This window comes from Cupressus sempervirens, chromosome 1, assembly GCF_028749045.1.
Source record: "Cupressus sempervirens isolate cs-2001-9-10 chromosome 1, ASM2874904v1, whole genome shotgun sequence".
Taxonomy (NCBI): domain Eukaryota; kingdom Viridiplantae; phylum Streptophyta; class Pinopsida; order Cupressales; family Cupressaceae; genus Cupressus; species Cupressus sempervirens.
Window position 1 is genome coordinate 616,903,794 of NC_143118.1, and position 144,179 is coordinate 617,047,972.

The 144,179-nt window shown below is 33.6% G+C and overlaps 1 protein-coding gene across 1 annotated transcript; it reads right to left on the reverse strand.

Moving 5' to 3' along the window:
- Positions 1–70,193: 70,193 nt before the first annotated feature.
- LOC149579421 (RNA polymerase II C-terminal domain phosphatase-like 2) lies at positions 70,194–70,784 on the reverse strand. The gene is made up of 3 exons (XM_089808244.1): positions 70,667–70,784; positions 70,517–70,570; positions 70,194–70,330 (listed from the first exon to the last, which is right to left on the reverse strand). Exons 1-3 carry the CDS (start codon positions 70,769–70,771, stop codon positions 70,265–70,267), a joined length of 225 nt encoding a protein of 74 aa, XP_089664370.1. The 5' UTR covers positions 70,772–70,784; the 3' UTR covers positions 70,194–70,264.
- Positions 70,785–144,179: the final 73,395 nt, after the last annotated feature.

Below are 144,179 nucleotides of genomic sequence, written 5' to 3' on the forward strand. Positions count from 1 at the left end.
TAGTGTTTAACCATAGTGTGGGTTGAGTTAGGAGTTTCTAGAATATTAAGTGGGTCAGAGAAGTTATTGATCCTTTTGGTGGTTGAGTTTAAGGCTTATTTAGAGGCCCTTCTTGGACTAGTGGAGGTTGTTACCCAATCTCTACATTTAGAGAGGAGTCTTGGAAGATTGAAGCAAGGAAGGGAAAAGCTCTACTCAAAGTTGTTCATTGCCATTACCTCTTTGTGGAGGTAGGAATTCTCATCTCCCTTGTTCAGATTTTCATGTTTGTTTCATGCTTATGCTACCTTGTTGCTATTTGAATGTTTGTATGTTTGTGGGTATGTTGGGAAGCTTTGAAAACCATATTTTTTTTGAATGATTTTCTTTCATGTTTTTGTCTGAATTTTTGAGATGTTCTTGCATGGGTGTTTTGGCATTACTCACCCTTGGAGAGGGCAGAAGTGGCCAATTTCGAGAAAGGGCATTTTAGTTGGACTCCAACAGTGTAAAGTCTCTTCTCAGGATGAGAAGAGGGAGAGAGGGTAGGGTGTTATGGCCCCCTACCTATCAGCACAAACCACGTATGATTTTTGACATGTAAGAATGGAAGAACGAAAGTTTTTGATTTATAGCCCCGATGGGGCACCTAGTTTGGTGTTGTGTCTGACATCTCCTATTGGAAAAATCCACCTTTCCCTAGTTTTGATTCATTGTGAATCCTATTGTGAAAACCTTGTATGAATACACATGGTTGATTTGTTCTTGGTCATGCTTGTGGTCACCTGATCAGATTTTGTTCCCTCCACAGTTCGTAGAAATGTGTTGCAGAAATTGATATGGAACCCTTGATGAGGGCCATGAAGGAAATTTAATTTAAGTGTTGTAATTTAGGATTGAAATCCTATGTAATTTGTATCTCAAAACCTTGTTGTAATGGCAACGACACTGAGTTTTCTTCCTGGTTCTTTCCCGAATGAGCCTTTGAATCAGGTTTGCCAATAAAATTGGTGTTTGAGTATAATTGTTTATCATATGATTTAATCGTAATTTTAATTTAGATGGATGCTCATCAGAAAAAATAGGATGGAAACAATGTTGATGTTCAATTTGGCAAAATTTCAAGTTTTCTTATATGTTGGAAACAAAAATTTTATTATGAATAAAAATTAGTTTTTGTGATTATCGAAATTAAATAAATTCTTACATTGTGGTTTAAATGATTATCTAAATCTCTTGGCTTATCTAGTTGCAAATAGATCTATTCAATTTATTTTAAAAAAAAAATTTCCCCCTTGGTTATTAAATCAATTGAAAATTCTATACTTAGAAAAATATAACCTAAAAAAAAAAGGGTGTGCCAAGAGAGCAAAAACTCTCTAGATTTTGTATGGGAGCACAAAAGATAAAAATTGATTTGGTTGCAATAGGGAATATTCCTCCAAAGATTATTGCATTTATCCTTTTTCTTGGGAACTATTTAATTTATAAAGTCTATATATGATTAAATATATAAAGCTTAAAATGAATGATGTTAGCCACCTCTAGATTTTTTTTTATATTTAAAACTTTAACCCCACTCCCATGCTGACATCACCCCTGTCTATGGTGTTTGGAGTGCAGTATGCATTTATGGGCAGTGGGATTATAGTCAAGGGGTTAGTTATTGAAGGGGGGGGGATGGGCGGCATATGCATGGAAGATTTTTTTATTTTTTTTTAAAGTTTAAAAATATTAAAGCTAAACTTACCTTCTATCCTCATTGCCACCTCACTGTCAACACATGCCCCACTTGGGCAGTGCACTGTCCCAAGTGGTAGCGTGGACGTGATTGGTGTTTTGGGAAGAAGGGTCGATGTGACATGTTGGGGGGAGTAAGGTAGGATGTGAGGGGTGAATAGGTAAGTTAGTGTTATGATTTTATTTTTTTATTTGTTAGTTTAGGATAGTAATTTGTTAGGATAGTTAGGATTTTTTTGATGTTAATTTATTTTATTAAAGTTATAAGTTAGTTAATTGAATTGTTTAGTTTAGGTTTTAATTATATTAGTTTCTTTGTTTAGTTAAGTTGTTTTATTGGTATTTAATTATTTTAGTTTAGTTTTGCATTAAAAAAATTAAGATAGAATCAAATTAAGTTAGTTAGTATCAAACTAATATTAAATGCAATATAGTTTAGATTTTAAATTAGTTAGTATTTTTGAATATATATATATTAGTTGCAATTATAGTTTTAGTTTAGTGTTAATTGAATTGGTGTTTGAATGGTGATTTTATTAGAATTAAAAATGATAAGTTTAATTTTTTTATAAATTAAGTATCACGTTAAATTAATATTAAATTATAGGTTCTATCATCATCTAAATTGTGCAACTTTAGTTCTAATCCAATATGTTTTTTTTTTACTAGTTTAAAAGTATTATTGATTTATAATTAGTTAGTAGGCATTAGATTTAGTTAGTTGTTAGTAAATGAGATTTAAATTTAGTAAGATTAGATGGATAATTTTTATGTTAAGATAGTCGAAATGTTTAAAGTTAATAAATTATATATATATATATATATATATATATATGTATGTATATGTATATATGTATATATACATATATACATATACATACATACACACACACACACACACACACACACACACACACACACACACACATATATATATATATATGTATGTATATATATATATGTATATATATATATATGTATGTATATATATATATGTATATATATATATATGTATGTATATATATATATATGTATATATATATATATGTATGTATATATATATATATATATATATGTGTATATATATATATATATATATATATATATATATATATATATATATATATATATATATATATATATATTCAATTTTAATTTTAGTTATTTGTTTTTCTTAAAGTGACTTTCCAATATTGGTTAGATTGTCAATCAATATTTTTCTAAGAGATTTATGGATGTTTTTGATTAGATATTTTCAATTAATCTAAAACTCGAATACATTTACATGATTGTTAAATAATTTTCATATATTGTTATAGAAGAAAGCTAAATCTATAGTTTTAAGATTAATATGAAATGAAATAAACGTCGATATTATTTTATAGCGAGAGCTTCAGTTTAACAATTTATTCCTTCTCAAGATATGTTACTTAAGTTGAGTTGTAAAGAACCTTACTTAAACTGTGATCGCAAAACTTATCAAACATGAGCATCATAATAATAATTATTTTATCTCAAAAAAAATTTGTGTGTTTTTGCCCTGTAGTTTGGGCATGACAATTAGATTAGGTAAAATAAAATGAACAATCAATTGTTCCCAGCTAGCTGGATCAAATATAGTTTTCTAAGGTGATAAAATTGCATATGTAGATGTATGTATGTATGTATGTATTTATCTATATGTATGTATATATATGTATGTGTATATGTATGTACGGATGTATATATGTATGTATATATAAGTATATGTATGTATATACAAATATGTATATATATACATACATACATACATACACACACATATATATACATACATATGTATATGTATATATATGTATATATATACACACACACAAATATGTGTGTATATGTATGTATGTATGTATATATAGAGAGATCTTGTGGATTCTGGAGATCAGTGGAGATCTAAGATTTTGTTGTTATGTACTTGTGATCATCGCATCTCGTTGTCATGTCCTTATGATCTCTACATCTCATTGCCATACCCTTGCAATCTTTGTATATGTATGTATGTATTAATATTTATATATATATATATATGTGTGTGTGTATATATACATACATATGTGTGTGTTTATGTATATATTTATATAAATAGAGAGATCTTATCACAAAAAAAAAAAAAAAAAAAAAACTCACTAAACACCTTGCATGGCCACATATACAATGGAAATGCCTATTGGTAAGTAGATTCCTCTTTTTCTCTTTCATTTTCATGTGTTTATTTCACTTGAACTATTATTTCTTAGGACATATTTTGTAATATTAAATTAATTTTATGTAGGAGGTGATGAGGACATTCTTGGATGTACCCGTGTTAGATATACGAGAATCACTAAAGAATTGTGATGAATTTCTCATGAGAAATGAAGATAGAATTCCCATAAGAGTAGAAGTAGGCAATGAGGACATTCTAGGTTCTTTAAAGATTAATCCCTTCTTAAAGATTTTAGATGTTAACAAGTAGTTTAGATTTTTTTTTAATTTTTATTTTTTTTCTGGGGTGGGGGGGAATGAGCTTCAACCTTCACATGGTTTTCCTTGATTAGTAGAGAATATTAAAATATTCTTGATAATAAGTGAAGCTCCACATTAACCTATGATTGCATGACAACTAACTATGTGAATCTCTTGGTTGCAGGAAATGCAAAAGGACACCATAGTTCAATATGCAATCTCAATTAATATGCATACAACATTAGGTGGAGTTGAAAAATGAAACAAGTTTTCATTTTTGTTAGAGGTATTTAATTAGGTATTTTAAGTTATAGACCATTACAAACATTGTAACTTTGACTCTTATAGGCAAGGGTAATGTCCTTAGCATGCAAGAAAAGCAAGACTTTCTATGTGTACTTGGCTTGCTGAGGACATTCTCTTGGCCATAGCAACTAGAGTTCTAATGTTCATGATTGTCTATCATTTTAAAAACTTAATAGATATATTAAATAAATGTAATCATGTTGTTTTTTTCAGCTCCACCTATTGTCCATGCATATAGAACACATCAGCACATGCATTCTCAATTTAGAGTGGCAGAATCTAATTTTGGATGCAATGAAAAAATTACATGCACCAAAAGATGGAAAAATGATGTCACTTTTGTAGGTGTGGAAATTTTTTTTGTACTTTAAAGATTAATCCTTTCTTAAAGATTTTAGATGTTAACGATGAATTTAGATGTTGCGGGAAGGCAAATGAGCTTCCACCTTCATGTGGTTGGCCCTAATTAGTAGAGAATATTAAACTATTCTTGAAACCAAGTGAAGTTGAACATTAACCTATGATTGCATAACAACTAACTATGTGAATCTCTTATTTTTAGGCAATGTAGAAGGAAGCCATAGTTCAATATGCAATCTCAATTCATATACATATGATATTAGGTGGAGTTGAAAAAACCCAATAGGTCTTCAATTTTGTTAGAGGTCTTTAATTATGTATTTTAATTTATAGACCATCACAAACATTGTAACTTTGACCTTATAGGCAAGGGTAATGTACTTAGCATGCAAGAAAATCAAGACTTTCTATGTGTTGGCTTGCTGAGAGCATTCTTTATTCCATAACAACTAGAGTTATAATGTTCATGATGGTCTATAATTTTAAAAACTTAATAGGCCTATTAAATAAATGTAAATGTGGTGTGTGTTTTTAGCTCTATCTATTTTCCATGCATATAGAATGCAACTACATGTGCATTCTTGATTCAAAGTACCATTCACAAGTTTATCAAATCAATGGTATGATGTTAACAGGGAATTTATTAATGAAATGAATGAATTTTATTAACGAATGAATGAATTTTAGATGTTAATGGAGAATTTAGATGTTGACAAGGGGTGGGGCCAAATGAGCTTCCACCTTCATGTGGTTGGCCATGATTAGTAGAGAATATTAAACTATTCTCAAAACCAGGTGAAGCTCAACATTAACCTATGATTGCATGACAACTAACTATGTGGATCTATTAGTTTCAAGCAATGCAAAAGGATGCCATAGTTCAATATGCTACTATAATTCAAATAGCTTTAAAGTTTTGAGAATAGAACCCTATACACAATTATATGTGAATGACAAAAAAAATAGATTGATTTGATAACAAAATTGTGCATCCACATAGATGCCATAGCTATAAAGGATACATTGATATCAATTGGCACTTATATGACAAATGATTTCAAGTCACCATTTACAAATATTTGTAAGACATGTCAAATCTCTTTCCCTTGTATAAAATTTCTATTTCTTATATTATTGAGCTTTGCATGTCTAACTTGGTCATGTAGCCTCCAGGATTGCTTCAAATGACTTTCCTCTCAAGATGATCTAAAGCTAAACACATATTTGGCTACTTTTGCCTATGGTCTTGAAAATCAGATGAGCACTTGAATCTTGTTAATAGAACTAACTAGAAAAATAAGCATAAGCCACTCATTATTATAGTTTCAGAAATGACCATCTATAATATGGTTATATAAAAAAAATTAGACTCCAATATCCCATGGTATTTTGTATGTAGAACATTTGTCCACTAAATTTATAGGTCCGTCATGTGTAACTGATCTTCACTGCTACAATAAAGAATTGATAATCTTCTTAGCAGTAAAAGGATCTCATTGGACAAGAAGCAATTTTTTTTTAAAAATATTTTGGCTACCCATAGCAATTGCAATGGCTTATTCCAATGGATAGTCATCACTCCCACAACACAATTGCTGCATACTTGTCGTAGTTGCGACAGACTATTTTGATGGATATATGTCACTCCCACATCATAGCTATCCAAAAACCATCACAATTATGATGACAAACAAAAAGCTAACATCATCATAATTGCAATGATCTACTGTCACAATTGGGATAGTATGAAGATGAACTCTTTCCCTTTCCTTCTTCCAAGTTACTATATTTTTATCTATCACACTTGTAACGAATGCCCTTACCATCACAATTTGTGATAGCAAAAGTCTGATGCCTATTTGACGGGAGCCAATTCCTGGTACTGTCACTTGGGGGATGGGTGCCTGTCACAAGTAGATATGAAATCTATTATTTGTTTCAATATCTTACATAGTATCAAGCATGCATATTATACTTATAAATAACCTACAATATGAGAGGGAAAAATAGACTATGCACTCACCATACTATCAATAATTAGCTGCTACAAGTTGTTGACATAAATTGCCTAAGATAAACTATCAAAAAATAGCTCTTGTGAGTCATTGAAAGACTTTAGCTAAGATGGCATTATAGCCATTATCCTTTTAAAATAAAAAGTTGAACAATGAGTGCAAGAAGCGAATGTATATGACACAGTAAAAAGGAGATTATTTTTTCCTTCATTACTTCACAATATTATAAAATGCAATGATAGAGCACAAACACAAATTTAAAATGAATACAAGACACGACATATATGTGAGCCATAATTAGTTTCTCTATAAAACATAGAAAAGTTAAGAGTGAAAACTTCTTTAAAAAAATGTAAATTGTACCAAGCAAGACAAAAAAAAATGAAAATGATCATACTTAATAGCATTCAAAAACTTTATTGTTTTCAAATTTTATATTCTTTAGGCCTTATTAATAAATTAATTATGGTAATGTTATATGTTAGTCATTTGAGACTACATTGCTGATGAGATACATACAATTAATTAAAATATCAAACATTTACCAAAAAATAAGCATGCTCCATATAATATGTGCTTATTTTCATTAAAAACTGCCCAACTACTAATTGCATATTAGCGAGACCATAACAAAACAATTCACAGTCAATTTGTAAATTATCATAATTATGGTAATGTAATATAATATAAATGTCAATTATCTAGTACTACATTATTGATGATTTTAAGATTTGATTTATAGCTGAGACAAATTGTACTTATTTTCACATGAATAAGGGAAATGATAAGTACCAATTGCATATCAGTGAGATGAACAAAATAATTCAAGATCAAATTTTAAATCTTATTTGGTGGTGACTCAAGAAGCTATAAATAATCAAAATGTTGAATTTTGTAAAACAACAATGCATGATCCATATAAAATGTGCTTGTTTTCATGAAAAAATAAAAATTTTGACTACTAATTATATATTAGTGAGACCTGAACATAAGCATTCAAGATCAAATTTCAATCATTGGGATTTTAATGATGTTTTCACAAGATGATGTTACTCATGTCTTATCTTAAGTGGTTTGGCAAACATCCTAGCACCTTTTTGTGATTACTTTTATGGTCAAAAACTTTAAATTGTTCAAACTATCTAGAAATCATTAAAATATCAAATGATGTCAAAAACAAAATGTAAGGATGTTGATAAACCATTTCGCAGCATTTTAAGATGTGATTCAATGCAAATTTTAAACCATCCTTTTGTGAATCCCATCAAATAACATCTTTCTTAGTGGATTCCCATATAATGTGCTAATTTTTAGCTTTGTGTAATAATAATCAAACCCAAAAAAACACCAAAGGATGTTACAGTGTGCTCCATCGTGTTCAAATAATGCAAATGGTTTCATACATGTCCAACTTTATTCTTTACTAATATCTATTTTCTAACATCCTTTTTATATTTTATAAGTTTCTTTTTCATTCATTTTTCTAAAAAGGGTTTCCAAATGCATTATCAAGAAATTCAAATATTACCAAAAGGTAGAAAAATATTGTTTGATATGGTATTTCTTTGTAGGTTCCTATATGATATATTTTATTTTACCAACAATTAAATCCACAAAAAACCATAGGAGGATATTTAAAAACACAAATAAACAACAAACAAATGTTATTGTAGGACCTATTAGTCAAATTAGCATGGAGACTAGAGAAAAGGTGATGACTAATCCTTAGCATTGCACAATTAGTGTTGTCATTGATTAGCAATAAGTAGATATTGTGGAATAAGATATGAAATCAGGTTGACCACTGGTATAGTCTTATACAAGTTTAGAATAGGGAAAATGGTTTCAATGAGTTAGCATGGTGACTCACCATTAATGTGATTTGATAGTAGAATGCATATAAAAAATAATGTCCCAAGATTCCATGATAGAAAATTCACATATAGAAAGAAATAAAGCTAAATCATATGTCTACATGAAAGCCTACTAGTCTAGGTACCTACTTGTAGGTAGACATGAGTACTATGTGACTTATTTGTATATGTTATTCAAATAGGGGAAATTTGAACAAAAAATTGTCAATCCTTTGTTATGAATTTCAAATCCTAATATTTAGCCCTTTTACGTCTCATAAATGGACAATCACATAGAAAAATTCTTTTAAAATGACTCATAAAATATAATTATTCTTTTTGTAACTAGAACTAATCATGAAACAAATAATAAGAAAATATTAGACACATGTTTCATTGTGACCTCCTTCTCTCATTTCTTGTTGGATCTCTTTGGTTTTTGACTCTCTTTGTACTTCTAGAGGGAAGTGATTACACAAGTAGTATCTTCAATCATTGGCCAATCTCTCATATCATATTATTCTACACTTGCATTATATACTATAATATTCACCTAGTCAAGAAATGAAAGGTAGAACACATACCTTGAGGTCTTCTATCCATGCTCTGATCACATCAATGAGATGTCTATCTTCTTTTAATTGTGTTGCCAATGTCACATTCTGATTATTGGTGAGATCCACTATGGTCTTAGAAGTACCTTCTTCCTAGGAGGACAAGTGTGTTATTATCTTTTGAAGACTATTTGAAAGAAACCCAAACATAATGTGTAATTACTCCTTATTCATCTTTTTTTCCTCCATCCTATTATATATATTTTAGTTTTCATATTCCCATATTTTCATGAATTGAGAAAATTTTTGCAGCCCTATATCAATTCTTGTTACATGGAAGTCAGTTGTTGTGACTAAATCAAGTTATTTTCATGGCAAGGGTTGAGCCTATTCCAAAATTACATGCCTCGTTTTCTCATCCTCATCTATGTTAGAAAAAAAATTATTTATTTTTAGACCTTTTATAGGATGATGAAGTGTGCAAAAATTTGAAGACAACCTATTTTGAAGGTTTCCTATCTTCCTCTTTTTTACTCTTATTGTCTAGAGTTTCCTCGAATGAGGTTGGAATGGTAGGAACTCAGGAGGCAATTTTCACAAACTCATAATTATGAAATAGAGTTATGTTTACATATGTGGTGTGAGTTTGGACCTATTTTTTGTGCTTTCCCTTTGTTTCCTAACTCACCTTTAATTATAGTATGGTTTTTTTCTCAAGCTGTTTGAGCTATGGCCTCTCTACATTGTTCTTTTTATGTCCATTTTTTGTCAACATCCATCATTATTTCTAAAACCTTTGTGCTATGATTGGCCTTTTCTTTGAGCTTTGTTTTTGTATGTTCTTTGTACAATGTTCCAACACCTCTTCTTCTTTTTTTAAACAAGCAGGGTTATACTTTGAGAAGGTTTCAAAAAAATAAAATCTGGAACTTTACTAAAAAGTGATTCTAAGGGAGGGTAGTCTTGTATTACCTTTTTTCTCTGAAAAAATTATTCTTGGAGAGTTTATGCTTCTCACTCCTAGGGCATCTCTCCTTGAGCTTCTTGTTCTTGGGTTTTTGGTTCATCTTGAGCTTAAAGCTCTTTTGGAAGATTTGCATTATTTTTATCATCTTTTTCTTCTAAGGGTAAATCCAAATGAGTTAGAGAACTAGAACAAAATTTTCTTTTCATGCCTTCCTCTTTGTCAATTGATTGATCTCCTCTCTTGGGCATAACCTTTATAAACCAATCTTGCTTTGGTTCTCACCATTTCTCCATGTTCAATAAACTTGTTTCTAAAAGTCCACTTTCTTCCTATCAAATTCTTGTCCACGGATCTTGGTACTAGTCTCCTTTTGTTGTTCTTCTCAATTTGATTAATCAAGCTTCATTCATAGAATTTATTCAATCCTCATTATCAAGTGTAGTCTTAACTATTCCATGTTCAAATTAAATTATTAAACGTGCATTTTCTTTTAACTTACTTCTTGTCATTACTCGATAACTCGTGTCTCCAATGCTTTTTTAAGGTGAATGATTATTTCTCACATGTTTTTCTAACCCATCTTAAAATCTTTGATTCTCAACATTATTCTCACTAGATTGGGGTTCATCTTCCTGCTCAGGTTGCTTTGTCTTCTTCTTAGGTAATGAAGGTTGTTGTTCAATAGATCTCTACTATAAATTGGGTAGTGTGGTAGGTACATCTTCATACACATATACAAACTATTGTAATCTCTAGGTTCCTTCTTATTTTCCACAATGTTCTTATCTACAAACTCATCAATTCTCACATTTTCACTTTCAATCATTGTGTTAGTAGCTTTGTTCAAACATTTGTATGCTTTACTCTTTGATGAATAGACAAGGAAAAAACCTTCATCTACTTTTTAATAAAATTTACCATTCCTTTCATCCTTATGAATGTAACACTTCCAAATATCTTGACATAAATTACATTACAAGTATGATCATACCAAAGTTGATAGGGCAATTTGTTTGTTCCTTTCTTTAACTAAACTCATTCGAGAGTATATACTTTTGTAATATTAGGTTTCCTCCAAAACATTTATGCAACATCTTTTTCAATCATAAATGTCCCTACACAATCCACAATAGATCAATTTCTTCTCTCAACAATCTTGGTTTGTTGTGCTATCCTCAGTGAAAAATTTAGTGAATTCAATAGATATTAGCTCACCACCTCTATAAGATTTCATAAATTTCAATTGTTTACTAGTCTCTTTCTCAAGGCTAGACTTATACCATTCAAACACATCAAAAGCATGTCATTTCACCTTCATGAACATGATAGCCATCATCCTAGTCTAATAATCAACAAATAGTGTGAAATATTTGTCACCATGATAACTTTCCACTCCCATTGGTCCACACAAATTAGTATGCACTAATTTCAAAATATCATTACAAGTTCTTTTCTCTACTTGAAAAACTTTAATTTGTCATCTTACTAAGATAACATTCTTTTCACATTGCATTCTTAGGTGTTTGTAGACTCGGTAAGCCTCTGACTCTTTTCTTTTTACTAACCTTCACCATATTCTCAAAATTTACATGACACAACCTCTTATTTCACAATCATACATCTACACCTTAGAAAACAAACATGTATCAATAGTAGGATCAAGATAAAATATATTACCTTTTGTTTGCACTCTAGTTTAATTTAGATTTCCTTTATCATTGTAGATCTTGAATTTTCTATTCTTTAACTCTAGCTTGTGACCTATATTATTCAGCTAAGAAACACTCAAATGATTATACTTTCATCCTTTTACCTAGTAAGGATCATCAAATCTGATTTGATCATTCATCATTAGCGATTCTCTATCTTGTAGTGGATAGGGAACTATTGGAAATATTATGACAAGCTAAGTTACTAAGAGGGGAGGGGTGAATTAATAACTTCTAAAACTTTTTTTATCTTTATCACTAAGTCCCTGATTAGCAATTAATCCTTTATATGAATTGTGATCTAATTGCATGCTTGAGAAACTGAAAACATACATAACACTTTAACACAAGATTTGGTGACCCAAAAACCTTCCAAATAGAAAGTAAGTCTAGGTTGGGGATGCTGTGTACATGAAATGTGGGCCTTAGACCCTCACACACACTTTAGCATGGTCATTACCTGTGAGATCATCTCAGAATAAATATTGTATTGTTTATCTGAAAAGTCTAATGGAGTGACATGTTGCCTTCTATGTAGAAGGATTATGCCTTTGCTCTTAGAATGAGAAGTGAGTAACTAGACCTCTAGAACAAAGGATTTTAAGCTAAATGAGAAATGCAATATTAATCTAGATGAGAATGCATGATTAAGCTAAGAAATAAAGAAACATATTATGCTATATGAAAGCATTTTAAGCTAATATGAGATTGCAATGTACGAGATGAAGCTATGCAAATGTGAGCAAAATGAGTAAGAATTCTAGCATAAGTTTGATGCAAATTCCAAAATTCATCCTCTATAATGAGGAATGGAGAGCTTCTTTTATAGAATCTAGGAAATTCTCAATGGTCAAGATTAATCAAAATGGATGGTTAACATTGAAGAGGAGAGCCAGTCACAAAGATAACTTCCTCATGAAAAGGGAGTTAATTGGTTGCCTTTGAGTGATAAAAGGAGCTAACTGACTGCTTTTTGTGTGATAAAAGGAGCTGACTGACTGTCTTTTGAGTGATAAAAGGAGTTAATCAATCACCTTTTCAAGAATATTTAATTTAATAAAATAGAATATGTCCTCACAAATAGATAACTTTAATTAATTGAATAATTAAATCCAATAATTAAGAAGAGAAGATATCTTATTAAATTAAATGTATTTAATTCCTTTGTACATTAGATTAAGAGGTAATTTTAATTTAATTAAAGTAGAACACTTATAATTAAATTAAATTAAATCAATAAGCTTATGTAGCTAATTTGAGTCGATACATAGGAATTAAATAAATAATGTGATTAATGAAGATTAGGGTTTTCTACATTTTGACACCTAGGTCAAGTAGCAATTATCAACATTCGAATTGCCTAGTAAAATAGGACTTAGGAGTAATTGAATAAACCAAAGTTGGTTAATATGGCAATATGCCAATTTTGGGGTATTACATTTACCCCTCTTTGAATGAATGTGCGAGCAACACATTCAATTCAAAGAAATTCATAAGTATAGATTAAGAAATGAGATTGGTTCTAAAATTGATGATATAAAGACAAATTGAAGGTTTTAAAGGTTATCTCCATAATGAAGCTTAACCTTAGGGGATCTAGATCATCTAGATACCGAATTTGATAGAATAGAGATTGTCAAATTTCATAGAATTGTTTCTAGAATGAGACTCAACTCTACAGAATTAGGTTTTAGACTGTCTTGATACCTATCCATTTAAAATATGACACGATTAAAGATGATTCACAAAATTATCCCCATAACAAGGCTTAATTCTCAACAAGAGTTAGGATTATCTCTAGATTGAAGCTTAATCCTTAGAAAGAATTTGGAATTATTTTTAGAATGGAACTTAACACCCTAGAGTCTAGATAGAACACTTGAATATTGGTCCATAAAAGATAGTAAGATCTAATCATGAGTCATAGAACCATCCCTAGAATGAGGCTTGATTTTTAGCATGCAGGATTTAGACTGTCCTAATACCTATTCATCGAACATAGACTAGAAATGGTATAAGATGTGATCAGTTGATCAAAAGATGACATAGATGTCAGATAGAATGGAGCAAGATGCCCTGAGTAATGAGGACATAAGATTCAAAGTGAGTTAAAATTCAAATTTGATGATACAATCATCTTGCCCCCTTGGGAGTGAAATCAAAAAAACACATACTAGAAATAGGATGTAACATAATATGATAAGAAATAATGAAGAAATCTAAGGTTCAAAATAATATAGGAAGGATCAGAATGATCAGAAGAAATTTTGAAGCTAATTTGAATTGATTTTGAGGTCCAGAAGACCAAGTATCAGAGAAATGGACTACACAAGCTTTTGATCGCATTAGTCCCAAAATTTTAAAATGCAATTTTGAGATGTTTAAGTGTGTTAGATTTTGAATTCAATGCCAAAAATGGATTCAGAGTAGTCAAATTAGCCAGGGGTGATTTTCATGCAAATTGAAGCACTTCAAAAATTAGGTCAAAACCTATATAAGGGCCCAAAGGGTCATTTTCAAATCATTTGCACTTTTTTATTTTAGTGAAGAATAGAGCTTTGAGGTGAAGATGGTGATCCCCGTGCATCTACATCAATTAGAGTGCTCCCAATGACACAACCGACCGACAAACTATGGACCTTCGGTGAGTAGTTGATAACCTTGCCTCATATTCAATTTTTCATGCATTTTGAGGCATTTTAGCATTTTTTAAGGTTTTTAACTTGATGATCTATCAGTCCTCATGTAGGGATCTCATTCTTCACACAAAGATTCACCACTTTGTTGTTTCTTTGCATGCTATGATGAGGTTTCTCACAAGGGAGACACCCACATTTTGTGTGAAGTGTGCAGATTTTTGGATGAACTTTGCTTATTGCTTGAGCACTCATCATGCGAAGATCTATTTTCTCATGCAAAGATGTGAAATCTCGCACAAGAAAGCACTTTCTCACGTGAAAAATTGGTATCTTTTGCAAAATTTAAAGTTTAATTTTTGATGTTTCATTTTACTTTTCAGAGCGAAAATTGATCATTTGCCTATTATCGTTGGTCATGTGTGTAGGTTACCTTTGATGACATCATATTTAGGTCCCACTACATGCCATATGGAGCCTTGATGGTGCCAACATGGCACACATAGACAAACTAGGGCTATCAAACTTATGTCAGATCCCAACAGTGCTAGTGAATCACAACTTACTAACTGCATTGGTGGAGCATTTCCATTAAAAAACAAACACCTTCCACTTGCCCCAAGGAGAGATGATTGTGACTATTGAGGACATATATAGGACCCTCCACATACCCTTCCATGAGTTAAGAGTGGTTTATGATAGAGTGCTGAGAATAGGCATAAAGAGGTCATCTTCTAGTAGGACTTGACTATAGGGTGAGTGATCACATGGGACGAGCTGGTTCATACATATGGTCCCACCCATAGGTTGGCCTCAGTTTTGGAGATCTTTATTAGCTATTTCCTAGTACTAGATAGAGGGTAGCATGGGATAGAGTTTCATTAGGGGTAGATGCTCCAGAGGATGTTAGACACTCTAGAGAGATTTGGGTGGGGTCAATGCATGCTTGCACACATGTTTCACAAGATGCATGAGATCATATATCACGAGAAAAAGAGTATGGCCACTGGAATATATATGTTACAGATCTAGGTGTGGGAGCACTTTTCCAGTTACGAGGCCCATTTTGAAGGATGAGCGACAGCACATGGAGCCATATATTTGCAGATCTAGAGGTCAGCTTACCTCAATAGCTCTAGGGAAGACTAAGCAGTGGAGGGCACATCTCAATGACCTAGTATCTATCGTATGGTGGCCCTAGAGAGAGATTGAAGATTGGGATGACACAATCATGGAGCAGAGTCACATGTTCACATCATGACCACTGATAGGCTGATCTACACAGATCATAGAGAGATTTCCTCTCATACATGTGTGGTAGTAGTATTGGTGGCCAGAGGATATCTCATAGGAGTACTACTCCTATGCACAACTAGTAAGGGACTTGAGCCAAGGATGGTCATAGAGGTTGGATTCAGGGAGATCCATGGACAATGCATGCAACTTAGTTGTCACATAGTGGGATTACCTACCAATAGTGGTAGATGATAGGATGACACCTATGTACTAGGCATATTTTGTGATTCATCCCTTCCCTTGTTTTATAGATCTAGTGGGGAGGGGTGTTCCTAGGCCATAGAGACCACCACAATAGGTCCCACCATAGGCACCCTAGTAGACATTGACACAAGCATCCCAAAAGGTAATGCAATAGGTGAGGCACTAGGTCTGGTAGTTATAGATCCCACTATAATAGATGGGATTTGATCTAGGTGCTAGAGCTAGCGGGACTGCTGAGAGATGACAAAGGCATCTAGTGGAGGTGTAGTGGCTAACTAAGTAGGGGGATGAGGATATGCCATACCAACTTGCTATGGGAGGTGACCTCCTAGCTCAAACATAAGAGGCGCTAAGGAGGACTAGGGAGTGCATATGATAGGCCTCTCAGTAGCTAGGAGAGCTATAGATATAGGTAGCTATATGGGATACATAGCTAGAAGAGAGGGATCTCTGAGACTTATGAGGAGAACTAGGTATCTTAGAGAGCTGAGCAGAGAGCATAACAGTTGCAAGATGAGGTCCAGCTATAGGCAGCGAGAGAAACATATTATAATGCAACTTATTTCATAGTAGTGCCAAATGAGGTAGAGTAGGCACCCATATTTTCATAGTACGCATGAGAGTCTGGAGGTGTGTGCCCTATAGCAAGACCAGATATGCCCTCGTCGCCACCTCCTCCTCCTCCTCCACCTATAGGAGGTGAGGGAGTAGTAGAGAGTTAGTACCATTTTTTTTCAATTTTTGATTTGGCTATGTATCGATTGGTGTGTCAGCACCATTTTGTACAATTTTTGATTGACAGTGCTCAAGTAGCACCATTGTCACCCCAAATGTACACTTTTGACACACACATATATATACATGAGATTTTTATTTGAGCACCATCGCAAATGTCACTTTTTGTTTTTATAGTTTATTGTAAATGAGATGCTTGTGCTTATGATTATGAAATGTGAATATGATGTGATGTATAAATGCAAACTTTATTTAATATGAATGTATTGTCAATGAGATGGATTATGAAATCATGTATGAAATACAAAACGTGAATGTACTAATATCTCATGTAGTGTTCTATTTTTTTTGTAAGTGACAAGTATCCCTTGAAGATTAATAGGACAAACCAAGGATTGAATGTTTATGCAACCATGAAGAAATGTGATACATTAAAGAAGATGACCATTTCTCATCATGAAGGATGCAAGTAAATTAATGATCAAACTTATGTGAGCATAATATGCAATGCAACCCTATGCTAGATGCAACTTTAAACTAGATACAACCCTAGGTCTAGTTACCAAGCTTCAAAAAATTTCATCACTAAGCATATAGCAAACATCCCATGTGTCATACAATTCCCACTGACATTGCAATCATGGAAATATGAATAGGACCTATTTTCTAGTTTTATCAAGACTAAATGTAAGCATTCAAGGCACAGGAAGCCAAAATGACTAGAACATTTATCCCTTTTAATGTAACAACTTAACATAAGCATCAAAGCATAAACACTAGGATGCCCAAAATGTTTCTTGCACACAAACACACTAGACACACAAGAGATCCCTCTTATGCTAAGTAACCAATAAGCATTATGTCTACAATGGCCCTTACATCCATAACCTAAGATAGAAGTGTACTATATATACTCACAGTGACCCATATGTTCACTTAGCAGGATGAGTTTTAGTATTTACTATAGCATAAAGAGTTCACTCCAAAAAGCAAGGAGAAGAATCAACCTCACTAATTTATTAATATAAAAGGAGTTGAGGTAAAAACGGCCATCCAATATGAGATGGAGGCTCTTATAGTGGACACCCCATTTATATGTATGCTTTAGATCATTGGAACTAAACCACAAACAGAAAGCAAAGAAAAGATCATGCCCCTAGTCCTTGCTTCTCTAGTCAAAAATGACATCATCGAGTTACTCAAGGAGACATGATAAAGAAAAAGAAAAAAAAACAATGAAAAGCTCAATATATCCAAAAAAAATTCATCTTTTTTAGTTCAGTTTTCATGTTATAGAATTAATGTCAAGTGTTTATGTTTAGAACATAAGTTGAAAGAAATCTCTTTAGTAGAAGGACTAGAGTAGATAGATGCAATCAGAATGATTGGTGACTAAAGTCAAGAGGAATCTTCAATAAGAAGAACCTTGATGGTAAACTAAGTTATAGTAGATAGACACAGTCAGGACAACTGGTGACTAATGTGAGAGATATTCCATGAGAGGGATCTCTAAGTGACACAAGTGACAATAGAAAAACTCAGTTAGAACAACTAGTAACTGACATGAGAGATATTCCATGAGAGGAATCTCTAAGTTACACAAGCTATAGTAGACAGACTTAGTTAGAACAACTGGTGATTAACATGACAGATATTCCATGAGAGGAATCTCTAAGTGACACAAGTGACAATAGACAGACACAGTTAGAACAACTGGTGATTGACGTGAGAGACATTCTGTGAGAGGAATCTCTAAGTGACATTTGCAATAGTAGATAGATTGAGTTAGAAAATTGGTGACTGATGCAAGATATTCCTAGGATGTTGTAGGGGTTTCCCCCCAAGTTATGAAAAGATTCAATCCATAGATACATAATCAAAAGCAACAAATGAAAGTAGGAAAGCAACTGTACAAGAGCCAAAAGATGCATTGCAAGATATGGCAATTGAACAAGAGGTGCCTATTTACTAGATTTTCACCTTCTTGGTAGAGATTCTATTTTTGCTACCATGATGCCTATTTCCAAGTTTTCACCAATGGCACTTTTCTTGTTTTTCAATTTTTTTTGTATTTTTCTCTTTTTTATTTTTTTTGATATTACCAAGGCACCTATTTGCTAGGTTTTCACTAGGGTAATGATTTTTTTCAGGACTTTTTGCAATTTTTAGACTTTTTTTTAGTACATTTAAGTATATATAGAGAGCTTTTGAGATCAAATCAGCTGTAGAAACGCTTCAAGTGGAGAGTGTTGATGGGCTCCTTGAGCACCTCTCGCTTGGTTATAGAAATTTGGTAAGCACCAAATCCAAACACTGCAGTGACTATGTATGGACCAAGCTAGTTAGGTTCAAACTTCCCCTTTTGTACTTTTTTTGTTGATTCTTAGGGTTTTCCCTCAAAACAAGATCACCCAATTAGAAGTCATGTGGCTTAACTTTCTTGTTGTAACTTCTAAAAATATGCTATTGATAAGCTCAGAGATGATTGTTGACATTCATCTAATAGTTCTAGCTCTTTAAGTTGAGATATTCTATAATCTTCATCAGTGATGAGGCCTTTCATGGAGATTTTCAAAGTAGGAATCTCAACTTCGATGGGAAGCACAACATCCACCTGATATACTAATGCAAAGGGCATTGTACCCATTAGAGTTCTAAAACTTGTTCTGTAGGCCCATAAAGCCGGATTAATCTGAAGGTGCTTGCCCCTTCTAGATTTTCTAACTATGCGGTGCAAGATCTTAGGATCACCTTGTTGGATGACTTTGCTTGACCATTACCTTAGGGGTAATAAATAGAAGACCAATTTTGTGTAATTCTAAACCTTTTGCATAACTCCTTAAGATCCTTATTTTTAAACTACCCTCCATTGATAGTAATAATGGAGGAAGGTACACCATACCTGCATATGATGTAATTCATAATGAATAAAGCTACACTTTTACCATTTGCTATGGATAGAGGGACTACTTCTACCCACTTAGTGAAGTAGTTTGTAGTGTTAATGATAAACTTATGTCTATTTGAAGATGATGGGTGAATATGACCCATGAGATTAAAGCTCCATTGTTGAAATGACCATAGTGTAACAAATGAAATTAGATCTCTATCTCGAACATGAATTAGATTCCCATGGATCTAAAATTTCTTACAAGAATTAGCATATTTGATTACCTCTTGTTCCATATTTGATTAATTGTAATTAGCTCTAATAAGTTTACGAGCTAGTGTTAAGCCATTTGAGTGAGATCTGCAAATGCCTTTGTGTATATCTATAAATGTGCATTTGGACTCATCAAGTTCTAAAAACCTAAGGAGTGTTCCATCAAGACCTATTCTAAACAAGTCATCAACAATAATAACATATCATGAAGCATTACAGATAAGGTGACATTTTTCATTCTGGGTTAGATTGTCTAGGATGGTTTGGTCATGTAAATAGGAGTAAATATGGTGGTAGTGAGATGGGTCATGTCCTACAATAGAATAGATCATCCTAGATTTGGAAGAATCATAGGCAAGGTAGAGTAACATTTCCACTAGAAACTCATGTTCAAAAATCATTTTCTAGCATCTATAACAAGGAAGCAAGAGTAGCCATGGCATCAGTCACTTTGTTGTTTGCTTGAGGAATCTATTGAAAAGTGATGTGAGCAAAGTATTTTGTCAAGTCATCCACCATGCATTTATAAGGGATCAATTTCTCATCTTTTTTTTGATATACATCATTGACTTGGTTGATTATAAGCTGTGAATCACCAAAGATGTTTAATCCATCCACTCTCCACTCAACTACAATCTTCATGCCATTAATGAGAGATTCATACTCTATAATATTATTTTTACAAGGAAACAAAATCTTGTATGCCTTGGGCAATGAATATCTCTATGGCATGATAAACAAGAGTCTAGCACCTGATCCATGTTGTGTGAATGAACCATTAAAAAACATCATTCAAGTTTGATGTGTAAGTGTTAGAATTGATTCACCAGGAAAGTCAATGTTGAGTGGAAGAGTGCTCTCCATTGGTGCTTTTTCTAATTAATTAGCAATTGCTTGTCCTTTGATAGCCTTTTTTTCAACATACTGAATGTCAAAATCACTTAGTATGATGACCCACTTAGCCAATCTTCTTGTTAGAGCTGTCTTGTTGAGTAAGTACTTTAGTAGATCAATTTTGGAAACAAGTCATGTAGTATGAGAAAGCATGTAGTGTCTCAACTTTTGAGAAGCAAAGATGACTACCAAGAAAGCTTTTTCAATGATGCTATAATTCATTTCATAAGAAATCAACATGCAACTCAAATAGAAGATAGCTCTCTCATTGTTATCATTGTCTTCTTGTGATAGCAAGATACCTAAAGATGATTTTGTTGCTGAAATATACAAGATAAGAGGTTTCCCATGAATAAGAGGCATCAAGATTGGTGGATTAGTGAGGTATCTCTTTATCTGTGTTAAGCTTTGCTCACAATCTTGACTCCAATTGTACATCACATTTTTATGTGGCATCTTGGTAAAAGGTTATGACCTATCTGCCAACTATGAGATGAACCTGCATATGGATTGGAGTCTTCCTTATAATCCCTTCATCTGACTAATATTATGAGGTGGAGGCATGCCCATGATTGCTTGAACTTTCTCTAGATCAACCTCAATTCATTTTCTAGACACAATGTAGCCAAGTAGTTTCCTAGATGTCACACTGAATGTGCACTTCTTGGGGTTAAGTCCTAGACTTAATTTTTCCATGTGACCTAGGATAGGTCCTAAATCTTGAAGATGAGTATTTCATTTTGTGCTCTTAACCAGGGTATCATCAACATAATCCTCCATTGTTTTATGCACCATGTCATGAAAAATTGTAGTAACGATCCTTTGATATGTAGCACTAGCATTTTTCAAGCCAAATGGAATCACATTCTAGTAGAAAGTTCCCCATGCACAAGTGAAGCTAGTCTTTTCCTAATCTTCTAGTGCAATTTTGATATGATTATAACCAAAAATTCTATCCATGAGTGAGTAAATTTCATATCCTGCCATCATATCCACTATCATATCAATATTGGGGAGTGGAAAATCATCCTTTGGACATGCTACTTTTAGATCTCAAAAATCTATATAGACTCTAATAGATTTATCATGCTTGGAGACTAGAATGATGTTTGATATCCATTCAGCATAATCAATAGCCTGGATGAAACTAGCCTTCAAAAGCTTTTCCAGTTCATCTTTGACAAGCAATGCAACATGAGGATGCATTTTTCTAAGTTTTTGTTTGACTAGTTTAATCCCTAGTACAATGGACAAGTGATGCATTATAAGATTAGGATCTAATCCCAACATGTTTGAATGTCCACACAAAGTTTATCTTTTTCTCTTGGAAGAAGGCAATGAACTCCTCCTTTTCTTCAATAGATAGTGACTATGCAAGATGTATCATGTGAAGATGTTCTTTTGTTCCCAAGTTGATTGGCTATGTTGGTTCTATCAACACTAATGATCTTTCCTAGAAATGACTAGGAAGTGCATCAAATATCTCATCCACAAGCACCTCATAGAAGTTTTCACCTTTGGATACGCCTTTTATTTTTACTTTTTTTAGGTTCTAACACTGCCACAATGTGGTTTTCACCATCAGACCTTTTATTTCTTTTATTTTTTATTATATGACTAAGATATTTGATTTTAGCTTCAGTCATGTTGACACTTTGTTGACTAGTGGAATACATTACAGGTTCGACAGCATTCAAGTAATAGGCAAGAGCATAGTCATTTTGGAATTTTGGGACTTCACTAGATGCATTAGAATTCTATCCTATGAGCTCAGGATAGGCAAGTGAAAGAGAAGTGATGGGTTCAATAACATTCATAGTATAATCATCAAATGCTCAAACAAGTAATTCAAGACCTAGAGCAGCTTCATCTATAAGTGTGTTCCAATAGCTCTAAGTTATAACATCATTAATTGAAGACTCGATGACATTAGTCAGATAGGACCCATTTGACCTAACCCTAGACACTACACCTATTTCGAGGAGGTTTTCATAAACATGAACTTGATCTATACCTTTGTCTATATTTTCCTCAGAGAGAAAGTCAAATTCGTATTCCTTAGAATTTGTGCTACATGGTGACAAACTATAGAATTCCCTGACAGTGATAGGGACAAACTCTCCTTCATCATCTAGATTTTTACAAAGATACTCAATGTGTAAAGTATGACTAGACTCTTCTTGTTCTTGTTGGGTATGGTGTGAATCAATAGAGTCATCAAAAGAAATACTATCACCATCCATGGTACTAACATGTGGTACAAAATCATCAAGTTCAACAAAGAATTTAGCAAGATCATAAGGAATGGGATAAGGATAAGGATCCTCATCATCATCATCTTCATGATCATTAGACATAGCTTGTGGCTCATCTTCAAATGAATTTTTAGGTTTTGGTACAAATTTGTTGATCCCTAGATGGAAGGGAATCTTCTTGAAGCCTAGACCAAATGTATCTCAGTTCTTCCTAGCTATCACTTTGATCAAATCATTAATTAGACCATTTTTATTGCATCCAATAGGACCAGTTCCCTTATAGCCAAAGTGTTTCATGAGTTTAAGACCCAAACCATACTTCTCTTGAGTAATCTCATGAGACTATTTTATGAGGTCAGCTGGAGTTTTCTCTTTGTAGATCCACGTAGCAATAGCTCTATTTTCACTTTCCTCCTCAAGAGGGATAGTAGCTTTAAAAAATGTACCATTATACTTGGTTTGATCTTTCAACACAAAAGGTCTCTTCACTTCAAAGGATCTCCCATAATGATGGGGAGACTTGGGAAGAGATGTTAATGACAGAATGGGTTCCTTTTGATATTCACCCAATCTAGTTTCTTTCATCTTTAATGATTGCTTGATTTTCTTTAGCTTGTTATCATGATAATCTATAGACTCTCTATTGGTAGGTATCAAGTTTGTAGCAGATTTCAGCATGTTATAGGTATAGCTAGTGCTTGTAGGTATATTGACTTCAGAGCCATGAAATGGGAATTTTACACATTGATGATAAGTGGAAGGTACAACTTGCATCTCATGTATCCATGGCCTTCCTAGAAGGATATTGTAAGATAAGGGAATGTCCAAGACTTGAAAAGTGACATCCCTTTTGATAGGACCAACCCGAAGAGGTAACACAACAAGACCCAAAGACTTATGCTCAACTTCGTCATATGCTTTGATAGTTATTTTGCGTTGAGGGTCAATAGACTCTTCAAAATATTCTAATTGTCTGAGAAAAGCAACAGAGACAATGTTCAAACCAGCTCCATTATTGATAAGCACATGTAACCTCAATGTGTAGAGGTTGATTATGTGGGTGGTTCAATGAATTTTCATCTTCCTCAAAAAAATTCATATACTAAGCTAAAGTCAGATGACCTACCATAAATTGGAACCTCTCAATACCAAGATCTTGAGGGATGCTTACCTTAGTGAGGGTTTTGTCAAGAATTTGCCTATGAGTAGGCAAGATTTTGAGTAGTTCAAATATCATGATTTGAACATTTATTCATTGTAACTAATCAAGTATACTCTGACTAGCAAGTTTTGTTCCTCTGTCGAATGAACCAACAAGAGGCTTATCTTTGTGTTGTTCTATCTCAGGAGCAGAATGCATAGGGCCTTTGAGTACTAACTTGGCAAAAGAATGCATAATAGCATTGGCACAAGTTTGTGATGACTCGTCAGATGCATTGGAAGTGAGACCCCTTAGGACAAATGGTGTTGTAGGTTTGATTTTTTCTTGTTTACCCTTGATGATGATAATATCACAATACTCAACACCTACTGGTTCAACCATATGGACTATCTCATCATCATTGTTAGATTATGTATAGTTGACCTTATTGTTAGGATTTGGTTTTGATTTTTCTCCTTTTTTGGTATTGAGGGTATGGCTCTTTGAAAGCCTTGTGATCCAAGTTCTTGTTATGTCCATCCACCACAATGTCACTGTTATCAATTAAATCTTGAACTTTGTCACACAAGTTGATGCAGTTACCAGTTTTATGACCCTTGTTTTGGTGGTATTCACAAAATAAAGTTTCATTCCACCATGGTGGCCATGGTTGTGGATCATAAGGATGAGAATTTTCTAATGGAGAAATAAGTTTGTTCTGTAACAAGGTTGTGTAAACCACATGCAAAGGTTCACCAAGAGGTGTAAAGTCTCATTTGGGGCATGTAGCCCATGACTTCCTTTGTTTGTTTTCAGATGTCTTAATGTTAGGAGGAGGTTTCTCAACATTTTTAGATGCTTTGAGATTGTCTGTAAGATTAAACACTACCTTAGCCAATTTAGGAGTAACATTGTCAATAACTCCATCATGTACAACCTCTCAGTTTTTGTTTGCATATCTGGACTTGTCTTTATTAAAGGTTGACCCTTGTTTAGTATCCTTTTGAAGGGTTATTTCACTCTTTTTGACCATGAATTCCTCTATCTAGATAGTTTGTGTGACCATGTCTTTAAAGGTATGTGGACCTTGAAGTTGAACTCTATACCCAAAATTAGGTAGGAGGTTATCCATAAAAATGTCAAGTTTTTCCGTTTCTAGAATCTTGTGTGAGTATTATGTGTAAAGTTGTCTCCATCTCTGAAGGAATGTGAGGAAAGGTTTCCCAACTCACTACTTAAGGTTGCACAGGTCTTGAATATTAATCGAATGTTGTATGTTGTGAGAGTAATGTTGGACGAACAAGTTAGCAATTTCATCGAATGTTTTGATACCAATATGTAAATGTGAGAACCACTCCATAACCTGACCACCTAGACTTCTTGGAAATAGATGCATGAGATATGTCTGATTATGCATAAATTCCATAGACAAGGTACCAAATTCCTACAAATGGTCTTGGGGATTAGTGGTTCCAAAGTATTTTTCATACTTAGGTAACTCAACTTCTCTTGGAAAAGGAGGAATGTCTATACTCTTGTCAAAAGGGAATGGACAAAGAGCATCTAAGGTGTATGTTTTTGTAGGTTTTTCTTTATCACACATCATCAGGGCTAACTATTCTTGCATGATTTTTAGTTTTTTTTGCAATTTGGAAATCTCAGTTTCTTCTTCACGTTTGACAATAGTTTCAATGTTAAAGTGATGAGGTAGCTTGGCTCCCTCTTGGGCAAGTTTGAGAAAGTATTTCTCTTTCTCTTTGTTAAGCAAGATTTCCATGACCTTGTGGAAGTTTTTGTCTTTACAACATTTCTCAAGATGTTCAAGGAGCATTTCCACCTCTTCTTCATCCTCATCATTAAAGTGAGGTTCCTTATGTTGTTCACCCCTATCTTGATCTTGGTTTCTACTATGTTCTCCATGTTCAATTTCTTTATCAACCATTGTAGGAATGTTATAAGTTTCAATATACTTTGGTTGAAAAGGTTGTATGAATAAAGATTCATTTGTGTTGTTTGGAAATGTTTGACGTTTTCTAGTTTTAGGATCATCTTGATACAAGGGATTTTTGGTTTATTGTGAATTTATAGAGAACGATCTCTGAACATGAGATGACCTGATAGGTGAGGGGGATCATGAATATTCCTCACTAGATGAACTAGATATAGACTATGTATGAAGTGAAGAGTGACCTCTACTACAATAAGTACCCTTAGCTCTACCTCATCTAGGTCTTTGGGGATAAAATATGTTTCCACTTCTTTTTTCCATAGTCATAGACAAGGACAAAAAGAAAAAGCTTTAAACAAGGATCACACTAGAACGTAGTCTCAAAAAGCAAGATAAGTGTGTTATATACTAAGGTATGAGTTGTCTAAGTAATGGCTAGAAAAATCAAAGAGTATGACTATCATGACACAAAGTATGACAAGCACAAAATACCAAGGACAAAGTAAACAAGAGATAAGACTAGTTCATGTGTAGGTCGCAAGTCATTAGCTAAGAGAGAAGCCATTGTTTGACACTATTTGCAAATAGGAAAAAGGAAAAACATTGTAGATAATAGACCATATTTAGGATACAGACCACTTTGACAAGAAAATTTGATAGTTCATAGGCAAGATCTCATGTGAAGATTCTCTAGGAGTCGCATGAACAGACACAGAGAGCTAGGCAAAGATTCAAAATAGCAAATGTTGAAGCACTTTCACATGAAGACCTATGTAGAGCCATGCAAGAATGTGTCAAACTGATAAATAAAAGGTTCTAACAATAGGACAGTGTGCAAAATCTCATGTAGAGATTCACATAGATACGCATGAATACCTAGACAGGGTCATCTGATGAAATGCAGAAGAAAAGGTTCTTTGCAAAAATTTTAAAATTGGGCACAAAAACAGAGGACCAAAATGACAAGATACTAAATTTTGAAGAGATTTTTGCAAGTTTCAAACTATTCTAGATAGATTATTGTTTGTTTTGGAAAATTTAAGACAAGTAATAAGACCATTTTAAAGTTTTGGATAGCATTTTGGTTGTTTTGAACAAAATAGTTGGTTTTTAGATAAACACGGGAAGCAAGTAGTAGTCTCAAACAACCCAACCGAGGGAAAATAAACTCGTAGGGGTGGGGGAATCTTGACTTTTAGTTTTTTTTTAATGGATTTGGACAAGTTTAAGACTCTCACAAACACACTTTTATCCATAAAATAGAAAAATTGGTAGAGAAGGTAAAACCTTTGTCCCACAACTTATGCACATGCGTGCACCTCACACAGTCGTATCAGCCCCTAGAGGGTGCCCATGTTTTTGGTGTATTCAAAGTTCTCAATAACATATATTCTAAATAAACACCCTTTTGACAAGGGTCAAGCATGTATACCACCTTCCAACGCCCAGTAGCATGCCTATGGTGAGTTCTATAAGAGAAATTTTTCCCCCTCCTTGCACAAAGATTATGCCTCCTTTCGAAGGTGAACCAGGTAGCAACTATCTAAGAAGTTTTTTTTTGGCTTCCATTCATACTAATCCCTGGTGGCTTCCTAGGTGAAGTTGAGGCTAGCAGACCACACCAGCATCTGTAAGTGCACACACTTGACTAGCAAGACTAGGGTCAGCATCGACTAGTGTAGTTCTTCTTGATATGTGATATCAGAATGAAGAAGAGGAAATTAATATGGCTTTGGAGTCTTTTTCTCAACAAATCTTCTTTATTAAAATGAGGTGGAATCTCTGGCAAAAGAAGTGTGCTCACTTGGGTCATCCCCAGAGGTTGGATTGCTCTGGCAGGCCCTCTAAAGGTTGACTCAAACTGCAAAGATTTTGATTTCCCTCAAGGGGAAAGAGCATACTCCTCTACGTTAGTACCTTACCTAAACATGAAAGACATATTAATCATCAAGTTAGCTTAATCGATCCCACCTTGGCCTATTCCAAGACTTTAATCCCCTAAAAGGAAATCATCATCTCTTCATTAAAGGCTTTGATTGGGAGAACCCTTAACTTGCTTGCCTCCCTCGGATGTCATCTTTCAAAGGAATCTAGGTTTCTAATTTGCCCTTGGTCATGTCCTCCAAGTGGTAAAGAGCATACTCCCCTATTCCCCTATCTTGCACCCTACGAAGTTCACAAGCCCTATTTATACTATGTGTGGAAAGTAATGAAAGAAGACACAATGTTTATGTGGATTTGAAATAAGTCTTCCTCATGTGTATCTTTGACAAACATCCTGCATTCACACAGTCAATATATGTTTGAAATTTTTAGATAAGGTGTCTTTGTCAAGCATATTGAAAACTACTATTATGCTGTAGAAAAATAGAAATCCAAAAGATATTATTTAGAGGAAAAACTATCAGTCAAACATCATTAAAACTGTAATCTAGAAAAATGTGTTGTTGCAAAATTTCACATGAAATCTTGCACAAATCCATGCAAATAAGTTGAGCATGCCTTATGAGAAAGCATGGCCTGATGTCCTTTTTCATGTGAGAATGTGTAGAGGAAACCGCAAAAATATCCAAATCTTCATGCACAAATTATATTTCTCATGCAAAAATATGGAAAACTATATAGATGAACATGACATAATTTTAAAAAATGCAAATAATAGAGAAAATGAGGCTAGAAATTTTGATTTTTTTCATGCCCCATGGTGGGCACTAGAGATGTCTACGTGAAATGTGGACCTCAAATCTTCACACACACTTCAACATGGTCATTACCTATGAGATCATCCTAGAATAAACATTGTATTGTTTATCCAAAATGTCTAACAAAGCGACCTGTTGCCTTCTAATTAAAAGGATTATGCCTTTGCTCTCAGAATGAGAAGCAGGCATCCAGACCTCTAGAATGAAGTATTTTAAGCTAAATGAGATATGCAAGATTAATCTAGATGAGAATGCATGATTAAGCTAAGAAATAAAGAAACATATTACGCTAAATGAATGCATTTTAAGCTAATATGAGATTGCAATGTAAGAGATAAAGCTATGCAAAAGTGAGAAAAATGAGTAAGAATTCCAACATAAGTTTGACACAAATTCCAAAATTCATCCTCTACAATGAGGAATAGAGAGCTTCTTTTATAGAATCCAGGAAATTATCGATTGTCAAGATTAACCAAAGTGGATGATCAAGATTGAAGAGGAGAGCTAGTCATAAAGGTAACTTCCTCATGAAAAGGGAGTTAATTGGTTTCCTTTGAGTGATAAAAGGAGTTGACTAACTACCTTTTGAGTGATAAAATAAGTTGACTAACTACCTTTTGAGTGATAAAAGGAGTAAATAAGGACTGCTAGGTCCACCTTGTGAAAAGATTTACAAACATACAATGAAGTATGCACTCGATATAGAGATTTACATAAGACTATTAGGTCTACCTTGTTAAAGGATTTTACTAATCCACTTGTTAGGATGAAATAGTAGTTGATCTATGATCTAAAACTTGGTTTGCTAAATGAGATTCCTCTGAGTGTATCAATCACCTTCTATAATAGATGAATCTTTTTTGCTCCCTATACTGATGTAACCTTTGTAATTCACTCTTATAATCTTCTCTAATTATTACATTACTTATCCATGATTTTTTGGATGTGATACAGTGCATTACATATATATCAATCCAATTACATAATTACAAAGTTGGCCACAATACAAGTTTACACAAATATTACAAAGTCGGCCAAAGTGTAGAAACTTGGGCTCTAAAGACTGACTCGGTGAGGTTCTGATACTCAACATCCACTATCAATGCTTGGCATCATCATATATTTGGTAGACATAGAATATTGGTCCATATTGATCACTTTCAAATAGTCTTGAACTCGGTCTACACTAGTGACTTGGCGAATACTATGAAACTCGGCATATAAACTGAATCACTTGATTCACATTGCATAGCTTGGTAAACACTATCACCTCAAGCTTGGTATAAACTCACAATCTAAGTAAATGTATGTCACTAATAAAAAACATGACTGGAATGTCAACAATCTCCCCCTTTAGTATTAGTGATAGAAGCACTAATTGGTAAAAACTAAATTATCCATCACCTAATATCTCCAACTTGGTAGAGTATACTATTTTTGAGATTTTTCAAAAAAAATTTTGTAAAGGATACATTTATGTACAAGGTAATGCTTCCTTCATAGTGTAATATACAATATATATTGTTTTACACTCTTCTTACAATATTCTCCCCCTATCTTTTTACATCTTTCTCCTCGTGACTTCTATAGTTTCTTCCTCTTTATATCATCTAATATCTTCTCCCCCTTTTTGACATTAATGCCAAAGATTTGTACTATATGTATTTACATAGTAATGCCAAAATGAGATAAGAATTCTAAAAGTACCTTTAGTATCAGCACCAAAGTCTTGTCCCAATTCTCTTGCAAGACCCTACATGTGTGCAATGCCACCTAAACTTCTACTCATAGCTCAATCATATGGTCTACAATAGAGAAATTATTATCATGGATGTGAGTTTTTTTAATATGCCATATGTTTCTGTAGTGCATCCATGTTAGGGAGAAGATATTAGATGATGTAAAGGAGGAAGAAACTATAGAAGTCATGAGGAGAAAGATGTAATAATATAAGGGGAGAAGATTGTAAGAAGAGTGTAAGGTCTACCCTGTTAAAGGATTTGATTGATCCACCTGTTAGGATGAAATAATAGCTGATCTCTAATCTACAACTTGGTTTGTTGAATGAGATTCCTCTGAGTGTACCAATCACTTTTTGTGATAGATGAATCTTTTTTTCTCCTTATAATGTTGTAGCCTTTGTAATTTTCTCTTATGCTCTTCTCTAATGATTACATTACTTCTCATTGATTGTTTGGATGTGATACAATACATTACATATATATCACTCAAATTACTTAATTACAAAGTCAGCCACAATACAAGTTTACACAAATATTACAAGGTTGGCCAAAGTGTAGAAACTCAGGCTCTAAAGACTAACTCGGTGAGGTTCTAATACTCGACATCCATTGCCAATGCTTGACATCATCATGCACTTGGTAGACATAGAAGCTTGGTCCATACTGATCACTTCAAAGCAGTCTTAAACTCGGTCTACACTAGTGACTTGGAAAATACTATGAAACTTTGCATATAAATTGAATCACTTGATTCACACTACATAGCTCAGTAAACACTATCACCTTGAGCTCGATATAAACTCACAATCTCAGTAAGTGTATGTCACTAATAAAAAATGACTAGAATGTCAACAGGAACATCATTACTTAGCTTAATAGTTCCACCCTCATCAATTTTTTCAAGTTTTTCAAGTGCGTACTTATGTCACTAGTCATGTGATGTGAGAATCCACTATCTAAAATCCACGTATCATTCTTTCTAACATGTGAAATAAAGGTTTTTTCATTCTCATACCTTTCTTTATTGGGTTCTTCCTGAACAACAATATAAACAATCTCAACTACTTCTTTCTCATCATCACTATTGGGCTTAATATGTTATTCTTCAACAATGTAGCATGATTTATTTTCACTATCCTTGTAGTGGTTGTTCATCTTATACTTGTGATCTTCCTTATCATTTTTTTTGCTCTTTCCTTTTAAATGTTTTTCCTTAGCTCTCATCACATTTGGATCTCCACAATGTACGAGTGCCAACTTGTCCCACATCTCTTTAAAAATAGCAGAGTTCTTGACATCATCATGCTCAAGGTCATTTAGGGAAGATGTGATCTTAATCATTAAACTATTATGATATTTCTTCTTAGCCATTTTCTCCAAGGTCATAGGAAGAGGAGGTGCAATGTATTCATGATCCAATAGGTATGTAGCATTATCACTAATCCCTAAAATATAAAACCTCATTTTTTTCCATGAGGAGAAGTTCTCCTTGTCTAGCTTTAGTGCCTCACTCTTGTACGTCTTTGGATCTTTGACTCAAGTTCCTTTAAACTTATTCCTTCAGGAACTCTACCTATGATACCAATTTTTAGATAACTAAGAGTGGCAAGGGGGATGAATCAGTTATATCAAGTATATTTACAGGCCTTTCAAATGATTTAGTACCAATTCAAAATTCTTAAACTTTATTAACAATAACTTGGTGATCTCAATCAACTTCAAACTATTATTTCATTGTTAATAGCTTTATCAAGTATAATATATATAACTTAGCTTTTACCCATCTTGTTTCAAGTTGCAATAGTAACCAAATAATATGAAAATCAACTTGTAACATAAAAATAATCACACATTTGACACCATGATTTAAAGTGGAAACCCTGTAAAGGGAAAAACCACTTGGGAATAACAATCCAAATAAATTTCACTCTTTTGAAGTGAGCTCTACTAGGAGCCAACCTTGTTAAAGATTACATGCACATTTTTAGTTTGATCTAGTCAGAGGATTGCAACACAAATATCATCTAGACCTTATAACTCCTTTATTTTGTCTAGATGACTTTCTCTTAAGGAGTTCCAAACATCACTAATTGATGTTATCATTTAGGATTTCACATACTCTTTAGGTCCACTCGATTAAGATAATTTTCTAGTACAATGGTAAGAAAGTGATGCAGGAGCATCCTAGGTGCGAGGGCAATCTTGCATCACCCAAAAATGTTTTATTTTTAGTCTTTTCTATTTTAATAAGGACTAATAGACAGGGTGGTTACTATTTATGGGAACTTACTATTTTTAGTATGTTTTTAATACAAGTTCAAAATGTTCTCATTTTCTACAAGAAGGTTCATTTTAGAATTGTAAGCCTACCATAAAAATTGCATTGCTCAAGCATTAGTATCAGAGAAGTTAAAAATTTGTAGAAAAATCTTCAAACTCATCGTTGGAGGCCTTAGAGTGCCTAGATGAGGTTCAAAAACTGAACAGAAGGGTGCAAGCATTGTTTTGACCCTATAGATCAGGAGCTGGCATTTCCAAAGAATGGTTATAATAGCCAATCAGAGCAACGGTTCATGAGTTATGGCCTTTGGAAGTTGGGCTACCAAAATTTCTAAAATAATTTGTTAAAGATGTATTTGGCTTACTCTATGTGTATTTTTAGGGTTTTTCAGCCCTAGGTATTAAGTTTGAGCATCTAGAACCTTCCCGGGTGGCATAAAACTGCCTATTTAAGAAAGGCCCAAACATTGTCTAGGACAGCTCTGGGTGATAGTTTGCAGCTTGTATTAAAAATTATTTTACTAAAGGCACCCATGTGGATTAACATATTGTACTTATGAATTTTGTAATTCCATATTTGTAGTGCAAATAAGAATTCCATATGTTGTTGTAGTTTCTATTCTTTCTATGTTTTTGTTATGAGTTTATGGTATTAAGGGGAGCCCCTACATCAAGTGGTATCAAAGCTAGAGTTCTTGAGTGTGTTGATAGGTCACCTACTATGAGGTAGTTTGTACTAGGACTGTGGTTTGGGCTGAGCATGTAGAAAGATCATCAATTGTGAGGCAATTTGCACTAAGGTTTTAGTAGAAGCACGAAAATCTTCCACAAAGAGAGCATGAAAGAAGAGCTATAGGTGTTACACTTGAGGGTTTCCGAGCCCTCCAAAGACAAATGAAAGCATTGTAAGAAAAAATGCATATAAGAATGAATCTTCCCATAAGAGATGAAAGCAAGGATGAGGATGAAGTAGAAGAAAATGCCAAAGTAGAGGCAGTTCTAAATCTAGAGGAAGAGAGGTTTTTTAGGGCCATCTCCAAGATTGGAAAAAGACCTAAGTTTGAGGTTCCTACATTTTTGAGAAATATTAACATAGAGGAGCTGATTGGTTGGATCAATGAACTAGAGGAGTACTTTGAGTATGAAGATATTGATGATCCTGATAGGGTCAAGTTTGCGAAGGCAAAACTAAAGGGACATGTGAAGATCTGGTAGTAGGAGGTTCAGTTGGAGTGAAATAAAAAGGGAATGGACAAAATCACCATATGGGATCAAATGAAAGATAAACTAAAGTGACAATTCATTCCTATGGATTATGAGCTTGATTTGTTGAAGAAGATGCAAGGGTCAAAGCAAGTAGGAAAATCTGTTCAAGAGTATACCGAAGAGTTCTACTGAGTTCTCATTAGAACCAACCATGTAGAAGCTGATAAGGAGAAAGTTACCTATTATCTTAATGGGTTAACGCCCAACATTTAGGATGAGCTAAGTCTAGTTCAAATGAACAATACTGAGGAGGCATCCTAGTTTTGCCTAAAAGTTGAGGAGAAACTGAGCAATAATTTTGACAATAAGGATAGTAGAAGAGGTCGTAGTGCAAGATCTGGTGGATGATCTTAGAATTGTCATAATGATGGTCAAAAGAGAAAGGATGATATTAAAAGTAGTAGTTAGAACTAGAGAGGAAATAATTTCAATCATTTTCATGATCAGAACAATAGAGATCAGAGAGGAAGAGGCAGAGGATAAGGATCTAGAAGAGGAGGCTTTCGTGAAAAATGCTTTCACTGCAAAGAAGAAGGGCATAGAGCATTTGAATGTACCTAGTACCAAGGAAGGATAGAAGGTTAGGTGAGAGTTACACATGTTGATGAAGATGCCAAATCCTCACATTCTAAAGATGTTGAAAGACAAGAAGTCCTAGTTAACCAAAGAGTCCTACTGAGTGGTGAGAATGAACATGTGTAAAGAAGGAACTTGTTTCACACAAGGTGTAGATGTGAAGATAAGTGTTGTGATATAATCATTGATGGTGGATGTAATAACAATCTAGTGTTGGAAATGATGGTCACCAAGTTGAAGCTGAAGAGGTAGAAACACCCATTTCCATACTCTATTTCTTAGGTGCAAGATGACCACAAGGTCATGGTCAATGAGTAGCGCTTAGTGAAGTTCAAGATTGGAAGTTACCAAGATGAGGTACTATGCAATATCATACCTATGGACATATGTCATATGTTTTTGGGTAGGCCATGGCAGTTTGATAGACATGTTGTACATGATCGATGAGCAAATACCTGCACTTTAAGTAAGGATGGAGTGAAACATAAGTTGAAGCCATTGAAGGCTAAAGAAGAAAAGGCATATAGTGTTGTTAGAATATGTTTTGGTGATGGAAAAGAGTTTCTCAAAGGTATGAAACATGAGCATATGTGTTTTGCTATAATTTTTGAAGATAGTAAAGAAGAAGTAGGGGAGGTACCTGTAGAAGTTGCAGATATGTTAATGGAAGATTTTTTTGATATTGTATCAGGTAATGTACCTTATTTATTGTCCTTAATGAGGAAGATTAGTCACTAGATTGATTTGGTTCTAGGATCTAGTTTGCCAAACCAAGCAACACACAGAATGACACCAATAGAATGTGAAGAGTTGAACATGAAAGTTCATGAGTTGTTGCAGAAGGGGTTGATTTGAGAGAGTCTGAGTTCATGTGCTATACAAGTAGTATTAGCACCAAAGAAGAATAGAGAATGGAGGATGTGCACAAATTCTTGCGCTATCAACAAGATCACAATAAAGTATAGATTTCCATTGCCAAGGATGGATGATATTATGGACTGCTTTAGTGGAGCTAACTATTTCACAAAGATAAATCTGAAGAGTGGGTACCATCAAATTCGTATTAGAGAAGGTGATGAGTGGAAGACTACTTTCAAGACAAGGGAAGGACAATGTGAGTGGTTAGTCATGCCTTTTGGGCTAACCAATGCACCAAGCACTTTCATGAGGCTCATGAATGAGGTACTGAAGGAGTTTATGGGTAAGTTTGTCATTGTTTACCTAGATGATATATTGATCTTTAGTAAGACATTATAGGAGCATTTGATTCATATTTACAAGGTGTTATATAAGTTAAGGGAAGAAAAGTTGTTGATAAACCTAAAGAAGTGTAGTTTTGTAAAGAAAGAGTTGGTGTACCTAGGATTTATAGTCTCAGGAGAAGGTCTAAAAATGGACCTAGAGAAAGTGAGGGCTATCCTTGAATGGCCTACTCCAAGGAGTTTGACAGAGGTAAGATCTTTTCATGGACTAGCTACATTTTACAAAAGGTTCATAAGAAGTTCTAGCAGTACTTGTGGACCCTTGACTAAAACAATGAGAGGGGATAGGAAAGAGTTTAAATGGATTGCAGGAGTAGATAAGAGTTTTAGTTTGTTAAAATAGAAAGTTACTAAGCAACCTGTTTTAGCACTTCCTAATTTTAACAAGGTGTTTCAAGTAGATTGTGATGCTAGTGGTATTGCAATAGGAGCTATTTTGAGCCAAGAAGGTAGACACATTGCTTATTTTAGTGAGAAGTTGAATGATGCAAATAGAAAATATTTTGTTTATGATCAAGAATTTTATGTTATAGTTCAAGCATTGAAGAAGTGGAGACACTATGTTCTTCCTAAGGAGTTTGTTTTGTATACTAATTATCAAACTTTGCAATATTTAAATAGTCAAGAAAAATTAAACCAAAGCCATTTAAAGTGGGTTGAGTTTTTGCAGAGTTATACATTTGTTTTGAAACACATTAGTGGGAAGTTTAACAAAGTTGCAGATGCTCTTAGTAGAAGACAAATTTTTCTTATACAAATGTAGATAGAGGTGGTTAGGTCCAAGGAACTCAGTACATTATATCCAAATGGTCCTAATTTTGGTGAAGTTTGGAACACTTGTGCAAAACCTATTACACTTGATAGGACAAAGTGGTTGAATTTCATGACCTAGGATAATATGTTGTTCAAAGGAAGCCAGTTGTGCATTCCTAAAAGTTTAATGAGAGAGAATCTCATCAAGGAGAAGCATAGTGGAGGACTGGGTGGACATTTTGGCAGAGATAAAACCATAGCATTGGTTGCTAAAAATTACTACTATCCACAATTACAACAAGATGTGATGAAGTCTGTACAAAGTTGTAGAGTATGTCAGATGGCAAAAGGAGTGAAGCAGAATATAGGGTTGTATCAGCCATTACCTATACCAAAGAATCCATGGGAGGATATAAACATGGATTTTTTTATTGGATTACCGAGGACATAACGTAGGCATGATTCTATTTTTTTGGTGGTTGACAAGTTTTCAAAGATGGCATATTTTATTCCTTACAAGAAGACTAGTGATGTTGTTCATGTAGCAAAGTTATTTTGTAGAAAAGTGGTGAGATTACATGGTCTGCCAAAGAGTATAGTTTTAGATTGAGATACCAAATTTTTTGGGTATTTATAGCATACATTGTGGAAGCAGTTGAAGACACATTTGAAGTTCAGTTCATCACATCATCCACAAACTGAAAGACAGACAGAAGCTATGAATCATAGCTTGGGAAATTTGTTGAGATGCTTGGTTGGAGATAAACCAAAAGGACGGGATATGATTTTACCACAGGAAGAATTTTCATATAATAATTCTATCAATATGAGTACTGGTAAATCACCATTCTAGATTGTATATGGGAGTAGTCTCAAAAATGCTTCAGAACTGAGGTAGCTGGATAAAGGGGAGATAAGTAGTGCTGAAGCAAAGGACTTTGTTGAACATTTGAAGAACATATATAAGAAGGTGAGGAAGCATATCATAAAGATGAATATATAGCATAAGGCTAAGGCAAATATGAAAAGGAGATATAAGAAATTTTAGATTGGAGATAAAGTCATGGTTCATTTGAGAAAGGAGCATTTTCTAGTGGGTACATATAATAAGTTGAAGATGAAAAGCTTTGGACCGTGCAAGATAGTGAAGTGGCATGATTCTAGTAATGCATATGAAGTGGAGTTGCCTGTTGAATTGAATATTTCACTAGTATTCAATATTTTAGATTTGACAGAGTATTATGAAGGAGGTGATGGAGATGAAGTTGCAGAAGTGCAATGGAGCATTCCAGCAGCTAGTTTGGCTACAAAGGAGATTTAGGAGATACTAGATAGTCATGTTGGAAAAAGTACCAGAAATAGAACTTATGAGGAATATCTAGTCAAATGGAAAGGGAAACTAGTTGAGGATTCATTATGACTAGCAATGGAGGAGGTTAACCATCTTGGTTTTCCTCTGAACAGCTAAGACATGATAGGGTCACTTCTCAAATTACCCAGGGTGATTAATGCAGGAGCATCCTAAGTGCAAGGGCAATCTTGCATCACCCAAAAATATTTTATTTTCAGTCTTTTCTATTTTAATAAGGACTAGTAGACAGGGTGGTTACTATTTATGGGAACTTACTATTTATTGTAAGTTTCTCATACGAGCTCAGAATGTTCTCATTTTCTATAAGAAGGTTCATTTTAGAATTGTAAGCCTACCATAAAAATCTCATTGTTCAAGCATTAGTATCAGAGAAGTTATTGCAGATTTTCAATGGATAAATTTGTAAAAAAATCTTTAGGCTCACTGTTGGAGGCATTAGAGTGCTTGGATGAGGTCTAAAAACTTGACGGAAGGGCATTAGTGTTATTCCAAGCTTGTAGATCAAGAGATGGCATTTTCGAAAAGTGGTTATAATAGCCAACTAGAGCAACAGTTCATGAGTTATTGCCTTTGGAAGTTGGGCTACCAAAATTTCTAAAATAATTTGTCAAAGATGTATTTGGCCAACTCTATGTGTATTTTTAGGGTTTTTCAGCCCTAGGTATTAAGTTTGAGCATCTAGAACCTTCCCGAGTGGCATAAAACTGCCTATTTAAGAAAGACCTTAACATTGTCTAAGACAAATCTGGGTGATAGTTTGCAGCTCGTCTTGCAAATTATTGTACTTAAGGTGCCCATGTGGATTAGCATATTGTACTTATGAATTTTGTAATTTCACATTTGCAGTGAAAATAAGAATTCCATATGTTCTCACATTTTCTACTATTTTTATGTTTCTATTGAGAGTTTATGGTATTAAGGGGAGCCCCTACATCAAAAATTCATAGTCAAATTATCTATTAGGTTTAGCACTACCTTTTTTGATCAAATCTATGTCCTTCTCTATCTTTTATCTCCATCTGGCTGATTCACTCCTTCACACTTTTACTTTGCACTAACTTTCCTTCATCTTTCTTCTGCTCTTCTTGGTTCTTTTTTTTCTTTTTGCTTCTTCTTATGTATCAATAATTCTCATCCCTTCAATATTCAACCAACAACCAAAAACTTTATTTATCCCCACCTTAAATATTAATCTTCTACTTTCTAGAATCCTCTAGATTTTACCGCATAACAACTATCATAGATCTCAAATTAAATCTATTTAGTCACTTAGAAAATAGAACTTTTATTGAACTTTGTGCTCATTGTTATCTTGCTTCAATCTTCATCATCATATCTTCATATATTTTTCTAGTCATAGATCTTGTAACAAAATTTCACTTTAGCCTTTGAACTTCTTGAACATTCTTTATTTTCATCATAGGTTAGCCTCCAAATCCATTTTTTTAAACTTGTTCTTCTAGCTTATACTTGATGAATATTACATTTCACTTAGCTAAAATTGGGCTCAGTTAACACTAGAATCACTCTATTTACACTAAATTTTAGCTTCTCTTTACCAACTGCTCAATGACAACTATTGTAACTCAGTGAATATTATATTCCTTCTTTCACCTTTTTACCCAATATAACTTGTATAGCTCGGTGATAACATAAACTCATGATTACATTACATGATTACATGATACTAAATTGTGGGTCCTATTAGAAATAAAAATGTCATTACATTTATCTTACACAATACATTGAGGATTATTATATTATATTTTTAAAATATTACCATCTAAATATTATATTTTTTCCCTTAAATCCATCTCTACATATAGCCCAATAATTTTCAATAAGAATTCTATTTTAAAATGGAAGTATGTACCATGGTGATTAATGACCTTATTATTATTAAGATTCACCAATATTTTCTACACAAAAATTATGATTCCAAAAGACTCACAAATATAATTAATACTTTGAATTAAAAAATTGAGAGATTCATTAATTAAAAATATTTATTTTTTAAAAATAATGAAAGATTCAACAACATTTTATGTATTTTTATAGATGAGGGTTTCTTAAAGTTTAGCCTGGTTGGAATGCCATCAATTTTTTCCTTGTAAAGGGTGGAACTAGATCTAATAGGTAATGAAGAGTTGCATGTATTATTATTTCTTACACATTATAAGTAACAATGCCTATTGGTACAAAAAAAATCAATGCATCCTCCCTACCAGTTAGAGACATGTTAAGCATTTTTCTAATGCATTTAATGAGGAATAATTTTCCAGTGTTTGATGACCTTGAATTATCATTCCAAATGGAAGGGTTTATATTAGTATGATTTTTAAGTATTATATTCATTGCAAGCTAGGAAAATCTATTTTGCACAAGTGGTATATGAAGGATTTGAGCAATACAAATCCACGAAGCCCTTGAATACCTATATGTAAAAACCTGTCACAGAGAAGAAAACGACAAGAAGAGGCAAGGGTTTGCTCTAAAAATATACAAATTGTATTCTTAGAAAAAGAAAAGATAGAAGATACTTACAAATGATCTATCCTCATAGTAGGAGATCAAAACCCAAAAAGGGTAACCTAAAAGGTAAAAGGGTAACTTAAAAGGTAAATGTTATTTAATAATTACTAATTAATTATTAAATGAGAATACAAAAGTGCATAAAGTAAAATCTTGAGAATGGCAAAAAGGTAATTTAATTAATGAAATTAAATTAAACTTTTTCTCTAACACCCCCCTTAAGATGAGCAACAATGCAGAAAGAACAAAGAAACTACAATGCAGTGTTGAAAGAAAACTTGGGTCCTAGCCAGTCACAACCAAATCTCTATGAAATAGAGAAAAAGAGAAAACCCAGTGGGAAAAACTTTACTCCGAAAAAAGATAGCTGAAAACCTAGTGAAGGACTGCATAAGCCTCCAACTAGAGGAATGTTACAAAAAATAGGAACAAAGAGAGATCATGAAGAAACATTAGTGAAGCATGAAGAAGTCACAAACTCTATCAAAAGGATACTACTGATCTGTAGAACCTACTCTAAAATAGAACTGGCCAGGTAGAGAAGACTATAATCTACATCAAATGAGGAGGCACACAAAGGAAAAAAAGTGAAATCGAAGATACATATGGTATGATACACCAAAGCCTAAAGAGTTGATCAATCAAACAGAAGAACCCCACCCCCCCCCCCTCCCAATACAAACAAGGGTGAGGTGAAAAAAAACTAAGAAAGTGAGCCAGTAACTCCTAAAAGAAAGAAAAAACCAACAATATTTAGAGTGAGGAAGAGGTATAGGAAACTATAAAGGCATGTGTCATCGATAATCATGGGGCTAATATCATGGAAGGGACACTCACTTGACAAAGGAAGAGGGCACTAAAATGCAAACAACTAACTCCCCATGACACTTTATAATGTAGTGCGAGTATAATAAGTCACAATGATAAAAGAGGTCCCGAAAATGTAAAGAGTGGCACTTTATCTCAGTGTGTTTGCATAAACATCCTTATAAATAATATAAAAAATGATCAAAAAGGAAAAAGAGTTGCACAATAGATAGTACATCCCAAAAGAAGAAATTCCATGCCATGAAAACAATCCTCAGACCTGAAACACCCAAGATATCCACCATAGTGCAATAAAGAAAGAACCATAATAGAAATAGCTTCAAGCAGAATCTAGAAGAAAAACTAGCATTTTTGGAAAGAGAACTGAACCAAATTTCCAAAAATATAACATTTTTGAAAAACAAAGCTGGGATGCTCAAGATATGCTCTCTCGAGTGAAAATCTGAACTCGGCTTTGACTAACAGAACAAGCAACCAAACTATATCAAAACCAAAAAAATTCCTATGCCATTGTCTCTATCTTAGAACTAGCTTTTTAGTGCTTCTTTTAGATTGAATAAAGACATTTTTATGCTCAAGATGCATGCAGGGGGCCGTACGACCTTTTGGGCAAAATAAATTTGCGTCATGGATCAACGTTGTCCACAATGGATGAACTTTATATGGAAATAGGGGTTTTGATGCCTTCTAAATCCAAATGTAAGGGCCGTTTGGCCTCAAAGTACTCCAAATTTTAGAGACCCCCCTATTTCACAATAAATACCTGAAAAAGCTCTGGATCTAATATGTCAAACCCTTGTTCTCTTTTTTCTCCAAATACTGAACAAGCTACAATAGATCTAGCTCTGATAGGTCATGAAGGATTTGAAAAATACAAATTCACAAAGCCCTCAAATACTTGCATGTAAAAACCTACCGTGTAGAGAAGAAAAAGACAAGAAGAGGCAAGAGTTTACTCTAAAAATAAGCAAATTGCATTCTCAGAAGAAGAAAAGATAGAAGATACTTACAAATGATCTATCCTTATAGTAGGAGATTGAAACCCAAAAAGGGTAACCTAAAAGGTAAATGCTATTTAATAATTCCTAATTAATTATTAAATGAGAATACAAAAGTGCATAAAGCAAAATCTTAAGAAGGGAGAAAATGTAATTTAATTAATGAAATTAAATTAACCTTTTTCTCTAACATGTATACTATTTAGAAATGGTTGAAAATGAGATTTACTTGTTAGAACAAATTAGGAAACAATAGCATGCAATTATTTTTGAGAAGCATTTATGTTCCAATAAAATTTATAATAAAAGTCTCATTCATCCAACATTTCCAATTTATTTAGTACAATATTATTCATAGCTCTCATTTGAGAAATGAATCTGGATTCATAGAGATCTAGTTATTGACAATTTAAGACTTGTTTGTGTCATTTAAATTATCATTTTAGGTTCAATGTTATCTAAAACAAAATCAATGTGGTATTGTGTGTAATTTATTATATTAAATAATTCCAATATGTTATTATTTCATCTTTTGTAATGTCAATGTGTGAAGATACATAACAAAGGTGTTTATATAAGTGAAGCTCACTCTAGAAAAGATTTTAAAAATCATCACTTGCTACATCTAGTAGATGTCTAAATTGAGGATGAAAATCACAATTGCTTTGCTCTCTCTTCCTCACCATTTAGCTTTCCTTTGACAAGAAATATATGAACAATTTTTTCCTAACTATATAAGAGAAACACTATCCTTATTGTATAGTCTCTCCATTTGTAAGGGTTTATGGATAAATCAAGATAATATTGATCACATATCTTATTATAAATGAGATAAGTGTGGTGAAAATTAAAGGTCTTGTTTATATTATGAGTGGGTTTCTCATGACAATATTTGTTGTTTTTGTTCTTGATATGTGTATCTACGTCTTTTGAGAAATGCATAATCTATAAGTTTTATATCTAGGCTAGAAGTTCAATTATACCTTTGTGAAAGGAGGAAATGGAAGAATTCAACACAACAAACATGAAAAAACCATGTGATAATAAAAATTAATTTTAGAAGACATATAATGTATTCTACTTTGTACCCCAAACATTCCTATGTGCATATTTTGTAACCATTAAGATGGAGCATTTTTTGATTGCCTTTAAATAAAAAAGGTCATAATATTTTGGCATCATAATGGCTAATTGTATGTGAGTGCTATCAAAGAGCATGATCCAATACTTGTTAATCTAACTTTGGTCAGTATTCAATTTCTCAAAATAAAATATCTTAGTGTTTTGTGTGAAGATTATGTCATAAACATTTATATTGCAAATGGAATTGGAGTAACCCACATTTGTGTGCCACCATCCTAAAAAAAGAGGAGAATATATCAAAAAAATGATGATCCAATTTGAAGCATGAACATATAAATTTAAATTTGTAAAATGATTTTATCTTAAATTGTACACATGATTTAGTACACATAAAGTATATAGAAAGGTAGGTTTTGTATATGCAATCAAGTTCGAAGAGCCAAATATATATGCAATATATTATTTGTTTGGATATCTTACACAATATCAAGCATGTATATTATACGTATAAATGGTTTACAAAATGAGATGGGAAAAAAAAATATGCATTCACCATACTATCAATAAATAGCTGCTACAAGTTGTGGACATAAATTGGCTAAGATAAACTATCAAAAAATAGCTCTTGCAAGTCATTGAAAGAGTTTGGCTAAGATGACATTATAGCCATTGTTATTTTCAAATAAAAAGTTGAACAATGGGTGCAAGAAGTGAATGTATATGACACAATAAAAGGAGATTATTTTTTCCCTCATGACTTCACAATAATATAAAATGTAACAATAGAGCACAAACACAAATTTAAAATGAATTCAAGACACGACATATAGGTGAGCCACAATTAGTTTCTCTATAAAACACATTAAAGTTAAGAGTGAAAGCTTCTTTAAAAATGCATAAACTATACCAAGCAAGAGAAAAAAATAAATGAAAGCAATCATGATTAATAGTATTTAACAACTTTTTGTTTTCAAATTTTACACTCTTTAGACCTTATTAATAAATTAATTATGATATAAATCAAAAATTAAAAAAAACAAGCATGCTCCATATAATATGTTCTTATTTTCATCAAAAAAACCCAACTACTAATTGCATATTAGCGAGATCATAACAAAAAAATTCAAGATCAATTTTTAAATTATCATAATTATGGTGATGTAATATAATACAAATGTCAATTATCTGGGACAACATTATTGATGATTTTAAGATTTGATTAATAGTTGAGACAAATTATACTATTTTCATATAAATAAGGAAAATGATAAGTACTAATTACATATCAATGAGATGAGCAAAAGAATTCAAGATCAAATTTTAAATCTTCGTGCTGACTCAAGAAGCTATAAATAATCAAAATGTTGAATTTTAAAAGAAAACAACACATGATCCATATAATATGTGTTTGTTTTCATGAAAACATGAAAAATTCCGACTACTAAGTATATATTAGTGAGACATGAACATAAGCATTCAAGATAAAATGTAAATCATCGAGATTGTAATGATGTTTTCATCAAATGATGTTACTCATGTTTTATCTTAAGTGGTTTGGAAAACATGCTAGCACCTTTTTGTGATTGCTTTTATGGGCAAAAATTTTTAATTGTTCAAATCATCTAGAAATCATTAAAATATCAAATGATGTAAAAAATGAAATGTAAGGATGTTGATAAATCATTTCAGAGTATTATAAGATGTGATTCAATGCAAATTTTACTTTTGGAATCTCATTTGATATCATGTTTCTTAGTGGATTCCCATATAATGTGCTAATTTATAGCTTTTTGCAATAATAGTTAAACCGAAAAAAACACAAAGGGATGTTATAATGTGCTCCATCGTGTTTGAATAATGCAAACCGTTTCATACATGTCCAACTTTATTCTTTACTAATATTTGTTTTCTAACATCCTTTGTATTTTTAATAAGTTTCTTTTATATTTAGTTTTCTAAAAAGGGTTTTCAATTGCATTATCAAGAAATCCAAATATTACCGAAAGGTAGAAAAATATTGTTTGATATGGTATTTCTTTTCAAGTTCCTATATGATATAGTGTATTTTACCAACAATTAAACCCACAAAAAATTTTAGGAGTATATTTAAAAATACAAACAAATATCAAACGAATGTTATTGTAGGACCTATTAGTCAAATTGACATGGAGACTAGAGAAAAGGTGATGACCAATACACAATTAGTGTTGTCATTGATTGGCAACCAATAGATATTGTGGAGTAAGATATGGAATCAGGTTGTCCATTAGTCATCTTATACTAGTTTAGAATAGGGAAAATGGTTACAATGAGGCACATAGAAACAAAAGGTACAAATAAATAGTCACATGCAATGAGTAAGCATGATGAGTTACCATTAATGTGATAGGATAGTAGAATCCATATGTAAAATGATGTCACAAGATTCCATGATAGAGAATTCACATATATAAAGGAATAAAGCTACATCACATGTATACATGAAGAAATACAAGTCTACTAGTCTAGGTACCTACTCATAGGTAGACACAAGTATTGTGTGACTAATTTGTATATGTTATTCAAATAGGGGAAAATAAAACAAAAAATTGTCAATCCTTTGTTATGAATTTCAAATGCTAATAAATAGTCCTTTAACCTCTCACAAATGGGCAATCACAGAAAAATTCTTTTAAAATAACTCATAAAATATACTTACTTTTATTTTTGTAACTAGAACTAATCATGAAACAAACAATAAGAAAATATTAGACACGTGTCATTGTGACCTCCTTCTCTCCTTTCTTGGTGGACCTCTTTGGTTTTTGAATCTCTTTATACTTCTAGAGGGCAGTGATTACATAGGTAATATCTTCAATCATAGGTCAATCTATGCTATTATATTATTCTATGGTTGCATTATATAACTATAATTTTTTCCTAGTCAAGAAATGAAAGGTAGACCTCATATCTTGAGGTCTTCTATCCATGCTTTGGTCACACAAATGAGATGTCTAACTTATTTTAATTATGTTATTAATGCCACATTCTAATTGTTTGTGAGATCCACATGGTCTTAGAAGTACCTTCTTCCTAGGAGGAAAAGTGTGTTAATATCTTCTGAAGACTATTTGAAAGAAACCCAACCATAATGTTTAATTACTCCTTATTCATCTTTTCTTTCTCCATCCTACTATTTATTTTTTATTTTTCATATTCCCATATTTTCATCAATTGAACAAATTTTTGTAGCCCTATATTAATTCTCGTTACATGGAAGTTAATTATTGTGACTAAATCAAGTTATTTTGTTGGCAACGGTTGAACCAATTCCAAAACTACATGCCTAGTTTTATCATCCTCGACTATGTCAGAAACAATTTTCATTTCTTTCTTTTATAGGATGATGGAGTGTGAAAAAAATTTAAGACAACCTATTTCAAGGGTTTCCTATCTTCCTCTATTTTATTCTTATTGTCTCAAGTTCTCTCCAATGAGGTTGGAATGGTAAGAACTCAAGAGACAGTTTTCACAAACTTATTATTAAGAAATTGAGTTATCTTAACATGTGGGGTATTGTGGTGTGAGCTTGGCCCTATTTTGTGGGCTTTCCTTTTGTGTCCCCACTCGCCTTTACTAATAGTAGGGGTTTTATCCAAAGCTGTTTAGGCTTGGCCTCTCTGCATTATGCTTTTTATTTCTATTTTTTGCCAACACCCCTCATGCTTTGTTCAACCTTTGTGCTATGATTGGCCTATTTTTTGAGCCATGTATTTTTATGTTCTTTGTACCATGGTCCAACACCCTCTTGAATTTTATTTTTTTTCAAAAACATGCGGGGTTATACATTGAGAAGGTGTCAAAAAAAGAAATTTTGGAACTTAACCAAAAAGTCATTCTAAGGGAGGGTGGTCTTGTATTACCTTTTTTCTCTGATCAAATTCTTCTTGGATAGTTAATCTTTCTTATTCCTAGGCTATATCTCCTTGAGCTTCAAGCTCTTTTGGAAGATTTGCATTGTTCTTATCAACTTTATATTTTGAGGGTAGATCCAAATGAGTTAGACAACTAGAAGAAAATGTAGGTTTCATGCCTTCCTCTTTCTCAATTGGTTTGTCTTCCCACCTGCAACATTTGATGAAGTTTTCATTGGTACATTGCAAACATGGGTAATGGGTGTTGTAGAAATGGTCAAGCTTTGTGTAAGGATTGTAGTATATTTTGACAAGGTAGTTTCCTTATTTACACCCTTTCTGTTCTCCACCCATACTTTGGTTCTCTTCAAAATTGGGGTTGTTCTCAATCAACAACACTTGGTTTGGGTAGTTTTGATTTATTTGGATTCAAAGAAATTCCTTCAACTTTTGTATGATAATTAGGATCTATTAGATCAAATCCATCCTCTCTTGTCCTTTGAACATCAAATGGAAATTTATATTACTGAATTTGATAGATGTTCACCAAGACCATAATCTTTTCCTCAAGAGAAGGAGCAAGGTGGTAATCTAGGCCCAATTGTAGATTATACTTCACAAATTGTGTAGCATAAAAGAAAGGCCTCAAAACATCACATGTCTCAAACTAATACTTACCAACTTATTTTGTAACATTAATAGAATTTGAATTTGATCTTTTACTAAATCTATGATTATTTTCATTGCCTTATTATTATGCCTTTTCCATGTTGCTTTCTCAAATTCATTTTCAAGCATAGGTAAATTTGTTTCAATGTCATTTTCTAATTCCATCTCTCTTAGAATTATTAATAGCTTGGTTTTCCAAGATGAAAAGTTAGATGCTCCATCTAGTCTATCTTCAATTCTTATGTGGTTCACCATCTTAATGCTTAACAAAAAACTTTTCTTCCCTTTAACTTTGTCTCAGATTTAGAATTAATATTTTGTAATAGTTTTCTTATTAGTACTACTCTAATACCCTGTTAAGGATTAGGATCTCTGATAGATAAACTATTACAATTAAATATATGTAGAGAGTATCTTACTTGAATAACATAGAATGCCTTTGATTTCCTTTGGCAAAAAACTCAGTGATATCTATTTGAATATCTTCTTTTAGTAGCAACAACAATATTGAAATTCTATATAATAGTAATAGATAATATGCAAGTGATAGTGTGGATCAATGTATATGATTATCATTGACTGTAGCTACTTGGATGATGTGTGAATGATACTTTCCCTGCAGTAGCGACTCCCTTTATATAAGTTGAGAAGGGACATGACTCTTCACCCAAAGGCCATGTAGGGACATTCCTCTTTGGAGGCATGTTTGTTAATACAAACAAACAATTAATTAATGCATCGTCGGTGCCGATAATATGACAAGGCATGACAAGGAATTACTGCCCGATAACAAGGTGATAACATAAGTGTCGAAACACATTGAATCTTGAGATGTGGATGACATAATTTGTTGATGCCGATAATAGGCATAATAACATGATCTTTGTGATAGTAGGTATAATATTGTGATCTCTGTGATATTGATAGCAGGTATAATAATGTGTGGATGTATGCATACATATGTGTGTACGTATATTGAAATATATACACATATATGCGTGCATAGATCCCTGTATAGTATGTTACATCAATAGTGCTATCAGTATATTAAGTAATGCATGTTTTGCTTCTTCCGACACTAAAACATTAACACCTTCCACTCCCCTCCCTCTTCCTCTTCCTCCATATCTCCCTCCTCCTCTCTCCCACTCCCCCTTCCTCTACCTCCCTTCCCACCCTTCACTCCTCTTTCTCACCCTCTTCCTCTCCTCCCCCCTCCATGCCTCTCATCACCCACTCCCACATTCCCTCTTTCTCCCCCTCTCCCTCCCTTCCTCTCTCCCTATCTCCTTCTCCTATTCCATCTTTCCCTCCCTCCTTCTCTCCCCCTCTCCCTCTCCCTCTCCCTCTCCCTTGTCTCCCTCCCCAGTTCCCTCTTTCTTCTCCTCTCCCCTTCACTCCTCTCTATCTCTTCTCATCCTCTCCCCACCTCTCCCCTTCCCTCCCTCACCATCTTCTCCTCCTTTCTCTCCTCGCATCTTTTCCTCTCTTCCCTTCTTTCCTACCCTTCACTCCTCTTTCTCACTCCCTTACTCTCTCCTTCCTTTCCTCCCCCTTCACCCCTCTCGTCTCCCCCTCCCCCATTCCCTCTTTCTCGCCCTCTCCTTCTCTCATTCCCTCTTTCCCCCATCCTTCTCTCCCTCTCCCTCCTCTTCCTTCTCTCCCTCTCCCTCCCTCTCCCTCCCTCTCTCCTTGCTCTCCCTCCCCCATTCTCTCTTTCTCCTACTCTCCCTCTACCTCCCTCTCTCCTTCATCTTCCTCCCTCTACCTCCTCTTTCTCTCCCTCTCCATCCCTCTCCCTCTCCCCCTCCCTCCCCTCCCTCCCCCCTCTCCATCCCCCATTTCCTCTCTCTCCCCCTCTACTTCTCCCCCCTCTCCCTCTCCCTCACTCCCTCCTTGTCTCCCTCCCTTTCCCACTCATCCGTCATCCTCTCCCTCCTCCCCCTCTCCTTCCCTTCCTCTCCCCCTCCCAGTCTCTCTCCCACTCCCTCTCCCTCCTCGTCCCTCCCACTCCCACTCCCACTCCCTCTCCTTCCTCCCCTTCCTCTCCCCCCTTCCTCTCCCTCTCCCTCCTCCTCTCCCTCTCTCCTCCCTCTCTCCCTCCCTTTCCCTCTTCCTCTTCCTCCATGTCTCCCTCCTCCTCTCTCCCACTCCCCATTTCTCTCCCTCCCTTCCCCTCTCTCTCCCTTCCCCTCCCCATCTCCTTCCCTTCCCCTCTCTCCCACTCCCTCTCCCTTCCCCCCCTTCCTCTCCCTCTCCCTCCTCCTCCTCTCCCTCCCTTCCCCTCCCCCCTTCCCTTCTCTCTCCCTTGCCCTCCCCCTCCCTTCCTCTCCCTCCCTTCCCCTCTCCTCCCCATCTCCCTCCCACTCTCCTCTCCCTCCCTCCCTTCCTCTCCCCTCCCTTCACCTCTCTCCCTCTCTCCTCTCCCTCTCTCTCCCTCCCCCCCTTCCTCACCCACCCCCTCTACCTCCTCTTCCTCTCCCCCCTTCCTCTCTCTCTCCCTCTCTCCCTCCCTATCTCCCTCCCTTCCCCTCTCCTCCCTCTTCCTCTTCCTCTTCCTCCATGTCTCCCTCCTCCTCTCTTCCACTCCCCCTTCCTCTCTCCTTCCTCTCCTCCCCCTCCACCCCTCTCATTGCCCCCTCCCTTTCTCTCTCCCTATCTCGTTCTCCAATTCCCTCTTCTCCCCCTCCCCCCCTCCTTCTCTCCCCCTCTCCCTCCCCCTCTCCCTTATCTCCCTCAACCATTCCCTCTTTCTTCTCCTCTCCCCTTCACTCCTCTTTATCTCTTCTCCCCCTCTCCCCACCTCTCACCTTCCCTTCATCACCACCTTTTCCTTCTTTCTTTCCTCACATCTCTTCCTCTCCCCCATTTTCTCTTTCTCCCTCTCCTTCTCTCCTCCTCCCCACCCCCTTTTAACCATTCCTTCCTCCTCCTCTATTTCACTTCCCTCTCTCACCATCTTCTCCCCCTTTCTCTCCTCCCATCTCTCCCTCTCTCCCCTTCTTTCCTTCTTATCTATTTCACTTCCTCTCCCCACCTCTCCCCTTCTCCTCCTTTCTCTCCTCCCATTTTCTCTTTCTCCCTCTCCTTCTCTCTCGCCCCCCCTCTCTCCCCTCCCTTGCCATCTTCTCCTCCTTTCTCTCCTCCCCTCTCTCCCTCTCTCCCCTTCTTTCCCACCTCCACTCCTTTCACCATTCCTTCCTTCTTATCTATTTCACTTCCTCTCCCTACCTCTCGAGACCCTTCTCCTTCTTTCTCTCCTCCCATCTCTCCCTCATTCCCCTCCTTTCCCACCTTCACTCCTCTCTATCTCTTCCCCTCCCCCCCTCTATTTTCCCCCTCCTCCTCTCCCTTCCCCTCCCTTATTAAGAAATGAAATTAATAAAAATAATATCTCAAGTAAACTAAATATAATATAAAACATTAACAAAGATTTAAAATGAAAAAATAAAAATAGAATAAAGTAAAAATTGAACATTCCAATCATTCATTAAAGCGATTGAAGTGTGTTCAGACAACCAATGCATTTAAAGATTAATTGGCTACAAACCATTATCATATTGAAATCAAACGATATCTATTTCCAAGTTTGTCTTTAATAGTTATATTATGTGCAATCTTTCTCAAAATCACCAAACTTGACATTTCATATATTGATTCCTAGCCAAGACCTTTTTAATTTTAAATTCAAACTCCCTTTTCTTGTTTTCATATTCTGATTATAAATCGCTAATTTTATGCGAAACATTTATAACAAAAATCTACAGAAACAAATTCCAAAATATATTAATAACAAATAAATCTAAACTCAAAAATAGCCCTTTCCCTACAAGATTTTAACAGAAAGAAAAAAGTTCAAATTGATCGACATCAAACTCAAGTGAATAAAAGTGATAAAATACCAAGTACAGATGAAAAGTGATCTATGAAAAGTGATGAGACTTTTGATAAGGATGTGTACTGAAAAGAAGAGGGAATACAGTTGAGAATAATAAGAGAGGCCTTTGATTGACCATTTCTATTTGAATTTAGTGTTTCATTGCAATGTTCTTTGTGCGCAAAGTAGCTGGTATTGAAAGGTGGTGAATGAAAATGCACATACCTAGAATGGGGGTTTCCATGATCAATTGAATTGGGAAGAACATGCATGCTCTCAGACATTGAATCTTTTCCATCTGCTCCTAAAGTGGTTGGGTATGGAATCTTTGTCCACTCCATGATTTACTACATGGAAGAAACCAAATCCCTCACAAGCCTCTCTCAGCTTTATCACTGACTGGAAGATCAGAAGCCATGATCACTGTTTATCTGCAAAGCGAGAAAGATCCTGTTTTTCTGAGACAACAAGTATCTCAATAACGACATATCTCAACTCTTGATTTTGTGAAAACTCAGCAATTTCCGCTCAAGTTCTGCTCGTTCTTGCCCTCCTTTCTCCCGCAAACGAAACTAAAAATCAGAACGAAAAATTGAAAGTGCAAAACTCAAACAGAAAAATATGAACGACGAACGAAAAATATGAGATGGGATCGAGCTATTTTTTAACAGTAATAAAAATTTCAAAAAGCTAAAATAAACGGTCATTAGATGATAAAAAGCATTTGAATTCGAGTGTGGAAAGAGAACGTATTCGTTTGTATATTTTTGCTTTTAATTATTATTATTATTAATAAAATAGTTGTTAGAATTTCCATTGAGAAATTGGCCATCCAGTACATATAAATAACTATCAAAAATACCTGAGAAAGAAATGGATGAAAAATCAATTAGAAATTTACCCAAATTGAAATTGAAAGCAGATACTGGAATGAAATGATTCATATCTTTACAGAATTTTATAACAGAACAGAGCATTGCAAATTGATTCATAGCATGAAATGATACAAGAAACATGGGTTGTCATCAGAGACCCAATTTTCATGGCTCGCTTTCTTAGAAAGAAAAGTTATATACCAGCCGCCATTACCCAAATCAGTTCCAAATAGAAATAGAGAAATCAGTTATGGTTGTCAAAACTTATGGTTGTTAAAACTTCATGTTATTTTCTTATGTGGATGCCATTTTTTCCCTTTCCCTTTTTTCCCTGCATAGATTTCGTTGAGATCAATTTCATTTTGTTTGAAGTTATTGGGAATTGGCATTTTAATCATAAAAATGTTCTGATCAAATTTTATTTACTTTACTTCATATTGATTGAAGGTGCTTCAAATCATTAAAATGTCAAACAATAATTAAATTATTTTGCAAAGGCGTTGATAAATAATTTCACAGTATTTTAAGTTGTCATTCAGTGCATATTTGAAAACATCATTTTGTGATTCCCATATGATATGGTATTTATTTGTGAGTTATTATCTAATATGGTATTTGTTAGCTTTTAGCAATAACAATGAAATCCACAAGAAAAAAAACATGACGATGTTACAAAAACATACTTGTTATGTTCATTATGAGTTCAGAAATGAGAAAAATGGATTTATAGTAATGATGTTTTGGATGCAAGAAAGATGTCACTAGCAATCTTGCAGTTGCTTATCATTTAATGGAATGTAATAATTCTAGCCTTGGTTGGAATGGGTAGCATTCAGTCAAAATAATTACAAGTTATAATAGAAACGATTCTAAAAAATATCATGAGATATCCGCGCAGATATGAACTTGATAAAAGGTTTTAAAATTTTATAAATGCCAACGTCTAGTCCAGTCATTAAATAGTTTAGATATAAAATTATGCAAACCATAAGCTCAAGGTTGAAATCAAGATTTCTTGACGTGGAAGTAAGAATAAGGAAATTAAAGCACAACACAGCAATAATGTATATGATGTTAGATAATTGAGGAGGAGGGGAGGGGGTGAATCTGTTATGTCTAGTTGTCCTCTAGGCCTTTGAAATACTTTAGTATCAATTGAAATTTCATTATCTTCATTAATGTAATAATTCGGTGATCTCAATCAACTTCACAATTCATACTTGTAATCAATTTACTTCAAACTACTATTACATTATTCATAGCTTTATCAAGTATTAGAGATATAACTTATCTTTTACCTAGCTTTTACTGAGGTGTAGTATTAAGAAAATAACATGAAAATCAACTTGCAAAATAAAAACAACCACACATTTGACACCATGATTTAACATGGAAACCCACTAAAGGAAAAAATCACCTCGGATCAACAATCCAAATAATTTTCACTCTTATGAAGTGATTTCTACTAGGAGCCAACCTTGTTAAAGGTTACATGAACATTTTTGGTGTGACCCGATTAGAGGATTTTAACATAAATATCATCTAGACCTTATCACTCCTTGACCTTCTCGAAAGAGTGGCCCTCTCTAGAGGAATTACTAACATCACTAGTGGATGTTACTACATAAGATTTCACAAACTTGTTGGGTCCACTTGATTAAGAGATATTTCTGCTACAACGGTAAGCAAGTAACAATAAAATGACTTGTTAGGTTTAACACTAGCTTGCTTGTGCAAATCTATGTTTTTCTTTATCTTCTTGTTTCTCTAATCTACTTTTGGCTAACTCACTCCTTCACACTTTCACTTTGCACTAACTCTGCTTGATCTTCTTTCTTCTCTATCTAGTTCTTCTTGCTCTTCCTACTTCTTCTTCTCTATCAATAATTCACATCCATTCAATATTCAACTTGTAACCAAAAATTTTCTTGATCACCACCTTAAATAGTAATCTTCCACCTTTTATAATCCTCTAGATTTTGATGCTTAACAACTATCATACATCTTAGATTCATTGTATTTAGTCACTTAGTAAATAGAACTTTTATTGCACTTTTTTCTTATGCTTACCTTGCTTCAATCTTCATCATCATAACTTCATTGCATTTTTCTAGTTGTAGATCTGGTAACAAACTTTGAATTTAGCCTTTTAACTTGCCAGGCATTCTTTATTTTCATCATAAGTTAGCCTCAGATTCCATTTTTCTTAACTTGTTCTTCCACCTCATACTCAGTGAACATTATATTTTACCTAGACAACATTGTGCTTGATTAACAGTAGAATAACTAAGTTAACACTAAACTTTGGCTTCTCTTTGCCAACTTCTTGGTGAATTATGTAGTCACTCAATGAATACTATATTCCTCATCTCACCTTTTTACTTGATATAGCTTATATAGCTCAGTGAGTACATTAACTTCATGATTATATTACATGATTATATAATCATAGAACAATCAAAACAGCATTACATTCTCATTGTCTAACTCATTTAAGTGCCCATTGAATACCAATACTTGTCAACTTTGTCATCATCATACTTTTTTCAAATCCTCTTTATCAATCAAATGACATGAAACTTTATTGAATTACCATAATGTCTAGCCAACTAATAATTGACATCAATGACAACATATTAAATGATATGACTCTTTCTCATACAATAATAAAATTTGTAGTTACATTATCTATTGGGGCTAGCAATCTCCCCCTTGGGCATTAATGGAAACCCATAAACACATGATTTTACATTACAAAATATTACACATAAGATAATCAAATGTATGCACATTGACAACAATACAAATTTTCATCTCCTTGACTTTATTTAGGTTCTCTACAATAGATTTTATCATTAGGTATACATGGTTTGTATCTTCAACAGAATCAATCTTCGATATGTCTCTTCCTTAGGATATGTTCTCCTTTTATTCAACAATATCTTCATTATTGTATCAACTCCCCCTTTGATATTTCATCCTCATCTCTAATTTTCTTTATCTTCATCGCCTATGACAACAATCTTGATTCTCTCTTGATGTATCACTCATTAGCATGTTTTCCCTTTATTTTAAAAAATTCCTTTCCTCCTTTGCATATCATCATAAATCTTCTTTAGTTACTCACTCCCCCTTAAGTCATTCACCTCCCCTTTGATAGAAATGCCAAAGGTAACTATAAGTTCCAATGTAAAACCTATAAATCCTTGTAGTTGTACCTTGTACCTTGGATGTAATGTTTACATTAGTTTCATTACAATTATTCTCACAACTTTAGGAAATAATCCCTAAAGAGTGAACTCTAGAATCATCTCTACAAATATATCTAATAATACATGAATTGATGCAACATGCATCTTTACTTAGTGAATCTTAAATAGCGAGAATACCCCAAGCTTACCTCTTATATACTCAAAAGAATCATTAGGCAATGGCTTGGTAAATGTGTTAATTCTTTGTTCCTTAGCCTTCACATATTCAAGGCTTACATGTTTATCTTGTACTCACTCCCTCAAGTAGTGACACTTGATCAATAATAACAAGATCAGTTATCTCCTCTTGCATTCCTTCTAACAGTTGCTTAATCCATCGATATTAGAATAATCAATTGCAACAAAACCATACTCAAGTAGTGACACTTGAACAATATATTATTTGTCTTTGCATGTACATCACCTGATTCTTTGATATATTTATTGTACGAGTGTTATCACAATAAATAGTAACAAGCTCAATTATCTCCTTTTGTATTCCTTCAAACAGTTGCTTAATCCAATCAATACTAGAATAATTTCTTGCAACAAAGCTATACTCAACTTCAAATAGATTGTGAAATGCAACTCTATTTTCTATTCAACCATGTAATTAGTCTTTTCCTAAAAGGAAGCTCTACTAGTTGTTATTTTCCTATAATCAACATTACTAACCCATTTTACATCAATATATACTTTAAGAGTAAAGTCACCTTCTTGTTTATACCATAATCTAAAATGTTTAATCCCTTTAAGATATTTGAATATCCTATTAACAACAGCCATGTGTGTTTCCTTATAATTAGATGCAAACCTTTCAACAATTTGAACTTCATGTGCTATATTAGGTCTACTATGCACAACATACTTTAATTTACCAATCATGGATCTATCTTATATTGCATTTACCTTAGTTGTAGTGTGCTCCATTAATAGTTTCACTCTAGTCACCATAGGTGTACCAACTAGTCTTGATTCATCCATACTAAATATTTTAAGTATTTTCTTTACATACTTAGATCGAGTCACATATGTACCATTCTTTTTTTGATGAACTTTTAAGCCAATGAAGAACTTAATCCCATCAAACATTGACATCTCAAATTATTTACTCATTTGATCAATGAACGATTTACATAGCAAGCCATTTCCACCAAATATAATATCATCCACAAAAAAATTAGCAATCAATACCATATTTTCAAATTCAGTTTTCAAATATAGTTTATTATTCTCACTAGTTCTTTCCAATCCAATTTTAATAAAATAAGATTGTAACCTTTTATGTCATGCCCAAAATTTGAGGGCAACAACACGCCAACAAATTTTTTTAAATAATTAATTCACTATATAAAAGCATGCTACACCAAAACCCTTATGGATAGTTTGACCAAGGATTAAAATGAGTTTCAAATACATGTCATAAAGATGTAGAGTCGATATTCCAACACAATGCACAAGTTTAAAAACCTAAGTTCTATTGTCACAAGAACGCTTAGCTCAAATTGAATGAGTCGATCGATTAACATTTAGGTTCAATTTACAAGAGTACGACTTCCAATTCAAATTACATTTTAGGGTTTTTTAATTCATAAGTCGAATATGAAGCTATCCCTTTTCACACTATACTAGATCAATCTCTATGGGGGATCTAGTTCTGTATTTAAGGTTAATCTGTCATAACATACTAAAATTGAATTCCAGATATGATCATAACCTATTTTAAACTAATTCAAGATATTAAATATTCATCATAATTTTGACATACATTTACCTAGCAAAAATAATCATATGCTTCCCTCAAGTTGGTTATACAAGAACCCCTTCAATAACCCCTTCAAAACAATAACCTTAGTAGTTCGAATTAACTAAATCCATAATTAAATACAAAAATATTATAATAAGGCATTATTAAAGTTTTGTCCTAAATAAAATAATTTAATCTTACATAATATTTTGACCTTATAATAAAACCAACCCACACACTTAATTAAATCTTATTCACCTATATTTTCTAAAGATTCACTACTTACCCACTACATCTCTCTTAAACAATTTAACATTCATATTAAAAATAAATAATCATTTTTATTTTAAAATCTAGCTAATAACATTAAACATTCTTTACTAACCACTAAACATTTTTTTTTAACTTTATCTTAGACCAACTACTAATTTCAATTTAACATTATTAAATTAAAACAAACTAATATTACATTATACTTACTAACAATTAACTTAACTAAAACAATACTAATTAAACAAATAGTAATTTGACAACACAATTAAATTAAATAAATAACAACTAAAAATCTAATTCTAACCTATTTCTAAATTTATTATTTTATCAATTACTAAAATTAACTACCACTCATTACTAAAAATAATAATAAAATAAATATAAATATAAATACCTTCTTATTTTAATTTAGCCTCCCCACAAAAATCCTCACCCATAAAACTTTAAGACATAACTCTTGAAGTTGACATGTTTAAATCAATCAAAAAAAGTAATAATTTTCACCTCCACATGTGATGACATCACTTTATTCAATGCGTTGACTATGTGTAAAGTTATTGTTGTAAAGTTTATTAGGTGACATCTTAGAATAGACATAGGATAGTTAGATATTTATTTTATTTATTATTTTTTGTTTCAATGTATTTTATGTCACTAAAAGAATAAATAAAAGGAATGTTAAAAAGAATCTTGAAGGAGATGCTTTCACAAAAGAATTAATTGAATTTCTCACACAAATGGCAGAGAGCTTTTTGCTCAAAAAAATAATTTTTTTTTTATTCAAGTCATTTTTTGTAAGTGTAAGATTTGCAAATACAGTTTAATTTATATACTAAGGGGATCTTTTTCTTTTTTTTGGGTCCCTTAATTTTTTAAGTATTGAATTATTAAATCTACTTAGTTAACCAAAGGGAATTTTTTTTTTTCTAAGTTGATTATAACATAGAGTTTAATGTTTTGTTGATACAATAACGTAGGAGTATTTTACTTCCTAATAAACATGAAATTACAAATGAAGTACCAATCATAATATCAAATTTTATTAACATAGTTTGAACTCAAATTGTATAACTTAACATATATCATCATTTTATCTAATTAACATTAATCAAATGAATACAATTTTGAACCATAAGAATGCCATAGGAAAGGTGAAACATCATGCATCCTTTTTTTTGATAAACACATGCATATACACTAATTTACAAGAAATACCATATGAAAGGAACATACTACATTTAAAAAAAAAATTCAATCATCTAATTCAAGGATTCCCTTAGGAAAGAACCAAGGGAAAAAACTTGAGATCGTAGTCATTTCCACAATAAGTTTAACAATCACATTTTTACAATGAGATCATTATCCTGAGGAGAAATCTCCCAATGTTTGAATTTAAATAATAACTTTGAATTTTTTGCTTGGCTCCTCAACAAGGTGGCCATTTCGAAAATCTGCAAACAAATCAAGGTAACCATGGAGAGAATGAAAACTCACTGAGAGACAACCAATCTTAACATAAAGACAATTTCAAACGTTCACTCCCATCTAGGTTTGCACAATAGGTTCGTCATTGAAACAGACTAGGGAGAAGGTGGATTTTTTCAACAGGAGATGTTGACCACAACATCATAACAAGTGCCCTTTCAAGGCTATAAACTCAAGAACTTTTGTTCTTCTATTTCTTAAAATTTCTAAACTCAAAACATGGTTTATGTTGACGAGTAGGAGCTCATAACACCCTACTCTCTCTCCCTCTTCTCATCCTAAGAAGAGACTTTGCACTGTCAGAGTCCAACTAAAAACCTCCTCCCATACATGGCCACTTTTGCCCTATCCAAGGGTGAGTAATGTCAATACAACCCATACAATCTTTCCAAAAATCAAAAGTAAAATACCAAGAAAAATATTTATGAAAACTCATTTCAATCCCTCCCAAACATATTCAAGAAACACACGAACATACATATGCAAACAAAATGACTTAAGCATGAAACACAACATGAACCAAATGAGTTTGAAGGGTTCCTACCTTTATAATAAGGTTATGTAAATTGAATAATTTGAGATGAGTTACCCTTCCTTCTCCTTCTCTTTAAATCTTGAATTGCTCTCTAAAATTAGAGGTTGGGTGAACAACCTTTCTCTCTCAAATTTACCTCTAAATAAGATTCTAACTCAACTACCTCCAAAATGCAATAACTCCCCCACTTGCCTAAAGGCTTCTAGAGTCTTCTAACTCAAGTTAACATAAGGCTAACCTCAAAGTGGATTTTAACTTATCCAACTCGTAGAGAAACATTCAATTTTCGCAATAAAGCAAAAATGAGATATTTGAGTGACCACAAAAGTCAACAAAAGGGGCTAGAGGGGTTGAAAATGCTTCCAACTCATACCCATACCCCTTAGGTACTTAGTTTTCATGATTTTTGGCCTTGAGGACTAATTAAGGACCTATCAAAAAGCTTAGAAATTTTGGACTTTCTAACCACTCTCAAAAATGCAAATTAATCACTAATCTTGATTAAGGTAATTAATCTCAATTACTAACTTATTAGTAAAAAAGTCACTAATCTAGTCTAGCTTAGATCTTTAGGTTACTCAGTTAATCCTAACTATCATGCTGAAATGCATATACAAATCATGAGTGTCAAGTGACACTATAAAATCAATGTTACAAAATATTAACACTTATTGATTATGGAATGATATATTCATTCAACTCATGATATAAATAAAATACAAATAATGGGGTTTACATCTTTTGTTAGACTCAACCCTTGTTTTCACAAATGGTACATAGGGTTCAATTTTGATTCTTCGTTAGATTTTTCAACTAAAATATCCTGCACACTCATTACACACATCAGTAGCTCAAGAAAATCACATACATATATTCAAAACTTGTCTGGATAGTTACATAAATCAAAACATGAATCTTTCATATAATTAACTATTTAATTCATTTCTACTCACATTTAATCATTAGCAATCACATAATCAATATAGCATAACTTATTCATTAATTCAAATTAAAATACTAGAATAATCATCATTAGGCATGCATATACCTAACATCATAAACATCACTAATTAAGGAATATTGAACCATCTGAAAGTATAAAATTTTATCATCGAGGTACCAAAATCAACACCCTTATCATCAGGTGAAAATGTCTCGTATCATCATTAGTGAAATTTTAATGTTTAAATAGTCGAGATAATGTAGTAGTTTTTGAATCATTGAGTATTAAAAGATGGATGTATCAACTACTCTCAATTTCATTAGGACATTCACAACATAAAACATTACTTCATATCTATTCTAATCTTCTACAACAAATTTAATAGAGAAATTCATATTTAATAAGTACATGCAAGGAGGGACCTTACATCCTCCCCCACTAGCCTTTGACTTCCTCCTGGAAGTCGCACAACTAAAATGTTCATCCTATGCTAGACTTTATCTGGGCTTATTCCAAAATTTACTCCTATTTTAACGAATGATTAATAACTCATGTACATACATAGGGATGATAACCTATTTGTCTGATTACCATTACTAAAAGAAAAGTTTACTCCATAACTCTTACATGGTTACGTTTTCTAGTGTCAAACACTTCTTAAAACATATAGGTCACACATAAAAAACTTTCTAATCTAATATAATTATACCTATAGAGCTTCTAGCAATAATAATATAATAAGATATTTTGAATTCCACATACCCGCTCATCAGGTAACAACTGTATGAGACTCCCTCAAAAAAGGTTTCATATTAAGAAACTTGGCTCTTTATGTAGGGTTAATCACTTTTCATTAGAGTTTCTATGACATACTAATTTCTTGATAGGATATTAGACAACCCATTGCTATACCTACACCTTTTTCATCTAAAAATCCACTAGGTTAACTTGTAACCTTATCTAGTCGTATGCTTGGGTGCAATTTCATTACTCATAATAGTCAACCAAATATTCACTAGTCATGTTCTTGAAGTCTTGGGAGAGGGTGGGGCATGAGTACTCTCACTAATAACCCCATACCCTAGTGTTATGCATCCACTTAATTATCAGGAATCCCTTTGGTAGGCCCATCATATGTCACTTTCCCAACAAAATTCATAAGAAAATGCCTCAAATTTAAATTCAACATCAAGGATGAAACATGTAAAGAAAAAGTTTGAAACAAAAGAAATAAAGAGTGGCCACAATAGAAATATTTTAATCAAGAAATAAAGACATGATCTAGAGGCAAAATAGCATCATCAATAATACAGTTGGCTTAACAGCCCCACATCACATTGCTGGCAAAAAGAAAAGAACATTAAAATAGCAAAATCTGGAATTAGACAAATAAGGAAAAATATCCAATCACTTGAAAAATTTATATTACTGACATAATGTGGTTGTACCAGGGTCTCTGAAGGAAAGGAGAAATATTAGGTCTTCCAACTACCTTGTAGGGATCTTGAATTGAAATAAGATGGTGGCTTAACAACCATGTCACTCAACTATGATTAATTCCACATACTAACTACATAGCTCACTTTATCGAAATTGCCTTATGGTTAGGTTTACTATATTAAGGGGTTTGGCCTATTCAGGACTCACTCAAAATTACAAATGCGAGGATACTAAAATGAGTCCCCTTCCATCCTCTTGTTGTTACATTGGTTCCTTTTTGAAGGATCTATACATATAGGAAACTTTAGTGTCAGTAGAGTTGTACTTTCAATTACAATTACAAAACCAAATCTCTTATCCTTACTTCACTATAATCACACATTAGGGCATCTACCCATAACCTTTCTTAGGTCAAATTCACCATAGTATACCGGCTGAAGTTGTGTTATCAATCTCACCAAATTTGGTATGATTCATAAACATATCACTATCTATGTCATTCCATCATTTACACAAGTACTAATTATCATTAGAGAATTTAATGAATGCTATTGTTCTTAAATATAATTTCATATTCCATGTCTCCTAGTCATAATGACTTATAAATTCATCCTTAGGTTGTAGGTTTGCAACTATTTAGGTATAAAACCATTATTAGGATGTCATCAATGTTTACTTACTCACTATCAATGTTTACTTATTCACTCTTACAACTATCTCTTTGTTGTCAATATAGGTCATCATCATTGTTCTTATCATGCCTCGTGGTTTATACTCCTCTTATTACTTAACTCTAATACCTAAACCTTTAGTTCGTATTAGGTTGATGACCTCATCGTGGCTTTAATTTCTCTGATTTGTAGGGTTATAATTGATCCAATAATTTCAATCCAAAGTCTATAAGAATTTTCTTGATAGTTAAAATTTGGTATTACTCATGCTTTATACAATAAACCTTTTAACATAAGTAGACTCACATAACCCTAACTCAAAAGTTTACATCTTCCCATCATTTAATTGTCATTCTTAGCATCATATATTCAGATAGATTTATTCCTTAATTAGGATTCTATTCCTCATAGTAGACTAAGATACTCCATTTCCTTGTGTGTTCCTAGATATCTGACTTGTTGAATAGCTTCTTGTATTAGTAATCCTATAATACAAGGTTTCCAAAGGTTACTTGCATATTCTAATTTAGCTGCCATTTTCTTCTTTTGAGGATTACTGGAACAATACATTCTAAATTTGTAATAGGTTAGAGGTATCCCAAATGACTTGGTAATTTGGTATACCCTTCAAGTGTCACCTTCCTATTTACTCACCATTCATTTTATCTATTCAATATTTTAATCTAAAGGTACAAAATTAGATTATGAAGATCGTAGGTTTCTTTTACTCATGTTTGAAAATTTTAAAACAATGCTAGTTTACCAAATCACCTTCGTACTTGATATAAACTACAATGCTTCTACGAGTGATCAGGTCGGACAAAATCTAACTTCTACTAAAGATGTTGAGAAACACTTTCTCTTTGACTTCTACGTTATTTGATCTTTTTTGCTCACATCTGGTTCTTAATTTAATTTTCCTTCAAGGTGCTTGCATTCGATAAAATTTCAAATTCTTAATGAGATCATAATATACTTTAATACAAATGTAATATTCTTACATTTAATCATTCATTTCGAGTCATTAAGACTGGGTTATCTAATATGGTTAACCATTTACATTGGTTAATATCAGTTCAAATTTTACTTAGGTTTAATTATTGGAGTCACAGTTTAGAAGGAATACATTTGTTTATCAAATTTTTGCAAGGGGAAATCCCTACTTCATATAGTGAAATTTAAATTTCTACACTTAACATGGACCCATTATTGCCCAAGTGTCATGAAACTGGACTTTGATACCAAAATGTCATGCCCAAAATTCGAGGAGAAAAACTCACCAACAATTTTTATTTTTATTTTTAATAATTAATTCACTATATAAAAGCATGCTACACTGAAACCCTTATGGAAAGTTTAACCAAGGATTAAAATGAGTTTCAAATACATGTCATAAAATTGTAGAGTTAGTATTCCAACACAATGCACAAGTTTGAAAACCTAAGTTCTAGTGTTACAGGAACAGTTAACTCAAATTGAATGAGTCGATCGATTAACATTTAGGTTCAATTTACAAGGGTACAACTTCCAATTCAAATTACATGTTCATAAGTCGACCATGAAGCTATCCCTTTTAACACTATACTAGATCAATCTCTATGGGGGATCTAGTTTTGTATTTAAGGTTAATCTATCATAACATACTAAAACTGAATTCTAGATATGATCATAACCTATTTTAAACTAATTCAAGACATTAAATATTCATCATTAAAACAATTTCGACATACATTTACCCAGCGAAAATAATCCTATGCTACCCTCAAGTTGGTTGTACAAGAACCCCTTCAATAACCCCTTCAAAACTATAACCTTAGTAGTTTGAATTAACTAAATCCATAATTAAATACAAAAAGATTATAATAAGGCATTATTAAAGTTTTTTCTTAAATAGAATAATTTAATCTTACATAATATTTTGACTTTATAATAAAACCAACCCATACACTTAAATCTTATTCACCTATATTTTCTAAAGATTCACTACTTACCCACTACATCCATTTCAAACAATTTAATATTCATATTAAAAATAAATAATCATTTTCATTTAAAATCTAGCTAATAACATTAAACATTCTTTACTAACTACTAAACATTTTTTTAAAACTATATCTTAGACCAACTACTAATTTCAGTTTAACATTACTAAATTAAAACAAACTAATATTACATTCTACTTACTAACAATTAACTAAAACAATACTAATTAAACAGATACTAATTTGATAACACAATTAAATTAAATAAATAACAACTAACAATCTAATTCTAAGCTATTTCTAGATTTCTTATTTTATCAATTACTAAAATTAACTACCACTCATTACTAAAAATAATAATAAAATAAATATAAATATAAATACCAAGTCTTTTTATTTTAATTTCTTCTCACCACAAAAATCCTCACCCATAAAACTTTAAGACATAACTCTTGAAGTTGACATGTTTAAATTAATAAAAAAAATGTCATAATTTCCACCTCCACATGTGATGACATCACCTTCTTCAATGCCTTGACTATGTGTAAAGTTATTGTTGTAAAGTTTATTAGGTGACATCTTGCAATAGACATAGGATAGTTAGATATTTATTTTATTTATTATTATTTTTTGTTTCAATGTATTTTATGTCACTAAAAAATAAAATAAAAGGAATGTTAAAAGGAATCTTGAAGGAGATGCTTTGTCAACAAAAGAATTGATTGAATTTCTCATACAAAGAGAAGAGAGCTTTTTGCTCAAAAAATAAATAAATAAAAATTTCAAACCTTTTCTTTTTTGGTAAGTATAAGATTTGCAAATACAATTTAATTTATATGGTAAAGGGATTTTTTAAAATTTTTTTAAGTCTCTTATTTTTTGAAGTATTGAATTATTAAATCTACTTAGTTAACCAAAAGGGACTCTTTTTTTCTAAGTTGATTATAACATAGAGTTTAATGTTTTGTTGATACAATAACGTAAGAGTATTTTACTTCCTAATAAACATGAAATTACAAATGAAGTACCAATCATAACATCAAATTTTCTTAACATAGTTAGAACTCAAATTACATAACTTAACATATATCATCATTTTATCTAATTAACATTAATCAAATGAATACAATTTTGAACCATAAGAATGCCACAGGAAAGGTAAAACATCATGCATCTTTTTTTTTTGATAAACACATGCATATACACTAATTTACAAGAAATACCCTATGAAAGGAACATACTCTATTTTTTAATTTTTTTTTTCAATCATCTGATTCAAGGACTCCCTTGGGAAAGAATCAGGGAAGAAAACTCGCGATCATAGTCATCTCCACAATAAGTTTAATAATCACAATTTTACAATGGGATCATTATCCAGAGGAGAAATCTCCCAACATTTGAATTTAAATAACAACTCTAAATTTCTTGCTTGGCTCCTCAACAGGGTGGCCATTTTAAAAATCTACAAACACATCAAGGTAACTGTAGAGAGAATGAAAACTGACCAAGAGACAACTAATCTTAAAATGAAGACAATTTCAAACATTCACTCCTATCTAGGTTTGTACAATAGGTTCATCATTGAATCAGACTAAGGAGAAGGTGGATTTTTTCAATAAGAGACATCAGTCACAACACCATAACAGATGCCCTTTCGGGGCTATAAACTCAAGAACTTCTGTTCATCCATTTCTTAAAATTTTAAAACTCAAAACATAGTTTGTGTTGATGAGTAGGGGCCCATAACACCTTATGCTCTCTCCCTCTTCTTGTCCTAAGAAGAAACTCTGCACTATTGGAGTCCAACTAAAAACCTCCTCCCATACATGGCCACTTCTACCTTATCCAAGAGTGAGTAATGTCAATACAACTCATACAATCTTTTCAAAAATTAAAAGTAAAATACTAAGAAAAATATTTAAGAAAACCCATTTCAATCCCTCTCAAACATATCTAACAAACACATGAACATACATATGCAAACAAAATGACTTAAGCATGAAATATAACATAAACCAAATGAGTTTGAAGGGTTCCTACCTTCATAATAAGGTTATGGAAATTAAACAATTTGAAATGAACTTCCCTTCCTTTTCTTTCTCCTTCAATCTTGAATTGCTCTCTAAAACTAGAGGTTGGGTGAACAACATTTCTCTCTCAAATTTGCCTCTAAATAGGATTCTAACTCAACTACCTCTAAAATGAAAAAAACTCCCTCACTTGCTTAAAGGCTTCTAAAATTTTCTAACTCAAATTGTCATAAGGCTAACCTCAAGGTGGAGTTTAACTTATCCAACTCATGAAGAAACATTCAATTTTCGCAATAAAGTAAAAATGGGATATTTGAGTGACCAAAAAAGTTAGCAAAAGGGGCTAGAGGGATGGAAAATGCCCCCAACCCATACCCATACCCCTTAGTTCACTAATACATTAGGGGTCAATTTGTGACGGCAGACAAATATAATATGTTTTTGGCTCTTTTTTTTTCAATTATAGCCCGATGATGTCGCAATTGCGATGCTAATGGGATATAAGAGAAAAAAAAAGAAAAACATTGCTCATTTGTTATACAACATGAACCAAGGGCAAGTTTGAGGCAATGTCGATGCTACCAGACATAATGTCGATGGATGGAGGCAAGGGCAAGTTTGAGGCGAAGTGGCTTTGGTTTTGAGGCAAGGCCATTTTCGGACTGCTTTGGTTTTGTTGGTGAAGGGGAGCAATGGGGCTGCTAAAGAAGTAGACAGAGTGGAAAGCCATGAAAGTCTATGAAACCCTTACGACATAAATATACTTCCTTTTGGTTTTGAATCACTTGATTCTATTGAATACTAGAAGAGAGTGGTGTGGAGAGCATGTAATCAAAGATATGAATGAGATCAAGCTTGAGCCATACATTATCAGAATTGTACAAAATTATCTAGGGTAAGACCTAAAACATCCTTCTATGAATTTATCATATATACTATCAACTTCCATTAGATTTGATGTTTCTATGCTTTTATGCAAAAATGGCTCATGTGATTGTTTATCTTGAACAAGTTCCTTTGGCTTGCTATCACCTTCAGATAAAGTTAGAATAATTTTCTTTGTGGCCAATATATCACCCTTCACCATAATACTTTCATTATTAGCCTTCTCTAGCAAAAGACTAGAAGTTTCAAGTGACTCCTCATGACCATTTCCTTGTTCACGATCTAACTTAGAGTTCTCATCATTGGAAGCCAATACAACATCCTCATTTGGGGTCTTAATGACATGCATCACTTCATCACAATTTTTACCTTTCACCATGACAACATTCACATGAGAAACAACTGCCACATGCTTCTCTGTATTGTACTGAATACTATCAGCCTTCATTTGTTTGATTTTTTCTTACATATCCCTACTATCTTGTTCATTAATAGTTTCAATTCCTTTTATTGGGTCTATCAGTGAAGCAACCACCAAGTGCTTCTCTGTATTTTACTCAACACTTCCATCCTTCATTAGTTATATTCTTTCTTCCATTTCCCAACATCATATTCATTAGTTGTTTCAATTCCTTATAGTGGGACTGCCAATGGTACATTAGCCTTTAAACTCTCTATAGGATCCATGATAGTGCAAGGATCAATATTAAAGTTTTTAGTATCCATAAGCTGTAAATGCTCTTGTTCTGGATCATAATTGTGAGCCCATGGCATGTCTGTCATTGACAAAATCAGCAAAATAAATTTCAAAGATTTACATATTACCATTATCATTATCATTATCCATTCATCATGTCCAATGATACTTTTTATTCAATTGGAGGTGATCATCGTCTTGTTTTAAATTTAATAGTTTTTGCATTTCACTTTCCTTATCTTTTATCCACAATTCCTTCGTCACAAGTCATACAAAAGAATTTTCACTTTTACAAGGAAAACTTCATTTATTATGGTCTTTCCTTGTACTATTTTCCTCTGACCAGTTAGTCAAGCACTGTTTCAAACAATAGATTAATTCTAAGGTTGCTTCAAGTCTGTAAGAGAATTCAACATATTTTTTTAGTTGATTTAAATCCATGTCAAAAGATTCACCACACAAATATTGACTAGAAAGAGAGAACAGAACATTTTGCTGGAAAGACACTGATCAAACCTGATAAATACAACTATATCACTTTGTGAAAGGGCTTCAAGCACCAATACCAGAAAATTGACCACCAAAGAATAATATACAACTAAATTTAAATTTAAGTCTATGGAGCCAAGTTGAGAGCTTTGAGTAACCTCCTGCATAAAAAAATATGAAAACTGACCCATGATCAAAATATAAATTGCTTCTCTAGACAAGAATACTATTTTATCCTTATTTATTTAACAAATCTAGAATGAGATAATAAGGCTATTCCTTTTCCTAGAAAAGCTTCAACTAGATGTGAAAACTGAAACATGATCAAGATATGGATTGTATTTCAGATAAGAATACTATTTTAAATTTTAAAAGTTATAAGGTATGAATTTTTTAACCAAAAAATAGAATATGTTAAGGCTTGCAGCTTGACAATTGCAACAAATCCTTGTTTATTTACCAAATCTAAAATGAAATATGCGGCTATTCCTTATTATTAAGAAAGGTTGCACTCGACCCGAAAACTGATCCTTGATCAGGATATAGATTACTTGTAGATAACAATACTATTTTTTTTGAAATATTATTACATAAGGTATATAAATTTAGCAACATCATAGGAGACAATCACCTTGCAATTTTGATAGTTGCTTGCTAAATTACCAAATCTAAAATAAAATAATGTGGCTATCCCTTATTCTTCAGAAGCTTGGACTGAGTTTGCAAGAACCATTCAGCACATGCTATGAATATTGTAAATATATAGAGAAACGATTTCCAGAATTTCCAAACTACATTGACTTGCATCTCCAGATGTTTAGTGTGTGCTTCTTTCTTCAGATGCTTTGAAACTTTGCTACTTACTTGCCATGTATCTAAGAGCCTCCTCAGATGCTCAGTGTTGTGCTTCCTTCTTTGTTCTACCTATACCTGCTCCTACTTTTTCTCCACTAAACAAGACCTGAACTCAATAAGAATTGTTGTAACAAATATAAATAATGTTAGCACTAATTTAATCAATTTGCAGTATTGAACACATTATCTTTAAATTAAACTTAATATAACTTCCATGGGGATGTAATTAGAACCAATTCATTTATTATGCACTATTTTCCTTCTATAAAGGCCAACAACCTAGCAAACTAACCTCCACAGTAAATTGGAGCTCCATTGTCTTATCCAAAAGAGAATTAAATTCCACCTGAGAAATAGCTAATCAAAAATCTAGCAGCTGACAAGATAAAAAGACAATCATGATACAAAGAAAATGATAGTGTGACAAATCCCAGTTGAATACCTTTGTTCCACATTTCATTGCAATTTCTTGTAAAACTCCCACAGCATTCGAAGCATTGTGTATGTTACCTCCTCCTGGATTGCTATTAGTTGCCACTTTGTTCATGGAAGATTCTTCATCTTCTAATTAGCTCAATCAAAATAAGACCTTTAGTTTAAAAAATCCACCAACATTTCCATATACAAGTCAAAACTAGAATTTGCATTATAATTGCATATACATTAACTTAAGCTTGTCAAATCTCTCTTTGAAAATAACAAATAAATTTTGCAAAACTCACAATTCCACTGAATTTTTGCTTCACATTTCATCTGACATTTTTTCTATTTCTGACACCTAATTTATGTCAAGCTTGGCACCAATTGATTTTGTGTAGCTTTTTATGGTCACTGCCTCATGAAACACTAATTTGGGGGAGAGACCCCCTATGTAGGATTCCATAAAGGGATATTTCATTTATCTATTGTTCACCATGTTGTACAACCTTAAACCAATCTAGATTCAAACCAGAGATCTCCAGTAAAGAGGGCGTGCATATTCCTGCACTACTTGATCAACATAGATATTTTTCTTCTTAAGAGAAGTTATGTTACCAAGCTCTCAAAAATATTAATTTAAAGGTTGAGTCAAGTTATTAGAGGATGTCAAAATTAGCCACATGCTTCACATCCAATATACATGCATGGATACACAGGAATACAAATATAAATGTAAAGAATAAAGTTACTAAATAATAGCAATCAAAATGATGGTTATTAGAAGAAGAATTTTTCTATATTTGGGAAAATATTAAAATCTTTCCTAACAAATAAATACGTAAATGGGAAAATGAATCTGGAACCATATGATTACTTTTTACTCTGTCATCTCCAAAAATTCCTTGCTGGAAAGGAAATTTTAATAAGCAAGTCCCTTACAAACAAATTCACTTTCAAATAAATTGCAAATACATACTAGTCAATACATGAATGTAGCAACAATTAAAATGCCCACCTCCTTAGAAAGTCACCTTTTAGCCTTGCCTAGACACCTATCAATTGCAAGAGAATTCTCCATACCATGATTGAAAGAAGGCTATTGAATTTGTTTTTCTAAAGAAAGAGAATCAAACTGAACAATTAGTCCTTGAGTTGGCCTTGTAAGTTTCCTGGGACTCATCTCTTATTCTGCTCCAAGCCATCCACTAGGCACTTGATTTGGAGGTACTAAAATTTGCAATGGTCTAATAGGTATCAGAGGATGAGCTAAATTATGTTTCCTAGTATCTTGGCCATGTTGCAGTATCAAAAGTCACCTTCTTGTATCGGGATCCAGTTCTGATTTAGGAACTTCACCTTCTTCTCGAATTGGGTCTTTCCCTTCAAGCCGAAGTGTTCTCCCAGAATAAATTTCTTGCATCTTTTGTACCTTTTTTGTGTTCTTTGTTGCTGTTTATCCTTACTTCTGGGAAAAACATTAACAATCAAGGGGAATGAGGCAATTTGTACCAAGATTATTTGGGAATGGAGAGATTTATGGTCCAAGCATGAATGGGTAATGAAGGTCTAATACAACACACAATATTTGAATCAACATTAGAATTAATTAGTCTTACAAAATGGTTGATATTAGTTCACCATGTTGATTGTGTCCTAGGTATAGTTGGTTTTGGTATAAGTCTATAAAGATAATACATAAGATAAAGCAACTTAAGATGTGTCAAGCAACTATTTTTTCAAGGGTCAATATGCCCTATGGATGTCCCTATCTAACTATATATCTTTCAATTTCATATAATAACTAATTTATGTGCTTTTTCATGATTATGTTTGACTTATATAATTGTGATCTCTCTAGCACTATGATGTCATTTAATATGTCTTGCTAAAGGTTGTAAATTTTGTTCCTTTTTCTATGTCATGTAATATGTCTTGCCTTGTCACTTATATGTTTTGAAATTGTTGTTAGGCCTTGTAGCTTGTATAATTTTATTGTTGGAGAGCTTCTACAGCTAACCATGAAGGTCGTTGCACGAGTTATAGCCACACGCTCAGGTATGAAAATTGTATATTTTTTAATCTAATGTATATTCTAACTAGACTTTTAGCTTATATGTTTTGAAATTGCTTTTAGTGGCTTAATGTTGTAAGGTCTCTTGAAATAAGACCATTAGGTGGTTGTTCAAAGTTTTACAAATAATCTTATCCACAAATTTGCCTAGAGCAATTGACTGAATGTTATAAAAGGTGATTGGGTTAAATGTCTTAGGAGTAAATTCAAAGAAAGTATTTTTAAAATATTAAAGTATTTAGCTATGTCTAAGAAGATTTATGTACTTTTGACAGTTTTGTTTAGTTTATGAAAGTTGTAGACCAAAGTTTTCATAGCCTAATTTTTGCTTCCTGCAAAGAACAATCATGTCAGATAATATAAGTGAAGAAAAAAATAGGGAGACAATCGCTAGATTGTGGTCTAACTTGAAAAGAAAAGGTGATGGAAAATGTTATTGTCCTTGCAAAATTTGTAAGGGCTTAAACCCTAGAAGACTGCTAATCAAAACAGTTAAGAGACATTGTAGGGAGAATGGTCACATTGAAGGGGGGCATGATTATCATCCACTGGTAAGTTGTTCATTATATCATTTTAACAATTTATATACATATGAAATCACTTGACGATGAGTTGATTATCATGGTTTATTTATGTTAATCAATTTTATATAGGTTGATCTCCCCAGGGAAGTACATGATATGAACCACAACAATTTGAAGAATATGGTTTTCAAAGTGGAGAAACATGGAGGTTTGAATATCCAAGGTGAAGATAATGATCCCATGGAAATTAGAAAACACAATTGAAGATGATGGTATAAATACATTGATCCATGACACATTTAGTCCAAACATATCTGATCATGATGATGATGATAGCCTCAATGTACCTCTACTTGAGAAGGCATGCGAGCCCCTATACAAAGACTCCCAAACAACTCTTCTCTCTACTGTATTGTTGTTGTTGAACTTGAAGGTTATGAATGGTTTATCCAACATAACCATGTCACATATGTTAAGGTATGTCATATATGTCTTTATAGTTAACAAAGGGTGAATAATGTACCACTAATATTGTTTATATTAACAACTTATATTTTTTGCTATAGATTGATAGGCGAGTTTCTGTTACCACCATCAAATATTCTACCTTGCTCATATCAAGAATTATCTGTTGTTATGAAAGATATTGGAATGGAGTATGAAGCAATACATGCTTGTCCCAATGATCATATTATATATTATAAAGAACATGAATTTGCAACACAATGCCCTATATGTCATACGAGTAGATATCGAATAGATCGACTAATAAAAATGGTGCCTCAAAAGGTTCTTCGTTACATCCCTGTTATTCCACAGATGCAACAGTTATTTAGGTGTAGTAGCTTGGCTCAATTTATGGATTATCATGCACACAATAGAAGTCGAGATGACATTATTCAAATCCTTGTGGATGGTTTTGCATTTATGCACATAGAGGAAAAGTGGCAACACTTCAAAGAAGAAACTTGTAATCTCAAGCTTTCATTGGCAGTGGACGGTGTCAATCCATTTGGAGAGATGAGATCTGTTTACTTGGTGTGGCCTATTTTTGTTATCAACAATAACATTCCTCTGTGGATGTCAATAAAGAGGGATTACATTATGTTGGCAATGATTGTTCTAGGTATCTTATCATTTGATAGTTATTAATTTACATGTACTTACAAATCTTGAAGTAAAATGGTCACAATAATTATGTAATATTACTATTCATTCAAGCAGGTAAATATCAAGTAAAAGATATGAATGTATATATTGAGCCTCTTATTGACAAGTTGGTGGAGTTATGGAATTATGTCATTATGTATGACATGTATAGACCAATAGGACAAAGACAATTTCAACTCCATGCAATACTTGCATGGACAATACATGATGCCCCAGGGCTAACACATTTTTGTGGTATGTTATAGTGAATTCAAGTTGCGTACGATAATTCTAATTATAAAAATCAACATATTTAATAATCCAATTATATCATTATCTTGTAGGTCTTCAAACAAAGGGAAAATTTGCATGTCCAGTTTGTGGTCCAAAGATGAAATCTCGTCAGTCAAAAAGTTTAGGAAAGTAAGTGTTTGATGAGTGTGGACACTTCCTCCATAGGAATCATAAGTATCAAAGTATGGAAAAACATCTTTTCAATGGGAAAGAAGAGACTACATCAAAGCCACAAAGAATGACACCTCGCCTATGGAAGTTGGAATATAATAGAATTAATCGTCAAGGTAATGCCATTCCACCTAATGGTTTATGTTTGTAATTTTTATATTTCTTTTGTAATTTTTGTTTACTAATTGTGTAATTGATGATCCTGAAGGTCGTCAAGGCAGTATTGACAACCTTCCAAAGGGACTAAAAAGCTATCCTAGATAATTTAGTAGGTTGCCCTACTACGAGCACTTTCAAATTGTGCATTTGTTTGATAATATGCATATTGGAAAGAGTATAACAGAGACATTGTGGAAAATATTTAATGGAAGGCATGACAAAGAAAAAATTGTCAAAATTTGTAATGACATTCATGAATCCAATCATGCATTGAAGAATTTCATTCACTCAAATAGAAACAGAGATCAAATTAATAGAAGTGGCCTTCCTTGCCATAAAAGAATTCATACGAAAAATTCAATTTCCCACAGGATTTGCTACGAACACAAACAATCTCATATAAAAAAAAAAGTGAATTTGGGCCAAGGCTCAAAATGCATGATTGGCATACTTTCATCGAGGTAAGTTATGTTCTTTTGTATTTACAATATATTCATAAACTACGTGTATTGTTCGTTATGTTATGTTAGAAAATAATGAAATGATTGGTTTATAATTACTATAATATGTGCTTCCTCTATCTCTCCCAGAGCACTTCAACAATAACATCAAACAATTGATATACGATCTTGGAAAATACATGAGATAAGCAATAATATCTGTTCAATTTGTTGTATATATTTATTATATTCACGATTTGTTTTTCTTGCTATGTAATCTATTGTATATTATTTTGTAAAGTCTATATCTATATATTTTTTGTGACTTGAATCTCTTAATGTAGGTGGTTGTCATCTAAAGAAATCCATAAAGAAGATATAAACTATTAGAAGAGAAGAATTCCTCATTTACTATGTGAAATGCAAAAGTGTCTACCTCCAACTTTTTTCAATGCACAGGAACACTACCTCATACACCTAGTTGAGGAGATTGAATTGTGTGGACCTGTACACACTAGGTCAATGTGGATGGTTGAGAGGCATTTGAAATCTTTGAAGACTTTGGTTTGACAAAGAGCACATCCTGAGGGTTCTATGGTATACCAAACTATGGTGTACATTACTAAATATCTTCCTAAGTTTGCATCAAATATCCATGTAGATCGCATTTGGGATCTCGAGCTTTTTAAAAAATTAGAAGGGCAATACTTGATGGGGAAAGGTACATTGAGGAAAGTGAGAGGTAATAAATTATAAGATGTTATTGTAATAAATTATTTCTTAATCTTCAAAATAAATCGGTTGTAAGTTGTCTTTTTTTTTTGTACAGGTGCTCGAGAGTGGGATGCACTACATTTGTATATTGCAAACAATCTTGATTGGATGACGGTATGGATTGAACGATGTCAACATTCTGGTCACACATTAACATGGGAAGGTGTATCTTAATTGGTTAAAGAAGCTCATCGTAATGGAGATTCCAATGTTACGCAAAGGGAAATAGATTTAGCATGTGGTTCAAGAGATTTCCAAGTACGTACAAATTTATTAATCACCCATATGTTTATCAACTCACGATACAATAATTTTGACATGTTTCACATATTATTGTAGGTTAAACACCACAAGGCTATGTTCTCTAATGGTCAAAAATTTCACGTCAAAGTGTTGGATGACACGAAGAAAACTTGTGATTCAGGAATAACTGCAGTCTTTCAAGTGACTAATATTTCATCTAGAAATGACTTACATCCTTGAGAGTCTGAAAATTGATACTATGGAATTTTGGATGATATACTTGAGTGTGACTTTAGTTCCTTCAAATTAGTACTCTTCATTGTCAAATGGTACAAGCTACGACTTAATCCAAATGATCTTGATAGAACTATTATCGAACATGATAATGGATTTACAATGGTTAATACAAGGTCATTTGAGCCAGTTGGGGATGAGCCCTATGTTCTTCCAAGCCAATGTGAGTAGATATTTTACTTAGAGGTTCCACATAAACTGGGTTGGTCATTTGTTGTTAGACATGAACCAAGAGGAAGGCCAATAAAGTATAATGCGATGGATGAAGAAGATACTAAAGAAGTAGAAGATGATGTAGATGGTGATCACGATTGACAGTTATTGGATGATGTTCTTGAGACAAATTTTTATGAAGAAGAAGAAGAAGATGATGATGATGATGCTACTACTGATGATGATGATGAAGATGATGATGATGTTGATGATGACGATGATGGCGATGATGGTGAGGATGATGATGATGATGAAAATGATGATGATGATGAAGAGGATGATGATGATGATGATGATGATGACGATGACGAGGATGATGATGATGGAATTTAGAGGTATGTCATCAATCCTTTATCTATTTAATATTCATTTCTTGATAGAAATATATTTGTCTTATATATATGGTTACATAGTTTATTCATTATCTATTTAAAAGCTACAAGTTTCAACTACAAATGGAATACTACTAATCTAAAATAACTATTAATCTAAATTAATTAAATAAAACTATTTAAAACACATATTGATGCATGAATGTATTAAGCCGTATTTTCTTTCAGGTCAAAAGCATTTGTAAGTGTTTAGTTTAGAAAAGGGAATTCATTAAATATCTATGAAAGTGAGTTGTACCTAGAATAAAATTCATAGGGAAAACATAATATAAGTGCTTACCCAATTTTTTGGTTAATAATTCTACCTCTTTAGGTGATGTAGAGACCCTAGGTGGACTTGCAATCATTCATAACAAGAGGGACTTCCATAGTGTTCTCACAACACCAACCAAGCATCTTCATAAGATCCCTCTCCTTGATCCAAGCCAAATCCAAAACCTATCAGAGTGCACACCAAATCCTTATGCCACCTTAGGTTCTACATCTTTGGAATAATCCCATGAATGTCCCTCAATCCATCCAATGGATTCATCCAAGCAATCTAATCAACAAACTATCAAATGCTCACAATGCCTCAATAGGTGGAAAACTTGAATTCACCTTAACTAGGTGTTTCCTCCACCTCCACACACATCAAACAACTTCAAATAGCATGTCCCCAAGGTGACTAAGCCCTCAACTCATCAGCTGATACAAAAACCTAGTTTTAGCCCTTTACTAGGCCTACTTCCCTAGTAGGCTTATAATGTGAGCCTGATTTAAGTGTTATATTGTGTACCTTTTAATGTTTTTAATTTTTATGTGATTCTTATGATGGATGTGATTATTATTATGATGTGATTATGTTCACGATAATTGACTTACATTTGCACAAAACTGAACCCCTTTCAGGAGCATCCCGCACAGTCTCATGGATCGACAGGTATAAGTCAATATTTCTTATAGACAATCTATTTAATACACTTATCAATAGTAAGATTGATGTCTTCTAAGATCTCTCCCATTTGTAGGTACCAGTGAATAGGTATTTGTCAGAAGTGTCTTCCTCAAGTGAGGGAAATATAGGAATAGAAGAGGAAAGTGAGACATGCAATTTATCTAGAATAGGGAGATTAACTAGAGGTCAAAGGACTAGAAGGAAATTCAATAAACACATAAAATTTTTCCTTGCTCAAGGGGGGTCATGTTCTTATGATGATGAGACGGAAGATGACATCAAGGTGCCCTTGAGGTACCAACATCTACAAAAACATTGGGTACCCAAGGAACTTCCTCCAATAAACATTGATTTTTGTGTTAACGAGAGGATATATCGCATAGCACCATCATCATTACATGGTTTGGGCCTATTTTCTATGGATGGCATAAAGGTGTCTTACAAAAAAGTTTCTGAATTGATGGAGTATGTTGGAGCATGTTACGATTACAAAAGTTGGATGCATATTGTTCAATAAAAAAAAAGTATGCATAGGTATGCCCTCTCAACAAATTATATACAACAGCAAGAAAATAATCAAAGTTAAGTGTGGCTATATAAATTGATGGAAGACCAAAAGAAATAGGGAATATTGCAGGTTTTATAAATAGTACACAACTTGGGTCAACTATAAAGCAACCCAATTGCATATTTGAGGCGCAAAAGGGAAATCGTGTATTCATCTGTGCGATAAAATCAATATGTGCAGGGGAAGAGCTTCTTATTGATTACAATTTGAACCACATAGATACAAACGAGGCTACTATCATAGGGGTGGTACATACTATTAAACCAACTTCTAATCAATCACTCCAACATACCATTTAGTCAATAAATTTTTTGTTAACATTTTTATACTTGATCTTTGACATAGGGGCACAATATGGAGCAACTGCCCAGAGGGGATGCTGGCGATGTTCTCGGCTCTTCTACACATGAGCAAGTAAAACTCATTGTAATTGTGCAAACTAGATAGAAGAAAAATGTTGTTTTCTTCATTATTTTGGAGTAATTTTGATAATACTAATACTATTGCTGTCATAGAGGGCCAGTGGTTGGAGGGAGGGAAAGGAACATGTATTCCTTGGTCAGTAGCCCCCCACTAAGGAGGACTCTTTCTATATTGATTTAGTAGAGACCGATGACCCGATCAGTTTGATTAAAAAGTTGCTAAAGAAAATTGGCAAAGAAATTATACGTTGGGCAACCATAAAGCCTACTACTCAGGAAATAAAAGATAGGGGATCTGAATTGTTGCACACCTCTGAAACCTTAAAAGTAAGTATTAATAAAAAATTTAATTATAACAAGAGTTCAATAATTGTTTTTATGTTATGCTCTTTTATGGTATTAATTAAAATATGGATGCGTTGTCTTTACAGAGTTTTTTGCATGATTTCGAGCCCCATTCCCATGATGAGGGTGCTGCAGGTGGTTCAGGCAGATCACATGTTCCATTCCCCACTTGTGTTTTCCACTGAATATATATAGGAATGATCAAAATCATTGACAATACATGCTCGAACAATCCTTTTTTTTAATGCTCTAACAATCTTGTCCATGCTAGTCCACATGTTCTATATTTATGCATGCTCTAAAAATTTTATTCTTCAGCTTTAAATCAATTGAATCCTATGATGATGTTGCCTCCATCTAGGACAACCACAAATCTCTTTTTGACTGTTGAGTCAACAACACGCAGCTTACAAGCATTGACTTTTGCACCATCTACTGGTACACAAATCCCTCTTTTTCTCTCTTATGACAGCAACAAAAAATTTTTTTTTTACAACTTTTTAACATCAATTATCATTTTCTCTTTTATACTTTGTGAAAAAGACTTATGAAACTTATGAAACTTTTTGCAATAGAAGTTGCAGCATCATTTCCTAGATGTTCCTATGTTCCTAATACGGGAACGGTGAAGGATGTCATATTGATCATCAGTGACGATGAAGGCATTCCATTAAAAGTAGCCAAAGTTCCAGGTACTTTAAAGTTATTATTATTCTATAGTGATATAATCATAATTTAGTTTTTTATCACTCTTCATTGACTAATGATCCCATGATTATTTTGTAGGGAATGATGTTTTTTGGAGAAAACTTGGTGATGAGTGTTTGCGAATATTTAGGCCCACCTTGCGTACCTGGTGGAACATCATATCCTAACTAAAACCCCAAACCACTATTTTGATTTCATATCATTGCTAGAATAGTTTTCCTTTTCATCCATTTCTTGAACTATATTAAAGGTAGCTTCACTTCATTTATGAGTCTAACATGTTTTTTTTTACTTAAAAGGTGGAATAACCAAGACAAAAAGTTGAAGGATGATCTTATAGAGAGCATGACCCAACTCTTTGGACCTCATGCATTCGAGAGAAACAAGCTCCTTAAAAAAGTTGGTTTATGTTTGAAGTATATTAGGGACTAGTACATAAAATATTTATGGGATAACCCCAGGTACGAGTGTCTGCCCTATGTTCCTGAGGCTGAGTGGCAGGCTCTAATTTTGGATGGAAAGTATAAAGCTGACAAGAAAAATAATATTACACCAGTGGAGAGTACAACAAGGTATGTGATATTGTTGAGAATCTAATTATGTACTAATTAACCTCTATATTTATACTATCTAACATATTTCAAACTTTTCATAGATTTCCTAACACATCAAAGGCAACAAAGGCAAGACTAGAAAAGCATGGGACACACAAGCTCGTCTCTAATGGTTTTTCAAAACTTCAAGAAAGAGTTGTAAGTATTGGTAAATGAAAAATTGTATCAAATTTTTTATATAATGTGATGGGAAATGTTAGAATAGACTAGCTTGTCTATGCTCCTGATCCTCAACTTAGATCTCAGTATTCCTCCACACCAATATATGATGTAGAGTAACACACTTTGGAAGCACCAAAAAACTCCTAGCACCTTGGAACAACTAAGCAATTCAAGTTATCACCCCAATCCTTTGTTCTCCACAAGAACATTCAAGGCTTGATTCACCTTCAAACAAGGAACTAATCTGTTGTTACAACTGCTCTTGTAATTCATGAACCCAACTCATCACATAAGGCTACATACTAGTTACTTCTCCCTTGTATGATTCAAGGCCTCATACACCCAACCTTGACACCAAGTGTTTTGAACAACTCCAACCCTCTAACATAAATGGAAACCAAAAAAAACATCAACAGAACCCAAAACAAATAGGTCTAAGGAAAACTTGCTGCTACCAATCATAGGGTAGATTGCAGCACTTGACCTTTATTCTACACACCCAACCAAGAGTGCAATTGGATCCTCTAGGACTCCCAAAAACCAAAGATAGTTTAGAACAACTCCAACATGACCAAAATAAGGTGTAACAAGGATTGGAAACCCTGCTAACTATTTACAATTTCCTTTTGATATTTTAACTACCCTCCATTGGTTGATGAAACAATGCAAGTAAAATTCACCATACCATGCAAAAATGCAGGGCTCAGAGTTCAAGAGATGCCTCACAAAAGAGGATAAGAGAATTGGCTACCAACAAGGCTATAGAGACATGGTTGAATGGATACAAGCTAAAATTAGTGTGGAAGGTTCTAATAATGATGCATCTGAGCCACAGGTAAATAAGCTAAATGAAATTTATTTCAATTGAATACTTTACCAATTAGTCTATTTGATGTTAAGTTCCAATATAAAGTGAGTATATCTGTTTTAAGCAACCAATGATAACAATGCATAGGATGTTGGAATGCAACCTGACAATCCTTCTACACAATCTATGGATGATGAAGGTTCGCATGATGTGCATCCCAATGGTGGAGGTATACATTTGCTATTTAATTTTTTATATGTAATTGCAATTGGTGTTTGGATTAACGTAACATTTTGTATAGCAGCTATAGAGGATCGAGGGGTCGATGTTCATGAGTGTGTTGACGTTGAGTCTAGACAAAATGATGTGGTCAGATTAGGTTAAGAACACCACAGTTATGTTATTTAAAATAATTAAATACTTGTAACAATTATAATAAATTATTTTTAATTTAACTCTTTTATTTTTTATTGTAGAGGACCCCCCTTTGCAACAGCATAGGAATTTGAGATCATCAAGAAAAGAGAATAGAACAACTGATGAGGGGGGAATTAATGACACTGATGCTCCTCTTAGAGCTTACATAGAAAAAAAGAAATAGAAAGAAAAAAAAAGAAATGATTGTCATCTACATACCTTAATTGATAATGACTAAATTTTATGTCTCAATGAATTTAATTATGTGCTAATGAATGTTCATGAATTATGTGTTAATGCAGAATATTGATGAATGTTGCATGTTAATGAATCTAATGTGTTAATGAATGTTATCACGTGATATTGATTGAATGTTATCATGTGATATTGATTGAATGTTACATTTTATTAATGGTTGAAAGAATGAATGAATGTTAGATGTTAACAGGGAATGTAGAGTGATGTTAGGGGGAGGGGGGTGGGGCCAAATGAGCTTCCACCTTCATGTGGTTGGCCCTATTTAGTAGAGAATATTAAACTATTCTCGAAAAAAAGTGAAATTCAATAAGATACTAAATATTTCTCTATTTTGTCGTATGTTTAGACTGTCGTCCTATGCATCTAAGGCTTCATGCTTTGAACTGTCATGAAGTGTTAAACTTGTAGCTTTTTTATTGCATACTTGGATCTCAGCATTGTCTTGGGAATGTGTTATCACCAATGATACGATTATCATAATTAACTAGGGAAATAATGAGTCCCTATGTTTCATTGGATCTCATGCAATGATAGAAAGGAAATGAGAGTACAGATACTTGTAATGACACTTGAGAAAACCTTTGCGTGTCTACCCTGCATTATCATACAATCAACTTACGATTGAAGCATGTGTACAAGTTCTTAAAATTTACAGTACAATTTCCTCACTACATGAAAACAACATAGCCATAGAGAAAGCTTTTCATACCAATTGTATATAGAAGCTATAGAATTTTACAATTTTTATAGTTTAATTTCCCTTTCTAAGTATGATAAAAATATCATTAGTATTCTAATTTTAAAAAATCCAAAATAATATAGTTATTTGTTTTCACTCTAGGATTTTCTAAGACAACTAATTATTTTATCTAACTTCCTTTCAGCTTGCATAAATAGCTGCAAGATTATTGTTTTATCGTAACTCTAATTTCTTACGATACCATCCTTATCTATTTGGAAACATTCTAGGTAACAATCGCTTCCTTGGCTTCAATTTTTAATGAATATGCTCTAAAGAGCCAATTTGAGACAAGCATCTACCTTCAGGTGAGTAATTTGTAGTGATCTACTGATATCCTAGAGATCATTAATGGTCTAATACAGGTTTGTCACTCGAGCATGCTTAGTAGAAATGAGGATTTTCTATTGCTCATAAAAGCTAGTAAGCATATGATAGTATTTTCTATGATATTTATATTGAGTAGAAATTGTGTCCTTACTCTTTGTGAAGTGCTAAAATGTTTTTCAACAAACATGATTGGTTTCACCCTAAAATCTTTAGTTTCCCCCAATAGGTTGGCTATCTGACACTTGAGGCATTTGTTCAATTCTTGGACAAGTTTTAGGAGGAGAAACCTAGGGATTCAGTCCGGAAAAAAATGAACATGAGATTGGATGGCTTGAAGCTGGGAAGCCTTTCTATCCAACAATTTTTGATCTTGTACTTCAAATTTTTAGTCACGACCAACCACTTAGTTGTCTAGGAAGACCCAAATATGTAATTGCATTGTATTAGATATGGTTTACGTTTTTGTCGAGATTCTATTACTACAAAAATGTTGTGCAATCTGTAACTTCTAATTGTATGGTGTTTTAACATAATTTTTGTTTTAATTTGATTTAGTTAGATTGAAAAATGTCTAAACAATTACTGCTAGAAGCTCTTTCAATTTTCACCTGATGGAATGTAGAAATCTCATGTCTTCAAACATTTAATAGAATATGTATAAGAATTTTTCTCACTTTCTTTTATTGCAGGTCAATTATTCAACTAATTTTTTGGGATTGACATTTGAGCTTCCATTTTTAGAGGTTAGAAAGTTAGGCTTAGAAACTCAAGTTATGTTGAACCATGCCTGGACATCAATGTCTAGTTCAAATAATAGTAAATCTACACAGGAATCTCAATCTAAGAGAAGCTCTAAGGTATTCTTTTGGTCAATAAATAAGTTTTGTTCTTGAATTGTGTTCATCATTGAGGTTGTACTGAGATTTGAAACGATCTATTTTTTTAAGTTCTTTCTATAAAGCTTTTGAGTTTTCTCTCCAATTCATGCCTTTTTGGATTTTTTTCTCATAGCTAATAATTGAAAATCAATTTGTCACCATTGCATGACTGGCTTGTACCTCTTAGTTATGACTTATTGTCATGCAGTACATGCTTCTATGATGAAATGGTACAAGTGAATTCATGTTTTCCATGGTGTTATATATACCATTTTCCAAGTTATTTTTGTTTGAGAAGTATCAAAATGAAATAGATTAGTTTCATAGATATGCTCTTTGATATTTGGTTATTACTCATTATGACTATATATTGGATCAGCATTTCAACACCTAAGTGATCAAATATGGTTTCTACATCGGTGTTCCAAGTGTGCACTGTCAAACTACATTGCCTATTGAATTTCTTTATTGTTTTTTTTCTTGTACAATAACTTGTTTATTGTTGTTGCATATTACAACTAGGCAATCTATACATCTAGTGTCATTGTCTGTACAAACTACAAACAATGGATGTGGATGGTGACATTGAAGAAAATTTGTTTGACAGAGAATTGAATGATGACCAAGCAATTGTATGTGTAGAGAATTTGACTCGATAGACTCCAAACATGAATGAGAAAATAGTTGTTGTAGTACTTATCCTTCTTGTGTGCCACTATCGTGCAAGGGTTCATTAAGAAAGAAAGGGATAATCTAAAAATAACACCATATCAAGCTAAAAATAGTTTGACAATTGACTTCAACTAAACACTAGACCTATTGATAACACACTTTCCCAGATTATTTGCTAATGACTGGTTGATCCTAGAAGTCAAGAGAAAAGCCAAGCACAAATCTACTACAGATGCTAGAATAAAATTCATCCATGAAAAGCCGAAAAAGAAATGTCATGAATGAAGGGAAGATGTGTCAGTCAATGCCCAAAGCTCTCAAAAAAGAAGGCAATGATGGGAGTCCCATTTTGTATGATTTATAGTAAGAAAAGCTGCATGTCTAAGGAAAAGGAGTATAACCAATGTGATGCGCTTGGAGGTAGACATGAAAATTTTAGCTTGAGAAGTTATTTCCTTAGAGAGTTGACATATCTCTTGACCTAGCTTCATGTATAGAGTTGTTTCTTAAGACAATCCCATTCTCTTGGGAGGTTTGTGCACCATTGCCTCTTAGGATCAATGATGGTCAAATTAGTTTGAGTCACCCCTCACATTACTGCAACAATATATGCCCTCCCCCAACATCATTCATCTTTGCTTTTAACTGGTGGTGTTGAATGCCTTTGCTGAAAGGCCTTGATGGAGTACCCTCATCTTGGTTATGTTTTTTTTTCCTATAGGTCAAGTGCCTAGAGGTCCTTGTTCTCATCTGTCCAGGTAGTCCCTTGCTCTCCTTTTTCTAGAGAGAGTAAATGTTTTTAAATGATGTTAACTTCCATAGAGATGTTTAGGGGGCTGAAGGAATGTCTGGGTTTTAGTTTCAATGACTTTTCTATAAGATGTCTCTAATATGGACAGGTTTCTTGCCACTCAAGAATTAGGGATGATGCATGCAATTGAATTGGAAGGCTGCATTGAAAGATAAATTAATTTTAAAGATATGGTCAAAATAGTGAATAGATGTCATACAGGAAACTCAGGACGAGAGTGGTGACAAAGCTAGGACAATCAATTTTTGGATGATCAAATTGTTGAATCTTTGAAATCTAGTTCCAAGGAATATTCTCCCATGAATCTAGTTTATAAAACAATTTGAATCACTCAATTTTTATATCATATGACAAAGTTGTTCCAACAATACTGACTGTCTATCCTAAATCTGCACTAGTAAAATACACATTTCCTAATAGTTCATTGGCACATTTTTTCAACCAATTATTATTTTCTTCAAAACCTAGTTGTAGTAGAAATTAAACATTGGATCTACTATCCCCAATTTGAATCAGCCCAATCCATGATTAAACAAGAAATTGGTACTTAATGTTGTGATTGTTAGTCTAGGCAAGAATTTGAAAACAATAGTGGCATGGAAATTGTTCCTTAGCAAATTTGAAATAAATTTTTAATATATTTTCAAAACCTATTTCTAGAAGAGATAGATATCTAGATGTGCTTTTCTATGGAATTTCAATCCGTAAAAGAAGGATTAAAATGAATATTTTTCATATTATGTTTAAAGAAGGATTAATTATGAAAGTTGTGTTTTTGATGATATTTTTTAAAGTAGCATTAGCAATGTCCAAAATTCATTAATTTTAATATATGTTGCCCAACAAACTTTGGTTATGGTAGTTCTTATAACCTTGTGAGTAAAGGAAAAAATAATTGGTTCTAGTTTTTAGGATTGTAACAAGTCCAAGTAGGTCTACATTCCTCATTAATAGACTAATAGTTTATGTTAAATCTATTTATGCTAAAAACAGAAGGCTTCTAGGCACATATATATTACCTACACTACATAGTATATTGATTGTGCTCTATTCTTAAGCTCCCAACATGGTGCAACAAAAAAGAAACTAAGGTAGGATGTTGAATCTAGCAAGTATTGTGGTTTTTATTCACACACAGATTATATCAAATGCACGATCACTATTACCTCTGAGAACAATACAAGCCCATCTTTATAACTATGTTCGTGGTCAATCAATGAACCAAGGATTTCCAGTCCCTTCTTTACTCATATGTGCATATTTCACAATAGAAGATAAATGAAACCTCATTATAGGTGCACATGCTCTGTAGGTGCACGTGTTCTGTGGGTGCACATGCTTACATTCTCTGTGTGGCTCACCCAAGGGATTGAAGCTATTTCTACTTTCCTTTTCTTTTTTTTATTGGGATATTTCTATTGGTGTCTTGAGTTAACAAATCATACATGAAAGAGAGAGTGGCTTCTAGCCAGATTCCTTCCTCCTTATTTTTTTAATATAATTGTCTCGCTGCATACTATTTTCCTCATTTTTAGGTTGATTGAGTGAAAAGCTAGGTTTCACATATAAGAAGCAACAATCAAATTGATAGCTTGATCCAATTTATCTTTATGAGGTGACAAAAGCCTTGTTAGGAGACGCCCAAACTGAAGGAATTAGGTCATGATCATCTAAAGTAGGAGATAATCTGAATTAATTGGATAGTAAATGACTTGAATATTGGAGTTCTCTATACCCCTCGACTTCTTTTTTTTCACTACATATCAGCCTATGTGTGGAATTTATTTATTGTAGGGTATTATGGTGAATTGAATGTAACTAAAATTAGATAAATAGTTATGTTTTATGGCATTAAATTTGATTAGATGAGATAGTTTTAAGGTTGTGAGATGATTGGATTTTAGATATCTTTAGGCTTTAACTCCATTCTAGCATAAGGAAATGCCAGATTGATAAGCCCTTGGTACTGTACTATGTGTTGGACAGAGAAAACTAACATAAATGAATGTGGCACACTATGAATTTTCTTATGTAGTGTTGGATGGTCTTGTTTACGCAATTGGAGGTTATGGGGAGAATGGTGAAAATATTTCAAGTGTCTCCAGCAAACAAGAACTTTTTATAGCTAATCAAGTTTTCAAATACTGTTAATTGGTCACCTGAATTCAATAATAGAGATATGAATCTAGGTCCTGCTCTCAGAGGTGCACCCTAAATTGTTTTAGAACACTATTTTCTAGAACATGGTGAAGAGTATTTTGTTCCAGGTCATCACAATCCCTTTGGACTTGATTCTTGCTTGATTTCAGTTTATATTAGTCTCAATGTCTTATTCATGCTGAAAATAAACTGACACTACAAACAATAAATGTTGAGTTTGAAATTTGAAGACACTGAATGTCAATGGAAATATCATATTATTAAGAGATAATGTTTTCTCTTTTGATCTTATTAACTTTGTGAAGAATGCATCTGGAGTGAATCCATTTTTGGTATTCTATATTATGAATCTCTAATAAATTTATGACTAAATAACAATTTTATATACATGTTCTTTCATGTCAAGTATAATTTCTTATCATTGTGAATTGGATTTTAACTCACTTATTTGAGACTTATAGACTCTTATCATTATTGATAACTATGTGTTTTCTTTAATCACTAGTTTCTTATTCTTGGGGACCACTCCCTTTATATTATAAGATCAGAAAATTTAGAAAAGATGAGGAAAGATTCTCTTATACAATAGTAGTTCATAGGTGGAAAACATACTCAAACGAATTATTGGTAATAAGGAGATGGCATCATGATACCTTATAATTGTTTTTTATATTTGTCTATGCAGGTTCACCAATTTCAAAATGAAGCTTCAGCGAAGGACCTAAAAATTGTTTTGTTTCAAGTTTCCCAAGGCCTTAGACAACACAAGCTAGATTGAGGGGAGATGTTAGCCATTAGTCATGAACACGAGGCAAGTTCATTTTAATCTCAGAATGTTTGATCAACACCTTCTATCCCTGTACTTTTTAATAACAATACCTTGATTCTTATTGTTGATTGTCTTCTAGAAGACGTTATCTACCCCAAGACATAATTGATTTGTATGCTATTACTTAGTAAACCATCATGAATCTCCATTTTGAAGGAATCTACAACAAATGCTTTGGGATTTCTATTTGTTTATTTGTGTACTGTAAAGGCTCATTTTTTTTTACCATGATACGTTAATGAGTTAATCATTTTTGTAAATGCTCATTTATTCTTAGTACAATACTTTAGTGAGTAAATCTTGGGGTTTTATGCCATCTCTATTTTAATGGCATATTTGGTGACATTTTCATAATATATGAATTTGTTGATCACCATCAATATTAACTATAAACATGGTTGACTTTCATTCAAGGCAGTGCACTTACATAGTTCATCAAACAATAATCTCTTGCAATTGCCAATGGTATTATTAATTAGTGCTAACACCTCCATTGTACTGTCATGTCACTTTATACAACATAGTTTCCTTTCATAAGATATCAATAATATTCATTAAATTAATGTTTCTTTTATTGCTGATGACTTAGGGACTACTCAATGAGTGCATTAACTCCTATAGCTGCATGTTACCACTACAATAGCATGTTTCCCTAGTGCTATCATCACTGATGCATCAATGACTTCATTGTATTTCATAAGCTTATTGCTATAGTATTTCCTTAACATATTTCTCAAACTTATATTTAGATTGATCATTGTGACTCAAGTAACATTGGTTTGGGTTTATCACAACATACCTACTTGCTTGCCATGACCATTATTTTCAGACATTATCTCTGCTATGTCGTTAGTGTCAATGGTTAGATTATTTTTTCTATAGCACATGACTTCATATGTATTTTAGTTTGATGTTCAATGCCACTATTTTTTGATGGTTCCATGGTCACTACATATTTTGCATATTGTCATTGACAGTCATAATTGTACTCTCTTTGTTATGAGTTGTAACGTTGATGTCTTATTACCATAATGATTAGTTATTATTCATTGTTTTAGAGTTGTAAAAGTGATGAGCTATTCTTCATTGTTTTAGAGTTTCAAAGTCCACTATTTTGATGAACTATACTCTATGTCCTTTGTGGCCTTGTACTCCTATTATATCAGCATACCTTTGTCCAAAAGAGAATCAATTTTCCCATTTATATTTTGTTCAATTTTTCTTCGCAATTTATTGTTTTCTTTGTGGAGATTGAGTTGGGATATATTAGTGATATCAAAGGCTCAAGCAAGAAACTCAAGTAATATGGAGAAAATCAAAAGCTTTAGTGACATCCAATTGTTGATGGAGAAAATGAAGCACATGTAGGAATAAAGAGGATTAAACCTGAGGTGAAAGTGAAGCAAGAAACTCAAGTAAGAAGAACCTTACCAAGAACAATAGATGAATCATGTACGGATGTGTTCGGAACAAGTGATTGTTTTGAGGAAAAATTATCTCCATTTAAGGATGTTAATATGAGTGTCATAGCTACAATCCAACATGTCCCAAGAACTAGAAAGACTACTTAGACCTCTATAAGGAGTTCTCAACCTATAGGGAGAAGGTAAACATATTACATATTCCTACACTATCAATAAGCTTCTAAACTAGATGCATCTTAATAGAGCATGTCCTACTTAGAATTATTTTTCTTAATATGTTGGTTTGTTTAAACTTTACAAGTGATATAATTTTATTTCTACTAATCCCCCCAAATTTCTTTACTAATCCCTCCGAGGCCTCATTCTTATTTGATCTAGTTGCTGATGGTATCTGAGAGTCCACCCTCCTCTCCATACCCCACCACACCTCCTCCCCCCTTGGCTATGCTAGTCAAACATCATGTCCTATTAATCTTTGGTTGGACACTGGGTGTAAGTCTTTCCATCGCTCCTTGCATGCATCTTTTGTTGCCCATTCCCCCTTGTGCACTCAGATGGGCTCTTGATATCATCGCTTTATTCGTCATAGGAAGTGATTATTTATGGCTTAATAGTGCAAATCCATCTATAACATGCTTGCCCACAACCCAAAATCCTTCTACACAATTTGTTCTTTCACCATCCTCCCCTACCTTCCACCCTTGATTGGCACTCCTTGGTTTCCCATGCCTCTACTCTCTATTATATCCCTGGTCAATGACCCACTCATCTTACCTCCCCCACCCATTGCCATCTTTTCACTCCATCTATAGTTTGTGAGTTCGTTAGAGTTATGAGATGTAGCAAAGCTACCAACAAGGATGGTTTTCAGGAAAAGTTTTTAAAGATTTGTATTTCGATTATGCGCCCCATCCTCCCAATGCTCTTCAATAGGGTGGTGTGTACTGGTTTCCATGCTTCTTGGTCAAGGCATGTGATTTACTTGATTCACAAATCTGGGCTGGCATTAGACCCCGACAGCTATAGGACCATCATGATAGGGCATACCTTTGCCAAGCTTTATGCCATAGTTCTAAAAATTATTCTTACTTGACAACTTGACAAATGATAGTGTTTTGCTAGAGGACATATGGGATTCCATGTAGATTATTAGACTATGGATCACATTTTAACCTTGCGAGCTATTGAGGAGGCTCGACGCTATACTGCAAAAGTCTACTATTTTTTTCTAGACTTTCGCAAGGGCTTTGACTGAAAGACTCAAGGGGCTCTCTTTTAGAGACTCAGAGACATTGGTACTCCAGATATACTAGTGATAGTGATTACGAGACTCTACGAGACAATGTTTCATAGATTTAGGACTCTAGAGGGATTTTTAGATCCGATTCACAACACTATCAGGGTGAAGTAGGACTGCTCTCTCTCCCCTACATTATTGGGCATCTATATTGATCAGCCTAAGGTCTCCCTCCGTGAGGCTTCGCTCCCCAAGGATGGCTTCTACTTGCATTGGGTTTTGATCTCCATTCTCCTATTTGTAGATGATATGGTCCTTCTGGCCTCTTCTCGGGAGGGGTTTCAGAGGCTTATTGATGAACTGGCCTCATTTTGCAACCAATGCCAATTGGTGGTGAACCTGAGCAAGACTTGGGTTATGATCTTCATTTTTTTGAAGACCTTGCATCTTCACTTCAACTTCCTAGGTCAACAAATTGAGATTGTCTCCTTGTACACTTATCTTGGGTCAATTTCTCCTCATACAAATAACTCCACTTTTTGTCTTATGTTATCAATCTTGCACTCCAACTCTTCTTGTAATGTATTTTTAGTGCCTTCTTTCTCAATTCAATCTAGCCTAACAATCCTTGCTTATATGGAAAAATAACTGTATTGACAACTGATTGATAGGGGTGGTCAGTAAGGGCAGGTATTGACAATTGAATATAACTGAGGAATTTTTTTTTTTGTTTTACTTTGTATCCATCACAATTGTGATGTCCACCACTAGAATTGCAATAGGATTGCTGTAGTGGCAACACCATATGCCGTTGCAATTTCTTGGGTGTCTGCCACAATTGCGACAATTTTGGTGGTAGGAGTCACAATTGCAACACTGACCACAAGAATTGTGATGGTGTTGATGTCACAATAAAGTGGTCAACTACCGTCGCAATTTTTGGGGTTTTCATCACAATTGCAATGTCAGCCACAAGAATTGTAACGGTGTTGATGTCACAATAAAGTGGTTGCATAGCAACGAATATGCGTCGTAATTGCAACGGTATAGGATAGACGTCGTAATTTGCAACTAAAAAATAATGACATTTATTACTGTCGTAGTGGCAACACATTTTTGTCGTAATTGCAACACATAGCCATCACAAATCGATGCCAAATGTATTAGTGGTTACTTAGTTTTCATGATTTTTGGCCTCTAGGACTAATTAGGGACCTATCAAAAAGCTTAGAAATTTTGGACTTTCTAACAACCCTCAAAGATGAAAATTAACCACTAATCTTGATTAAGGTAGTTAATCTCAATTACTAACTAATTAGTAAAATGGTCAATAACCTAGTCCAACTTAGATCTTTAGTTTACTTGATTAATCCTAACTATCATACTAAAATGGATATACAAATCAAGAGTGTCAAGCGACACTATAAAATTACTGTTACAAAATATTAACACTTGTATATTACAGAATGATGCATTCATTCAACTCACAATACAAATAAAATATGAACAACGAGGTTTGCATCTTTTGTTAGACTTAACCCTTGTTTCCACAAATGATACATAGGGTTCAGTTTTGATTCTTTCATAGATTTCCTAGCTAAAATATCCTACACACTCATTGCACACATCAGTAGCTCAAGAAAATCACATAAATATATTCAAACCTTATTTGGATAGTTACATAAATCAAAACATGAATCTTTCATATAATTAACTATTTAATTCATTTCTACTCACATTTAATCATTAGTAATCACATAATCAATATAACATAACTTATTCATTAATTCAGATTAAAATACTAGAATAATCATCGTTCAGCATACATATACCTAACATCATAAACATCACTAATTAAGGAATATTGAACTATTTGAAAGCATAAAAATTAATCATCGAGGTACTAAAATCAACACCCTTATCATCAGATGAAAATGTCTCGTATCATCATTAGTGAAATTTTAATGTTTAAATAGTCGATATAATGTAGTAGTTCTTGAATCACTGAGTATTAAAACATGGATGTATCAACTACTCTCAATTTGATTAGGATATTCACAACATAAAATATTACTTCATATCTGTTCTAATCTCCTACAATTGATTTAACAAAGAAATTCATATTTAATAAGTACAAAGAAATTCATATTTAATAAGTACATGTGAGGAGGGACCTTACATTTTATTCCATGCTCTTGGTGCTTTGTTTAGTCTATACAATGCCTTATTCAACTTCTTAACAATGTTCTTCTGATCAAGTTCAACAAATCCTTAAGGTTGTTCTATGTAGACTTCTTCTTCAAGTATCCCATTAAAAAATGAATATTTGACATCTATTTTATATACTTCAAATTTTTTGTAAGTAGCATAGGCCTAAAGTGTTCATACTCCTTCAAATATTTCATAAACTTGTTTCTAAAAATCCACCTTCTTCCTATCAAATTCTCTTCCATAGATCTTGGTACTAATGTCCATGTGTTGTTCTTCTCAATTTGATCAATCAAGCTTCATTCATAGAATTTATTCAATCCTCATTATCAAGTGTAGCCTTAATTGTTCTAGGTTCAAATTCAACTATTAAACATGTATTACATTTTAACTTACTTCTTGTCATTACTCGAGAACTCCTATCTCCAATGATTTTTTGAGGTGAACGATTCTTTCTCACTTGTTTGTGTAACCCATCTTCAAATATTTGATTCTCAACATTATTCTCACTAGGTTGGGGTTCATCTTCCTGATTAGGTTACTTTGTCTTCTTCTCGAGTAATGAAGGTTGTTTCTCGATAGATCTCTACTACAATTTGGGTAGTGTGTTAGGAACATCTTCGTACACATATACAAACTATTGTAATTTCCAAGTTTCTTCTTACTTTCCACAATGTTCTTGTTTGCAAACTCATCAATTCTTGAATTTTTACTTTCAATCATTGTGTTAGTAGCTTTGTTCAAACATTTATATGCTTTTCTCTTTGATAAATAGACAAGGAAAAAACCTTCATCTCCTTTTGAATCAAAATTACCATTCCTTTCATCCTTATGAATGTTAAACTTCCAAATATCTTGAAATAAATTGCATTAGAAGTATGACCATACCAAAGTGGATAGGTTGTCTTGTTTTTTCTTTTCGTTAATTGATCTCGTTCGAGAATATTTTGTCTTGTACTAGTAGCTTTCCTTGAGAACATTTGTGCAACATCTTTTCAATCATCAATGTCCCTACACAATCCATAACAAATTGATTTCTTCTCTCAATAATCATAGTTTGTTGTGCTATCCTTAGTGCAGATAGTTACTTTTTAATATTGTTCTTAGTACAAAAGTTATTGAATGCAACAGATATTAACTCACCACCTCTATAAGATCTCATACATTTCAATTTTTTACCAGTCTCTTTCTCAATGCAAGCCTTATACAATCTAAACTCATCAAAAGCATGTCATTTCACCTTCATGAACATGATAGTCATCATCCTAGTCTAATAATCAACAAATAATATGAAATATCTTTGACCATAACAACTTTGCACTCCTATTGGTCCACACAAATTAGTATGCACTGAATCCAAAAAATCATTACAAGTTTTTTTCTCTTCTTGAAAAAATTTACTTTGTCATCAAACTAAGATAACATTCTTTGCACATTGCATTCTTAGGTGTTTGTAGACTCAATAAGACTCTAACTCTTTTCTTTTAACTGACCTTCACCATATTCTCAAAATTTACATGATACAACCTTTTATTTCACAATCATACATCCACGCCTTAGCAAAAAAATATGTATCAATAGTAGGATCAAGATAAAATAGATTATCTTTTGTTTGCGCTCTAGTTTCAATCATATTTCCTTCATCATTGTAGATCTTGACTTTCCTATTCTTTAACTACAACTTGTGACCTATATTGTTCAACTAAGAAACACTCAAATGATTATACTTTTGTCATTTTACCTATTAATAATCATCAAATCTGATTTTATCATTCAACATTAGTTATCCTTTTACTTTTAGTGGATAGGGAACATCATTACCTAGCTCAAAAATTCCACCATCATCAATTACTTCAAGTTTGTCAAACTTGTACTTATGTCACTAGTCATGCGATGTGAGAACCCACTATCTATGATCCATGTATCATTCTTTTTAACATGTGAAATAAAGGTTTTTTCATCCTCGTACCTTTCTTTATTAGGATCTTCCTTAAAAACAATACAAACGATCTCAACTACTTCTTTCTCATCATCACTACTGGGCTTAGTATGTTAGTCTTCAACAATGTAGCATGATTTCTTCTCATTGACCTTGTAGTGGTTGTTCTTCTTAAAATTGTGATCTTTCTTATCATTTCTATCACTCTTTCCTTTTAAACATTTTTCCATATCTCTCAGTACATTTGGATCTCCACCATGTACAAGTGCCAACTTGTCTCACATCTCTTTAAAATTAGAAGAGTTCATGACATCATCAAACTCAAGGACATTTAGAGCAAATCTGATTTCAATCATTAAACTATTATGATATTTCTTCTCAAATAATTGGTCCAAGGTCATAGGTGTTGGAAATATAAGAAGAGTAACTAAGATGGGAAGGGTGAATTAGTTACCACAAAAATAAATCCTAGATGCCTTAGATCTCAATACAAATCAAGAAATCTGTGTAAATTACACTTTGTTATAACTCAAAAAATACACAGGCACTCATATTACACTAACAAATGTTGTAACTCAGTACACACTTAAATAACTCGAAAAATGTTTAACATGAAAATCTTGAATTATTATCTATGATTGATGTTACTTTAACTTAGTTGAAAACACATAAAAGAAATAGCATGAACACAAGATTTTAACATGGAAACCCAATTTGGGAAAAACCACCAATTGCAACTAGTTACTGATTTTCACTCTTATGAAGTGAGCCCTATTAGGAGACAACCCTGTTAAAGGTTACAAAACACATTGTTAGGTGTGACCTTGTTAGAGGACTTAGTCACCATGTTAAGAGTGGCCTTGTTAGCATTCTTTAGATAGTTCAATAGAAATGCCACCTTGTTAGAGGATTTACAAATAGTTGTTAAGCCAACTCTATTTAGATCACTGCTACAAGAGTAATAATGAGATTACCTAATTTCTTATGCAACTAAATTGCTGATTACAGATCTCAATTATGGCTTGTATACTTGATCCATCCTGATTGAATGTATCTTTTCATCTCAACAAGGATATTATGTTTATCCTTCTAATTTGCTTCCTCTAAGCATCATCAAATCTTCAATTATGTTCCACTTATGCTTCTTCTTCTAATCCTCAAATTGACCTTATATTTATATTTTACACATTGTCAAGTTAGCTTGAATATAACTTAGAATAATTAATATTCATCTTCTTAGTTGACTAGAATCAACAAACAAATCAATTGATCTCAATATGCCAAAATAAGGAAATCCTTCTTTAGTCGACCCTGCTTGGTAGATACTAGCTCAAACTAATTTTCTCTTGTAACCAAGTGAATTTGGTTAACACTACATATTCACAAAGTTCTTTTGGTAACCGAGTGAGCTTGGTTAACACTGGTTCTATCCAACATTTCCTTTATTAATTGAGTGAGCTTGGTTAACACTCAACGTCTGCAATCTTTTCTTTGTTGCCCAAGTGAACTTGGTAAACACTGTCTTCTGAACTAGGCAAACTCTAGAATGCTCAACAAGCACACAAAACTATCTTCAATGCCTGAGTGAGCTCAACATACACTGACTGGCAATGATATGACATTTTGTGTAACATCAAAGACAATACACAATTAATCAATTCTTTCCAACAATCTTCCTCTTTAGCATTAATGGCAACACAACATGTCATAATGCAATAAAATTTTAGAGCAACAATAAAGTAAGGAACATATCCTTAGTTTTGTTCTAATTCTCATCCATCAGAACTCAACTCACTCTATCAATTTGAACTCCCACTACCTTTGATATCAGACCAAGTTCATTTTCCTTCTTTAATAGTTCTTTCTCTTTATAAAATTTCTATGCAATATGACAGTAAACTTCTCCCTCTTTGACATCTCATGCCAAAGGAAATATTCAATGAATATCAATGTACCTCATGTATTGATTCATTTGCAATATACCCTTGTCAATACTGCATCAAATGATTGATCTTCAACATGCTTTGATTGATGCATCACTAAACTTCATTTAGTGAGCTTCATATAGGGGAATGACCCCTAACTTACCTCTTAGATACAAAAATGCATCCTTAGGTAATGGATTAGTAAATATGTCTATAATTTTTTCTTTAGTATTCACATATTCCAATCTTACCTCTTTATTTTGTACCAATTCTCTCAAAAAATGATATTTTATAGCAATGTGTTTTGTTCTAGTATGCACCACTAGATTCTTTGATATATTAATTGCACTGGTGTTATCACAGTATATAACCACTGGATACTTTATCTTTATCTTCATACCTACCAACAATTGTTTGAACCAAATAATATTAGAACAATTAATTGTTGCTGCCACATAATTTGTCTTTGTCATGGACTGAAAATACAATTTTGTTTCTTGCTTGTCCAAGACACTAGTCTTTTACCAAAAAAGAATGTTCCACCATTGCTGCTCTTTCTATTATCAACACTTCATGCCCAATCAACATCTGTGAATGCTTTCAAATCCAAATTGTCTCCCTTTTTTTACCATAAACCAAACCATAGTCTTCAATACATTTTAGATATCTCATGATTCTTTTGATTGCCATCATGTGATTTTCTTTGAGATTTGCTAAGAATCTTGCCACCATACCAACTGCTAATTAAATGTTAAGCCTTGTATGCACAACATACTATAATTTTCCAATCATTAATTTGTATGTGGTCTGATCTACCTCCTTGGAATCATCATTTTTGGAAAGCTTATGTCTAGTAGACATTAGAGTTCTAACTAGTCTTGAGTCTTTTATTCCAAATTTCTTTAGTATCTCCTTGATATATTTAGATTGAGTAATGTAGATACCATCTTTCTTCTACTAGATCTACAATCCAACAAATTTTTTTATCTCTCCAAACATAGACATCTCAAATTCTTTACTCATTTCTTCCAAAAATGCCTTGCACAAGTCATCATTTCCTATAAATAAAGTGCCATCCATGAATATTTCTGCCAACACAATCTTCTTGTCTGGTCCTTCTTTGATATATAGACTGTTGTTATCATTTGTTCTTTGAAAACTAACCTTTATCAAGTAGTTATGAAGTCTTTCATACCAAGCTCCAGGAGCTTGTTTGAGACCAAACAATGCTTTGTGTAATTTGTAGACCATATCTCTTTTGCTAAGATCTACAAAACCTTCAAATTTTTCTATGTAGACTTCCTCATCAAGAATTCCATTCAAGAATGTAGATTGTACATCCATTTGATAAACTTTAAATCCTCTTTGAATTTCATATGGTAGTAAAGTTCTAACACCTTATCTTGCAACAAGAGAAAAATTTTCACCATAATCAATACCTTTTTCTTGAGAATAACCTTTACATACTAACCTTACTTTGTTTTTAAAAACTTTTTCATCTTCATTTAGCTTAATTGTGAATGCCCACTTTGTGCCAATTACATTTTTATCCTTGGGTCTAGGAACAAGAGTCCAAGTTTTTTTCTTCTCTATCTGTTCTATTTCCTCATTCATTTCTTCAATCCAACTTTCATTATCCAAAGCATCTTCAACGGTTCAAATTCAACTAGCAAACATGTACCTTTCAATTTTTTTCTTGTCATTGTTTCATTTGACTTGTCTCTAATGATTTGATTAGGTGCATGATGTCTTCTAACATATCTTGCTAACATAGGTACTTTGAATTTGGACTTTTTTTTCACTAACTTCTTCATGATCTTTTGTATTAATCTTGGGTCCCACTATCTATGACTCAGGTCCATTAGACTCAATTTGCTCTGGCAAAAACTTGATAGCTTCTAACTATGACTCCGGTCCTTCAGACTGTGACACAAGTTGCACTAATTGCAACTTGATAGCTTTTGAAGATTTTGGGGAGTCGGTAGGTGAGGCCTCCTAACTTCTAGATAGATTTGGAAAAGTATTAGGTTCATAGTAAAAAAATATTTTGTAATCCTTAGGTTCTTTGTTGCTCTCTTCTTCACTCTTTTCTACAAAATCAATTTTCACATGTACACTTTCTATGATTTTATACATAGATAAATTCAAACATTTGTATGCTTTACTTCTATAGGAGTATCCTAGGAATATGCCTTCATCACCTTTGACATCAAATTTACCTTTCCTAAATTCTTTCAAGATATAACATTTTCTACCAAATACTTTCAAGTAACTTACATTAGGTTTGTAGTCATACCATAGTTCATAAGGAGTTTTATTTGAGGATTTCTTCAATTGTACTTTGTTCAAAGTATGCACTGCAGTATTGATTACTTCCTTCCAGTATTTGATTGCAACATTATTTTCTATCATCAATGTTCTTTCACAATCCATGATGAATTTGTTCCTTCTTTCAGCTATACCATTCTATTGAGGTGTACCAGGGGCTAATACATGTCTCTTAATTCTTTTTTCAATTTAGAATTTATTGAACTCATTAGAAATGAATTCACCACCTTTGTCTGATCTCAAACATTTCAGCTTCTTTCCAGTTTCTTTTTCTACTCTTATCAGATACCACTTAAATTTTTGAAAAGATTCAAATTTTTCTTTTAGATATATTATAGTCACCATTCTAGAATAATCATCAACCAAAAGAATGAAAAACTTATCTCCACTATAACTCTCTATTCCAATAGGTCCACTTAAGTCTATATCTACAAGCTCTAAGACTTTTTCAGAATGATAGTTCTTGTTTTTTAAACTAGTTTTTCCCATCTTACCAATTTGACAATTATTTGCACAGACCCAAATCAAGTTTTCTCAAGCTAGGAATACCTCTTACTCTTAAGTTTTTCCTTATCTTGACCAAATTATCAAAATTTACATGACATAATCTTTTGTGCCATAACCATCTTTCTTCTACTTGAGCAATAGAACATGAACTTTCATTGAGATCTAGATAGAATAGATTACCTTTAGTTTGTTTGCCAAATCCAACCTGATTTCCTTTTCCATCCAGCAATTTGGCCTTTCCATTCATGAATTCTACCTTGAATCCAATGTTATTCAATTGTGCCACACTCAGTAGATTATTCTTTAGTCTCTCAACCCAATAAGCATTGTCACGTCTAAGTTAATTGGTTAATGAGATACACCCTTTTCCCTTAATGCAACAATGTTCATTGTTTCCAAATCTCACACTACCACCATCATAATGTTCCATGTTTTCCAACTTTTTTTTGTCTCTAGCCATATGATGTGAGAAACCACTACCAATAATCCATGTATCATTTTTTCTAACATGAGAGATAAGTGTCATTTATCTCCTTCATCATCAAATTCATCTTTTACAACAATATATACCATTTCACCTTCATTGTTATCAAAATCTTTAGCCATAAAATAAGATTTCTTACCTTTTTCCTTGTAGTCCTTGTAGTTTCTAAATTCCTTCTTTCCTTTGAAATTATTTCTTTTCTTTCATCCTTGTCTTCTTTGTCTGGGTACCTTGCAGCAGTGTGACCAACTTCTTCACAAGAAAAATAGAATAGAGGAATTCCTCTACCTTCAAAATATTTCCTTGCAAGTATGGCTTCAAAAAATTCAAGATCACTATCTAAACTTTCTTTTTCTTCTTCACTTTCTAATTGATTTTATTTTGATTTCTTACCCTTTTTTCTTGAGTGAAAGCTTGGCTTTAAATGCAGACTCAATACCTTTGGAACTAGGGACATAGTTATCATAGTTATCCAACTCAAAAGTTATATTTTTATTTGAATCACATCTCATTTATTGAATATAAGACACTCTAATTACATAGATAGGAAGAAGTCTTCTAAGTACCTTGCTTACAATTTTTTTGTCATCAATTTCTCCTCCAAATGCTTTGATTATGCTCACAATTGCTTTAATTTGCTCAACATATTTTGCAATGTTTTCATCTTCTCTCATTTTCATTTGATCAAACTGTCCTCTAAGAATTTTAGCTTTAGCTCTTCTTACATTATCATCTCCTCCATACATGGCTTTTATTTTGATCCACATATCATAAGTTGTAGTGCAACTTTTGACTTCATCAAATTCAGCATAATTAAGAGTAGAAGCAATGTTAAGCATCATGATGTTACAGATTTTTTTTCAGCAATATCTTCAACTGATAATGTTCTAGTAGGAGTCTTGTATTCACTATCAAGATATTTACATAATGAATCACTGATAGTTTCCAAATGTAACCTCATAAGTCCTTGCAATGCTGCAAAGTTTTCTCAATTCAACTTGGGAATCTCTCTTTTTTAAGACATCCTGATCTTTAGTTTTGGTCTTTGAAACCTTCTCTGCAAGCACCAAATGCTCTGATACCAATTGTTGGAAATATAAGAGGAGTAACTGAGAGAGGAGGGGTGAAATAGTTACCACAAAAATAAATCTTGGATCTCTTAGATGTCAATACAAATAAAAAACTCTATGTAAACTAAACTCTTTTGGAACTCAAAAAATACATAGGCACTTGGTTTACACTAACAAACGTTATAACTTGGCAAACACTCAAATAACTTGACAAATGCTTAACATAAAAATCTTAAGGTATTATTTGTGATTGATGTTACTTTAGCTTAGTTTCAAACACATAAATGAAATAGTATGAACAAAATATTTTAACGTGGAAACCCAATTTGGGAAAAACCACCAATTGCAACTAGAAACTGATTTTCACTCTTCTGAAGTGAGCCCTATTAGGAGCCAACCTTATTAAAGGTTACAAAACACACTATTAGGTGTGACCCTATTAGAGGATTTAATCACCCTATTAGGAGTGGCCTTGTTAGAGGTCTTTATACAGTTCAATAGAAATGTCACCTTGTTAGAGGATTTACAAATAGTTGTTAAGCCAACTTTGTTAAGAGATTTAGATCACTGCTACAAGAGTAACAATGAGATTACCTAATTTCTAATACAACAAAATTTCTTATTACATATATCAATTCTATCTTGTATACTTTATCCTTCATGATCAAATGTATCTTTGCATCTCAACAAGGATATTATGTTTATCCTTCTAATTCACTCCCTCTAAGCATCATCAAATCTTCAATTATGTTACACTTATGCTTCATCTTCTAATCCTCAACTTGACCTTATATTTATATTTTACACATTGTCAAGTAAGCTTGAATATAACTTAGAATAATTAATATTCATCTTCTCAATCAGCTAGAACCAAGAAACAAATCAATTGAACTCAATATGCCAAAATAAGAAAATCCCTTGTTGGCCAACCCTGCTCAGTAGATACTATCTCAAAGTGTTTTTCCTGTATTAACCAAGTAAACTTGGTTAACATTGCATATTCAAAAAGTTCCTTTGGTAATTGAGTGAGCTCAGTTAACACTAGTTGGATCCAACATTTTCTTCCTTAACTAAGTGAGCTTGGTTAACACTCAACTTCTGCAAGCTTTTCTTTGTCGCCCAAGTGAATCAGTAGACATAGTCTTCTAAACTAGGAAAACTCTAGAATGCTCGACAGGAATAGGAAACTATCTTCAATGCCCCAGTGAGTTTGACATACACTGACTGGAAATGATATGACATTTTGTGTAACATCAAAGATAATACACAATTAATCAATTTTTTCCAACAATAGGAAGAGGAGGTGCGGTGCATTCATGATCCAATAGGTATGTAGCATTATCACCAATTCTTGACATATACAACCTCATTTTTTCCATAAGTGGAAATTCTACTTGTCCATATTTAGTACCTCACTCTTGTATATCTTTGGATCTTTAACTCAAGTTCCTTTAAACTTATTTTGTCAGATAATCTAACTCTGATACCAATTATTAGATAACTCAAAGTGGGGGTGGGATGAATATCTTATATCTAGTTATCCTATAGGCCTTTCAAATACTTTAGTACCAATTCAAACTTCTTAAATGTTATTAACAATAACTTGGTGATCTAAATCAACTTCACAATTCATACTTGTAATCAATTTCCTTCAAAGTATTATTTCATTGTTCATAGGTAGTAGTAAGAAGATAAAATGAAAATCAACTTGCAACATAGAAATAATTAAATATTTAACAACATGATTTAAAGTGGAAACCCTATAAAGGGAAAACCCACTTGGGACTAGCAACCCAAATAAATTGCACACTTTTGAAGTGAGTTCTACTAGGAGCCAACCCTATTAAAGAATACATGCAAATTTTTAGTGTGATCTGGTTAGAGAATTTTAACATAAATATCATATATACCTTACCACTCCTTAATTTTGTCTAAATGACCTTCTCTTAAGGACTTGCAAACATCACTAATCGATGTTACCATTTAGGACTTCAAAGACTCTTTAGGTCCACTCAGTTAAGATAATTTTCTAGTACAATGGTAAGAAAGTCATTGTCAAATGATCTATTAGGTTTAGCACTACTTTTCTTGATCAAATCTATGTCCTACACTATCTTCTTCTTTCTCTAATCGCCTTCTAGTTGATTCAATCCTTCACACATTTACTTTGCACTAAGTTTTCTTCATCTTTCTTCTGCTCTTCTTGGTTCTTTTTATTCTTTATGCTTCTTCTTTTGTATCAATAATTCTCATCCTTTCAGTATTCAACTAGCAACCAAAAACTTTCTTTATCACCACCTTAAATAGTAATCTTCTACTTTTTGGAATCCTCTAGATTTTACAACTTAACAACTATCATAGATCTCAAATTAACTCTATTTACTCACTTAGAAAATATACCTTTTATTGAACTTTGTGCTCATCATTATCTTGCTCCAATTTTCATCATCATATCTTCATTATATTTTTCTAGTCATAGATCTTGTAACAAACTTTCACTTTAGCCTTTGAATTTCTTGAATATTCTTTATTTTCCTCATAAGTTAGCCTCCAAATCCAGCTTTCTTAACTTGTTCTTCTAGCTCATTCTTGATGAATATTACATTTCACTCAGGTAAGACTGCACTCAGTTAACACTAGAATCACTCTATTAACACTAAATTTTAGCTTCTCTTTACCAATTGCTCGGTGACAACTATTGTCACTCGGTGAATATTATATTCCTTCTTTCACCTTGTTACTCGATATAGCTTGTATAGCTTAGTGATAACATAAAATCATGATTACATTACATGATAGTAAATTGTGGGTCCTATTAGAATTAAAAATGTCATTACATTTATCTTATAAAATACAATGAATATTATATTTTGAAAATAATACCATCTAAATATTATATTTTGTCTCTTAAATCAATCTCTACATATAGCCCAATAATTTTCAATAAGAATTCAATTTTAAAATTGAAGTATGTACCATGGTGAGTATTGACCTTATTATTATTAAGATTCACCAACATTTTCTACACAAAAATTATGATTTCAAAATAGTTGCCAATTTAAAGAATACTTTAAATTAAAAAATTGAGAGATTCACTAATAAAAAATATTTTATTTTTTAAAATAATGAAAGATTCACCAATATTTTATGTCTTTTTCTAGAGGAGGGTTTTTTAAAGTTTACGCTAGTTGGAATGCAATCAATTTTTTTCCTTGTAAAGGGTGGAACTAGATCTAATAGTTAATAAAAGGTTGCATGTATTGTTATTTCTTGCACATTATAAACTTAACAATACCTATTAGTGCAACAAAAATCAATGCCTCCTCCCAGGTAGTTAGAGATGTGTTAAGCATTTTTCTAATGCATTTAATGAGGAATAATTTTCCAATGTTTGATGACCTTGATTGATAATTCTGAATGGAAGGGTTTATTTTAGTATGATTCTTAAGTATTATATTAATTGCAAGCTAGGAAAATCTATTTTGCATAAGTGGTATACTATTTAGAAATGGTTGAAAATGGGCTTTAATTGCTAGAACAAATTAGGAAACAATATCATTTAAATTTTTTTGAGAAGCATTTATGTTCCAATAAAATTTATAATAAAAGTCTCATTCAGCAAACATTCCCAATTCATTCAGTACAATATTATTTATAGCTCTCATTTGAGAAATGAACTCAAATTCATAGAGATCTAGTTATTGACAATTTAAGGCTTGTTTGTGTCATTTACATTATCATTTTAGGTTCAATGTTATCTAAAAAAAATCAATGTGGTATTATGTGTAATTTATTATATTAAATAATTTCCAAGATATTATTATTTCATCTTTTGTAATGCCAATGTGTCAAGATACATAACAAAGGTGTTTATATAAGTGAAGCTCACTCTAGAAAAACATTTAAAAATCATCACTCACTACATCTAGTAGATGTCTAAATTGAGCATGAAAATCATAATTGCTTTCCTCTTTCTTTCTCACCATTTAGCTTTCATTTAATGAGAAATTTATGAACAATTTTTTTCCAACTATATAAGAGAAACACTATCCTTATTGTATGGTCCGTCTACTTGTAAGGGTTTGTAAATTAATCTAGATAATACTGATCACATATATTATTATAAACGAGATAAGTGTGATGAAAATTAAAGGTCTTATTTATCTTATAAGGGGGTTTCTCATGACAATATTTGTTATTTTTGTTATTGAAATATGTATCTAGGTGTTTTGAGAAATGCATAATTGTAGTGCCTGCCCCTAGTTCGCATTTTGTTATCATTGTTGAACTCTTTTGGAGCTAGTTTCATGTTGATGGTTAGCAGCATTGTTTTGGGATTATCAGATATTGTGCTATGGATTCAGTTTATTATGTGATGAAATTATTTAGACTCTACATTTCATGTATGTATGATGATTATTTTCAATGGTTGTAGTTATTAATGATGATTAGTAGATGGTTTATTATCATATGTGTTTTATTATGGATACTTACCCCATACTTGCATGTGTATGGTGTGTGTGTTTGCTTTGCGTGTTTGCTTTTGTATGGCGTGTCTAATGTGGTTAAGGAAGGGATTTGTAGTCACCTGCTAGTTGGGAGCTACACGATGCACCACTTCCTGCCATTTCCTGTTTAGCTTAGTCTATATTGTGCTTGTACATGCATGGTTTTTATGCAGGTTGCAGGTACCGGGTATCGACTTCCCTGAATTGCCAGGATGAACGTACCCTATCATATTATCTCAATGATAAGAGAGGGGAGATAAATTCTCAAGTCCAAATCCCAACCCTTTACGCCATTTGTTCTAATTGGAAAATTAGGACAAGTATCTGAGTTGAGTACCCTCCGAATACGTTGGATAACATAATTCGTGATTTAAACCTTTGGTTTGATTTTGTATGTATTTTGGCTATGATGGGTTTTTATATTTTTACCTTATGAGTCTTTGAATTATTTTCTATTAATTAAGCCTAATTAAAAGATTTAATTAATGGTTTAATTTAAATGGAAAATTAATATGGTATTATAATATTTATTTTATTTAATTAATTGGGAAATTAATTAAATAAAATAATTAAATTTGAAGATAAAAGTTAAAAGTTTAAATTTGGAATGTGACAATATTTATTTTAATAATAATATATTTAGAGTTCATTTTTAAATAAATGACTAAATAATATTATTATTAAAGCTAATAAATATTTTAGCAATTAAGTTTTGGAAAATGAAATTTAAAAGTGGAAAATATATTTTAAATTAATAAAAGATTCTAAATCTCATGTGATTAAAATATAAATATATTAAGATTGAAAAGTGGAATTATAAAAGTTAGTGCATGAGATTTAATAAATAAATAAATTAAATTGGAAAGAGTAAATTAAATATTAATTCAATTAATATTGGCTCACATAGGAGTTTGCAAATTCTCGGGAGTTGTCATGTAGACAACACGGAAGTTTACACTCTAAGAATGCACTAGTTGTCTACACTTAGAAGTTAGCATTTTATTTGAGCACATGGTGTCTACAACCTTAAGACTCATCTAGAAGGTTGGAGAAGACCCATGCTTGGTTGTCATGCTTATCTTCTAGTTGTCTCTAGAGACACTCTAGATGCATCATAGAGGCCTTTAAATTGAGGCTCTCCTAGTGTGTTTGGACAAGCTGAAGTAGAAGCTTAATGGAAGCTACAATCTACAAGCTTATATTCTTCTTCATGCTCATATGCTTCTATATGCTTCTATGCTCCTTCTAGCATTTTTAGTCACTTGGAAATTCTCGATTGGCTTGGATCTTGGAAGGATTGTGAATGATGGAGAAGGAAAGGATTTTCTATGGACTTCTGAGGCATGGAAAAATTAGCATCAGTGTCTAGGTGCACTTGTGATAATCACATACTCTCTTTGCACTATTTTTCTTCCTGTCTTCATCATGTCTATGTGTCTGAATACTCTAGTGATTGAATCTATAATTGAAATTGGAATCTAGATATTTTATTTGGTTGCAAGGTAATCAATAGAAAACATTAGAAAAGCCTAGATCCAATTTAGGAAAGAAATTAGTTCTAAACGGGTTTGGGTTCGAATTATAATCATATTGAGAATGATGTTTTCAAATCTATAGTTAAACCTATTTGAATGAATTAATGGATATGTTTAGAAAAACAATTATTTAAAAGGAAAGAATTCTTGTTTAGAAAAGCCTCTAAATTTGAGTGTTTATTTTCTCTTGTAAATCTGCATATAAATAAATACATATATGTGTATTTTAAATACAATAATGATTGATAACAAATATTGTATATATATATATATACATACATACATATATATATATATATATATATATATATGTATATATATATATATATATATATATATATATGTATATATATATATATATATGTATGTATGTATATATATATATGTATGTATATATATATACATATATATATATGTATGTATATATATATATATATATATATATATGTATGTATATATATATATGTATATATATATATATATATGTATGTATATATATATATATGTATGTATATATATATATATATATGTATGTATATATATATATACATATATGTATATATTTGTGTAAGTGAGAAAAACTTTATCTACAAACTCAAATTTGCATATGGTAAAAGTGATTTAAAACGTATGGAAAACGCTTGAAGAAGAAACATTATTAATTTTGGGAGGGACGGGTTTCGTACCCCCACCCCCCCAGTCTTGCGTTTGAGAGTTCGTAGGTACAATGTACCCACGGCTGGGCGGCTCGGCCATCAATAGCAGCGACGACAGTCACGCATGGTATAGAGGCCGCAGGGATGGACATTCCCTGGTACCACACCCACCTCCCTCTTACTGTCACCGTCCGACGGTTACCCATGCGTCAGCACTGTGAACGCAGTGTACCTGACTGTAGAGAGGGTACCTGCGATTCGCAGGTCGCGTGAGTCGGCAGTAGCGATTTAAAATCGTTGATATTATATTTTAGTTTAGATTTTATTAAAAGTCATTTTTAATAATATATTTATATTATTAAATATTATTTAAAATATTAGTTGATATTAATAATTGTTAATCTATTTGTTATTTAATATATAAAGTGTTAATAACAATGTTGAATATGCATTTGTTAAATAATAATTGAACAGAGATATTCAATAAAATGATAAAGAATCTATTATCATTAGCAAGTTATCATTGAACTTTAATTTAGGTGTTAATTGAGTTGTTAATTTAGGTTATGGAAACTATGGTTAAATAATAATTGGTTTAATCTCAGGAGATGTGAGACGTAAGATTTAAGTAGGTGTTAGATAATGTAAATTGTCATTGGATTATCTGTATAGTTAGAATGAACCATAATATTTAAATGATTTGATAAGTTGGGGTTCTCAAACGACCAATTTGAGAATGATAAATGATTAATAATAATTGTCAAATATTAATAATAGGGGAAAGATATTAATATAGTTTATGTAGTGAACTTTTAAAGTATGTTAAATAGTTGAGAGGTGGAAATATATAAAAATGTTTAATGATGATTAATAAGAAGACTTAGATAGTATTGGATTAAAGGGTCATAGTCATTGTTATAATATTTAATAACCTTGCTATGATATATTATATCTTAAAGGTGTTTAGAGATTAACAAAATATTAACTAATGAAGTTTATAGAAGGATTCTCTAGATTGATTATCTATAGATGAGTTTATTATTTATTAATGTTTGTTAGGTCTAACAAACTATTAATAAATAATGGTATTAATGGCCTAAATAATTAATTAAATTATAATTAACATACCATGGGAGAAATTTATATGAAATGATAATATTTGGTATTGGGGATTTATTACGTCTTGTTGTTAACAAATTACTATTGTTGATATGATCATTTGAGTGTTGAAATTATAGTGGACTTTTATCTTACAGAATTCTAGTTAGTTATTAGTCAACTGATATTAATTGGAACGTTGCTATGGTTATGTAATTATTAATTAAATCAATTAATGAGAGTTAATTTGATTTAATTAATAATTAAGTTATGTAGTAGAGATTTAATTGATATAATTCCTTTAATAAGATTGTAGAAATATTGATATCAAAATTGATAAGTTTTATGACTTGAATTGTGACTTTAGATATTATATGGTTGTCAACGATGATAATGATTAAATTAAAAGAAACAAACTTTAGTATACCTAATTAAGTTTCTAAATTGAAAACTATTAGAATGTCAATAGGTCATGGATTGTGTACTTATGCTAATTGATTGATTGATCATTTTAATTAAGTTATAATTCTTCTTATTCGAGGATTGATAATTGGTTCTTTTATAAAAGAATAATGATCCTTTGACTATGTTGAAATGTAGAAATAACATTAAGGAAGAGTTATTCAATTAGAATATGGATCATGGTTAAAATAGAGAACAATTTAATTAAAGGTCAATGATGATCAGTTTAGTGAATATTTATCCTTAAGTTATTCTTAGGATGTAATTCTTAATAATTGAAGGATAATGCTATCGGGGAACAATTGGGTTGACTTGTAGGTCAAATGATGAAACTTAGACACTTGAGTATACTTGAAAATGGAAACTGGAAACCCCTACACTTGAAAATGGAAAATGAAACTCTACACATTATTCAACTATGTGAATTTAGAAAACCAAAACATGTGTCTGCATCGTGTATTCTATATGCTTCTTGTTTTGGGTTTTTGGGTTGGCTAGTGTTGACCAGTCCTAGGTTGTGACCAGAGGCTCGGGGGTTATGAGATGTGATGGCATGTTGATCTTATTTGGTCTCGATCTTTATAAACCCAATCATGGTAATGTGATCGTATGCTCTATGAAATATTTGTATTTGTTCATTAGTCTTCATGTGTGAAGCTGAGATGTATATGTGTATGAGACACTTGAGCTAATCATTTTTGAGTCATCGATCAGTTATCCTTGGATTATTTTCTAGTCGCCATGATGGGACTAAAATGTGGATTTATTCTTGATGATGTCATGTTGTGACATGTTTGACTCAACCATTTTGGAGTCTTTGATCAGTATGATTTTGAGATATTCTTGGTTGCTTGTTGAGAACCAATGGATGTGATGATATATTTTGGTTATTGAGAACCAATGGATACTTATGATTATCAGTGATGCCTTCAGTTGCCAATAGAGAACTATTGTGGTCATGATTTTCTATGGATGTTGCTCATGGAGATTTGATGCTTTTATGCATATTTGATGATTTTATCATGGATATTTGATGATTCTTATCTTGGAGATTTGATGATTCTTATTATGGATATTTGATGCTTATATTGCGGATATTTGATGATTCTTTTTATGGATTATCTTTTGGATTTCTTTACAGTCGCTTGTACAGGACTGTGGTGATTTATGATTCCATTAGCATTAGGGTAGCTAATCTACTTGTAGTGTCAGGAAGTGGCTTGCAATGGGGGTCGAGGCCCGAAGTGGCTGCCAGGATAACTCATTGTAAGTTTGGTTAATAAGTGATAACATTTACACACTAAATGGGGATTAAATGAACCTAAAAAGATAATTTTTTTGGTTCTCGCCCATGCCTTGAGCGCTTGTACAGGCTAGGATGGGAGTAGTGAGATGCATGGTTGTGACCTTGCATTCCATAGTATGCCTCGTCAATATGAGAGAATACTAGTGGCCGCATGAGATCTGTATGGACCCGTGGAGTTTAGCTAACTGCTAGGGTAACTTGTACGAGATAAATGCGATGACACTTTCCCACTTGCATAGTAGGTTTCCTACATGTCATCGTTGTGCCTCTGGGAAGTAGATGTCTGTTTTGTGTGATGGAACCTTTGAGTTAGTACACTTTTAGGTTTTCTGGACTCATAGAGATTTATGCTTTGTGATTTTGATATCCTATTTGGGACTTGAGATTATCTCCTCAGCACGGTGGGAGTGGACCACTTAGGTACCACGCGGTCGGGTGGTAGTGTATTTTCCACTCTTATCATTTGAGATCCATTGAGACACCGTGGTTGGAGTATTATTGGTTGGTATTTATCTTCATTATGTTCTTGGATCATTATGGTAGATGATATACCCTATGATGGATGTATTTACTAGTATGTTTCTTATATTGATGATTTGCATAGGTTAGATGATGGTATCCTATGCTTTACTTTGCATGTTAGTAGGATGTTTTTAGGAGTGACATTCCTACTATGATAATACTGATGATCTCTTTGGTGCTTTGGAATGTTACGCATGGAGGGATGGCTAGGATCCATGATGGTCTAATGATGCTATTTACGGTTGGGAGGAACCGTGCACTTGTTTAGTTATGTTTGTGATATCTGGTTATCTTTTATGATGGATGTTTATATCTTTATGATGATGATGTATCATGTATGGTATGTGGTTTCATTATGTTATTGCATCATGGATTAATATTGGATGATGATGTACTTTATTTACATGAATGTTTATTCTTTTAAACTTTTCATACGTTGTAATATGTACAGTGGATGATTGAGCAATCCAAAACGTACACTTGTATATGGTTTAAGAACATTGGATGTATCCTTGTTATTTCATTGTTAAGGATGTGATGTTAGATGAATAAGTTATGATTAGAAGTAATTCAATGTTAAGGGATCTTTAAAGAATGTAACTTGTTATGTATGTTATGTTAATTTCAGTTGAATGTTACTATTGCTTCCGCAAATGTTATAAATGGTTTATCTTTCATGTTTTTTCTTTCATAAAAAAAAATTCTTCGGCAAACTTAGTGAAATTATTTGGATCCCTTGGTGGGGCATTACAATAATCTAAATTTTTAATATCTAGGCTAGAAGTTCAATTATAGCTTTGTGAAACGATGAAATGGAAGAATTCAATACAATAGACATGAAAAAACCATGTGATAATAAACAAAAAATTTAGAATACATATAATGTATTCTACCTTGTACCCCAAAAATTCCTATGAGCATATTTTGTAACCATTAAGATGGAGCCTATTTTGATTGCCTCTAAACAAAAAAAGGTCATAATATTTTGGCATCATAATGGAAAATTGTATGTGAGTGCTATCAAAGAGCATGATCTCATGTTAGTTAATCTCACTTTGGTCAATATTCAGTTTCTCAAAATAAAATATCTTGGGTGTTGTGTGTGAAGATAATGTCATTAACATTTATATTACAAATGGAATTGGAGTAATGCACGTTTGTGTGCCACCATCCTAAAAAAAGAGAAGAATATATCAAAAAATATATGATCCAATTTGAAGCATAAACATATAAATTTAAATTTGTAAAATGATTTTATCTTAAATTTTACACATGATTTAGTACACACAAAGTATATAGAAAAGTAGGTTTTGTACATGCAATCACTAGAAGAGGCAAAGATATATGCAATCTATTATTTGTTTGGATATCTTACACAATATCAAGCATGCATTTTATACTTATAAATGTTCAATATTTTTGTAAGGATTGTAGAATATTTTGACAAGGTAGTTCCCTTATTTACACTCTTTTTTTTCTCCACCCATGCTTTGGTTATTTTCATAATTGGGGTTGTTCTCAATCAACAACACCTGGTTTGGGTAGTTTTAGTTTATTTGGATTCAATGGAGTTCCTTCAACTTTTGTATGATAATTAGGATCTATTAGATCAAATCCATCCCATCTTATCCTTTGAACATCAAATGGAAATTTATTCTACCAAATTTGGTATTTTTTCACCAAGACCATAGCCTTTTCTTGTAGAGAAGGAGCAAGGTTGTAATCTAGACCCAATTGTAGATTATTCTTCACAAATTTTGTAACATAAAAGAAAGGACTTAAAACATCACATGTCTCAAACTAATGCTTACCACCTTATTTTGTAACATTAATAGAATTAGAATTTGAAGAGCATGACCAAGCACAAATTAGAATAATAAAGGGAATGGTGGCCTTGTGTTTCTTAGCACACCTCTTATTAACTACCACAGTATATCTATACAATTCTATCATAATATTCTTATCATGAACATACCTAGGTATTTTGTGAGGACAATTATCAAATGTTCCTACCTTGATGTTGGTAAATGTCAAGAACTATATAAAATATGTGTCACACTATAAGATCACTTTAGCAGCATTAGGGGAAATTGTCCATTTAGAACATCCCCAATAATCTTGAGTTAGCTTCATAGTGGAGGTGTTGTCAACTCTACAAAAATTAGCATATCATATGGAGTCACAAGCAAGAGTAAAAATCATAATTTGGATGTCATCAATGAATTCCTCCACATATTATAGATCATACCATAATTGTGTACAAGAGAATACATAAATAATATATGAAGGTATATAAAATAATTGATTTAGGTAAACTAATTGAACAAGTGATGTATTTGATCTCTAAAAATTCCAACTACAACTAGCCTCAAAAAAAATTAAATGTACAATGAAAAACATCCACTGAACAAGGCATATTGCACTTTCATCTCCTCTTAACTTGTGCAGTAATACAAATTTCTCCTTTGAGAGTCATGTCGATGATTATTTTTAGAAGTTTGGTCTAGCCTTCTTTTTTTTGTTCAAACCATTCTCTAGATGATAATGTGTATGCAAAATTGAACTAATTGATTAAGAAAGACAAATCTATTTAAAAGAGATTGTTTGATGGGTGGAATCTGGAGCAATCATTATTTTGTCAATGATATCTAACCTTCTACTTGCTAGTAAGATAACTGCCATTTTGGTCTAAATGTTATCATTTGTTTGACCGATGAAGATGATTTGAAAAGATATGATAACAAGAGTACTTAGAGAAAGGTTGAGTTATATGGTGTATAAAAGGATCACTAAGACCAAGTAAGCCATGGATGATATGATGTATTGTTTATCTACTTAAGGCTGAATTTGATGGATACACTATCTAAGTCTAGAAGAAGGAAAACAAAATGTGTTTGCTAAGCTTGACCAAGTGATCAATAGGATCCAAGTAGAAAATTAGTTAGTGCTAAGAAAAGTGAAGAAATAGTGTAGGCCAAGTAAATTTAGTATGTGTCAAGTAAATTTTAATGGATGTTGAGCAACCAGTGTGTGTTGAGCATCAAAAAAAAAGTTATTACCAAGTGACAACAATAGAAATTTGATCAAAGATTCACTGAATTTGAGTCAAAAAAGTTGATTTCTTGAATTATATGAAGCATGTGGAAGATAATTATGATGAACTAAAGGCACAAAATTCAAGATAAATCATTTTGAGGCAAATTCAAAGAGGATTGTAGAAGAAGTTTCTAAAGGGAACATAATGGAAAGAGGGAGAATTTGATAAATTTGACGTAACCCTAAGATGGATGCTTGTGATTAAGAAAAAAAAGACCTAAATTCTCTTTGTAAGGGGATACAAGGCCAGAAGAACCTATTGTCATGTGTAAGAACCTAAGGAAGACAAGAAGTCTAGGGTGTTACTTCATATGGTGGTCAAATAGAAGAGTCTACAATTGGCATACAAAGAAAGAAGGCTTAAGGGGATGAATACTTGAAGGGTGCACAAGCTATCAAAGATTAAGAGTATGAATGCCAAGAAAAATGGAGGACTAAATTAGAGATCTATAATCTACAAGTGAGTTGTGATTTTTTATCAGATCAAATCTTGTTGTTACTTTCTAACAATTGTATCACTTTGGATAAACCCTTTGGATTAAGGTTGAACTAATAGTCATTTATAAGTCCTTTGACTAGGTGACATTCTAATGGGATGTTCTAAAGTCCTCTTACAAGGCTCACTCCTAACAAATGTTTGAAATCCTTTAACTAGGTCACATTTAATGGTGTGTAACATTGTAACCTTTAACAAGGTTGGCCTTTCACATGACATCACTTCAGAAGAGTGAAAATCTGTAGCATGTTACTGGTGGTTTTTCCCAAATTGGGTTTCCATGTAAAATCCTTATGTCAAAATGTGTGAATGATTTTGTGGTGTTTAATGTTTACATTTCTACAAATTTATTCTAATCTAGGACAATAACCTACCAAGTTATGGAATTATTGAATGCATGCATAATACATGACAATGGATATGAATTTGTTAAGTGTTGAAAAGTTTAATTTGGACATTTGGACCTTGGATAATTGATTCACTCCCCCATCTCAATTATTCTTAAGTATTCCAAAAAAATCTAGATGCCAAGTATATACAATTAGCCCAATTAAGTAACATATTAATGCTACAATTATGAATAAAAATGAAAGACAAAAGACTTGTAATGCCCTACCCAGAGATCCTTGGAACAAGGATGAATAAAAACCAAGATTTTTTTAAAAAAAAACAAGTATGGATACATCAGTACGGTACTGTGGAGAAAGGAATTTCTCTCTAAACCTCTCCTCAAAGATCTCCCAAGTGAGATCTACCACATCGATATAGATCTTCTCACTCTCCATATCCCACCATATAGATTCATGGTCTCTCAACTATGTGATAGCATAATGGGCCTTCACATTACTTTCGTAGGGTAATAAGGAGAAGTAGCACCCCATATCTAGTAACCATGTCTCAGCCTTGAGTCTCATCCCTTGGCCATCAAACAGTGTTGGTTTAGGCCTTTGAAGTTCCCACATCATCCACCTAGGTGAAGTCATCATCACACTGACCATAGCCCCTCCATCAGTGACCTCTACCACTAGGTGGTGTATGAGAATGTTCATGCTCATGGACACACTCCTCTTCCTCCCTATGATTGGACCTATGAGAATCTCCATGATGAGATCCCTCTTCTTGACCATAGTCCTCTTGGTGTTCCTCTACACGAGGCCCCAACCATGCAATAATCTCTTGAAGCAAAGACATCATTTCCCCAATATCACCCTGATTATTATTACCATTTTCTTCCCAACCAACTTGATGTTCCTCCTCTTGGTTTTCTTCTTCATTAACAATTTGTCAGTTATTACCCCGACCACTAGGTCTATGTGCAATTATAAGAGGCATCACTAAGGAATCACAAGATAAGGTTCAAAATCATATGTCACAATTATAAAGGCACAAGCATGAACCACAAAAAGATATCAAAATAAAAAACATAATAACAACATACACACTAAAAACAATAACATAGTGGAAGGATAACACAAAGATCCCAATGTTGCAACATGGGCTCTAATACCAAATGTAATGCCCCACCCAGAGATCCTTGGAACAAGGATAAATAAAATCCAAGATTTTTTTAAAAAAAGAAGTATGGATGAACATGAAAATCAGCATACAAGGATCACAAAGATCACAATCAAAGACTAAACAAACATCTAAACACCAAAAAATCTCCAAATGCCACTACTGAAACAAAATGACAAACCACAGAAGTCACAAAATGCATTTGGATTCGAAAGATCCTGAATTCAAAATTCAAACTCTAGGGATTCAAGAACTCCATAGAGGGTAGTCAAATCACCTCTTGGAAACTTTCAAACAAACCAAAAAGTGCTCGTTGGTCAGCCACATAGGTTTTCTCATAGACCCAGGTGATATTTCCATACAACATTGGGCAATACTTTCTAGTATCGTATGACATTTCTTCAATGGGCATATGATACTTTCAAGCTCTAGGTGATACTATTTCTTAAGTTGTGCAATACCCTTCCAATATCGTACAATGTTTCTCAAATGGGTGTGCGATACTTTCCAATATCGTGTGATAGAATTCCCTTGGGCATGCAATACTTTCTAGTATTGCACAATATTTCTTCTTTAGGCATGTAATACTTTATAAGTATCACCCAATGTTGGAACATTGTCACCCAAGACATGCAAGAAATGTTTCAACAAACATTCATAGGGGTAACATAGAGAGTAATAACCTCCACACCAGAGAGTACCAGATCCACAAATCAAGGCTTGGACACTCGAACACAAAAGAAGCAAGATGAAATCTCAACTAACCATCTAAACCATAGTAGTATATGAAACATGTGGAAAGCAACATTGCAATGAACAAAAATAACTATACTTTTGCACAGTTCCTCCCAACTATAATAGCATCATGAGAGCTCAAAGGCCCTAGCCACCCCCCACGCATAACATCCCAAATTGCCAACTAGATAGTTGGAGCTATCTTATGAGGACGTCACTACTACAATGTAATAACATCATAAGAACAAGAAGATGTAACATGCTAATCAAAAAAGCAATAGATACTCCAACTAACTAAATCACATCATCTAACATAGGCTAACATCATAATAAAGGAATGTGTCAAGTAATTATATCATCTAAACATGATATCTAAGTATTCCAAGTAAAGCATTAATCACAAGGAAACCATACTCTAGAAACCTCAAATACCAAGTGAAACATCAAGCACCAGTCACACTGGAATAATAGATTATCTTTGTACACTGGTCCCCGGTAGTGGTATAGTTAGCTACGCCTCCCAACCACATGGAACCCATAGGTCCACTCTTGTCATGTTGATGGAGATAATGATCCAACCACAAACACACATAAAAAAAATGTCCATGGCTCACACTCATGCTAAATAGTAAAGATTACTAAAACCAAGATCATGAGATGATACAAGTACAACAGGTCTTGGTCAAACATTTAATGAGGAACTATGTAGGGACTCGTTGCATGGTAAATCACTTGGCATCAGGTAGCCCAAGCTTGTATCATGTAAATTCAACTCCCCAACGAAAGGCTCTCACACTATATCCTTTATTTATCTAAATTTTATTACCAAGTAATTTATTTAGTTATCACTTTTTAGAACTTCTTCATGCAAACCCTTTGGGCACAATAATCATCAGGCTGCAAGAGAGAAGCCCCCTCCATGTTACCCTACCCTACCCATACTCATCCAATGATGATTTCATGTAGGCATGCATATTCCCAACCCAACCCCAAATGAACATACTCACCAAAATACAAATGGGAGTTTAGACCTCGCAATTCACTTGATAAATGCACATGCACGTGCTCGTGTGTGGTGCACCACCATCATGAAGATCATAAAACAAGGGTTGGATGAGAACACAAGAAAAATAACACTCAACCAAATACAATCTCAGGAGGATAGATGTGGCATGCATCCTAATGCAACATAAAGGTGCAACAGTGATTTGACTGAAATCCTATGGATAGTCCAAGTCCACGACCAACATTGTGCCAAGAAAACTTGAGAAAACTGGGTGACACACCAATTGAAGTAAAAACCTAAAAACTCAAAAAACTTCAAAATTAAAACCCATTTGGTATTAGGGCACAAAATCCATGCAAATCTAATAAAATTTGGGTTTGAACATCGTATGTAAAAACAACCAGCATAATGGTGTGAAACCCCAAACCCTCATCCCAAAAATATGGAAAATGTTCATAATGATCAACCAGGCAAAACCAACAAATAGAAATTGAAGGGAACACTAGTTCTCAGCCTCCTAACATACAACTACTAGAAATAGAAATAGAAATGGAGCTGAAACACAAAAATGGGAGATCCCTATCTTACAAGAAAAGGGGTAGAAATGGAAAATAGCCCAATAAAATAAATAACTTGCAAAAGATTTTGAAAGTCATGGCAATCCAAGGTCTCCCCAAGATGATCCAATGAGACCAATCTTGTAAAGATCCCACTCTTATAGCTCTCACAATGAACAAAAATGCAATCCTCTAGAAGAGGATTTTGGAAAAAAAGCTCTCAAATTTCTAATTTCCAAAGGTGAGAAGTGAGGAATAAATTTCCTCTTTAGATTGTTGATCACTTTTCGAGTGAATAATCAATTAGAGTAAATAAATAGGTAACCTAGTTAAACCCTGAATGAACCCAAATAAAAATAGGATATTCCAAGTAATTGGAATTCATCTATGGCAAAGCTGCCAAAAATTCAAAATTAATAAAATAAAGCCCAAAAACCCTTAAACCAAAATCATAGAAAACCTTACAAAATTTCATGACAAATGTGAACCTCTAAATGCATAGACATATTCATAGGTCTAGTCACATAATGCAAATGAGTCTAGATTTAATCAAATTGTCACAAGGTTTAATTTAAATAATCAAATATGATACATTGAGTATATATGGATGACATTGGTTTAATATGAATAGTTGAATCACTAACTCTATGTGCCACAGCCAAGGATATAAATCTTGCACACTAAAACACATGATCAAGTGCAATTGCATATAATAACATAGCCGAAGAAATAAATGCATTAAATACTCTAATTTAACCATTTATTTAATTATATTTGAATAATCTGTTTACATCACTCATGTTCGCATAAAGCATCAAAAAGAAAGAATGAATAAAATTACCATAGCATTAAATCCAACATAGAATGTAATCAGAGAATATGTCCAAATACTGGATAACCAGATATCAACATAAAACATATTGTCATCTCAAAATGGCATCATCATGAAAATATGATCAACTAAACAACATAGTAATATAACATTTATGATACTGGAAATCAAAGTATAACATATGACCATCAGGTCATCTCAAATGTGTAAAAAAAAAACATGAAAACAAGTATCTCTTGGATCAAAATATAACAAGGTACAGACTGCAAACACAAGAGGCACTACAAGAATTATCTTGAAATGCATAGAGGAAGTTGTGTTTTGGCTCTAAAAAGTGCAGATTCAGTCCTGTAACTAATAATATGAGTGTAAATCCCCAAATAGAATGAAAATCCTAGAATAACCCATAAACTAATTTTTTGGCTGAGGAGTAGAGAATAGGTTGACTTGGTGGTAATTGCTTAAGAATAATTCCCATGAGGTCATCGTGTTCTTGAGTCATTAGAACAAGACAATATGGAAAAGACACAACAATAAATGATCTAGACAAGACAACATGGAAAAGACACAAAAATAAAGCCATGAAGATTATCATAGATTCTATAAAGGATCACATTCTTCGTTTTATTTCAAGTCTTAAGACAACCTTTGAGATGTTTTCCACAATCAAGCATACCTTCAAAATTAATAACACTTGTAGATTGCTAACATTGAAGCAATATCTTCTATGTATCAAAATGAACAATGGAGAATCAACTACGTCTTATTTCTTTAGAATTTTTGAATGAAAGATCAACTTACGACAATTGGAAATCAAGTAGATGAAAAAGAACTTCATATTATAGCTTTAAAAGAACTACCACTATCTTGGGAAACTTTTATTCATAGTCTAAGCTCTTAACTTGATCTTCCCAAATTTGTACTTAAAAATGAGTGCACTCAAGAAGAGTCAAGATTAATATCTAGAGGAACCAATTTAAATCAAGAGGGAGACATTCAAGCTCTTCAAACCAATACCAAAAATAAAGGAAAGAAAGGAAAATTCACAAGAAATACGAAGGAATTCAACAAATCATATAAGAAATGAGATTGGTCAAAAGTACAATGCTTCAAATGTGACAAATTTTGTCACACTCAAAATATCTACCCATAATGAAAGAAAATTCAAGCAACTCTAGCAGAAATCAAAAATGAAAAAGATGAAAACTTTGCATTCTATCTAGCACTCTAAAGCAAATTAAACTCCAACAAAAACACCTAGATTATTGAGAGTGGAGCATCATGTCATATCACAAGCTTTAGAGATAAATTTGAAAGCTTTAAAGAATACTCATTTGAAGAAGTAACCATTGGAGACAACTTGACACACCCTGTAAAAGGTATTGGATCGTGTTTAATTCAACTAAATTCAAGTATTACTCTTCAACTTAAAAATGTTTTGTTTGTACCTCATATAAAAAGAAATTTGATCTCCATCTAAGGGCTTACCAATCAAGGGTATCAAATTACCTTCCAAAAAGATAAAGTACTATGTTGGCCAAAGAATTCTAATATCAAGAGAGCTATATCCATTGGATTTAGAGATGGAAGTCTATATAAACTTTTTAACCATCAAAGTTTAGCTGTAAACCATGAAAATTCAAACACAAATGAAATATGGCATAGAAGACTAGGTCACCTTCATTTTCCATGCCTTTTCATCTATAAGAAAAATAGTAACAACATTACCTAGTCTTAAACCTGATCATTTAGGTATCTCTCCTCCCTCCTCTCTCCTCTCTCTACATCTTCTTCTCTCTTATTTTTTCCCCTTCTTCCCTCTCCCTCTTGATCCTTGGATCTCCTTCCATCTCCTCTACCTCTCTCTTCCTCTCAGTCCTTCCATCTCGACTTCCTCATCTTCCCCCTCTTCCCTTCCCTTCCTCTCTCCCCCTCTACTACCCTTTCTCTCCAATCCTTTATCACCCCCCACTATCTCCCCCATTTCCCTTCTTCTCTCTCAATCTCTCCCTCCCTTCCTCCCTCTCTATCTATCTCCCCCACTTCCTTTCTCCCTCTCTCCCACTTCCTCTCTACCCCTCTCCCTTCCTCCCACACCTTACCTCTTCTTTTCTTCTTCCCTTTGTCCTCTTCCTCTATACCTTTTTCCTCATCCTTCTTCCTCTCCTCCACTCTCTTTTCCCCTCTACAAACCCCCTCCTTCTCCCCCTCTCCCTCCCTTCCTCTCCTCCCCCTCTCCCCCTTCCTCTCCCTCCCTTCTCCTCCCCCTTCCCCTCTTTCTCCCACATTCCCCTTTTCTCCACCTCCCCCTCTTCCTCTCCCTCCCCCCCCCCCCCCCCCTCCTCCTCCTCTCCTTCTCCCTCCCTTCCTCACTCCTTCCTCTTCCTCTTCCTCTTCCTCCCTCTCCCTCCTCTTCCTTCTCTCCCTCTCCCTCCTCTCTCTCTCCTTCCTCTCCCCCCTCCCACTTTCTCCCACTCTTCCTCCCCTGTTATCTCTTTCTCCCCCTCCCTCTCCCCCTCTCTCCCTCCCCCTTCCTCTCCCTCTCCTTCCTCCCACCTTTCCCTTTCCCTCCCCCATTTCGTCTCTCTCCCCTTCCACCTCTCCCCCTCTCCCTCCCTTCCTATCTCATCTCCCTCTTCCTCTCCCTCTACTTCCTCCTCTCTCCCTTTCCCTCTCCCTCCCCATCTCCCTACCTTCCTCCGTCCTTCTTCTCCATCTTCCTCTCCCTTTGCCTCCTCCTCTCTCCTATCTCCCTCTCCCTCTCCCTCCCTTCCTCTCTCCTTCTTCTCCCTCTCCCTCCTTCCTCTCCCTCTCTTCCCCTCTCCTCCCTCTCCCTCTCCATTTCCTCTCTTCCTTTCCCCCCTTCCTCTCCCTCTCACCATATCCCTCCCTTCCCCTCTCCTCCCTATCTCCCTCCTCCTCTCTCCCAATCCCATCCCTCCCACTCCCTCTCTCTCCTCCCGCCTATCCCTCCCCCATTTCCTCTTTTTACCCCTCCTCCTCCTCTCCACCTCTCCCCCCTCTCCCTCTACCTCCTCCTCTCTCCCACTCCCTCTCCCTCTACCTCCTCCTCTCTCCCACTCCCTCTCCCTCTCCTCCTCCTCTACCTCCTCCTCTATCCCACTCCCTTCCCTCCCTTCCTCCCTCCTTCTTCTCCCTCTTCCTCTCCCCATGTCTCCTCCTCTCTCCTCTCTCCCACTCCCTCTCCCTCTCCCTCTCCCTCCTTTCTTTTCTCCTTCTTATCCCTCTCCTTCTCCCCCTTCCTCTCCCTCTCTTCCCCTCTCCTCCCTCTCCCTCTCCCTCTCCCTCCTCCTCTATCCCTCTCCCCCTCTCCCTCCCTTCATCGCTCCCTCCCCATCTCCCTACCTTCCCCTCTCCTCCACATCTCCCTCCACCTCTCTCCCACTTCTCCCTCCCCATCACTCCCACTCCCTCTCCCTCCTCCCCCCTCTCCCTCCCCTATTTCCTCTTTCTCCCCCTCCTCCTCTCCTCCTCTCCCTCCCTTCCTCGCTTCATCCTTGTCTCCCTCCCTACCTCCCTCCCTTCCCCTCTCCTCCCTCTTCCTCTTCCTCCTCATCTCTCTCCTCCTCTCTCCCTCTCCCTCTCCCTCCTCCACTACTTATCCCCCCTTCCTCTCCTCTCCTTCACTCCCCTCTCTCCCTCCTCATCTCCCTTCTTTCCCCTTTCCTGTCTCTTCCTCTTCCTATTTGTCTCCATCCCCCTCTCTCCCACTCCCTCTCTCTCTCCCTCTCCATCTATCCCACTCTCTTTGCCTCTTTCTTTGCCTCCTTCTCTCCCTATTTCCCTCCCTTCCTCTCTCCCTATCTCCCTCCCTCATTTTCTCTTTCTCCCTCTCCTCTCTCCCCCCCCTCTCCCCACCCCCTTTTACCATTTCTTCCTCCTCCATTTCAAATCCTCTCCCCACATTTCTCCTTCCCTCCCTCACCATATTCTCCTCCTTTCTCTCCTCTCGTATCTCCCTCTCTCCCCTTCTTTCCCACCTTCACTCCTTTCACCATTCCTTCTTCCTTATCTATTTCACTTCCTCTCCCCACCTCTTCCCTTATCCTCCTTTCTCTTCTCCTTTCGCTTCTCCCATCTCTCCCTCGCTCCCCTTCTTTCCCACCTTCACTCATCTCTATCTCTTCCCCTCCCCCATCTCTATTTTCCCCCTTCCCCTCCTATTGAACTATCATTTTGCATGATGTTTAATGGCATGAATCCTTTCAAACTCCTCTCTTGAAAAGTTGATCTGGGATCAACTCCAAGGTTCCAAGCAATCTTGTGACCTACTAGAATCCACTCAATTGTCTCTATCTCTTCCCCTCCCCCATCTCTATTTTCCCCCTTCCCCTCCTATTGAACTATCATTTTGCATGATGTTTAATGGCATGAATCCTTTCAAACTCCTCTCTTGAAAAGTTGATTTGGGATCAACTCCAAGGTTCCAAGCAATCTTGTGACCTACTAGAATCCACTCAATTGAAGATAAATGTGTTTGTTCATAAGGAGGCCTTTTCTGGTTTGAACCAATTTTGAATAAGATATTAATCTACTTGTTGTTTCAAAATTAACCATAAAAAGAGATATATTTTTGTACTTTCTATTTTTTAAATGAATGCAATCTAACAATGCAACTATATAAATTCCTAATTTAACCAAGGGTTAGAAAATAAAATAAAAAAGATAAGGTAACAAGAGAAGAAAGCAAATAGCATAAAAGAGAAATTCCTAATGGACATAAACCATGGTAACAACACGTCTGCTAGTTAAGCCTTTGAAAAGATCGATAGATAACTAATGAAAATAGGAGTAGCGCTTCCTCAAATCCAATGATGCAATTTTTGATGAGAATTTAGTAAAACCAAAAGATATTTCACTTCTTATCAAATTGCAAGGCCATGGAAAGTGTGCCCATGCGAGATGAGAAGCTATGTAGGAATAATAGGGTGATCTCTTCTCCAACTAAGTATGTCAGTAGAATTTGTAAACATTTGGCAAACACTAGAATTAAAATATTTCTCAATAAAAATAACACAACAAAACTATTGGCTCCATTACATTCCATGAACATACATTCACAAAATATAACACACTTAAGAAAGAACAACTACACTCCAAATGAGAGCACCAATAGCATATGTTATTGCATCAAAATAATGGCCTGGAATACATATTACATTCTTGAATTTATAAGAAATCATCTACTTAATTTTTGTTGAGAGTGAGAGATCTCTTTATGCAAATATATGCTTCTAAACTAATAAATCAAATCTATTTATGTACAAACAAACTCTCTAACTAGTGCTAAGTAGGACTTCACCCTTACTTATATCAATCAATGGGTGCATAAGCCTTTACATGACTTAAAGATAATGAAAGAAGTAGATAAGAAGAGGGAAGTTGTAAGAGGATTTGGGAGTCACTAGAAGCTCTAAAAATGGAAGCTTGGCCTTCCCTAGGCATTTCTTGGAGTTGAATTGCTGTTAGAATGCATTTTCGGTGCATGGAAACCTCTAAATTTTGAACTGGTAGTTAATTTTTGATGCACCTCTATGAATAGTGCACCTTGCACACCTTTTGAGAAGTGCACCTTAGTGAAATTTGTGCAAGGTGCTCAATTCACCAAAAAATCAAAGTTCTCAATTTTGAAAACAATTTCTGGGTTTTTCTCAGATGAGGTCTAGGAGAACTCTAGTGTACTTATTTTTCCGTTTTTGTGATTTGTACCTTCTTTATATCCAAACATTTTCATAGATTTGAACTCTTACTTCTTCTATCTGAAATTCCAAGGCACCTGTGTTGAATCTTGTCATTAATAGTTGCATAAGATGAGGAACCCATTCTAGTTCATGTGTCCAACCTTTGTATCATTGATCTTTAGTGCAAATTGCTTATATTTTCTTTTCTCTATTTTCTCGATCCTCCATGGTTAGAGACTAGGTGATCTAGATTATCCAAAACAATTAGATGTTTGAAACTTTTTCATATCTTTTTTAACAAGCTTTTCTAGGTCCTTTTAATTGGCTTTTTCAGAGGTCTTATGCTCAAAATTTCAAGTTGAAACTTTCATGGGTCCCTAAAATTAGGTAGTCAAAGGCTTGCTATTTTAGGGATTGAAATTAGATTTTTAGTTCTTCTTTCCAATGGTGTAAATAGTTTTGAATTCTGATCTCTAGGTCAAAAGTTATGACCCTGACAAGTTAAGGATACCTTTTCATCTACACAAAGAAGAAAATATTAGTTATCTCATGTTAGAAGACCAAAACAAGGACTCCCTAGGACTCAGACTGAAAAAATTAGGTCAACACTAGTCAAAATAGATAATTTTCCCCTAATAAGCTAGTTTTTTTTGCACCAACACACGTGGCGCACCTTGGAAGGTGTGCTAGTGCACTAATTTTCCTTGTAAAATTGGAAAAGTACACAGCTATGCACTAGCACACATGCACACCTTGACAAGGTGTGCATGTGCACAATTGCGCACATGTGCAAGTGAGACAGGGGGCGGGGGTGTGCACCCTTTGGAGGTGTGCACCTACACATGTGCATGGGTACACATCTCCAAAGGAGTAAAGTGCACACTTTTGCACCCTGGATAGGTGTGCATGTGCACTAGTGCACCCTTTAGCACTAAAAATCACCCTTTAACACTCAAATTCTCCAGTTTTGACCTTTGGGTTTCTCAGTTAGAGGACCAGGGCTTGACCTGGACTTCAGGTGGAGTTCCCAAAATGACCCAAGCCCTAGAATAGGGGTTTGGGAGATAAAGAAAAATTACTAGGGGGTCCCCATTTCTAGGAGAAATGGGATGTGCATTGTGAAACCACAACACCTCCCTTATTAACAAATAAAATTAATAAAAAATAATATATATCTTAAGTAAAGTAAATAAAATGTAAAACATTAAAAATGACTTAAAATGAAAAAAAATAACAAAAAATTCAAATACAACTACAAGAAAATAAAATATATATAGAATAAAGAAAAAATTGAACATTCCAACCATTCATTAACGTAATTGATGCAAACTGATTAAAGTGCATTCAGACAACCAATGCATTTAAAGATTTTTTGGTTACAAACTATTATCAGATTGAAATCAAACTATATATATTTCCAAGTCTATCTTTAACACCTATATTAAGTGCAGTCTTTCTCAAAATCACCAAACTTGACATTTCATATATTGATTACTAGACAAGACATTTTTAATTTGAAATTCAGACTCCTTTTTCTTGTTTCCATATTCTGATTATAAATCACTAATTTTATGCGAAAAATTTATGACAAAAATATATAGAAACAAATTATAAAATATATTAATGGCAAAGAAATCTAAAGTCAAAAATAGATTTCCCCAAAAGATTTGAACAGAAAGGAAAAAAAAGTCCAAATTGGTTGACATCAAACACAAGTGAATAAAAGCAATAAAATACCAAGTACAGATGAAAAGTGATGAGACTTTTGATAAGGATTTGGGCTAATGAGATTATTGCTGGAAATTTATCAAAATTAAAATGCTAATGGGATAATTGTTGGAAATGTTTTTAAAATATCTTTGGTTAGCATAAGCCTATTTTTTAAAATATAGACTGGAAATTAATGAGACCTTTAAATTTATCAAAATTGAAATGCTAATGAGATATTGCTTGAGATATTTTTAAAAGATCTTTGGTTAGCATAAGCCTATCTTAAAAGATAGACTGGGAATTAATGAGACCTTTAGATTTATCAAAACGGAAATGCTAATGAGCTTATTGGTGAAAATTAATGAGAAGAATGTTTCTGGACATACAAACTATTTTTTAAGATATTTGGTTCATGTAAGCCTATTTTGATGCTAGAAAATGATAAGAAAATTGATTACAGATTAATAATACACTAGTTATACGTTTTCTTACACATTTAGCCTAAGCCTATTTAGTGTCACAAATGCAGACCAATTATACATTTGCTTACAACTATGGACAAATATTTATCACAAGTAATGGGGTTGCATATAATGTACGAATTAATTTTAACCAAAAGTCTACATTTGATGTTTTTTTTCACTTCAAATGAAATATTTCCTAGGATATAATATGATTAAAATATAAGAGCAACATTATGTTCAACAAAACATACGTGAAACAAAATGCACTTACAGTGATAGACTAAATGTTTTGGGACTAGGTGGGGAAAATAGTGTGTGAAGATCTACCTTGAAGAACTAAAGAGAAATCTTAACTAGCTTGTTAGCATTGGAAGACTTGAGGGAATTTAGAAATAGGTTAATTAATTTGGGCTAAAATTTTATTTCGTATTTTCTTAAATTATGAGTTCTTGTAGCTACAATTTATTCTAATAAGGAACTGATGATGTGTACTGAAAAGAAGAGGGAATACAGTTAAGAATAATCAGAGAGGCCTTTGATTGACCATTACTATTTGAATTTAGAGCTTCATTGCAATATTCTTTGTACAATGCTGAAAACATACACTAATAATAATCCAACTATTTCATTACAATGTTCTTTGTGCACATAGTAGCTAGTATTGAAAGGTGGTGAATGAAAATGCACATACCTAGAATGGGTGTTTCCATGAGGCCATAGCTCGGTAGAAACTTGATCAATTGATTAAAGTTTTAGTGAACCACGCTATTTTACATTTAGGTACCACATTTTATTAAAAAATAATGCAAAAAATAGTAAATAAAATAATAAAACTATAAAATTTATATTTCTGAAATCAAGATAATGAGAACTCTAATGGGTTTTTGTTTTGTAAAAAACCTTGATCAGGAAGACCCTCTAAAAATTATGGCAAGGTGTGAATTTGTTAGTTCAATGCCTTAGCCAAATCTTGAGAGGTCGAGGCATAGGCTTGGTCTCACCAAGCCTATCCCGAACCAAAATCTAAGGCAAGAGAAAAAAATCTTGCCCTATGTTGTAAGAAACAGGCACCCATTATTTGAAATTCAAAAAATGGGTATCCATTTTGAAAAGGTAAAATTGACATTGAAAATCCCCCAAAAATTTTAAAAATTTGATTTTTTTTTAAATGGGCACCCATTTTTTTTAAAGAAAAACTTTTTTATTTTTTCAAAAATGGGTACTCATCTTTTAAAATAAAAAATGGGCACCTGATTTTTAAAAAAATGGGTGCCAATTTTTTGAATTTCAGATTAGGCACCCAAGCCAAATATGGGTGCCCATTTCTAAAAGAGCATGATCTCAATCCACAAACTTTCACGAAATTGAGACCCAAATTCTTTCTTCTACCTAAGAGTCATTAAATAGTTTAGATATAAAATTTTGCAAACCATAAGCTCAAGGCTGATATCAAGATTTCTCGATGTGGAAGTAAGAATAAGGAAATTAAAGCACAACACAACAATAATGTATATGATGTGAGATAATTAAGGAGGAGGGGAGGGGGTGAATCCATTATGTCTAGTTATCCTATAAGCCTTTAAAATACTTTAGTATGAATTTAAATTTCATTGACTTCATTAATGTAATATCTCATTGATCTCAATCAACTTCACAATTCATACCCTTAATCAATTTACTGTTAGAAACAATAGTCCACCAAGATAACTAGGGTGGAGGCAGGGGGAGGTGGGGGAGGGGGGGGGGGGGTGGTGAATCAGTTATCCAATAATTAAAACATTTATTTTCTTTAAAAAAACTTAACCATTCAACCAAAGTAAACAATAACCATAATAAAGTGCTCATAGACAATTACACCAGATATGTTGACTAGGGAAATCCTTGATCAGAGAGAAAACCCTAATGGGAATGATGCCCACAAAATGATATACTAATATGAATATTCCTTGTTAGAGGATGGACCCTACTAGGAGTCTATTACAAAATTTAGTACAAAGAGTCCTTGTTAGGAGATTCCAACCCTATTAGAAGTTGTGGAAGGCAACTGAACCCATTGTCCAAACAGCTTCAAGATCATATCAATAGACCCACTGTCTAATTGATCTTAGTACTATTCCTTTGAAAATAATAGATGTGTAATAGGCTTTTAGTTCTTCCTCTATCCAATACATTGGACTTCTTCACCTTTAGATCATGTAATCAGATTTGGAACTCTGTGATCAATAACAGTAACCCTTAAGGTCACTGTGAAGAACCTCCTTATAGCAATATCGTGAGAATGCTCGAAATAACAGAATACAAAGTGATAGCAGAACTCAGAATGAATCTACTGATCGCAGGCCACTTCGAGGGGGTAACCTCCTTTGAGCAAGCTCAATAAAATAAATTCGTCCGTACCCATCAAGGGCCTCAACCTATTCTTATATACTGAGTACGATCTAGAAAAGTAATACTACCTATGCATGTGGGATAATAAAATATACTCACGGGATGACTTACAAAGCATATGCGTCCAACAACACTACTCTGACAAAATAAACAGAAGGAACACACAGGTTCCTAACATCCCCTCTCCCTTAGAAAAAAGCTTTGTCCTCAAAGCTTAAGGTGTGGAAATTGTTGTTGAATCTGAAGAAGGGGTTCCCAGGTAGCATCCTCTGGTTGCATGCCATGCCACTGAATCAAGACCTCAGAGATGGAGCGAGAGCGAAGCTGGCGAGTGCGCTGGTCAATGATTGCCACCGGCTCCAGGATAATGGATCCTTCCGTATCCATTTCAGGGAGAGTAGTTTGTGCTCTGACAGTGGTACCCAGAACTTTCTTTAGACAAGAAACATGAAAGACTGGATGAAGGCGGGAAGAAGGAGGAAGTTCCAGTTTATAAGCAACTGAACCAATCTTCTGCAGAACCTTATAAGGCCCATAAAATTTTGGAGCCAGCTTATGACGCCCTTTCAGCTTTAGGGAGGATTGTTTGTATGGCTGTAGACGAAGAAAAACCATATCCCCAACTTGAAATGAGCGCTCAGAACGGTGTTGATCTGCTTGCTATTTCATCCGATTACGGGCCATGTGAAGATTATCCTGTAAGGTACGAAGAATCTGATCCCTGCTGCGGAGAACTATGTCAACTTCCTGGACTGGTGAGCTGTTGGGAGTGTAGGGAAGGAGCACTGGAGGTGCCTGACCATAGACTGCTTCATATGGAGTCATTTTAGAGGCAGTGTGGTAAGAGGTATTGTACCACCATTCAGCTAAAGGGAGCCACTTGGCCCACTGATGTTGCTGTTCGGAAGTGAAGCAACGAAGATAAGTTTCCAAGCATTTATTGACAATTTCAGTTTGACCATCAGTTTGTGGGTGATAGCCCGAACTCATCTTCAGTTTGGTGCCAGTTTTCTGAAACAGTTCAGTCCAAAAATGACTGGTAAAAGTTGCATCACGATCAGAGACAATGGAAGAAGGGAGTCCATGAAGACGAAATATCTGGTCCATGAAGATTTGTGCAACAGAGGAGGCAGTATAGGGGTGGCTGAGGGCACAAAAATGACTATATTTCGAGAGACGATCAACCACAACCAAGATCACTGTCTTGCCACCGGATTTAGGAAGCCCTTCAATGAAATCCATAGAAATATCAGTCCAAATCCGTGTAGGGATGGGAAATGGTTCAAGCAAGCCAGGAAGGAGGGTCGTTTCACCCTTGTGGCGTTGGCAAGTATCACATTCAGCCACCATCTGTTGAATCGTCTGTTTCATCCCTTTCCAAAAGAAGTTTCTCCTTGCTCGCTCATAAGTTTTGAGGAAGCCTGAGTGCCCTGCTGAAGGAGAAGTATGGAGTTCATAAAAAATAGCCTGATGTAGAGCTGGGTTCTGAGGAAGCACTAGCCGACCCTTGTATCGAAGAGAAGCACCATCCCAAGAGTAATGTGGTATAGCAGAAGGATTATTGGCTAGCTGGTGAATGATTTGAGATAAAGAAGAGTCACTGTCATAGCCTTGCTGAACAGACACTAACCAATTGGGAATGGGCATAGAAATAGCGGAAAGGGAAGCTTGATTATCAAATGTGCGAGAAAGAGCATCTGCCACAATATTCTCCTTACCCTTCTTGTAGGTGATCTCATAATCATACCCCATGAGTTTGCTGACCCATTTCTGTTGTGTAGGAGAGGATACCCGTTGTTCTAGGAAGTATTTTAGACTTTGGTGATCGGTTCTGATGCAAAAATGACTCCCTAAGAGGTATGGCCGCCACTTCTGTACAGCATGCAAAATAGCCATCATTTCTTTTTCATAAGTAGAGAGGGCTAGATTCTTACCAGAGAGGGCTTTGCTAGTGAACGCAATAGGATGGTCATCTTGCAGGAGAACAGCACCCAATCCATTGCCGCAAGCATCACTCTCAATAGTGAAGGGTTTGGAAAAATCTGGCATCGCGAGAATAGGTGTACTGCACATAGCCTGTTTCAGTTGTTCAAATGCAGTCTCAGCAACAGGGGTCCAGGAGAAGGCATCCTTTTTTAACAGAGCTGTCAATGGTGCTGCAATTTTCCCATAATCTTTGACAAACTTGCGGTAGTAGCCAGTCAACCCCAAAAAACCCCGAAGGCTCTTGAGAGTTTTAGGATGCGGCCAAGTTTTCATGGCATCTATTTTTGTAGGATCCACCCGCACTCCATGGTGTGCAACAATATGCCCGAGATACTCCACTTCCTCCTGGCCAAACACACATTTAGATAGTTTTGCACAGAGGTGATGATCAGAGAGAAGTTGCAAGACAAGCTCCAGATGATGGAGATGCTCAGCACAAGTTTTGCTATATATGAGGATATCATCAAAGAAGACCAGAATGAATTTCCGGAGGTATGGTCGAAATATGTTATTCATCACTGCCTGAAATGTTGAAGGAGCATTCGTGAGGCCAAAGGGCATGACTAAAAATTCATAGTGACCATCATGTGTGCGGAAGGCAGTTTTAGGTATATCCTCCTCATTAACCCGAATTTGATGATACCCAGAACGAAGATCTAACTTGGAGAAAAAATGAGCCCCATGAAGTTCATCAAGAAGTTCATCAACAACTGGAATGGGGAACTTGTCCTTTATAGTGAGATGATTAAGTGCTCGGAAATCAATGCAGAGTCGCCATGACCCATCTTTTTTGCGAACAAGCAGAACTGGAGAAGAAAAGGAACTGGTACTAGGGCGAATAATACCTTGCTTCAGTAAGTCATGGACAAGTATCTCGATTTCGGTCTTCTGATGAAATGGGTAGCGGTAGGGCCTGATGTTGGGCGGAACACTACCAGGAAGGAGCTGAATACGGTGGTCCTCTGGACGAGAAGGAGGTAATCCCACAGGTTCAGCAAATACACCAGAATACTTGTCCAAAATGTGTTGGAGAGCGGCAGGCGTGCTAGAGACTGCTGATGGCTGCATCTGAATGGAATGGAGCTGAGCGATGACACCATGTGAATTCTTCTTAAGAAGTTTTTCCATACGGTGTGAACTGATGATGCTGAGAGACCCTGGTTGTAAGCCTTTCAAAGTGTGTTGGTGCCCCTCGGCTGAAAACTGCATCCAAAGTTCAGCAAAATCCCAGAGAATGGGGCCAAGAGTGCGTAACCATTGGGCACCCAAAACCACATCACAGCCACCTAAGGGTAAGGCAAACATGTCAGAGCGCATGTTATAATCTCCAATAGAGAGACGCACATTGCGACATTTCCCTTTACAAGGTAAAGTGCCCCCATTGGCAATCATGACTTCAAAGCTAGAGCAGGGATGGATAAAGCAATCAGCCTGTTTGGCTATTCGTGGATCAATGAAGTTATGAGTGCTACCAGAATCAATGAGTATAGTAAGAGGGATCTTCTTGAAGAAACCCTGGACCCGCATGGTTTGTGGAGTAGTGACTCCTGCCAAAGCATGGACAGATATCTCTGGTGGAGCTTCTGGTGAAGGAGGTTCAGGCTGGTGAGGCTCAACCGCATCATCCACTGTTTCCTGAGCATCTACATATTCTTCCAGTTCCGGTGGAGAATCCACATCCAAGAGATAGAGCTTTTGCTGAACACATCTATGGCCCCGAGACCATTTCTCATCACAATTATAACAAAGCCCTTTGTCTCGCCTGACTCGCATCTCTGTTTCAGACAAGTGCTTGATCGGAGTAGTTCTGGGAGCTGGTATGACTGGAGGGTTGTGAGAACCTGTATTTCTGAATGGAACAAAATTAGATCTGAAGCGTTGTAGAGCACTAATCTTGTCTTCCGCTAACTTAGCCAACCCAAGGGCTTCCATCATTGTAGTAGGTCAAAACATTTTGACTTTTGAGCGAAGTGCATCCTTCACACCACTGACAAAACAACTACGGAAGAATTCATCAGACAAGCCCTCTGTGTGATTAGCTAATTTTTCAAACTCTGTCTGGTATTCTCTTACAGTGCCTGTTTGACGCAGTTTAGTAAGTGCTCCTGTGAAATCATCAAAGGAACTAGGGCCAAAGCGCTCCAAAATGAGGGTGCACAATTCTCTCCATGTTGGGCCTACATTAGCCTTGATGTACCAACGGAACCATTGAAGAGCTTCATGTTCCAAATGAAAAGATGCAAGGGGGACTTTGTGGTTATCCAAAGTATTATGCAAGCTGAAATACTGCTCTGCCCTATAGATCCATCCAGTCGGATCAGAACCATTGAAGCGTGGAAAATCAAGCTTTGGTCCACGGAAATTGCCAGAAGAGGACCCAGTATCTCCTGAATGGTTTCGGCTCATGGCTGACTGCTGAAAGTTAAGACCCAGAATTTTGTCATCCAGATCTTGAAGTTTGGTTTTGAGGGATGCCATTTCTTCTTCCATATTTTTGCTCCTGTACGCGTAACAACCATAAAGCAAGGGTTTTTTTTTTTTTTTTTTTTTTATTTTTTATTTTTTTGGAATGGGTAGAAGATGAGAAACAAAAACTTTTTTAGTTACGGCAAACTTGGATTTGGGTAAAACTCAGATAGGAAATGGGTGTTCGACGGGTGGTGGGAGACTATCTAGGGACAAGGGAAACAGAAAAATGAGGGTTTCAAGGGTAGGGAGGCGAAATGAGGCGAACAGTCCAAGAGGGATAAGGGAGCAAAATGAGGAATTGAATCTTGTGGCTCAGTTTGGGGGCGATTGGATGAGAGGTGAAAAAGATAGGGCAAACCCTAAAATTAGATAAATGAGGGATTTAGGGCTTTGATATGTAAAATTTGGGGTTGGGTCGCCAAGGAAGGAAGTATGCGAAATGATATTGCAGACAGTCTGCGGAAGTATGAGCAGAAACAGAAAGCAAACAAGGAAGCTACGACTAAAAAACAGAAAAATTTTTACTCTTTTTTTTTTTTTTTTTTTTGAACAGTCGACTTAGAAAAATTCACTCACAGACAGAACAACTGAAAAGAGTTATTGCAATAACAAGAGATATTAGAAGTGAGAGGAACCTGAAGGCCACGACAGAAAAAAAAGAAATTTGATGTAATTTCCACCCAGCGAGCCCAAGAGAGTGCTCTGATACCAGATGTGAAGAACCTCCTTATAGCAATATCGTGAGAATGCTCGAAATAACAGAATACAAAGTGATAGCAGAACTCAGAATGAATCTACTGATCGCAGGCCACTTCGAGGGGGTAACCTCCTTTGAGCAAGCTCAATACAATAAATTCGTCCGTACCCATCAAGGGCCTCAACCTATTCTTATATACTGAGTACGATCTAGAAAAGTAATACTACCTATGCATGTGGGATAATAAAATATACTCACGGGACGACTTACAAAGCATATGCGTCCAACAACACTACTCTGACAAAATAAACAGAAGGAACACACAGGTTCCTAACAGTCACTTACACGCATTAGTATGTCACTCTGCTCTACTGCTTTGTAATTCTCAAGTCTTTTTTTCTTGTATATTTCTAAAACATGAAAAACATCTTTCCTTTATACCATACTTAATTAATAAATCCTTGAGTCAGCTTCATACCTCATTATCATTAATTAATTAAATCAAATATACATTTAATTAATTTTGTTGGCTCACAGTTATAAACAAACTTTCACACGTGTGACTTTTGTACACACACACTCTCTAACATCATCAATGATTAGTAAACTATCTCCAATTCATAGTGCAACCCTTCACTATAATGGTAATGAGCTATAGCAATCATGTAATAGAAATTGCTTTCTTGATACTCTATTTTTATATAGTTCTCTATAATTCAATCATATCTTTTGTACACTATCAATTTAGGTTCTGCGCACTTGCCTATGTAGCAAATATACACTGTAGTATGTGCTGGTAACTGTGCAACATTGTATAAGTAATATAATGTTCTCAATATAGAATTCACATGTACTGCTTTGTCGATCTTTTACAAAACTATGTTGTCATTAATGACAAACACAGTTATAAATACATCACAAAAATGTTTTGCAATGCTCCCCCATAGCATCAACATTCATGCTAACAATCTTCCCCTTTCACATTGATGGCAACATAGATGAAAAATAGCTAGTTCCAAGAATACCAATAGGTATTTTTAAATCCTCTTTACCAATCAAATCTTGCTTCATGTAAATCCTTCATTGCAACACTTCTCCCCCATAGTACAATTTTTTTCATGCCATACATCTCCTCCATTAACATCAGTGTTAAAGATAGTACACAAATTGTTCAATTTTCTTGAACATCTAATCAGCACGACCACAAGTTAGACTATTTCTTTACAATTTTGTATATAAATCCATAAACAACTCAAGTGTCTAAAGACATTGTTGTATACCAATTACCAATTACCAAGAGTCCTTTGCTGATTCTGTTGACTACAAACACTCCCCTATTGAGGAAGCATCAACATTCATTCTAGTCTAACAATGATGCTATGTACCCTGGACTGATGCACTTTTGCATCATTTATTCTAAAATAGGCTGGGGCATAATGCCAAGCATACCTCTTAGGTTCTCAAAATTATCCTTTGTTAAGGCCTTCGTGAAAATGTCTATAATTTGTTCCTTAGTGTTAATGTGCTCCAGTCTGATTTCTTTCTCTGCAGCTTTCTCTTTCAATGTATGATACTTTATAGAGATGTACTTGGTCTTAGAATGCAAAACAGGATTCTTAGACATGTTAACTATACTTGTATTATCAAAGTAAATAATAACAAGTTCTTTGAATGTAATTTTAATATCTTTCATCATCTGCTTCATCCATATAACTTGATTATAGTTGTTTACTGTTGCAACATTTTCTGCCTTTGTAGTACTTTGTAAAGTGCAATCTTTTTTCTTGCTTAGCCAAGAAACCAACCTTCCACCAAGAAAGAATGCCCCTCCACCAGTGCTTTTTTCTATCATCCATATCTCTAGCCCAATCAACATTATTATAAGTGCAAAGGGTAAAATCATTACTTCTGTCATATCAAATGCCATAATCAGATGTCCCTTTCAGTTATCTAAATATCCTTTTTACTACTACGTAGTAATATTCTTTAGGATCAGCCTCAAATCTTTCCACAATTCCAACCACATTTTCTATATCAGGTATGATATGAGTTAAATACTGCAATCCTCCAATCATAGATCTGTACTTCTTTTTTACAATTGTAGGTGTCTCATCCTTGCTTGATAACTTGTGACCAGTTACCATAGGAGTTCCAATAGATTTATAATTTTCTAATCCAAATCTTTTCAGCAAATCTTTTAAATACTTGGTTTGAGAAATAAAGATTCCTTCTTTGTTTTGAACAATTTGCAGTCCTAAGAAGAATTTCATTTCTCCTATCACGCTCATCTCAAATTCATTCTTCATATCTTTTAAGAATTTTTTACTGGCTTCATCATTTCCTCCAAAAATGATGTCATCAACAAATACAATGATTATCAATAAACCATTTTCTATTTCTTTTAAGTAGAAGTTGTTGTCTATTGTTCCTTTAGCAAACCCAAGCTTTGCTAAGTATTTATCTAACCTTGCATACTAGGTTCTAATTGCTTGCTTCAATCCATACAAGGCTTTCCTTAATCTGCAAACCATATCCTTCTCTTTTGTAAAAAGAAAACCTTCTGGTTGCTCAATGTAAACTTCTTCTTCAAGTTCTCCATTCAAGAATGTTGATTTAACATCCATCTGATATACCTTAGAAAAAATATTTGCTACATATGCCAAGAACATTCTGACTACTTCCATTCTTTCTATAGGTGCATATGTTTCCTCATAGTCAATTCCTTCTTGATGAGAGTAGCCTTTGCATACCAATCTTTCTTTATTACTTATTACTTCTCCTTGTTGATTCATTTTATTTCTAAATACCTATTTTGTGTTAATCACATCTTTGTCCTTAGGTCTAGGGACTAGTTCCCATGTGTCATTCTTTTTATCTAGTGAAGTTCTTCTTCCATTTCTTTCATCCAATGATCATCCTTGATTACTTCATCTACATTTTTTGGTTCTACTTGTGATATTAGGCATATTTCTTCATTGATTTTGCTTCTTGTCATTACCCCTTTTTGTTTACTTCCTATTATTTGATCAACCTCTAGTTCAATAATAGTTACAAAATTTGCCTCTTCTACTACTTCTTTTTTCTTGATCTTATCACAATCACTCATGAGTTCTTTATCTTTATCAAAAGGTGAATTATTTCTAGATTTTCTTAACCTCTTAGGATATTTACTTGAAAAATGACCAAATTCTTTACATGTCCAACAAATAAGAAACTTCATACCTTCAGGTTCTCTCCTTGTCAACAGATCAATACCTTCTTTTATCTTAATATCATTTTTTCTTTTGGATATATCTTTGCTTGTTCTATCGCTCCTTTTGTATATAGTAGAAGGATTCTAGATTTGTAAACTCAACATTTTGTTCTTTACATAAATTTGATAACTCACCAAGAATTTCCATAACTCGTTTCTTTTGTCAAATGTAGGACTTCCTTCTTTGAATATGTTCAGCTGAAATACATTACATTTGGTTCTTGTGCTAGTACCAAGCAATTTTCCTTCCTTGTCCTTGATCATGCATGTGTCATTACCAAATTGTAATTGATATTCTTTGTCTATAAGTTGTCCAACACTTAACAAATTATGTTTTAGTCCATCAACAAAATAAACATCATCAATATTTGTTTTACAATCAAGTGTGATAGATCCAATTTCTATAATATGACAGGCTACATTGTTCCCTACTCTAACAATTCCTCCATCATGGCTTCTAAATTTGACAAATTTACTCATATCACCACTCATGTGATGTGAACATCCACTATCAATGATCCAATCTTTCCTTTCAACTTGTGAAATTAGTGCACTTTCTTCTCTAATTTCTCTGTCAAGATCATCCTCTTTTATAGCTACGAATCTGAATTCATCTTCACTTTTTTTTTTATCAAATTCTTCTTCCTCTTCTTCTTCATTAGCATATAAATAATTTCTAGTTCTTCTAGATTTGAATCTTCCCTTATAGTTTCTTTCTCTTTTGGGACACTTAGATGCATAATGACCATATTCATTACATGTCCAACATTTAAAGATATTCTTACCATCTTTTTCTCTTTCCACAAGAAGAGTCACTCCTTCCTAGATCTTTTCCTCAATAGACTTGCTGCTACTAGCAATGTCTCCTTGTTCTTTTGTGTTCCTTGCTAGACTAGGTTTAATATTAAATGCACTAAATGTTGTCTCAACTTTTGTTAATTCTCCAGATTGTTTCAAATCAAATTCTTCAGCTTCCAATCTACCAAGCAATGTTTCTTCGGTGAAATTAGTGGTACAAGGTAACATTACCCAAATCATCTATGTTATTGTCTTGAAAGGTGCTGTCAAACTTTTCAAGATCTTCCATATTACTTCACCATTAGATTTCTTTCCACCAAGAGATGTGATTCCTGCAAAAATCTATGATATTCTATCAATATAGCTTCTTACATATTCATCTTCCATCATTTTAGCATCTTGGAATGCAAAATATAGATTTTGTAATCTAACTCTTTTTACATGTGTATCACCCTCATAATTAGCTTCTAAGGTTTTCCAAATTTCATGAGATGTTTTAAGTTGTTTTACTTGGCTATACTCACTTTTAGGTAGAGCTAAAAATATTACTTCTCTTTCCCTTATGTTCCACATGAATACTTCTCTTTGTTCCTTGGTACAACTTTCAAGATTATTTTCTTCTGCAATGTTTTTAGATGCCTTGGTTAAAAGCCAATATCTTAGACCCATGCACAAAAGATGAGTCTTCATTTTATCCTTCCAACTGTCATAATTTATGCCATCAAATCTCAGACTTTCTTTTCTAAACATGTTTGTCATGGATCTCCCAAAGTTATTAAACTTTTTCTTCAAGGACCTGATGCTCTGATACCAATTGTTAGAGACAATAATCCACCAAGATAACTAAGAGGGGGGGAGGGGGTGAATCAGTTATCCAAAAATTAAAACATTTATCTTCTTTAAAAAAACTTAACCATTCAACCAAAGTAAACAATAACCATAATAAAATGCTCATATACAATTACACCAAATATGTTGACTAGGGAAACCCTTGATTAGAGAGAAAACCCCAGTGGGCATGATGCCCACAAAATGATGTACTAATATGAATATTCCTTATTGGAGGATGAACCTTGTTAGGAGTCTATTTCAACATTTAGTACAAAGAGTCCCTATTAGGAGACTTTGAATACCTATTAGGAGATTCCAACCCTATTAGGAGTTGTGGAAGGTAGCTAAACCCACTATCCAAATAGCTTCAGGATCAGATCAATGAACCCACTATCCAATTGATCTCAGTACTATTCCTTTGAGAATAATAGATGTGTTACAATCTTTTACTTCTTCCTCTTTCTAGTACATTAGACTTGTTCACCTTCAGATCATGCAATTAGGTCTAGAACTCTGTGATCAATAATAGTAACCCTTAAGGTCACTTACATGCATTTGTATGTCATTTTGCTCTATTTCTTTGTAATTCACAAGCCTTCTTTTTGTCTAGATTTCTAAAACATGGAAAATGTCTTTGCTTTACACCATACTTAATTAATAAATCCTTAAGTCAACTTGATACTTCACTATCATTCATTAATTAAATGAAATATACATTTAATTAATGTTGTCGGCTCACAGTTATACACAAACTTTCACACGTGTGACTTTTGTACATGCACACTCTTTAACATCTTCAATATTCAATAAACTATCTCCAATTGATTGTGCACCCTTCATTGCAATTGTAATGAGCTATAGCAATCATGCAATCGAAAATGCTCTCCTTATACTTTGTTTCTATATGGTTCTTTGTAATTTAATCTTATATTCCATACACTATTTATTTAGGTGTTGCACACTTGCCTATGTAACAAATACACACTATAGTATGTGTTGATAACTGTACAACATTAGATAAGTAATATAATTTTCTCAATATAGAAATCACAATCTATTGCTCTGTCATTTTTTTACAAAACTATATTTTCATCAATGACAAACATAGTTATAAATACATCATAACAATGTTCTACAATGCTCCCCCATAGCATCATCATTCATGTTAACATTTACTTCAAACTATTATTACATTATTCATAGCTTTACCAAGTATTGGAGATATAACTTATCTTTTACCTAGCTTTTAATGAGTTGTAGTATTAAGCAAATAACATGAAAATCAACTTGCAACATAAAAATAATCACACATTTGACACCATGATTTTACATGGAAACCCTCTAAAAGAAAAGATCATCTGGGATCGGCAACCCAAATAATTTTCACTCTTTTGAAGTGAGTTCTACTAGTAGCCGACCTTGTTATAGGTTACATGCACATATTTTATATTATCTGATTAGAGGATTTTAACATAAATATCATCTAGACCTTATCACTCCTTGATCTTCTCTAAAGAGTGGCCTTCTCTAAAGGACATACTAACATCACTAATGGATGTTACTACATAGGATTTCACAAACTTGTTGGGTCCATGTGATCAAGAGAATTTTCTACTGTAATGGTAAGAAAGTAACAATAAAATGACCTATTAGATTTAGCACTAGCTTGCTTTCTTAGATCTATGTTTTGCTTTGTCTTCTTCTTTCTTTGATCTCCTTTTGGCTAACTCACTTCTTCACACTTTGAATTTGCACTAACTTTTCTTGATCTTCCTTCTTCTCTACCTAGTTCTTCTTGCTCTTTTTAACTTCTTCTTCTCTATCAATAATTCACATCCATTCAGTGTTCAAGTTGCAACCAAAAAAAAATTTGATCACAACCTTAAATAGTAATCTTTTGCCTTTTATAATCCTCTAGATTTTGTCACTTAATAACTATCATACATCTTGGATTCAATTTATTTAGTCACTTACTAAATATAACTTTTATTACACTTTGTGCTTATGCTTACCCTACTTCAATCTTCATCATCATATCTTCATTGCATTTTTCTAGTTGTAGATCTTGTAACAAACTTTGACTTTAGCATTTGAACTTCTCAAACATTCTTTATTTTCATTGTAAGTCTGCCTCAAATTCAATTTTTCTTAACTTTTCCTTCCAACTCATACTTAGTGAACATTATATTTTAATCAGATAACATTGTTCTCGATTAACACTAAACTTTAGCTTCTCTTTTCCAACTTCTTGGTGACATATGCAGTCACTTATCGAATACTATATTTTGTATGTCAAATTTTTACTTGATATAGCTTGTATAGCTCAATGAGTACATAAAATTCATGATTATATTACATGATTAAATTATTTTAGAACAATCAAACCGACATTACATTCTCACCATCTAACTCATTTAGGTTCCCATTGAATACCAATACTTGTCAAATCCGTCATCATCATACTTTCTTCAAATCCTCTTCATCAATCAAATGACGTGGAACTACATTGAATTAGCATAATGTCTAGCCCACTAAGAATTGACATCAATAATAACATAACAAATGATATGACTCTTTCACATATAGTAATAACATTCTCATTTACATTATCTGATAAGGATGGCAATCTCCCCAATGGGCATTGATGGAAACATATAAACATGATTTTACATTACAAAACATTATACATGAGATAATAAAATGCATTTACATTGATAACAATACAAATTTTCATCTCCCTAACTTTATTTAGGTCCTCTATAACATATTTTATCATTAGGTGTACTCTGTTTGTATCTTCAATAGCATCAATCTTCAACATGTCTCTCACTTAGTATATGTTCTCTTTCTTTTCAGAAATATCTTCATTATTGTATCGAATCCCCCTTTGATATTTCATCCTCATCTCTAATTCTCTTTATCTTCATCACATATGAAAACAATCTTGATTCTCTCTAGATGTATCACTCATTATCATATTCTCCCTTTTATAAAGAAAAATCTCTCCTCCTTTGCATATCACCATCAATATTCTTTAGTTACTCACTCCCCCTTTAGTCACTCACTCCCCCTTTGATAGAAATGCCAAAGGTAACTATAAGTTCTGATGTAAAACTTATAAAACCTTGTAGTTGTATCTTGTACCTTAGATGTACTATTTACATCAGTTTCATTACAATTATTTTCACAACTTTAGGAAATAATCCCTAAAGAGTGGACTCTAGCATCAACTCTACAAATATATCCAATAATACATTAATTAATGCAACATACATCTTTACTTAGTGAATTTTGGATAGGGAGAAAACCCCAAGCTTACCTCTTAGATACTCAAAAGAATCCTTAGGCAATGGCTTGGTAAATATGTCAATTGTTTGTTCTTTAGACTTTGCATATTCAAGCCTTAATT

What these genes read in the sequence shown, in the direction of transcription:
- LOC149579421 (XM_089808244.1), bottom strand. Translation starts at nt 70,771, where the DNA reads ATGAACAAAGTGGCAACTAATAGCAATCCAGGAGGAGGTAACATACAC. An exon ending in CAATGAAATGTGGAACAAAG is followed by an intron (nt 70,571 to 70,666) that starts GTATTCAACTGG and finishes GCTATTTCTCAG; the next exon opens with GTGGAATTTAATTCTCTTTT. An exon ending in AGCTCCAATTTACTGTGGAG is followed by an intron (nt 70,331 to 70,516) that starts GTTAGTTTGCTA and finishes TATTGAGTTCAG; the next exon opens with GTCTTGTTTAGTGGAGAAAA.